Source organism: Papilio machaon, chromosome 1 (genome assembly GCF_912999745.1).
Source record: "Papilio machaon chromosome 1, ilPapMach1.1, whole genome shotgun sequence".
In the NCBI taxonomy this organism is placed as follows: domain Eukaryota; kingdom Metazoa; phylum Arthropoda; class Insecta; order Lepidoptera; family Papilionidae; genus Papilio; species Papilio machaon.
This window is the reverse complement of record NC_059986.1, coordinates 8,369,900-8,484,455: the sequence shown is the minus strand read 5'-3', so window position 1 is coordinate 8,484,455 and position 114,556 is coordinate 8,369,900. Positions and strand designations below refer to the sequence as shown.

The following is a 114,556-nucleotide window of genomic DNA, read 5'->3' as shown; positions in this document are numbered from 1 at the left end:
AACGGCTCAATAGATCTTAATTAAATTTGCCATAGACGTAGAGCATAGTCTAGAAGTACTCATATGCTACTAATAAAGTTTTTTTTAAATTTCGCGCGGATGGAGTCTCGGGCGACAGCTAGTCTTATATATGTACTTGCTAGGTTCCGTTATTATACTTAGGTACTTGTTAGATTACGAGTATTGTGAGTGGCAAGAGTTAAAAATACTATTTAATAAGTGAATATGATCGTTTTTCAACTATTTATCTAAGCCAATACATTTAATTTACAAAATGCAATTCTTTCTTAACCTGTGTTATGATTACTTTTGAAGCGACAATTTATCTAACGATATTAGAAGTTATTTTTGAAACAAAAAATCAATTGCTTATTTCACTATGTCCAAGTCATACTTAATTTTACTTTATAATTATAGTAGGTAACGTTATTTAGATTAAAATTTAAAAGCCCTGCTTACTCCACGAATCTTAATTAAATTAAAAAAAACTGTCTAAGGTAACTCACATAGATCACAACATAACAGAGTAACATAACATCAGCTTTTTTATACAGGATATTGGCCTTCCCCGATCTAATAAATCTAATCTGATCTGATTCTAAAAAAATAATCCACAAAAGCACTCTAAAGTGGGATACTAAATTGTAAAATGTGTGTACAATTCTAGCTAGAATTTTGCTAATAAATCAGCGTGAAAGTTATGGAATGACGTGTTTGAAAATTCAAACAAATTTCAAGACCGGAAACAATTAATAAAAAATAATTCTTAAATACAATTATAATTACATAATATTACCAAACAAACTTACCTTTGAAAATCAAATGAAAGAAAATTTTAACATACAAAAAATACACGTAAAAAGATTTAAACGAAAATTTAATAATTAGAAAACACTTTTAGTAAAATAGATTGTGTCCCGTACCAATGAGGTTGTATCGCAGACTAAGCAAGAATACTGAGCTTGAAGCAACTAGTGGAAAGGCTTTCAAGCTTTAATGAAAGCTTTCGCATGCTACGCGGAGCTTTTAGCTTGAAGCTACGCTTTTCCGGGTAGAAGCTCGTGCTGTGTTAACAATCTTAAAAAGCAGCAAATTAGGTCGTTTATTTTTTATGTTTTCGTACAACTGTAATACGTTAATTGGTTTTAATTTTTTTGACAAAAGTAAACAAAACTTTGAAATATGTAGATCTTTATTTACTTAAACTTCTTTTTTGAGTTATAAATCTTTTTTTTTTAACTTAAATATAGAAATCTTATGGAATCAAAAACTATAACATAACAATCAATTTGAACATTTTGGACATGACAGTATCTAGGTATGAAATTGACAAAAAAAAAAAATTAAAATGATTCTTATCTTTTTTTAATGAAAGTTTTTTTTCTGCTATCGATATTATTCTTTAGTTCTTTTTGATGTTAGCTTTTAGTAAAGTAAAAGCAATGCCAGTTCCGTATAAAAGTTTTCTACAAACGAGAGTTTTATTTACTTTGGCTGCATTATTTCGAAGTCGGATATTGCGTAAGTTATGTCACGCAAGTTGAGTTCAAACAAATTGTTTACTCATTATTTTTGATTAAATATTTTGCAAGAATGTCTGCGGAGTTTTGAGATTTTTAGAATACATAATATACACTAGAACATAATTAGTTAGAAATTACCTTTTGTTTAGTTTGAGATTATTTATTTTAAGCCAGCATTTAAATAAGAATCCATCGGAGGGTACGGACATACTCGTTGTTCTTGTTTATTCGAAAGGGCTGCTTTAATAAAGATTATAGTAAAATTATACATACTGCATACTTTGTTGTTAAACATGCTTTTAGTAATGAAATAATATCCCCAATCATGTAAATTTAAATTAAAGATAGTCTTTATCGCGTTAGTATAGAGTTCATTTTCGGATAGGAAGTTCAAAATCTTTGATATTTGTGCACGCAATCCCGTCGTAACAATAATTAATGTAAGAAGGGCATTAGGGGACATTTTTGATGATTACAATAGCGATGGAAGCTATGAAGAAACAAATTGTTTTACATGAAAATGATTTTCAGGACGATTATCTTTTTTGTAGTTTTTTTTTTCATAATTTTTTTTCCTTATAAATTCTTCGTGTTAGGGCTGTAATTCACAAAAGTCTAAGGGTTTAGTTTTAGGTTTCTACATGACGTTAAATAAAACTCCAATAAGTTTTGACGACAATTTATATTTAAAAATAAGCATTTAATTTTAGAAAAATATTAAAAAAGTTTATTTAAATAAAATGTATTTTCGTCGACTCTAAACAACACATATAGCAAAGTGACTATCTGCTAGACTCTATGAGAAGCTTTAACAGTTTTTTTTTAAATATATTTTTATCATCTATAGGTTTATTATTACTGATACTGTAAGAGTGAGAAACCTAAAAAATTAAAAGACTAGAGTGACTAGGATTGATAGAGTTAAAAGAAAGTCAGTTAAGGAAGAGAACTAATCGAAGAATGGGCGTATCTGTCATGTGAAGGGCTTATTATGTATAGAAAATTTAGAAAAGGTTTATTCTACTTGTCCGTATAATGATAATAATAATAGAAAACATTTGATACTTTATCAAAATTAACAATACATTCCAACGAATTTCCTCTTTTTTTGATAACATATTAAGTGTAGAAATGACCATCGTAAATCTTTTTTCTAACACAAAGGATGTTACCAAAAAAATGGAACTAAAAAATCTTTTTTTCATAATAACTAAACCACCTGATTTCGCTTAATCGTTGCCAAAAGTCTAAAATATGTAAGGTTCACGTGATTCCACTGGATTACTATTATGAAAAATTATTTGTCGATTACACCAGACTGATCTGAGATAAAAAGCTGATAATAATATTTCCGTACAATTATAACCTGTTATTTTTAAAATTTTTGCCTTTAGTTATAAAGTATAATAAAAATATTGCTATGATTCGTTTCATTTGAGCTGGATTAAATCATCTAAACAAAATGCATATCTAAAAATATTTGACACAAAGATAATTCAGTCGCAGATAATTTATTGTATAACATAATACTCGATAATTCGAATTAAAGGATTAAATTTTCCGATATGTTAGTTTTCATACATATTTGAATGAAGGCAATTCAAAATATTGTACAATAAACATGCTACGATGTGCTACGTTCGCATGTTAATTTTAAAACTCTACGAATATACAAATATAAAATCACATATATCACTTTTTTGTTTTATTCATGTATTACATAACATGTAATATATAAATAGCCAAAATCCACATTAAATAATATACCAGATGGTTACATTGGTTGGTAAAAGTTTCCACAAATTCTACATACATACCACTTTGAATAGTAGTTAGATATAATAAAGTTAATTTAATTAATATAAATGAAATAGAAACAATACTATATTTATATTTGTAGCAATTACATAGATCAAAATCGAAAAATACTGATTTGATATTTCTTGAAAGACCAATCTTATTAAACCTCGTCAATTGCTAGAGAGTACAATCTTTGGTACATTTATAGTCGAGTGGTAATTCGATGGTAATTCCTCTTCTTGTATCTTCTGTAAACAATAAAAAGTTTAAATGCATAAGTCAACAGATTTAAAGAGAACTTATTGTCTGCAGGTTGTGGTAATGAGACTTCGAGCCCTGATTGTCAGTTTGTTAAATTAGGCACTGCCAATAGCCAGATACATGTATGCACATGCACACGCTATGCAAAATTATTTGAAACAACGATAACAATAAATTAGATCAAGTTGATATAAAAAGAGTTAAAAATGTTCAAATACCTGGTGAGGTGACCCTTTGGGTACATTTTCTGAGACAGCTGAGAGACGTCGCCTGGACATGGCGCTGGCGGACCGGTTCCTCCGCTCTTGCTGGCTGCTGTCACTGGCGCCGCTCTGACGTCGCTTCCTCACTCCTTCCTCACTACTCCTCCTGCCTCCTTCCTCACTACTTGCTGATTTTTTTGCTGCCAGCTTAGCGATCCTCTGCTTCGCCTGTCGCGCGGCATTTTCCCGTATGATCTGGTCGGCACGAAGGCGAAGGATCTGCGCAGCTTCTTTGTGATGTTTCAGTGCCGCGTCTAAATCGCTTCGAGATAGTGCGAATAGATTTGAATAACCCCGCGACCTGGGAATATGTATAAACAATAAATTACTTAATGAGTGTTGAAATAACGAATGATTTCATTGGAGGTAGAATTTCGAGACATCGTGAATAAGTAGTTATATTAAGTTGACTTGTCGTTGTCGTGTATTGTTACCGGACAGTTGCGGTGCGCCGGCGCAAACCGTCGATGCCCAGTAGGCTAATTTCACCAAACACAGATCCTTCGCGCAGTGTCGCCAACACCTCACTTTCATCTTGCGACATCACCTAAATATATGTTGAATTATTAATTAAATACTACGATGATACATTTTTAGATACATTTGCGCAGTAGTAAGGTGGCTAGAAGGTAGTGGTTATACTGACGCAGCACTCGCCGCTCTTGACGATGTACATGTGGTGTCCGACGTCGCCGCGACGCACGAGCAGGTCGCCGGGTAGGCAGGAAACTGGCCGCAACTGCAGCACCAGGTCACGCAGCAGCGAAGCCGAGCAGTCGCGGAACAGCTGCACCTGCGCATACATAACTATATACTTATACGTATAACACATAAGGAATGTCATATATCACATACAACTATAGCAAGTCGGAGTGATAATGTTTATGAATGCATTATGAATGCCCAAAATTTGCCAAAGTATATTTAAATACCTTGCTCAATGTCGACATGTGCACAGCTAGAGCAACATCTCTCTTCATGTTGTACGGTAATGAATTCAATATTTTAGATTCATCTGAAAATATAATTGATCAGTAAGAATTGTAATAATTAGAATTTCCTCAGACATCCCTCTTGTAATGTAGCACTATTATGAGCACTCACCGAAGCACCTCTGTTGGCTCCAAGTGTAGCGGTACCAGCAGGCAACGCGGCGCTGCAGTGCTCTCGGCATGCCCAGCCGCCGCAGATATCGCGCACATCCATCCACAGACTTGCGGTACTCCGTCTGCATAAAGAATTGCATTTCAACAGTTGTAGAGTCACTTACAGGCCATCTTGACTGGGAAAGTACAATGTTACCCTCGCTCTGGTGGCTGTAGCGATGATGTCACGAATCTGTCCTATGAGCAATGCGAACACAAACACGCCCATCAGCCACGCCGCTGTCATGAACAGATATTCCACAGTGTTCTCCGGCTTCGGATTTTTACCTGTTTAATATAAAATCTTCGTAAAGACGAGTTTGACTATCATCATCACAAAATTAAGTGTACGTCCTCACCAATGGAGGTAGCGGTCTTGGTGGCGAAGTAGAAGCACCTGATGTACGCGTTACCAATGTTATCGTAGACCCAACCGTTGCTGGCGAGGCCGATGTAGTCGCTCATCGCATAGTACGCGCACGCGTTCAAATGTATCAGGTAGAAGATGTAGAACAAAGTCTTGCCGATCCTAACCTGAGAGAATCAGTTTTGCTTCATTTCAAAAAGGCTCTTTACCCAAATATAATAACGGAAAAGAAAACAGTTGCGGTTGTTAATCGACAGCAAGAAGTTACAATTGTTTGCAAAGGTAATCCGAGCTGTTATTAAAATTTTAGTGGTTATACGTACTATGTATGGAGAAGATAAAACCCGGTCCATCGCCTGGTGAAACTCCCAGAATGTTTGCAACTTCAGTAGCCTCGGGAGACGAAGTATCACTTTGTGCGTTCCGAAGTAGAAGTACAGTAGGTCCATTGGTAACAGTGAAATTACATCAAACTGAAAAAAATGTAAACATATAAATGCGTTTACTAATAAATCAAGATCAAGACGAAGATAAGTCTTTTTTTGACTACTCGTCGTGGCTGATCGTGTAAAATCTTTGACAAAGAAATTACATCTGTAAGCACAGTTTGTCTTACTTTGTATTGCAGTTTTCTTCTATAATTCCGCCTTGTCTCCACCGGGTCGTCAACCCAGAATCCCTCATGCAGGAACATGAGTCTGGGCTTGACAAAGGCTACGTCCAGTAAGTAGACGACGTCACAGAAATAGTCAGCCATCATCCACAGCAGGGTATTCTTGGCGGTTTGGTAGGGGAAGGTGGCACGCAATGCGATGCACCACGCATTGTAACTGTAGCAGAATGTGACCAGCAGCAGCCAGCTGATGTAGCCACGACCTGGGTGTTAATTACGACTTATGAGTGATTTAGGCGTGATCCAATCAATACAAAATGGTAATGGGCTACTAGAAAAGCTACGAGTCCAACCAATTGGTCGTTTACTTCTAAAATTTATGTTTTTATTGTATTTCTCATTTAGAAGTGAAACCTTCGAAAAAAAGTAAGGAAAGTAAAAAAATTGTCATTACCTATATGATTACTTTGCAAACTCGCTATAAAAAAGTTATATCGTTTCAATTCCTTTAATGGCGTCCCGCGGACAATTAACTAATAACAAAATGTATGATTAACTCACCCTGGGGGTCGATGGGGAGGAAGGGGTCGCAGAATGTGGGCAGGGAGAGACCTTTGCACTTCTTGTACCGACTGGGAGAGGAGGGTACGGGGCTCTGCGGCGTTTCTATTATAGGTACCAATTGTCTATCAGGTGTTGGTCTGTGAAATAAATAAGTTAGAAAAAATTAATGATTACAGCAATATGAATGATAGCAGCAAGGTACTTTAGTTAGATAGTAATTTGATTCATTTGATTCTTTCATAATTGAGGTAAGTAAATGAAAAAACACGATGAAAGCAATGGCGATTCCAAGAAAACTACTAAACAACCAATAGGAACCTAATACAGCCATTTATAGTCAGTATTAGATCCTTCCGTATAGATTTTTATCATGCTTTTACAAATTAACTAACACAATTTATTACAAACCGTTTAAAAGAATTGTCTCTTGATGTTGGTTCCTTAAAGTCTTTGAGCTCTGTGACAGACTCTTTGACATCGTTCTTAGGAATACATTTTGTAGGAGGACTATTGATAAATAGCCTCACTTTTTGTATGGGAAATATTCTGAAAAAAGAAAACCTTATCTTATCTCTTTCCCTATCTTATTTTTATAGTCATAATTTCATTATTATTAACCGTGCATTTTCACTGCCAAAGTCCCTGTATTTCCAAATTTTCATAACATTCTCTTCTATAAAAACAAAGATAACAATATGTTTTCCGGCAGTGTGAACCAACGATTTATTATCTTTCCTTTCAATTCTATCCTACCTTTTATCTCTATATTGTCCTGTGTCCTCTTTAAATTTAGTTTGGTTCTCAACATTTGAAGTTGTTTTCGTTAATCTGTAACAGTAAAATAATAAGTGATTTGTTAACGTCAACACGGATACGTCAACTTTATCTACATGTATGTTGTTTGTAAAAGTATGTTTTACTATAAGTATATCTTAAACATACGTAGTTAAATCACCACTAGTCGGAGAATTCCCTCAAATAATAATGCTTACCAACATCACATGGCCTTGTACCATGAAGCCTTTGGTTAATTAGGAATATATGTTAACTTACTTTTCATGAGTTGGTGTTGTTTCTGGAGTGCACCAGGAGCTGTATGTAGATTTCGATGCAGATTTTAAGACGGGATGAGTCTTCGTCGGCTGCGAAGACGACGGGTGGACCGTGTGCTGGAATTATAGTAGAAAACAACTTGTAATGTTCTTTTGTTTCTACATCTCATGATGTAGAAAATTATTTAAAATTACTGGCGATATTAATAAATGCATAATTAAGCAATTTTATAATCACGAATAATTATTTATATTGGTTCAGGTATACACAAAAATCCTCCTAAATATCTTCGAATTTATGAAATAATTGTACTTTGTTTAGTTTGAGTTAACATTTTTGATTTTCCTTAATATCGCTTGCATTTTAATCAATGCAGATTGGTCAATAGTATGAAGGTAAGGTCGCTATTGTACATTCAACCGCATTCCATTTTTTATTTTTTTCCGATACTAAAGCACACAGGGAATTATCTTTTTTCTGTACATCCACTCTCATGTCCATTATAGCTGGCCGCTTACTTGTTTACCACTGATACTATTAAAAAAACTACTTTAATATTAAGACATACTATTTTGTTTAGTAATGTTTGGACGATGATATCTAGTCCTAACGATACATTTCAATAGCGCAAACAATGGCATTTTATGATCCGTTTTATTGAAGTCGTTAAGTCATATAAGATGGCCAACTCATAACGTTTCCGAATATAATATTCACGGGTATAGATGTTGCAGTCAAATGAAATGTTATTATTATATATTATTATCTGGCTTTAGTACTAATCATATTAAATCTATTCCAATATAAAATTAAAGTTTTATTTGTTTAAATTACAACATTTTTTATGATAGATACTGGCAACCTGATGTAGTTAAAATGACCTTTTTTTAACGTGGGGAAATGTCTTACGCATACTTATCTTTATAGGGGTAAAGATAAGTTATGTCGGGCTTGCACCGACTAAAACCCCACGGTGGTCGCCCACAGCACTAACGAGGAGTCACGGGATCTCCAAATAGGAACGCAACCGCGGCCTCCCAGTGCTTTGCTACGAAAGTAACCCTTCCCTAACAATCTTCTTCCTCCTCGGAGCCCCTCTGTTTGCTTGCTAAAATGACCTACCCATAAACATCTTCCTACGTACCTTTCGAAAATAGAAAGTGTCTCAACATTTTTGTTAAATTGCAAAATTGTGTTATTGTGAAAACCACGTCGCTAAAATGTTTTTCTCATTGACCGTTGTTCAATTCATGATCGATAAAAATATTTTAGTACTACGTGCCGTATTCGGAAAGCATTTAAAATTAATTCAGTATTCAAATCACAATGTGTCCGGTGAGCTGAGGTTAATGTTGCGTCCTCGTCGTACCTGAGACCGTATCGCTCTAAACTCACCTACACATCACAATTACCTTTGTACTCATTTGCATATGGTTTTGTTACCGATAAATTATGAATCTTGTCAATTTATAATCGGACTAGACTTTATAAAGTATCTAAATGGTGAAACGAACGTTACAATTTGACGATTTGATTCTATAGTTTATAGCATTTTTTTCAGTTGACACTTTTCTCTTATTACTGCCGAATTTAACAATAGATTAGTGACATATTGATAACATTACAAGATTCTCGATATGGGATCCTCTGATACCAAAGCATCATCGCCTTCGTATCCACCATTAAGCTTCGTATCACCAAAGCAGCCTGTCAAATTGAAAATATAAACAAAGACCTTGCAAAATGTGCAAAACTCATCATTTCTGTCTACTCTAAAACCCAAGTCACAAGCCTACTATTATATCTTTATATTGGAGTTATCAAATATATTGTGTATCATCCATCATATGTCTACGATGGTATAAATGTATCTTTGGTAAACATAATTACTTAATACTTAAAGGTAGGAGAGGGCGTGGCAAAATATTAACTTTGTTTAGTGCCTGATACGCATTACGCCTGGCCCATGGTTACTAAGTCAAATTTTATTGATGATAAAATGATTGATTGAAAAACAAAGAAATTAAAGTACTGTTGAGGTAGAGTCAGAAACAAACATCAAATGCCACTTTCCGAGTTGTATTATAAATGTCTGTCTTACGGGATTTACAATAAACTATTCTCGACTATTAGTAAACAAAAAAAAAACAAGAATAGGATGACAGATTTTTAAGCGTTCATAAATGTACTTAAGAATATCATAGATTAAAAAACCTGTAGTGTTGAGATAATATTATTTGTTTTTGATAAATTCAAAACCGACAAACAATTTCAATTTTTTTAAACAATAATTATTGAAAATGTATTTATGTTCTTTATATTATTCTGATAAGCAAATTGCAGGAACGTGTTATTAATATAGTGCAAACACAGTCAGTACAACGGATAAAGAAACTATTTTACTTGATGCCATTAGAATACAAATCGCGTGCCAGGAGCCAATTGAGGCGAACTTAGCTAAAACTAGAACTTAATTGCAAACCCACAGTCTTCCAACAATTAGTTTACATTAAATAATAATTACAGACCTTTACGATTGCCACTTCTTTGTTGAAATCACAGAAGTTAAAAGAAATAGTTTTTCTTTAAAAACAACCATAGCAAATGTTAACTAAGAAAAAACGAAATGAATTACTTTTTAAACGGAAGATATTTTTAATATTTTCGATAAACAGACTTAAAAATCGTGTTACAAACTGTTATGAATATTTTACAATAATATAAAAATTCTTCTAAAAAGCAACTAAATAAATGATTAAATTTCAAAGAAATAGAATATTAACGCGAAGACGCTAATAATAATAAAAAAGGTGCAAGTTTTTATTTATAAGGGCGCCCATTAAAAAAAAGTATAAACTTACCACATCAACTTTAATTTCCATGTTCAATGCTAAATTTCATTCTAAATTTAAAAAGATGACAGTTTCAGCCAATCGGCAAAGTATATTTTCCCGCGCGCGTTGTCTATGAACGTCCCCATTCACTGTCCACAACTTACTGGCCGATAAGAAAACTTAAGTCGGCGACACAACGCTCTATGCTCTGTAGATATTTGTATATTGTTTTAAGTAAGGACTGCCGCCAACGCGTAAAAATAGAATACAGATACAGATAAAAATAAGAACTATTTACTAACAAAGTATTTACTAATAACAATGCCTTTATTAACAAATATTAATATTGTTAAAAATATCCGATCGACGAAAGACGAATCAATAGTTTTTATTTATAGATAATATTTATGTATAATAATTGCTGAGTTTATAAAACACAATCTAATAAAAATATGTTCGTGCGATGGAGGCTTGTCCCCTAGAACTTAAAATACTGAAATTGGACACCGTCACCTACAGCATCAGACTAAATGAATAATGGCTTTACTTAATGCATGTCTTCTGCGAGGTTGTGGTATTGCACCGGGCGAGCTAGCCCATTCGTACAACACCAACAAGTTACAAACTCTACCACCATCAACTACTAACTAAATGAAATAAATTCCTTGTTTATTTTTGAAATGGAAATTACTTCTAAAATATTTGTCAATAATAATTCCAAATGTAATGATAAAACGGCCACTATAAGAATAGCGCATTAATATGCCAAAAATTATTTGAGGCGAGTAACATTGGGTCGTGACTGTAACATTATAGTTTTTAACAAATTATAGGCTATTCCACACCAATAAGAAAACGAAAAAACGCATTGTAGGTGTAAAATTATTTAATTAAAAAGCTTTGGAAGATAAAACGTAATACGGTCTGAACGTATTTTTTAATATAGGTTTATGTGATTTTGTACATTAACTAGCTGTGGCCCGCGACTGCGTTCGCGCAGAATTAAAAACAAAACTTAAAAAAATGGCTTATGTGATCTTCCAGACAATGTTCTATATCCATGCCAAATTTCATCCAGATCCGTTGAGCCGTTCTGGAGATACCTTTAAACAAACATACATCCATCCAGCCAACCGAACATTCTCATTTATAATATTAGTAAAATTAATTAATCTTGTGGTTGTCAGCTTGTACAATTATGGATAAAAAAATACGATTCAGAAAAATTATGATTCTCACTCATCTACAGTTTTTCTATGAATATTCAGTCGCATTAATACGTAAGTTAAAGCGTTAAAATAGATTTTTAACCTTTCTTTAAATTACTTCGATCTTAGGTTCAGGATTTAACAAAAAAAATATTTTGAGCTTAGCATTAAGCTTCAAATGGCATCTGTATTGATAAAGTAAATATACATATATATAAACAAAATGTCTTAACAACTTACCCTTCGCATTAACTTGAGCATATCCAGCACCATGATTAATAATACTTGAACAATATTGCTTGAAAACTTATGGTTATTGCAAGCTTTTATTTTTTTGATACACAGTAAAAGCACCAATTAATGTTACTATGCTCAAAATGGAGTTTGAAAATAAATGGATTGTCAACCTTTGGAAAATCGATTCATTCTCTCGTTTTATTTAAAAGTAGACGTATAAATGTTTATATTATATTAGATATATAAAATAGCACGACTATAACTATTTATATTTATCGACACAATTTTCTAGAAACTTCAGTCTATGTGAATCGCAATACAAAATCTGAGCGATATGGCTGCGCTAAAACCTACGTTTTGTAAACACTTCAAGCGCTGAAAGAGGGAGAGGCATGCTTTCAAAATCAATATAAACGCGACGTTGTCATGTTCACAGAACGTTTACGCTGTCTCACTTCCATCGACAAACCAATATGTTCCATTTATTTGGCGAGCGAAGTATAAAATAATAATTTAAATAAATTGTAATTTGAATTTAAAGTATAAAAACTAACGTTATTTATTTTAGAAATAACATCATCAAGTAATTTGTTTTAAAAAAGTGCTTTAACCAAAACGCAACCGTATATTGACATTTAGACAAGGATGGAAGAAAGGATTTATTTTTGTTTTCCTCACAGTTTGCCCAGTTTGCACAGCATGAGATTGACAATTACGTGTTGAATTCAGTTTGATTTCATGAACGAACAGGAGTAAACGTGTTTGTGCCGGTTTGCATTTATTTTCTTTACAAAAAATACAGATAATCAAATCGTGGTTAGGAAAAAGGTAGTAAAACGTCTGTTATGTGAAGTTATAAATTTTAATTATTCTGCTCACAGAGTTATATATACTTTTATCGAGTCCAACATCTCAAATAAATAAGCAATTAAAAATGCCAAGAGGTATGTATTGATGGAACAAGTTAAGTTGATATTTTTAATGGCGTCAGCACATTGATAATTTCAAACGTGTGTTTATACAATGTTTTTAAACTATCGAATAGAAATTTACTAGTTACCACGTTACAGACTTTTGGGTAATGCAGCGAGACGTCTCCTATGAACAATTAATCAAATTTCTTACATTAATCAGAGCTTTACCAGCATTATACAGATTGATGCCGAGACATAATCGTGCTTTGACCTTGAAAACATTTTGGGATACATCTGCTCAAAAGTTGAACGCTGTAAAAGGTGGAGCTTTAAAGAGTGGCTTTGGTTGGTCGCAGGTAAAGGAGTCTTAATTTTTTTCTAATTAAAGCGATATAAAGCACATGAGTGGCTCGAAACAGAAAAATAACATCTTGATTAAAGCATATAAAAAAAATCATTTATTTCACTTATTGCCACATAATATTCTCGATAACTTATTAATTCTTAACAACAACATAACTCACGACCGTAACCAAGAGGGGTAAGCAGAGACATGCACATCGGTTTCGGGTGCTTTTAATAATGCCCTTCTTCATCATTTTAATTTTAATATTAATTATTAATTAATATCTCTTAATTATATGAATTAATATTTTTTAGTATTTGCATTATTTGAGATTACGAATAAAACAAAGGATCGCTGAAATAACATACGAAACTAAAATATGTAAAGTACCAGAAGATGATTATATACCTGTAGCTGAATTAGACAGACTCATTCTCTTATATATGGATGCCAATGATGATGAACAAGAAATTAATTACGTGTTTGATCCCACGGTAAGTGAATATTACTATTTCAAATGTGGTTTTAACCTTTTACTCATTTGGAATCGGTGCAATGGACTCTGCATAATGCGTTTAAATTGAAATGATATCTTTAAACATTGAATTGATTTATAAATAATACTTGACAATAGTTAGTTTTGTTTTATGCTTCATGTTAAAATATTCTTCTTTGATATCTTGGTGTATTTTAAATCGTGGTGTTTTTACGTAGAAGTTGATTTATTTTTTGTTATGTTGGTACATTATGTTAGTCATACAATCAGTACTTTGGTTCGCGACTAGTCGGTAACGAATGAATTAGAACTATTCTAAAGTGTTAGGTTTTCATATTTAAGTGAGAAATAAATCTATTTAAGTATTATTTATCTAATAGAAAAGTCAATATTGGAAATCTTGTACATCGAAGCCAGCTGCAGTGCGCAAACGTCGTCACACCGCTTCTGACATTGTTATCACGAAGCGCAAGAAACGGTCTCCATCGAGCTCCGAAGAGACTAATGATGAAGATGTGAAAGGTAACTTTAATTTAACAGTAACTAGCTTTTACGCGCGACTCCGTCCGCGCGGAATAAAAAAAAATTCCTATGTCCGTCTCCTAGTTCTAAGCTACCTCCCCATCAATTTTCAGCTAAATCAGTTCGACCGATCTTGAGTTATAAGTAGTGTAAATAACACGACTTTCTTTTATATATGTAGATAAATATGACAGCACTTGCTTGCGTTTTTGTAAAATGAATTAAATGTATCCTTCTAGGTTATTAAGTAATTAGTGTTGTACCAAAAGTACTAGAATTACACAATGAATTAATGTAAACAACAATTTGCATCTCATGTACTCATTTTACGGCTAGGTTCGAAACAATGTGAAATAATATTTTTATCTCTCGTCTACATTTTTAATGTTAGATTAGTGAAAAAAAAAACATTTTTTAAAAACCTACAGTTTTAGCTGCGCGTTAGTAGATAAATTAAGCTTCGTACTTACTGAGCGGTTAATGAGCGGCCGACTGGTGACAACGCAGCGGTGGCAACTTACCGTCCCAACAGTCGTAATGGAGTGCTGTATAACATGCAACCGCGATCCGCAAGTGTACATAGCTAACCTCAGTGTAACCGTAACGCTACGAGAAACCGCGAAACCATAGCATCCGTCTTTTCCGAAGTGCCTGAAACTGTTTTTATACAATTTTGACCGCCTCTGACCGCACATTGCCGCTTGATGCGTATGAGTTCTTAGGCTACTCTTTTACATATAAATAGTAAGTATACTTTTCTGATAAGCACATACAAACAGACACATAGAAGCTTCATACACACGAAAATTGCATACATTTTTTTGTACATCATTTTATCTTAGCCGGTACAAGTGCTCATCGTATTCATAAAAGACGCGGCGCCTTTACCAATGCCAGAAATGCGATTAAAAAGTATTATAAACAAAAACCACTAAAAATAGGGGTGTTTCAGATGTTGTGTATGGCCATTACTCAAGGGATGAATGCAGGAAGAGTGAGAAAATATTTTATAGCAGAAAAATAAGTGGTGACAGAATCATTAAGGCAAAACTTGTATTTAATTAAAGGCAATATTCAGATTGCCTATATTTGGCGAGTTTATGTATTAATATGGAAACAAAAGAAAGCTGTCCTTATCTTTAATTTTTATCAACATTTCTGTAATTTTGATTGCGTAATTATCATAAATTCTTATAGCTCCAGATGGTGTGTGCGAGAGCAGGCCTCAACGCAATGCCGATTCAGATGACGTCGAATTTGAAGGTAGCTTTCTGATTATTTTTTTTATTACCTACAGCCTTTAAACTGTTTCTAGAGATTTCAGAAATGGCTGGACTGTTAAGTGACTACTGTAAATAAACTAAATTCTTGATACATGCTGCAAGCATTTGTATAGCGTAGAAGAGGTAGACAAAATGCGATTAGATCGGAAAGTAATATAAGAGAATGGTAGTCTTATACGCAGAAATGTCTCTTTGAAATGTTTTTCCCCATATTTCTTTTACCTTTCTTCACAGCCCCGGCCATACTTCGTCGTTCTCTCTCATTCACTGATATGAGTGATGCGATAAAATATGATCGCAAAATAAAGTTGGAGGTTCAAGCTGAAAGTACGTTTTTTTTTCATTTTATACCATTATGTTTTTTTACAAAGAATTTACCGAACCTAATCTACTCACGGGAAAAATATTTTGAGCAAATCGGGTTAACAATATGTAATCTGAACCTTCTTATGGTATTATTGCTATTCTATAGAAAATTCAATAATCTGTCTCATAGTCAAATATTTTAGCATTTATTAACTTTATTTATTTCAGGAACCAAAAATGACCCGGAGTCTGTTAAAAAACGGGAAATAGATAGAGTAAAGGATATTCGTTTAATCACCCAGACTCTGCGTGCAACTATGTTTGATAGCCGGCGTATTTTGTCGGTTGTGAACACCGTTAGTGAGATTTTGAAGAATAATCCAAGATTTCGAAGAACCATTAGCAAAATTCCAACTATCTTTTAAACATATTGATTGTGGTCTTGGGTTAACAATATACTAGTTGATCCAAGATTGTGAACCTTCTCTATCCTATGGGTCTATCAAGCGCCCTTGCAATAGCTTCTTCCTTCTTCACTTTGTCTTTGTACTTGCCTTTAAATGTATGCTCATAATTTGGATGTTGGCGTTTATATTAAAATCGTAAAATGTTTATTGGTCTTTCATTCTAAATATTCATTTCAGCAAACTCTATTTTAGATTAATAGTAGAGATTAGTGTACTAAATTTATGAGTGTTGTAATACAGTAGTGTTGATCTCGCTTTTACTTTGGAATGAAACGTCATCACCAAAGCTCGCCTTCGCTTTTAAGATGTATGTGTGCCAAAGATTTATTTAAAGCAAAAGACACCAGAACTTATAATAATTTGTTGGAGAAAATAGATGTTGTCTTATCCTATGTATATCCATCTAGTAGCGAACATAGTATATGTAGGATGTGCTGGATGTGTATAGAACGTAGAACGACGTCTACTCTCGTCGGCGGTTTGATTAGTACTGACTGAATATTGGCTCAGTGCTGCCATTACTACGCACCCGAGTCAGTCTGGCCAACATTGCCGCACACAGCGACGATTATATTATTCTCTTTGATATCTTATAATTTGTGAAGTTTACCACCAAGAATGAGCTTGTACATTGAACTGAAAAGAAATTAAGACTCTCAATCTAAGGGTACGCCCTCGTAGTATTTTACTGTATTTTTAGCCGACTTCAAAAAGAAGGAGGTTATAATATACATATATTCTATTGATGTCTTTGGGCTTTAAGTAGGTTAAAATAGTTTACGGCCGTGTTCAAACTAAAAATATTGTCCGTCGACTGTGAGCATTTTCAATGAATATTTTTTTATTGACACCGAACCGACGCTGCACAATTATTAAGGCGCGGCGTAGTCGCTGATTTAAAATCCAATGTGATTTCACATGCTGAAAATGAACTTGCTCAAGGTCGGCATTTGGAACAAGGCCTATTAAGAATTTAGTATTTGTGTATATGAGCTATGTAACTGACGACCTATGATTCAAAATCATTTATAAGTATAAATATAATATGGTAAATTTTTGAAGCAGTAACTCCGACTGTTCGCGATTTACCCACCTACCTCCCTTTACGTTTTATTACTACGGGCTCCCGTGACGCAGCTTTAGCTACGTGCTGTAGCACGCTATGCTCTACGGTAAATTTTGGTTTAAAAGAGTTATGACTTATCTAAACTTTGACTTAATTGTTTTGATTCTTAATAAAACAACTAATAACTAACTAATAGATAAGAAACTTCTTTGTTGAAATTTATTGTTTGTATCAGTAGCTTGTATTGCGCTTACTAAAAAGTAGGAATATATTTATGTAATACCTACGGGCATCTATTGCTACATGGAAATTTTAAAATCGATATTATGAATTTAGAGTAAATATTTCGATTCTAAATCGATTATTTTGTATCTCAATTAATTATTTTAAATAAACAGAGTTGAGCCTGTTATTTATAACTTTAAGACGGCTCTACACTTTGCCGCGCTACCACACAAGCCGTGAAATAAAACTTCAAATTGTGTTTAACTGCGTCATCAGGGTAACACAGTTGTGGCAGTTGTAGTTAGAAGAAATATATTAATCCTCAATGTTATTATATTGAATGTAATTAAAATAAATTATATTAAACGAAATTATAGTTTTATTTACTACTGATCTGAACTCCGGAAACTAAGAAACTATGGCTTTCTTTATTTAAAAAATTAAAACAAAAGTTAGTTTGTGTGAAATTTTCAAATATGAATCTGTGACAAAAAAAAAATTAATGGAATTATTAAATGATTTGATGGTTAACTTAATGCTTTGTTAACTTGTTAATTTGAGAAACAATCACATCCGTAGTAATTTGACTTAAAGGGATTTGAAGAGAACCGACTCCCCGGTAACACCCTAGGATGACAAATGTTACGTATACAGTAGCCAGCATTTTTAGGCACTCTACATAACTTGTAGATAAATAGTGATAACTATAACATGAGGTAATGTAGAGTAAGGAACCTAACCATTCTAGACGTACCTAGAGCATGTTACCGTGTCTATCGATGGGTTCTATATATAAGGGTCAAAGTAACAAATTGATTTTTACTTTTTTGTGTTAAAAGCTACTTCTTAGTTTAGTTAACAACACGCACTATACAAAATACACATTTACAGGTGTAATTTTTATTTTTTGCTGAAGTAAAAGAGCGTATGCGGCCTATTTTCCTATATGGTTGCAACTTTAAGAGCCTCTCCTGAAAAGTTGTCTATTTGCACATTGGCCCTTATTCGTAGGAGCCATTCAGTTTTAAACATCCAGGTGGCACGAAATTTTTCCTTCTTCTTCAAGTGATTCAAAGCCATTGTTATGGTAAGTATGGTACACTATCAGGTGAGCGAACTTTTCCTGCCACTTAATAAAATAAATATAAAATAACAAGTTAAAAAAATAACGGACGAAGAACTCGTTTTATGCATGTCGCACATAACTACGAACGCAAAAAAGCGTAGCTATGTTTTTTTTATGAAACTGCATAGAGGGCTGATAAGCAAATGTTCCGTGTTCATACCTATATATGCTACAAATATTTCGCATCTCCTTCGGTTCGCTTTTGCAGTGGTGAGCTGCAAGCGTTAAGGCAACACAATCGTTATTTTTAGTGAACATTTGGGTCAATGACTTGTCCTACACCGAATGATAATGTGAGGCAATCAGTGATAATAAAGCTGGTACTTTATTCTTTTTATAAAGTATTTTAGATCCCAACATTTTTTCCCTTCTCGTAACAAGTAATTTTACAATTTATCGACCGAATATTTTTTACTGTGATATGCTCTTTAGTAGTTTTTTCTTTTTTATTAATAGTTTTTGTAACATAACAAATTTGAGCTCAACAATGTTATGTAAACCATGAACAACAAATAAAATAATATACCTAAATAGGCTATGCGTAACGCTGCAATGTTAACTAGATAGGCAGCTTCCCACCGTTGCGCCCTCTTTTGGCACCTACAGGCTATATGTAGATCCCATTCGCGCTTTGTCCGGAGAGCTATAGACTTATGGTCACCTTATACTTACGAGTTTACAACACCAAAAAACATATAAGTAAAAGAAAAAAGTCAACTTGTTTTCGTATATCGGACATAAAAAAACGGGTTACACAAAAGGAAGTGAATATAAAAACGAAATTCAGACGTGTCTTACAATCTAACGGATAGTCAGTCTGTTTATCGTATAATATTTTTACAATAACATTTTAAGAATTGCAAATATCCGTTAATAAGAATTGTGTTTAATAGAGTTCTATTCATGCGATGTAAAAATGCAAAACAATTATATGTATATTACAAAATTAAACATATATCTTTGAGTGTACCATGTTTCAATGCAAAGTCGGGATCAAACAGTTCAACTGATAACAAGAAAATCGTGCACATTATCTTGTCACTGTCATTTAGTGTACAATTCTAAACGGAACGTGTTAATTTACTCGACATGTGTAATAATTAATGTATTCTAAAATGTATCTTATTAAAATATTAATTACGTACATATTGTGTGCTTTATTAACGAGGTAAGCTTAGTTTTGTTATAATGTAAAATAAATTGTGATAATCGAAGATTTAAAAAGTTAAATGTCACCATGGGATTTCAATGCCACATAGCAACCTTTTTTCATCTTTACTTTAGAAACATATGTTTTGTAGCAATGGAAACTGACGGTTAAACATTTTCTTTATCTAACTACGATATTTCCTATTAGCTGTTTTAGAAGTGATTACCAATCGATAATATTATTTAAAAACATTTTTAATTTTTGTAGTGTCAACTGTAAAGTTGTATTAAGCAGGGAAAAGATTACGGAATTATTAAATTCTATAGATCCGCTAAAAATTAAAGTAACTATACATAATAACGAGGAAATAATAGAATTACATAAAAGAAATAAGACAGTAACAAAATATTCTAACGAAATAAATGTTGAAGACAACGAAGTTAATGTTGAAGACAACAAACCTAAAAATGATATCACAGTCAAATTAAAAACCAAAGTGAATAATACAAAAGAAGCAAATAATGAAACAGAACATTTAGAACCACTCATATTGACACCTTTCATTGAACAAGGAAGAATCGACGAAGCAAAGAACGCAAGTTTGGTCAATCCAGAAATGTTTCTAGGTTTTACAAGTTATTCAGGATACTTGACTGTGAACAAAACTTATAATTCCAATATGTTCTTTTGGTTCTTCCCGATTGTGGATAAACCAATTGGTGAATCGCCGTGGATTATTTGGTTGCAAGGTGGACCCGGAGCGTCTAGTATGACAGGACTTTTTGAGGAAATAGGACCCCTTAAAATGGGTGCAAAACTACAATTGGAACGTAAGTAAAAAATTCAGTTGTACAATTTTAATTAACATTATTTTATAACTTCTAATCACAAGATAGTAAAAAACATTTTTTTTAATTACAAAATCTTGGATAATGATTCATTCCCAGATCAGGGGTTCGATTGGAAACGCGGTTCAATTGAAAACTGAGTTTTGCTAAGGCGCGAATGTTTAGCGTTCATAAAGACTGTGACATAAATACAATGAAAATATTTAACATTGATTAAAAGTTAATAAATACTCTTTATATAGATATTTCTTTTATTCGCACATTTCTTCTAAGTTACGTTTTGAATTAAATGAATAACTAACATTTTTAAAACCACATTTCACACTTTTAATATCATATTCAAGAATGTACAGATTAATTTTATGCTTAGTTATTTGTCGCCCGAAATAAACACAAAAAGTTTGTTAGGAAAACAAATGAAAATTAATTTTTACTGTGTTTTCTCTGTAAACATAATCGATAATTTAAAACATTTGAAAGCACATTGAGAGTAATTTAATATTCCCAAAATGACGCGCTGGTTCTTAGCAAGAAATTTACGTGTATGTGTTGTTTGAAGTTCTTTGAAGTCTTACGAAATAATTTTGTTAAGAAGTGACATCATTAGTTAGCATTACAATCGAGCTAATAGTTAAGTACACATTACATTTCAAAGTAATGTAATCAGACCATCGTTAAAACAACCGTGGTGTTTTATATTCCGCTCTACTTGTTCACAGATCTTCGACGTAATGTCAATTGACAAAGACTTTATCATTAATTAACAAAACCAACTTAATTTTATCTTTAATTCTACAGGTAACCCGTACACATGGCTGCAGAACCATTCTCTGGTGTTCTTCGACAACCCCGTAGGAACTGGTTTCAGTTTCACTGATGATAAACGAGGATACGTTCGAGATATGCCTACGGTAATAATCTAACTAGCAACTGATATCATCCCTCAGTTATCTATTTAGATAGACAAATAAAAAACGATTGCAAGCAAGGTTAAATTAAAGCCTAAAAGTACAAGTATTGTAACCCAAAATCGTGATACTGTCGCAAGCGAATCACTTTATATTCAGGATTAAATTCATTCAAATGTTTTATTAAAAGGAATCGCAAAATCTGAAATTGTAATATTCGAAGCTCTCACAACTGAATACATAATTATGTGTACTGTAAAATCCAGGCACAAATCGCAACGTCGCAATAACTCAAAAATGACTACAAGGTTACAAGTGAAAAGTACTATATTGCTATAAAATAAAGGTCCTGTATCGCTAGAATCAAATTTTAATAGCGATCGATAACAGATAGTCTAGAGATTGCAACGCCATCTGGTGGTGACCTAACACAGTTATCTTTGAGATTGAAGCCAAACAGTATTAAGGAAACTGAATGAAATAATCTATTAATTAGGAACAAAAAAAAAAACAAAGAAACCTTATATGTTAACTTTAAAAAACTTTGTATATGTATGCAATATGTTAGCGAATAAAGCTCAATACTATGTTGCATTTGATAATGATTGAACTCGATGTAATTACCCTGAACAATCATAACACGCTTACAACGTTATGGAATTTATACACCTAATAAAATAACTATATCTCTAATCGTGTCACAGTCAATTCCGTTAGCTTCTTTGTCCAATACTGTGACGTCATCTAACTAACAACTACCATTCAGTATTCCAGACAGCTGTACACCGCGTTCCACCAGTTCGTCCAGATGTTTCCAGAGCTAAAGGAAGCTCCGCTCTACATTGCGGGAGAGTCATACGCGGGAAAATACGTGCCTGCGCTCGGACTGGAGATACATAATAGAATACATTTACCAGAACATCGTGTTAATCTTAAGGTAAAATAAACGAAGTATAGCAGATGATGACAGGTCCACAACTAAATCGCTTAAACCAAAACTAAAATAGGATAGTGCCTACCCACCAAAGTTATTAGTTTAGGAGAAATGATTCTTAAACACAAATGGGTAATCTAAGTGCCATAACTTTGGAATAAGACATATTATGTCACCTTACAGGGTTTGATGATCGGTAATGCGTACGTGGATCCTGCTGTTATCCCGAGGACAGTCCGGCCCTTCTATAACTTTGGTCTTATAGAACAAGAGCAGGTGGAAATGCTGAGACCATTATCGAACGCAGTAGCGGAACAAGTGGCTGCCAAAAACGGAGCACTAGCTAAAAATGTGAGTATCCAAAGAGCAACGTACGAGTTGTACTCGTTTATAATAAAAGGTTTCTTAAAAGTTTGTACAAACTTTCAAATAGGAAAATAGATGGGAATGAGAAAAGAAGAGGGGGAACGCGGGAGGGGATGTATGGCAAAGGGTATAATCCTATTTCTTCTGTCCATTAAAGGGAGGCAAATCATCGACTACTTACATTGCATATGTTTATTGACATCGGTGGGCAGCGGTCAATTCGCTATTTCAGCGAAATTGCAGATGGCAGCTTCGTTGCCACCTTGTACTATTATGCCATTTTGATTAAGCTATTTTGATTCTCATTTTTCTATGATATATTTATAATTTTATAGAAATGGATAAACCTCATCAGTCTTCTTCTAATGTTGAGCCATCAGTCGCACGCATATAACTTCTTGCACAACGACTTAGGGGTAGGCAGATACGTGAAATTCTTGAATCAGACGGACATACAAAAGGCGATACATGTGCGTAGAACAAACTTCAACTTCGTCAACATGACTGTCAACTTCCACCTCGCTTCGGATTTCTTAAGCAGCAGTAAACCGCACTTTGAAACTCTGTTGGAACATTACCGGGTGCTCGCGTATTGGTAAGTGATAGATTTTTCTTAACTATGTTCATTATGAAATTATAAAAGACTAGATGTCGCCGTCTTAAAATTAAAAAGAAAACTTAATAAGAAGCCTATGTGTTCTTCCAGATGTTCTATATGTTTGCCAAATTTCATCAAGATCCGTTCCGTAGGTGCGTATAACTTATTAAGTGAACCCGATGACCTCTTGTTATAAAGAACTGTTTATCTTTATACATGGCCTTGGCCGTATACTCTTATTCATTAAATTTTTTCAATAATAAAGAGCTATTTACTTACATTCTGTCACTCCAGATACACTTTTACGATATAGATATATTTAATTGCAATGGATGGATTGCATTAAATGTTACACGATTAAAGGAGTTACCAATTAAATCGATATTATGATTTACGGTGGGTTTCTGAGACCAAAATGTGTAAAACATATCGTCATCACTGTCATTATCTTTGACAATTTAGAGATAACAATATATTTTAAACAGGATTTTTTGTCACATTTTTAATGGTAATCTTATTTTTTTTAATAATTTTCAGCGGCCAGTTAGATCTGATGATGCCGTGTGTCACAACTTCAGAGAACTATCGAACATGGAAATGGAACGAGAAGGAAAAATTCTTAAACGCAACAAGATTACCGTATTTGTATTTACATAAACGTGCCGGGTATGATGTTTTTTGTAATTATTAGTTACCTATATTAATTATACCGTATGATTTTTTTTTTGATGGGACCTTCAAGGAAAATGAAACATCCTGGAACTAGACATTTTTGCTCGAAGGTTTTCAAAAATACCTTATTCGAGAATCGAGCATTAGAGATTTATTAGTATTTAGTATTAGTAGTTACAATACTAAGCTGTGAAATCTGTGGTCACACAAAATGCCCGGACATTTTGTGTAACCACACATTTCTCAGCCGAAAATATGACGGTTTAAGACAACATCCAAATTTGCTAAGATTGGACGCTGAAGGGCTTTAAAGTTTATGATTTTTTTTTATATTTTTGCAAATATCTTGAAAAATACTGAATAAAATTTACTGATATTTTTATATGATTTAATTATACTTACTATTTATTTTATTTCACAGATATCACAAAACCGGTGGAGGTCTGACTGAGGTAGTATTTATGGGGGCGGGCCACATGGTACCTATGGACGTGCCCGCTCCTGCCCGGGACCTCATTACAAGATGGACGCACAACAAGGAACTCAGCGCATCCTTTCCGCTCTTAGAACGATCATTTATAACCGGTTTTATTGCAAATAATTCTGCAATTTACCTTTGATGTTATTTTTAACTAATAGTTATAGTACATGTTTTGTTTTGTTTTAATAACTACTAATAATAATTATTATTTAATTATATTCAATTGTTTGATTATAAGATGGAAAACGAGCATGTGGTCAACTGAATTCACCGAAATGGTTAAGCGACCGCTGTACAAAGACATCTGCAATTGCAGATACGTTACCTACTTATAATCGACGGAGAAGGTGACGCACAGAATGAAGATGCTACCCCGTCCTATGCGTCCTTTTTTTCGCCATAAATACTTCACCTTCCATTACCTTCTTACAAGAAAAAGCTGGAATGAGGAATAGGACAAAAATTAGACCTCCGTCATGCACCGTTGCCCGACGTAACATGGAATTGCTTCCACTTCACGGCTGTCTTCTGTTTGGTCATTGCGTTTCACTGGTTCAGCCATCGCCGTGCATCCAACAATTATTGTTGTTGCGGGCTCTTCCACTGTTAAAATATCCATATATGCAGATACTTCGTACCATATTAAATAAATTAAAAAAAAACCGTAAATAAATTAAAAAAAATTAAAAAAAAATATTCTGTGAGAGACAGCTTTGCAGCCAAGCTAAACTAGGCAAACAACTGCTTTTGCAATCTCTTTCGGTGTAAGAACAAAGATTAGATAGAACATAGGATCATAACCTAAGAATAAAAGATATTAAAATGATAAAGTTTCACTCTAATTGAACTAATGTAAAAAGTTATAATTAATTAATCAACTAATTTTTGTTAGAAAAATTAGTATCGCCTGTGTATTTTATTTTATGTTTTTAACGTTCCTCCCTCTGACACTCTTGAATCAAATGCCGATAAAATATTTGAAAATAACCTTTTTTCCTTATATTATTTATAAATATTTATAAATAAAACATTGCCTCTGATTTCCCCCGCATGGATAATGATAATGAATAATGAATAACCTGTTATGTTGTGAGTGGATAAGTACACTTTCTTGTATTGGTTCGTTCTATGAGTGTGTGCGTGTGTTTTGAATGGAAAGTCGAGCTCCCATTGGCGCCTGTATTTGATCTACGCGCCATGACTCATATTAAATGTTGCCATTATAAAAATCCTAGCACATCTCCTAATTTAGTAGTTATTTTATAGACGTTGTTACTTTTAAATTGTCTTATGTAACAAGAGTATTATTTTTTATATTTTAAAACAAATTGCAAAATTTTTATTTAAGTTTAAAAAACATGTTATTTCGCGACTATTTTTGTTATTTCTTTTGGGAGAAATTCGTAGTTTATCTGTAAACACTTATTGACTCACGTCAATCGTAAATTATGATAACATAACCAACCTATTTTCGTTTTCCTCGTCTTTAGTTGTTCTTTTTATTATTAGTTGTCTATGTGTGTCTAATGAACGTAACTTTTGTTTACGAATTTAGTTAATTGTTTTTGTTTAATTAGTCGATATCTAAGATGAAATTATTTTTTACATTAGTGTTTATTTTAAGGTAGGTGGATTATTGTAATGTATAACTTGTGAACAATATGTTATTAATTTTTGTTTTGTTTTAAAAATTATACATTTGTTTACTTTTATATTGTAATTTTAATGTTATTCTATAATTTACTTGTTATTATAATGGACAATAATTTTAATTACACTAAAAAAAATTGATACTAACATATTTTGTACAACATAAGTTATATTAATTGTATATGTGTTACTAATTATATTTAGTTAGGTATTGTAATTTAAGGTTAGGTATGTATAACATTTAATTAAATTCAAAGGATCTATTGTTAAGCTATTGTTATATTTTTCTTACACTATCCTTGTCAAATAATTAAGCAGTATAAAACTTAATGATGAATTAAAAAGAAACTTTCACAGTCTCTAATCCGTAAGAAATAATAATTGCTATTTTATTTCTCAAGGGAACTCGGTTTCATTTATTTCTTCATTTTATTTAAATATTGCGTAACGCCCGATGTCGTAAATTTACTATTGTTGCAGAGATATAATTTGAATTATGCTTAAATAATAATAAACTCTTAAAACATTGTTATTGTTTACTGTTAGGACTTAACCAAGAATGGTTATTCCTAAATGTTATTGCAGTTCATTAACCTTAGGCACAACGTAATTATGTACTCAGTCTTTACAATAGATATCGTTTATCTGAAAAGATTGATATATTACACAGATATAAGCCCTGTTGAGATATAAATAGATTTTATTTACGTCTGCATCCATGAAGGTCTCAAAAACATGTTGCAATGTTGGACGCGTGCATTCCAATAATCTTGCGCCTCGCGTCATACGCGCAGTTTCGTAAGATTAATTAAAATTATAAAGATTACATTTTCCTCATTAAGGAAAAGAGAGATGACGATGAATAGACAAGTTAAAATTTGTTATAGACTTTTGACACCTAAAACATTAGTCATTCATTCTAAACAATTTAATGAAGTTTTGAATTGATCCTTCGAGTTGGACAAAAAACAAAATTAGTAGCTAATATAAAATATTAGATGTTTGATTGTGAATGTAAAGTTCGAAGTCGATCCCGCACAACTTAAGTGAGGTTATTTCAAACCTATTAATAAATCATCCATCACATTACTAAAACTATGAATATTTGATTCATACGATATACCTATATATACGATAATGATTACACAGGATGTTTTCTAAATCATGTGATTTTTATTTCAGTATAAAAATAACAGAATCTATAACACCAGCATTGATTCTTACGCCTCTTATTGAAGGGAGTAAAACTGAAGAGGCCAGAAATCTTGCTATAGTCGATCCTTTACTGTTCCTAAATGTGACCAGCTACTCTGGATTCCTTACGGTCGATAAAAGGTACAACTCGAATCTATTCTTCTGGTACTTCCCGGTTCCTGATAAGCCAGTTGACAAGACGCCCTGGATTATTTGGTTGCAAGGAGGTCCCGGCGCCACCAGTCTTGTTGGTGTGTTTGATGAAGTTGGACCCTTTGAATATAAGAAAGATTTAGGTTTAAAAAGTGAGTAAGTGACTATAAATGTATGAACAATGCTTATAAGCAAGCATTGTTATATTGAATTTTATATTTTCTATACGTAAAATTAATTGTTTCTCATAGAACGTGAGTGGTCATGGTGTCGGGAGTACTCTATGGTCTTCATCGACAACCCAGTAGGCGCAGGATTCAGTTTCACTGACAGCAAAGAAGGATTTGCAAGAAATATGACTATGGTACAATTTTTTTCTCTATAGCGAAATGTTCTTACTTACCGTAGGTTTCTGAGACTTAAACTGTGTAAAATATATCGTCATCCTTGTCATTAACTTTGACAAAACAAATAACAATATGTTTTAAACGGAGATTTTCGTCTCGGAAACCCACGGTTATGTATTAAAGTTAAGTCAATTACAATCAAATGTTTTCTATTTCTGAGATAGCACACATGAAGTAATTCTTGTTAATGTTCCTGGAATATTTCATTGTCTTCGATTGCAGTACTCCAGTCAGTTATACTCAGCAGTCCAGCAACTGGTAGTGCTGTTCCCAGAGTTGCGATCTAGCGAACTGTACGTGGCCGGGGAGTCCTACGGCGGACATTATGTACCAGCATTCGCAAACAAAGCAGTTCAGGAGATGAACGAACAAGGAAAATTACCTTTTAACTTGAAGGTTGGTAACATTTAGTAGTTTGGACGTTACACGTTACGTTTGGAAATACGCACTAACATACACTAATACAGTAACAGCTGCCAAAGTTTGTTAGTTTTAACACCCTGTACTATATTGCTATGTGATATAATGATCGATTGGCAGCGATAGAAATATTTTAAAATTTCAACGAAGTTTCCTCACCACTTTTCTATTACCAAAGTCTATTTTCCAACTGGTGACATTTTTTCAGGGTTTAATTATGGGTAATCCAGTGTTAGACCGCAAGGGTGAGACAAACTTCACTTCGGTGTTTTACAACTGGGGTCTGATAGACCGACAGGGGGTCATCGCCGCCAGCTCCCTCCAGGAACAGTTTATACAGGCCGTTCAAAAAGGAAATTCCAGTGCTGCCGTCGAGGTGGGCATGTCTCTTCTGTTTTTCTAAAAACAAAACTTCTTTTTTTAATTTAAACATCGACTTGTTACAGCTTCGCAACCAGTTGCTCGATAAGTTGCAGCTGATAGCTTTCGAGCCTGACACGTATAATGTATTAAAGAATTATGGCAATTTGGAGGATTTTACTGAATATATTTCGTTGGAGAACGTCCGCGAGGCGCTGCATGTTGGTACCATACGGTTCACGTTTAGCAACGTCAGTGTGCATACCTATATAGTTGATGATTTCTTGAAGCCAATGTCACCGATTATGACCTCAGTATTGGAACATTGCAGAGTCCTCATTTATTGGTATGTAATTTTTATATAGTAAAAATACTAAAATTTGTAAATATGTAGCAATCAATTGTCGGAACACATTTTTACTCATTACGTAAATGCAATAAAATTACTGAACCAATCTTAAAAGTGTCACAAATCGATTTTATTTTGGAGTAGGAGTAGTGGCCACCTTGATTCTCCAAAATAGCGAAGAGTTAAATGCTCATAGATTCGCAAATGCAGACTCATTGCCTACCTTTAATCAATGGAGGAGGGAAGAGAATATTTCTCCTTCGTATTCGTCTCCTCCACAGCTATATTCACTTCCTTCTTCCCATTCTTTCCTTATGAGAAAAGGGAGTTGAATGGGAAAGAAGACTACATTTGGCCTCTACTGAAGACTCTGCGGGTTATTAGTTAAAAAATAAGTTTCCAGTATAGTTGTTGTACTGACAGCGGTCAGCTGGACCTGACAGCGCCGTGTGTGCCGGCGGCGGAGTGGCGACGCGCGCACTGGCGCTGGCGCGGCCGCGACCTGTTCCTGCGCGCGCCGCGCACTCCCTGGTGGTACAACAACTCTCGTGCTGGGTAACTGACAACACCAACCTACAATTACACATTTTAGATATAGAGGAGCGTCAAGGGATGGTGATGCAGCAGAAGATATACAGAAATAAAAAGCAGGGATTTGAATAAAACAGAATTTTATCCTGTCGTTATGAATAGGAGTAACGGTGAAAACATATTTCTGATTTTTTTTCTATGTTATAAGGTGGCACGAACAAGCGGCCACAGGAATTCGCCGTAAAAGCGAAGAGACTGCCACCCATAGGCTTCCACAATTACAGATGCGTTGCCTACCTTAATGTGACGAAGGAGGAGATGCACAGAGAGGGGATATTTCCCTATCCTATGCGTCCCCTCCACCGCTAAATACACTTTCCCTTCCTATCCTTTTCTTCATAACAAAAATTGGGAAGGGAAGGACTAAAATATGCCTCATCAGATGAAAAGTGGTATTGCTCCCACTTGACGCCCGTCTTCTGTGCGGTCGTAGTATTTCACCGGGCGAGCCGGCATATTCTTGAGGCAGATGTTGTTGCTGGCGTCTACCAATATTAAATTACAACCTTTTAATTTACAGGTTCGTTAAAAGCGGCGGAGGTTTTACAGAGGTATTAGTTCAAGACTCGGGTCATCTCGCACCAATTGACAAAGCGGAGCAGGTGCTGCAGCTAGTTTCCTACTTTATCAGGGGCCTGGAATTGCCAATGCCACCAAACTATCAAATCGACCCGAAAAATACCCCAGAGTATAATGTACCAGATGGCCAAAAAAGTGTACCAGATTCAGCTGGTACGGATTATAGAACCGGTCTGATTGTGAGTGTCAGTGTTAATGTTCTGCTAGTTATGGGTCTACTTGTACTGGTCGTATTCGCGGTGCGTTGGCGGAGGAGTAACGAGGATTTCTTCTACTCACCACTCTCTGATGGCATTCTGTCCATGACGTGATTGTAAAATATATTATTATACAACTTTTTATACTATGTTGATAATATGACTTACTGATATACCTGCCATGATTTTAAGGTGATTTCATTGAATTTAATTGAGATTAGAACATTTTTCTTTACATAGATGTTCCTATCTAATACATATACAAATTTATACTCACTCCGGAAAAAAGATTCATAATCAAGCGAAGGAATTGAGCGAGAAATGTGACAATTTGTTTTTTGTAACAGTTAAAATCTTATATTAATAGTTACTATTAATATTTTTGAATAAGTTTTGCTAATTCGCATTACTCTGGTCGAATCAAAGTTGAAGCTATACTAATTTGTATAGAGCTGAAAATTGGTTGGAATGTTTGGAACACTGTTATGTGAACCATGAAAAAGTCTCCGTCTATGAAAAAAATATTTAAGGCTTATGATCTCAAAATTATTTATTTTTTTGGCGAAATGTATTATTATAAAAATCGGTATTTTTTTTTACAATAAAGATACTTTACTAAAAATATATATATTTTTTTAAAAGTAACATCTTAACAAAAAATTGTTAGCCCTACACTTCAAACCTTTAGTTATCAATCATTTCTGTCTCCTATTAATGTACTAAAAAATATTAATTAACGCATTAAATTTCGCTAGTTCGTCTAAAAAAAAAGCATAATATTAAATCCTGCCTATCTTAGTCTATAAGAATACTTAATATAAATGTATATTTTATAAATTGTATAAAATAAAGCTTACAAATGCTAAATCACTTTTATTGCATACATCCCCATTCCCTGTGCGTATTAAGTTATATAATTTTCGATTTATTTTAAAGAAATTTGTATACAATTTGTCGTCTTTATCTCCAAGATGATTTTTGAATCATTAACTTCTTTGGAATTAGTACACATAGTAATATGCATGGAGCATGTGCCTACAGCGTGTTGTGACAACCTACAATTAAACAAGGATATCTGGAAGATAGAAGGATGTAGTTATATTTAGTTCATGAATTCCTGTTTTTAACTTAACAACTTAAATTCAACGCTCATAACTTTGTAAAAATTAAGAAAAAAATCTACAATTTCCGCATCCCTAAGCACCCATAAGCAAATACGACTACTTTTGGATAATGTGCCGTATTTACTTAACTCTCTTTGCATTAAACTAAGATTTTTTTAACTTTACTCTTGTTCAATATTTTTTTATAAAATAAAATAGTAAAGTGTATAATTATCAGACGAGGCAATGTTATCATGAATTCCTCACAGACACGATGTTCTCTTGATATATCTATCTCGAATCAAACCGCATAAATGTTTCCTCTCATGTACGAACCTGTCTACTTATTGTCAACAGCAACCATGCAGTGACTGCTTAATTAAAGATTTTTTTAATACATGAATAACTGGCCGTTTTCAATAATATATAGAGAAATATTGATGACATATTTAAGTATATGAAATCACTTTATTGCAGACAAAAGTATATCTCTATTTCTCGTCAGATAAAAGGTGCTTTTTTTGTGGGTTCTTGAAATAAGTTCAAGTTTATTAATGATTTTTGCTATTCAGCGTACACTTTAGTACATTACTTATATTGATAGCTCCAGACCGGCAAGGATATCTTGACCTGGTGGATAAGATAGCCCACTAGCGCCCTCCTTCTTAATGTCAAAAAAGTGTCACAAAGTCCTTTTCGTACTGTTTCTGGCATGCCATGTTTCTTTCTTTAATGCCATTTTTTATGCCTATGTTGGTATTATACATACAAACATCAAAAGTGTCTTGTATGTTCAAGGATCAAGTGCGTTTTAGAGTATCGCCGCAATCGATGAACACTCCTTCATTTGGCGGGATAACAATAATGGCTTAAGGTCGTATTTATATCGCTGTAAGAACTGATCCCAATATGACCAGAGTTTGAGAGATGAGAGAATTTATGCGGAAATAATTGATTTTTTTTACTTTTTTCTTCCTACATGTTGCTGCAGTTCTGCGATGTATCGTACACTTCTTTTTAATTATTTATCGTTTTAGTATTAACATTTCCATTAAAGATAAAACAATTGTAGTAATAAAAACCATAATTTTAGCTAACCTTGAACATCAATTATTACAGCATCTATTTACAAATTAATGCGTACTACTGGTCACTGGGAAGTTCTCACCAAATAAGTATGCTTAGAACAACTTTGAGATCGTAAGTAAACGATTCACGTACATCAAGGCCGCGCGGGTGATTGTACATAGGGTTATACGACTATACAAAAATGGTATTAGGTGACTGGCAATCAAAATTAAGCTATAAAATTTGATCACTTGTTTTTTTTTTCATTTAATTGAATTTATTAAATACTAGCTGTCGCCCGCGAATCCGCCCGCGCATATTTAAAAAAAAAGTTATAAGTAAAAAGTTCTTCCAAACTATGTTCTACATCAAGATCCTTTGAGCCGTTCCGGAGATACCTTCAAACAAACATACATCCATCCATTCTTTAAAATCTGAAATATATTTGTAAACAGGGCCGTCTACAAAATTTCTGACGCCCGAATGTCAAAATAGAACGAAGACAGGAGCCTTTATAGCTCTTAAAAATTTTGAAACCGATCAATGGTACACCATTGATCGGCGCCCTTAAGAACCTGGCGTTCGGGCGCTCAGTACTCCTTGCACCGCTTTTAAGACTGCCCTTTTTTATAATCGATATTCCTTTAGACATTTTTTGAAGACCAAGACTAGAGTTTAATAGTGCAACATTTTCTGCCTCTATTTACTGTATTCAGGTAATCTAAAATATGTATTGGGATTATTCAATTCTTTATCTCTTGACAATTTTATTGTGCAATTTACGGTAAACGATTTTATCAAACTACGATACTTTGGTTACGATACTACTATGATCACCATTCCTTTGATAAGACCCATGACCGAATTTTTAATATATCTCAGGAAAAATTAGTTTTTTTTCACACTAAATTGTTGATGAATACAATTAAAATACATGTGTCAATAATCCTAAGAACAGAAAGCACGACCACTCTTTTAACGGTTACTAAAACAGTAGATTAGTTTATATTTTTCATACAAAATCTATACTAAGGGTCATTTAAACAAAATCACATAATACACTAAACGACTTTAAGTGCGGTAATAAATCAATTTTGGTTCAATAGGAAATTAAGAACCCTCGGTATGAAGAGCTAAAGATTCCGTAAGGATCTCAAAACTAAACCTATTGTTAATTATAACGTTATCATAAGAGAGTTTCATATTTCACACAATTTTGTATAAAAAAAAAACACTATAAATCTTCATACAATTTATACGCGGAGGTTTTATAGGAAATTTTCCAATTCACGTACTAAATGGATCATCGGGTTTCGGAGCAGCGAGCAACCATTGAATGTCAATTTTACACTCCGAAAAAAACCCGGAGCGTGGGAAATTATAATTACGGTGCGCTATTGTACGGCGGTTGTCGTATAGTCCAGTCATTTTAGTAAGTTCACCTCGGAATTCGAGATACCCAGCTGTAAGTCTGTAAATACTTGTATATTGACACCCTAAAAGTTGTCTCAAAACCTACATATGATAGGGTGTAAGCAACTATTAAATTTCAAGGTCAAAGGTCACAAAAATCGGTTTCTCGCGCTTTTTTTGGAAATGTCTCATTTCCTATGGGTTTTTTGCTATTTGTATATCTTATCAATATTGTAGAATACAAAATTCTCTACAAATTTTGCTTAAAAATTTTTTTTATACGGTGAATCGTTTTCGAGATAGAGGGCGGAGAGCGCGCGGTCGCGGAAAACGCGCCATATAGTTGATGAACTATCGCTAAATCAATGATTATAAATATTTGTCAATTTTTTACTAACTATTATATTATACTTTATCATTTTTTTCCTAACTTATCCACTTTTTATTCAGTATTAATTTATTTAACAACACTTACCTGCCCATGTAATTGCAGAATTAGTAATGAAAATATAGGAATTATATTTGAATTTTAACCTAATTAGTATTAATAACTTCTTACATGATGAAAAAAACAAATAAATTATGAATTAATCTTTTTATTAAAAAATATATTTTTATTGAAAGTAAAAAAATGGAATAAAGGGTACAAAAACTACAATTTATAATTTTAATCATCTTCTTCCTCTTCATCGTCGTCTTCTGGCTGCTGGTAAATTTCAAACTGGTCTTCATTATCGTCTTCAACGACATTTGTCTCAAGTTCTTCCATGATTTCTGGGTCAAAGGCTCCATCTTCGTTAATGTCGCTCTGATATCGTAGAGCATTGAGACAAGCTTGCCCATTACATTGGCCACAAGTTAAAGAGCATTGCAAGCCCGCTTTCCTGCATCCGCATCGCGAACCACAACCACTCTTGCAGTTTCAGAAAATTGTATTTAGCAAATCTTCTGGAGCAGGTGGTAAAATTGTCATGATAGGCTCCAGAAAATCGTTTCGCATTGCCCAACCCCATACCTGGGGTTCCAAATCATGTCCTAACCAAGTTTGAACTTAATAATATACACGTTTGAAATGTTGATGAGCAGCTGCACTTGTTGGTGGAATATTTGAAAGCTGCACAGGTTTATTAAGTTTTCTAGACTTGACGGAATGCATGTAACGAAGATGATCGAGACTTTTCACAGATTTCGGAGCATTATAGACTGCCAATAAGGTTTGAGTTCCACTCTCTAATAATTTCTGGGCCGGACAATTTTCTTCCTCAAATGCTGCAGCTAGTTCATCCAAATTTGTCAGTAATTAATTAATTTGACAAATATTTATAATAATTGATTTATTGATAGTTCATCAACTATATGGCGCGTTTTCGACCGGAGGCTGAAGTGATGCTGTGACCGCGCGCTCTCCGCCCTCTATCTCGAAAACGATTCACCGTATAAAAAAAATTTTTAAGCAAAATTTGTAGAGAATTTTGTATTCTACAATATTGATAAGATATACAAATAGCAAAAAACCCATAGGAAATGAGACATTTCCAAAAAAAACGCGAGAAACCGATTTTTGTGACCTTTGACCTTGAAATTTAATAGTTGCTTACACCCTACCATATGTAGGTTTTGAGACAACTTTTAGGGTGTCAATATACAAGTATTTACAGACTTACAGCTGGGTATCTCGAATTCCGAGATTCTTACCTAATTTAGGCTTAAATGACTGGACTAGTAATGGCGCATTAGTGACCGCGTGCACGTCGCGGCGATGCCCCGTCGATGTTTGTTTTACTACACATCCTAAATATAGAGCAAATCACATTTTAAGAGCGTGCAAGAATCTATCGCGAATGTGGGGAGCGTGGGAGCGCGTTTATGCTAAACAGGTCATTGGTACCCCATACCTGTTCTCCAACACTATACAGCTTGATGCGATTATCCAAACGGTTGAGAGCCGGGAAAATTATTTTATTACTTTTTTAGAATATATTACTGGTGCTTTAGATTCTAATTAATATTAATTTACAATAAAATTTCTGTAACAATATGTATTTTCCACAATGTACAATTGTAAGTTTAAATTTTCAATGTAATTAATTTGTATCAATAAAATAAATAAAGTTTATTTTTGCACCATATTAAATTATACTTCAAATTTTGTAATAACAGTCAATATATCTAAAAAACCTTCTCATTATTGTGCTTATCACCTCAATATTCATAAACGACTGAAGTCGAATACTACCAAGATAAATATGCATCCCGCTGATCATATTGCATAATCTTTGTATTATAAATGTAAAGGAAAATTTTATCATGTAAATACATACGTAAAGATAAATACTAAGAATACCCAGTAAATGCTCGTTATCGTGAAAATTCAATTTTATTCGATGTATCAATTACGTATCGTTAAATTTTAACGTAATCGAGTAGTAAACAAGTATAACCGGACACCCTGTATATAAGATAGAGATAAATCCAAGTTCAAGTGGCAAGTACAGGCGGGCCGCGGGGGTATACAAGGTTTCAGCCGCTAGTACTCCCGATCCATTCCGCTCCGGCAGATCTCTGCGGCTGTACCCAGGCTCCGGACGATACCACACCGCTCGAAGATGATACCGCGCTGGATCATTTTGTTATCGTAAGTGTTTTTCTTTCAATGGCTTTATCAAATATTTTTTCAACTTTATTTGTCATCGAAAATTCTAAATTTATTCTTTAAATAAATAAAGCAAATAAATTCTTGGCTGAAATTTAGAAGTGCTTTGGTCTTTTTTGTTTTTAAATGAAAAATTATTAATAATAATGAAAAAAATATTAAAAATAATCAATGAAGTTTGATTATTTTCCATCACTTTGCTATATTTTTTACAGTTCACATTTAAATAATATACAATGCTAACAAAAATACATCTTGATTTTATCTTAAGCAAAAGATAATAACTTTCTTTTACTTTATTCTTTTTAAATAGCTCATCAGACAATCAATAAGTGTCCATTATACCTTTTAAATTTTTTATTATAGGATCTCTCAACTAATAATATGCACGGAGCATTATTTATTACCCGAGTTACCTCCTGGGGAGGCGCCAGAGCCCATTCTGACCTTCATGGAGAAGACATACTACAGCGGACGAGTCCGGGCTGGGTACGATGCAGGCGAACCCTTACTTCTGACGCCGTACATTGAAGAGAAGAAACTGGAAGAAGCGAGGAAAGCCGCATTTGTTGACCCAGGGTACACCCTACCTGATATGGAGAGTTACTCGGGATATTTAACTGTAAGTTTAATTTTGTTTTAACAATTTTTGTACAAGTTTGTTTTGTATGGTTACCCCTAAAGGTGGCAGATATTTTTTTTAGCTTTTCTATTCAAAGTATTAACAGAAAGCTGCGAGTACTTTAAAGTTCTTTGAATCTCTACATTGATAAATCTTGCTAATATTATGTTTGGATGTATGGATGTTTGTTATTGGGTATCTCCAGAACAACTCAATGAATCTGCATGAAATTTGGCATGGATATAGAACATAATCTGGAAAAACACATAGGCTACTAATTCAATTTTTTTAATTCCGCGAGGACGTAGTCACCGGCGACAGCTACTATTACTTACGTCTATGTGAAACGAACAGTATAAACATAGTGTAGATGTAATAAATGTATTGGATGCGCCTGCGACTGCGCCGGCGCCGGTCGACGCATTGGGGGCACACATGTGGCGCTTTGCACTCAGTTCGACCTCGAGAGATCGTGGGACTGCGCTGCAATTTCCTACCTGCCAGCGAAATGCTGGCTCTTTACGTAACAACCATCAATTACCCATGTTTCTACGCTATAGTATATTTACGGTACAAATCGATAACATTTTCGTTAGAATTAAGAAAATTAGTGAAAGGTGCTTTAGGTGGCCTCGCTAAGATTTTTACCTTGTCATAGTTTGTAAAATGTTATTTAATTTTTTTTTAGCTTTTAATGTATAGATTATTTGATCATTTTGGTTTTATGACTTTCTAACACATGGTCTTAGAAATACAATAATAATGTAATGGAATAAAATCTATGAAATTTTTACTAAAACATTGTGGGATAATCTAAGGCTCTCTTCGCACGCACTATTTTTTTTAAAATACGTTGACAAAAAAAGTCAGATATCTTCGATTTTTCAGTCCTGAAGTGAAAAGATATAAAAAAAAAATTGCCGTAATCCTCTAGACGTGCACTCTGGTGCGATTGCTAGTTAGTATTAGAGTTATATTTCTGGCCATGGTGACCAATATAACCTGTCAGAATTCAAGTTTCATAAAGATCGCTAGATCATTAATTAAAATAAAATTATCAAGACGACAGATTTAATTTCATATGTTGCAACCTCAATTATTTCCTTGCTCGGACATAACTACTCGTACGAGTATAGCGTGAGAAATTGCTAATGAGCCGCATCTCAGAGCTTTACTTCAAAGTAAACGTCTCGAGAAAATTGTTGCCGTCTTAAAGCTTTCATACAAGTTCTCAAGCGTTTAACAATTAACCTAGTTTTTATTATTATTTTCGTATATCCGTATTTGTGTTACAAATCCAATATTTTTTTAGTTCTATACTAGCTTTTACCCGCGACTTCGTTCGCGCGGAATAAAAAAAATGCACACAAAATAAAAAAGTTACTATGTCCATCTCCTAGTTCTAACCTACCTCCCCATCAATTTTCAGCTAAATCAGTTCGTTAATAATAATTAGTAGACATTTACGGCAGTTAACAAATAAAATGATAAATTAATATTAAATTGCATAACTCGAACATATTAGAATTTTTAAGGGTCACGGTGCTCAGAATAACTTAACTCTGGAGTTAGCTTGGCGTTTATCTTTTATTCTCGACGTGCCAAATTAATTACCTGGTAAACAAAAATTTACATCCCATAACACTTTTCATCAGATTGGGTGCTATATGTATGTCTTTTCCTTCAGGTGAATAAAGAGTACAACTCGAACCTCTGGTTCTGGTACTTCCCGGTGGCGGACAAGCCTATCGAGGAGACACCTTTGATCCTCTGGCTGCAAGGAGGGCCCGGTGCATCATCCTTGTATGGCCTCTTTACTGAGATTGGGCCCTTCCGTGTCACTGAAAATAGTAATTTAGAAGGTATTATTTTAGATTTATTTTTATTTCTTTTTCTTTTAAGATTTCAAATGGTCAAAAATGGTTGGTTCATAATTAAATTAATATTGCAAAAGTATAAATTGTAGGTCTTTCTTTAATATTTCACGGAATTAATTATTCAATATTTTTCCATACTAATATTAAAATATAGGAGATATGTTTATTAGCCTATAAATAATAAAATATTGTTTTGTAGAGATGAAGTATTCTTGGGGCAAGAACCACTCACTGCTGTTTATCGATAACCCCGTGGGCACCGGCTTCAGCTTTACCGACGACGACCGAGGATATTCCACCAATCAGACAACGGTAAAATCCAGTAATAAATTAATTAAACTTAGACAGTAATTAAAATAATTTGCGGATCAATATAACTGTCGGTTCAAGCGATGAGAGTATTAAATAAATAAAAAATAAGAAGTACATTAATATGCCAACTTATCTCACGTAAAAATGTCATACTCAAAGAAAATTCAATAAAAAAAAATACTCCATTTCCTTTCTCCATATTATCTTTTAGATCGGCGAGAATCTGTATGCAGCTCTGCAACAGTTCCTAACGCTATTCCCTGAGCTGAGGAAGGCACCTCTAACGCTGGCAGGGGAGTCATACGCCGGGAAACACATACCATCCCTCGCGGTGCAGATACTCTGGCATCGGGAGGAACATGAACCTGTTAATCTACAGGTAAGCTGGAGTTGGACATGATTGTATGAAGAGGAATAGAGAAAAGGTAGACATTGAGTACAGAGTAAAGTACAAGATCAAACGTCTTTCTAACACAAGTGTTAATATTTCCATGAATAAGTATTTAACCACTAAATCTACTGTTCAATCCTTTTGGTCCAGGATCTCCAACAATACGAATGTCTTTATTATATTATTAAGACATGATTCTGTGCGAACGATTCGCCTAGTGTCGTCAGATCTGTAATTTCTGGCAACCACTTCAGGTGACGAGTGCGTCTGTGTGTATAGGTATAAATAAATAAAATAATATTACATAGCTTCCAAACTTATATCGCAGGGTTTAGCCATTGGCAACGGGTTCATCGACCCGCTGACTCTGCAGCGCTACAGCCACTTCGTGCGCGAGGTGGGCCTGCTGGACGACAAGGCGGCAGACGCCATGAACCACCTCGAGACCGCCGTCATACAGTTCATTAACAACGGAGAGATGCTCAAAGCGTACGCGGTAAGGCATTATGAATTACAGCAGGAGAAAGTATTAAACCTAATGGTGAACTACCATTCTCATGTAGATTAATATAAAAAATAAAAAGAAACAGCAGGCGCAAAACATTTATAGCGCTTGTAAAAACATGTACATAATAGTCATTATTTTGAAGCGCATGCCACCTCGACAACACCAAATGACTTCAGTTAATTTTATTTGTTATGATATTTTGTATTATTAGAAATTATTTACTATAATGTTACTAATATAGAACGTGATGTTTTCAGTATTACAATTACTTGCTTCAATTGTTCATCTCGGAGTCACGACTCAGCAACTTGTACAACTATCTGCAAGACGACATAAGCTTGCAAGGTAGTTACGTAGACTTCATCCAGCGCGACGAGGTGCGGCGCGCGCTGCACGTTGGCAACACCAACTTTACGTCAATCGGCGTTGTCTATAAGAAGCTCGTCCCCGATTTTATGGGTAGCGCGAAACACTGGCTGGAAGAACTGCTAGAGAACTATAGGGTTATGATCTACAAGTAAGCTTATATACCGTACCATTCTTATGTGCAGTAACGGTGGTGAGATTAGCACTAAATCTAGACCTTTGTATACCTCATATGAAATAAAAATGCAATTGCTAAATATCAGCACCTCCTCTTTTATTAAGATGATTATTTCATTTGTTACAGTGGTCATTTGGACATCATTGTCGCGTACCATCCATCGGTGAACACGTACAACGCACTCTCATTCTCTGGTACTGCGGACTTCAAATCGGCCAAGAGAATGCCATGGTATCATGATGGGAGAGTCGCTGGGTGAGTTTAATTTTATCAAATTCCTTTAAATAAACAAAACATCATTTTTTGAATTAAATACGATTTAATTTTTAGATATAAATCATAACACGTATAACTTTAAAATAAAACGTTTAATGTACGTGTTGCCACTTAAAGAATTCTGATCTATATTTATTATGTGCAGGTATTACAAAAGGGCTGGCAATTTGACTGAAGTGATGGTCCGTGGCGCAGGTCATATGGTGCCGACCGACCAGCCGCCTGCAGCCCTAGGTCTCATATCGGCCTTCGTACGCGGCGTGGAGCTCGACAAGGACACTGCAGCGTTGGTTGACGAAAAAAAGGATACGCAAAGGCGTCGTCAGCTACCCACAAATTAATTATAAATTCGTATTTAATATTTATAGTTGTTAACTCGTATAGGCTATTTTTGTTTTAAGATCAGTGTGTGTATGTATATAATTGCACGATAGTTGTGTAAATATGTAATAAAGTGGTTTTCTTTTAAGAAGTTATTCATAGCCTACCCCAATTAAAATACCCTAAAACAAAATATAAACTATACTGATGTAGCATCAATATTATTATTGTTTATCGAATTTACCATGTACTTAATAGAGAGTTAGTTCATGTGCATGTACAAAAAATATTTTTAAGAGCTGAAATGAAACTGAACTACTTGTTTGTTTCCATCCGAGGGATGGATCCTTCTTATCCCAAATTCGATGAAGTATGATTTGGACGAATTTGATACACAAGATTATACATAACTTTTGCAGTAATCCCAATTATGATGCGTTATAAGTTTAAGGTAATCGTAAAAATTATATTAATTTTAAGTATTTCCGAAAGCTATATTTTGTTACAATAACAGTAAAATTCTTTTAAAATAACTGGTAAATGTTACTAGCAGCAAAAATTTGGAAATTACACACTACAGCTCACAGGAACATTTTTAGTCTATGTTTTGTTGGTGACGTTTTCGATCCGATTTTGATGGAAACGAAAATTTGTTAAAATCGTGAAAGATTTCCTTAAAGTTTCGTGTGGCGGTACCAAAGGATTATGTGGAATTCATACTTTTATGTGTATCGTTTATGATAGCTGGGTACTAGTATTTTCGGAGGAATTTACAAAGCAAATCACGTCATGGCTCTTGTCTCGTATGTGCTTTGCGCATTTCTGTTTTTGACACCTATCCATGCATTTTATTTACCCGGCTTAGCGCCAGTAAACTATTGCAAAGCTGGTGAAGATACAGGGAAGTCATGTAAAGTAAGTAAGAACATTGATATCCTCTTTGTTCGGTGCAACTCTGTCAATCATATAAAATGTGCGAAACATGCATAATTACTGTTGTAGCAAATTAAAAACCATGTACTATTGATAAGATTTAATTGATAACTGTAACTACATGTTTAATTGCAATAACCAATTTTTTATATACACGTAACTACTACGTACTATTTCGGGTTCGGAATTAATTCAATAGAAATTAAATAGAATACATAGTGAAAATTATACACAGATTAAATGAAGTTTAATCATTAATAATTTTTCAGAATGAAATCCCCCTATTTGTGAATAGGCTGAACACAGAAGAATCTGTCATACCATTTGAATATCATCATTTTGATTTCTGTCTGTCCGACGAGACACAATCACCAGTTGAGAACCTTGGGCAAGTTGTATTCGGTGAGAGGATTAGGCCGAGTCCCTACAGATTGAAGTTCCTTGAGAATGTTGAATGCCAGGCAGTGTGTACTAAGTCTTACAGAGGCACCGATCCGGATTCAATTAAGAAGTTGAACTTGTTGAAAATGGGAATGGCTCTATATTACCAGCACCATTGGATCTTGGATAATATGCCAGTGACTTGGTGTTACTTGGTGAATGAAGATGGCAAGGTTTATTGCAGTACAGGCTTCCCAATGGGATGTCAGTTGCGCAGTGACATGGTAAGAATTTTTTTTATATTTTTTTATATTCCTAAAATCGGGAAACCCTATTTTTTGGATTGATTTTAAGCAAGCTATTGTATTCATAACTATAGCTTCTATTGCAACAGATTATGTGATGTGATCATATTATAATATGACTACCATTTATGGCACAAAATGGCAAAGAAAAATCTACATCATTGCATGAGGCTGTTTATTTTTCGGTTAATTTATCTGGACTAATTCTATAGTTCAAGGATGTTTTAAATTTGCAATAATGTCTTAACTGATTGTATTAAGTATGAAATATATTTTACTATTTTAGCAAAGCTCACCTGTTAATATTGTTTCAATTTGGTATTACTGTATAATGTTATTCTATTGCAAGGTCAAATAATTGATCAGATGACATAAGTTTAATTATGTATGAAGGATAAATATTCATTACTATTATGTGTTAGTTATAAATAGTTTATATATACTTTGTAATTTATTCATATTCAGGACACATGTACTCCTATTGTCAACAATATACCGAATAAAGTTGGTGCGTACTACTTATTCAACCATGTAGACTTGGAGATTACATATCACAGCGGTAAAGAAGAAGAATGGGGTGTTGGATTTGGTGATAATGAAGGACGAATTATTTCTGCCAAGGTAAGAGATACATATATAGTGTATTTTGAGTAACCATATTATTATCTCTTCCCTTTATGTGTATTGACATAAACTTCTAGTTTTTCTAGAGGGCTTGGTTCAAAGCAGCCCTCGTTTAGAGCTCTAGAGGGCCAATAGAAGTTCTTAAGAAAAAATTAATTCCTTTAAAATATATTAGAGGATAAGGGGCTAATATTTAAATAAAATCAAGGATTTACTTTTAAATAATTAATTTTTAATCTTCTGTCCCTAACAGGTCAAACCTGCCAGTATCAACCATGCAAACCCAGACCATTTAGACTGCAACAACCGCAACCTTCTAGAAATACCCAACACTCTCTTAAAGGATGACAAATTCAGTATCACATACTCTTATAGTGTCAAGTTTATTAAGAACAATACAATAAAATGGTCCTCAAGATGGGATTACATATTGGAGTCGATGCCACAAACAAATATCCAGTGGTTTTCAATACTTAATTCCCTAGTTATTGTTCTGTTCCTTAGTGGAATGGTTGCTATGATATTGTTGAGAACTTTACATAAAGATATTGCAAGATATAACCAAATGGAATGTGGTGAAGATGCACAGGTAAATATGACAACATATAATGTAATAAAGTATATAAAGTACATGTGTTATATACAAACATATATATGTCAATAGACAGGACATTACAGACCAAACCATACAGTCAAAAAACTTTATTCCTGTGGTATTTTTATTCTCTAGTTGGACACTTGTGACAGATATGCTTAAAATATTTAAAGCAACATTTGGAACGAAGTTCCTTATCGCGCGTTGTGAAAGGGGGCTAGACGGAAAAAATTCTTACGAAAAGTTGTCACGACACTTTTTGCTATAGTAAGTATGTTAACGACGAATGAGCGCTACTTCACCATGGCAACGACGTGACAATATATACCGAAAATTCATAGAATAAACATTGGTTCCTTCACTAATTAATTGAAAGGAACTTCGTTCCATCCGGGTGTCCCTTGACACCTCTCAAGTTTTTGTTGTAATGACCGCTCTAAAACTAGTATTTTATTTGAAACTCTTTGGTGAATTGTTTTCATTTAACTTACAGGGTAACAGATCAATATCAAAATTTGTTTTTGTCTAACAATTTTCTACCAGCTAATAATCTAGGCTACATTTTTCATCAATCTATTTCACTGTTCAAACTCCGACAAATTTTTACTAAGATAATTTGTATTGTCTAGGAGGAGTTTGGTTGGAAGTTGGTGCATGGGGATGTTTTTAGACCACCGCGTCGTGGCATGCTTCTCGCTGTCTTCCTTGGTTCCGGAGCACAGGTATAATATTTAATTTAAGAGGTTATATTGAATATTGTGAACAAAGTATCGTGAAACAACACTATAAAAATGATAGGGGGTTATATTTTAAATGAAAATGTCTTTAATATTATTTGCATGATGTTTTATTATAAAACTTATGGCAAATAATACCAAAGATTCTGGCTGAACACTATATATTGCCTAATCTATATATATAAAAGAAAGTCGTGTTAGTTACACTATTTATAACTCAAGATCAGTCGAACTGATTTAGCTGAAAATTGATGGGGAGGTAGCTTAGAACTAGGAGATGGTCATAGGAACTTTTTTATTTTGTGTGCATTTTTTTTATTCCGCGCGGATGGAGTCGCGGGTAAAAGCTAGTATGATATAAATATTAGTTATAACTAATATTTATAATGACTTAATAATGTACATTTACTATTGCTATTCCTTTAGGTGTTTGGCATGACACTGGTAACACTGGCCTTTGCTTGCCTCGGCTTTCTATCACCGGCTAACCGTGGGGCTCTGATGACGTGTGCGCTGGTAGCCTGGGTGCTACTGGGTGCTGCGGCTGGATATGTCAGCGCCAGGATCTATAAGAGTTTCGGTGGTAGACGGTGGAAGAGTAATATACTGCTTACTTCGATGGTGTGCCCTGGGTATGTTGGAATTTTGTTTTTCTTTGGACAATATCTTAATATTTACTATAATTACCATAGAAGTCCACCTTCACACTTTGCCAAAAAGAATGAATGGGATGATAACAGTATTAATACAAGAGTCACCGCAGTGATATTTTATAGTCAATGTAACATAAATGTTCTATTATGTAACAGGATGTAGATAATTAAATACCTTATCTATAAATAGAATCATTGGATTCTTTTTTGTGGTTAATTTCGACATTTAAATATATTTGTTTTTGCATTAATTTAATATACAAATATTTACTTTTGTTTCTTGTTATATGTTATACTAGCTGTCGCCCGCGGCTCTGTCCGCGTGGATTAAAAAAAACTTAACGTAGCCTATGTGTTTTTTTCCAAGCTATGATTACAACTGTGCCAAATTTCATCAAGATTCGTTGAGCCGTTACGGACAAACATCCATACATCTAAACTTTTGCATTTATAATATTAGTAAGATTTTTATGTATTGAAGAAAAAAAAAAGATTCTCTTCAAATAAGTTTCTGCTTAGCATATATCCTGCATAAGTATTTTCTTAAGGAATTTTCTAATTTATTTGTATTTTTCAGCGTGGTGTTCTCTTTGTTCTTCATAATGAACCTGGTGCTGTGGGGCAAGGGTTCATCTGCTGCAGTACCCTTCTCCACACTGGTGGCGCTGCTCGCTCTCTGGTTCGGCGTCTCTGTACCACTTACATTCATCGGCGCATACTTTGGATTTAGGAAGAGAGTGAGTTTATATTTAGCATGACTTGGAAAGTACTAAAAAAAATCAGTAATGACTGAATTTGATAGATATGTTCTTGAAGGAGTCAAAGAAAGCAAGAGATGAGGAAATGAAGAAGTGCAAAGTCCCTTCACTACGGTTGTGGTGACATTATGTATTACCACGGAAAAATAGTTGCAATAATAATATAAATGACATTTCTGTTGCATATTATTCCTGTTTGTGTATAGATCCTGGAGCACCCGGTGCGGACGAACCAGATCCCACGGCAGATTCCGGAGCAGTCGCTGTACACGCAGCCTGTACCCGGCATCGTGATGGGCGGAGTCCTGCCCTTCGGATGCATCTTCATACAACTCTTCTTCATACTTAACTCACTCTGGTCCAGTCAGGTAGGCTCTCTCCACACACAACTCTACCTTACTCTATCTCTCTCTCATTACTAAAGGTCAACTTTTCTTTGTAGCGTCGTCTCTTTTGCTCTACTCCAGTGATATCTACCATCTCTTTCTTGTAACGAAATGTCCAACGTGAAGCATCTTTAAACGTTGCTTTTATTAAATTATTTATCTTACCAATAATAAATAGCGAGTGTTTAGATGGATGGATGCATGTTTGTTATTAGGTATCTCCAGAACAGCTAACCGGATCTAGAACCATAGATATCTATATATATAAAAGAAAGTCATGTTAGTTACACTGTTTATAACTCAAGATCGGTCGAACTGATTTAGCTGAAAATTGATGGGGAGGTAGCTTAGAACTAGGAGACGGACATAGAAACTTTTTTATCTTGTGTGCATTTTTTTATTCCGCGCGGACGGAATCGCGGGTAAAAGCTAGTAGAATATAATCTGGAAGAATGCATAGGCTAGTAATTTTTTTTTTAGTTCGGTGCGAACATATATATTTTTTACTTTATCCATTAGGTACCTTATATATGACCTTGTTACTAATTATGTTATTTGCAGATGTACTACATGTTCGGCTTCCTGTTTCTCGTGTTCGTGATCCTGGTGATCACTTGCTCGGAGACGACCATCCTGCTGTGCTACTTCCATCTGTGCGCCGAGGACTACCACTGGTGGTGGCGCGCCTTCCTCAGCTCGGGCTCCACCGCCGGATATCTCTTCGTCTACTGCTGCCACTACTTCGTCACCAAGCTCAACATCGAAGATGCCGCTTCCACCTTCCTCTACTTCGGATATACATTCATCATGGTCTTTCTGTTCTTCCTCCTCACCGGTACCATCGGTTTCATGGCCTGCTTCTGGTTTGTGAGGAAGATTTATAGCGTCGTTAAAGTCGATTAAGTGTTTGACAATTTTAGTGACGAAGCCCAGACATTTGTCTGTTCGTTTTTTTTGTGTTATTCGTGTGTTGTGCGCGTGTTGTGCGCGTGTTGTCACAACGTGCAATGTATAAATTATGTATATGATAGATAATGTCACTTAATTATATTAGATTTATTTGACATTTTCTTTTCAGCTTCTTTTTAGTCATTGTAAATAAGGTTTTTATGAAAATCTTTGTGTAATCAGTGGATGGAGAGCTTATTTCAGTTAAATGAGATCTTATTGATTAATTACCGATGTTAGGATAACGAACTATGAGTGTTTAGTTTGTATTTAATATGTGTTGTGGTCTCCTTAGGCCATGTTCACACTAGAATTATCTGCCGCCGAATGTCTAAAACATGAAAAACACTGCGTTTTTATAACATAATACTTGTGTAATTTATGTTGGTATAAACAAATATATTTATAAAAATATATAAAAACTTCAGTTAGGCTCACATTCGGCGCCTACACTTTGTCTGAACACGCCCTTAATATGGATGTGGAACTTCTGAACATATGTTAAGGGCTTATTTATCTAATAATTAATTATTAAGACTTGTACCTTTATATACTAGGTTCTAAGATTCTAAGAGACGTTTAACAAATAAAGGTATTTGTTTTATTTATTTAGTATTATATAAATAAGTCTTATGTATTTCACTATTATAACGTCCTATCGCAATATTTGATTAAGTTTTTTTATATAAAAAATATTTTTCATCTTATATAAATGTATGTCGAATTTTTATATAAATAACATGTCTGAATGTGTAGTTGAATTAGTTGAAGAGCAACAATAACTTTGAGGATTTAACAATCATATCAATGCAAAACAATTTTAAATACATTATTGGTGGTAATTTTCTTATGTAATTATTAGGGATTGTCGATGTTAATAATTAATTAAATATATGCATTATATATTAATTTTCTACGTATATTGAAGTTAAAAAGTTAATATTAAAAAAAAATATTACTATAGCTAAAATCCGAATGAAATATAAATAACGAATTCCTATATTTTTTGTTAACATTTCATTGATAAAAAAAATTATAACAAAATCTCTATGTATTTTGAAATTGTAACGACAAATTTGATTATAATCAGTAAGAAGTGCACTTTTATGTAATTTAAAATTAGAAATTGGAAGTAGGCTAATTTTTTATAAATATTAACACACTACTTGCCTAGTAAAAGTCGTGCTGGCGCGAATTAATTCCTTTTTAGACAAAAGTTTCTGAATAAATGTAAACGTTACTGTTAATTTTCAATTAAAAATTCATTTATTAAAAAAAATGTAGTGGCAAATAAATATTCCCAGTGGTTTATATTCTATCCAAAAATCCTAAAGCAACTGTTACAGCAAAATTGTGTTGGGTTCTACAAAATGTGGAAATTATGTAAATAATTAATTGATAAAGCCAATATTCGTAATTACATACAATTTAGTTTTTTTTCTTATATATGTAGGATCCTAAAATCGAATTTATATGTTGGTGAATTCTTTTAACATCGATCATCCCTAAAATGTAAATCCCAGTTCATGAGATAGCATTTAAGAAAGTAAAGCCATTACTAACAGATTGCATTTAAACTTGTACAAATATTATTATGTACAGTATTCGGTTGACAACTCTTGTTTGCATCACTTGGACCGGGATTTGTTTTTTTTTTATTTATATAAGTTAACTGGTGATTATATTTTCTTTATAAACGCTATTCGTGAGATCGTAAGCAAAATTTTAATTTACGTAAACTATTATCTTTAAAAGTGCTTAGATTAATAAATGGTTATGTAAACAATAAATTAAATATTTTATATTTGAATTTTATTTTAAAAATATCACAACACGATTTAGATTAAAAATTCACGCTAACGGATCGAAGCGGTGCGAAGCAGACCGCAGTACACTGCAATATGCCTACTTAGCACTTTATCACTGCTTGTTCCGCCTAAGTTATTGCTTGATATGGTTATATAAGGATCTTGTAGCAGTCGGAAAATATGTAAATTAACAATATCATCTTGACCTAAGAGGGAGTGGCAGCTGCACGTTTTAATGTTGCCATTTTCAAAATTTCTAGATTCCATAAAAACATCACTCATGAACATGATGTTATAAGTAAATTTAAATAGGAAGGAATTATATTACAAAGAGAATTGAAGTTGGGAAATTTTTGCTCACTGGTAACCCATAAAACTTGGACAAACCCATCGTAGTTCACTGTCATAGAACCAGTATTAAAAAAATGCTATTCTCTTACTAATCATTTTCTAAAATTGCTTTTCCCTATTAGTCTTCATTTATCATCCGAAATATTATTTAACGACATTTGAACTTCGGTCTAATTTTCATCGCTACTTTCTGATAGCTCGGCTTCGGCTTTTGGTAGATTTACTCTCCTTTTCGTGCGCTTAACTTTTCTACTGATTTTAGATTTTCTAAATATCTCTATTGCTTTCAACTTATTCTGTAAAATGTTCTGTTTGTCTTTTTCTCTCTGAGGTATGATCTCTTGGAATCTGTCAGTTTTCGGAATGACAACTTCAAAACCTTGGCAATTGGCTTCATTAATATTAATAACTTTAGTTACTGCTTCATTATTCTCAGATTTCTTCTTTTTACTTGTTGATGGTTCTGACAGGTCATTACCCATTGTAACTTTATTTGGTTTTCGTTTTATTTTTCCTTTTTTGTCTTCTACAGGTTGAATATCTTCTTCATTTACTTCTGCCTTATATTCCGGGTCCATCATTTGAACCGCGGCTTTAACTCTCTTACTCATTTTATCCTCGAGTGATTGAAAATCTATCTTTGCCTTGAAATAGTCCTGAACCGATCTTTGAGTTTTGCGATCATTTATTCTGCTCAAAACTGGTTTTATAATTTCATCAAGTTTATTCTGTGACCAGCCAAATTTAGTTTTTGTATAATCTCGTAATATAGTAATATCAATATTTCCCCAAGTAAACTTTTCATCACTTTTTTCAACATTCGGCTCTAGATAAGCTTGAACCACCTATAAAGACATTTAAAGATATTTGAATTATAAAATAGGATTTCCTTAAAAATCATTAAAAAAAAGTTTAATTAATTATACACATTAATTAAATTATCGAATAACTTAATACACATACCCTCATACTAGGAAAATCCTCTGTTAGTTGAACATTTTTTATCTTTTTCTTTAATTTAATATTATCCGTTCTCTTTCCTGCTCGCACCCATTTCTTGAATTCTTGTAGCCCAGCTATTATTTGAAAATACTTCGCCTGTTTAGATGTCTCACTGAGGAACTGCCTCTTGCTGAATGGAAAGGATGCTAGGATTTCTAGTGCAGTTACAGGACCAATACCAGGTATACCCATTGTGTAATCACTACCAACTAATAACGCAAACAGTATCAACTGTTCTCTTGATAAATCTGAAAAGTAAAATGATTTTTACTAACTGCAAAAGAATAATTATGAAAGTTGGTAAATGATTTTGTTGGGTTAGCTTTGATTTAAGTAAAAATAGATTTTTCTATAGTTAAATTACATGTCAAAAATAGAGCTTGGTAGGCAAATAGAGAAGAACCTTATGGTAAGTTATTTTGCAGCTGTTGGAAAGAGAATATTGCATTCTTACAATAAATGTAGAAATATACTGGCCAAAATGTTAAAATATAACTCTTGCCTTTGTTTATGTTTCCTTAGAGTTAAAAGGTCGTAAAACAGAATTAAATATTGACCAGTTTTGAATCACAGCATCATCTTGAAAATGTTACGATATTACGGATGACATAAGTCAATTTTCAATCACAAATAAAGTCACATTTCCAAATATAACCCAAAACCTTAAGCCACAATGAGCTTTAAACCCATACTGATAATGGCACTTACTAAATGACTTCTCTATTCTTTCTGACAAAAACTGCATGACATGTTTATTGTGATTAAAGAAATTCTTATACACTGTCTTTCCACCAAATAACCAAATATCACTATCATCAGTTATAGTCCCATCTGTTAAATTTACACGTTCAAGAAATGCACATTGAGCTTCTGCCTCCATCGGAGCAACGATGTAAGGAATACCAAAAATTTGAAGCAACTCTTGCGCATCTTTTGTCATTTCCTCTGTTATGTTTCGTCCGATTCGATCCATTTTTCCTTTTTCTTGTATCAAATGATCCTCTTTGCTTTGAATTTCGGACATCATGGAATTTAAATCTTCAGTAGTTAATAACTTCTTAGGTGGCTTATTACTTTCAATGACAGCCTGATCAGTTTTTTCTGGGGATAATGCAATATCTTTTTGCTCATTGTTTTTATTTACATTTTCTGCATTTACTACTGCATCATTCTGTTCATCTTCACCAGAGCTTTCTTTCTCAATAGGCGATGTATCTATTTTCGGAGACTCAGTTATCTCTTTGTCTGTTTCTATATTATAAATTTCGAACGTATCAGGCTCTTCTTTTATCTTTACTTCACACAAATCAATATTAGTATTTAAGATTGTAGGTTCATTTTTACTATCTTGGTTTTCCTTGATATGTTCTTGCTTGTTGTCTTCAAAAACGTCAGCAAATATATCATCATCAGGAGCGGCCCCCATGTTGAGAGTGAGCTCAACAACTGGCTTGCTTGATTTGTTTTCTTCTGGCACTTCTTCAAATTCATTGTCACTAGAATCATCTGATAATTCGTTTTGAACAGTTCCAACATTAACAGATTCGGATACAATAGTCTTTATTTCTGATTTTTCCTCTTCAGTGCTTGTGTCGAGGTTTATTACACTAATAGATTGGTTTTCAACAGCAATAACAGATTGCTGTGTATCATTTACGTCAATATCAGCAATTACATTATTTTCATTCTGGGTCTGGGTATCTGGGTCTATGAGTTTAATATCATGCAATTTTTTGTCTTCATCTGATGACAAATCAACTTTATCAACTATAATTGACTTTTCATTTTCAAGTTCCTTGATTATTTCATCTATTTTTGGGACTTTGCATTTACTTTTGGAGCCACTATTTTTGGATGTTACAATGTTATCAATAGCTTTATAGGTAAAGTCACTATATTGTGCAATATAGGCCTTGGCAGAGGACATATCTGGCTGTTCAATATCATCACCTTCATCCTCAGAATAGGAATAAGAATAATCAGAGTCTGATAAATGTGAAGTCCAAGAATCATCTGTTTTAGATGTACCAGCACTTGTATTAGCGTCGTCTACACATTCCATTGACATTTTTATTGCCATTTGAAGTTCCTCATCTTCTGTTTTTGGTGTTACATTAGTCACTTCTTCAGGAACAATTTTCTTATCTACTTCTTCTTTTTTACTAAGTAGTTCTTTTTTCTTTTTAGCATCTGCTAATGCTTGTTTTACATTATTGATGAGTAAGAACCTTGTAGTATTATTAGAGGCGATTCGGCGAGTGGGTAGTGTTTCAATTTTTGTATCAATACCTTCTTCATTTAACAAAGATTCAAGCTCATTTATGGACATTGTGCCATCTCCCATTTCTTTCTCTGTTTCTTCTAAACATTCTTGTATTTTTCTACGTTTTAATAATCTTTCCATCTGTAATTTATAAGAAATAGTGTTTTTTTTAATAAAGGGCACAATTTATTCAGAAAAGATTTTTAATAGTTATTTATTAACCTTAATAATTTATTAATTTATTGTTACCCACTTGAAAATCTGAGAACTGATCACTTTTCTTTGGCAGTGTATGAAGTTTTCCCCATGAATTCATCTTTCTTGTCTCTTTTAATTCAATGAGTAAATCATACTTTTCTTTAGCAGGCATGTTCTTAAAATTCTCAGATTCAACATCAACAGTGTGTAAGTCAATTGTAGATGCACTAGAATCTTGTTCATCTTCAGACCTAGTAGTCAAAAAGAAATTAAAGGAATAATGATATTAAGTCATCAATCTAACTGAAAATACAAGCTAAATTATATGACTCCACATCATTTTGCTTTGACAATTTTCCCAAATAAAAATGGTTTAAAGTCTTTCATCTAGTTCTGTATTGTACAGTAAGTTATGTTTGTTTAGGGGACAGAACTTTTCAGAACAACTTAGAATTAACTACATATTAGTTACATACTCTGATTCAGATTCTTCTTCTTTCTGAGGCAACGCTGGCAGTTTAAACATATCATCTCTATTTACATCAGTTGCAGGGTTGGCTTTCTTCGGAGATATTTGCTTCCCCAATAAACTACCAATAGCTGTCCTTTTCCCAAGCAATAGGGCAAGTTCTCTTTTTAATCTTTCTGATTCAGAATTAAGTTTAGATTTATTATCTTGTCTCTTAGCCTGAAATTTTATTTATACAAATTTTAGCATACATAAATTCCAATCAGTTTGATCAATGCACAAAATAGTACTAAATTGACAATTATATTAAGAAAACTTTTGAGGAAAATCAACTGACTTTTAGCAGCATTAACCTATTGCCACTATTTGTAAAACATTGTGAAATCTTTATATCTTATCAGATATGTTGAATTAAATAACTTTTCCAAAAATAATAATAGAATAGCAAAAATTAAACTACTTTAACAACAACTTTATTTTTAATCGCAAGAATGAAAAATCTATAACATATATAAGCTATCTTATAGGTAGGACATATTTCATTGTTAAGGATTAAAATAACTTACAATTGTTTCTTTTTTTAAATCAGGGTATCCACCATCAAAAACAAATACTGGTTTTATTCTAAAGTAAAGTAATTTACAGAGACGTTGAAATAGACCCATAAGGTGAGCGTTTGCCACAGGGGCTCCTTTTGCATCTTGGTATCCTTTGACCATCTGATGCAACCATATTGATATATCTGGTGAAAAATAAAACTTCTTGTTATCAAATACGATTCTGATTAACTCTACCGGTGAAGTGTGAAGTTCATACCAACTGCGAGCACTTTGTTTTCCAAAGTCTCCACCGGGACCGGTTTGCCTGCGGGCTCAATAAGTCTCCACAGTCCAGTGACTCCCATCGCGTGTGAGATTAAATTCCGGACCAGATTTTTTTTGTTTTAACTAAAGTATATATCGATATACATAACAAAGGTCATTTCCCACGAGATCTTCGGTCAATCGTCGGTCTCTTCCTCACACATCGCAACCTTTTCGCTCTGTGAACTCGACGTATATTTATGACGCACACAAAAACAAATCAAATGCCGCCTGCTACTGGCGCATTCGTAAGTGTTCCGTTCACTACATACAATATCAAATGTTTTACTATGCCGCGACGCCCACTCTTTCCCACACTTTATTTTCTCACGCCCCATGCGTAACCCCACATCCTATGACCGACCGTCTGTCTGCCGGGCTGTCAGTCGCGCCGCAGCCGAACTCGCATCGCTCGATTTTATTCGCGCGCGTGCAATCGACAACACGCTTGTTTCAGTGTCTATGGTTCCTCTTGACAGATCCTAATAAAAGCGTTGTCGTATCAAAGCGAAATAAACACAAGTTTTATCAACTTTTAGTAACGAATAAACAAGAAATATCATCTACTCAGAACTTATTACATCTTACGTTAGATTTATCAGTAGTATTAATAAATAGTAAACTGTGGTATGTTGGCTAGACTGTCTGAAATTTATACCATCGAACAGGTGTTTTTGAATGAAGTGTGTTAAAGTTCCCATCGTAATTATTTATTTATGGTGCCGTGAATAACACAAAAGTGTATCGATCGAAAAGTTAACAGTCGTTAAGAAAGTGAGATACTGTTTCGACAGCGCGTTGTAAGTGTTTACGCTTGATAAGAGTCGCCACTGATCAGGCAGGATATTACCAATTTCTCCTGGTAATATGGGCAGTATCCCGCGGTGATATTGGTATTAATGGGTTCAAGTTAGGAACTCGAGGATAGCGTCATGTGTCGTCAGATTACGGATCGATCGATGATGCAGTGCGGAGGGAGGTGAGAGCAGAGCAAAGGTGGCCAGCATGCCGCACCAGTACGGCGCGGGCGCGGGCGGGATGGCGCAGGGCCCGCCGTCCCCGCCGCCGCAGCACGGCGCGCTGTACCCGCGCTACGCCAGCGCCGCAGGCCCTGGCGCCGGCGCCTACCGCCCCGAAGAGCGCCGACTCACTCGTGAAGCCATGGAACGATACTTGCGTGATCGTTCCGATATGGTCGTTGTCATTTTACACGCTAAAGTCGCCCAAAAGTCTTATGGAAACGAAAAAAGGTTCTTCTGTCCGCCTCCTTGTATTTACCTTTTCGGCGATGGGTGGCGGCTGCGACGCGAGCGCATGCTGCGCGAAGGCGAGACCGAGCAGGCGTCGCAGCTCTGTGCCTTCATCGGCATAGGCAACTCAGACCAGGACATGCAGCAGTTAGACCTGAACAATGGCAAGCAGTATTGTGCAGCTAAAACTTTGTACATATCAGATTCAGATAAAAGGAAACACTTCATGCTATCTGTTAAAATGTTTTATGGTAATGGACATGATATAGGCATTTTTAATAGTAAAAGAATAAAAGTTATTTCAAAACCATCAAAGAAAAAGCAATCCTTAAAGAATGCAGACTTGTGTATAGCTAGCGGAACAAAGGTGGCGCTCTTTAATAGACTGAGATCACAGACAGTATCAACGAGGTACTTGCATGTGGAGAATGGTAACTTCCATGCATCATCCACACAGTGGGGTGCATTTACGATACACCTTCTGGATGATAATGAAAGTGAGTCTGAAGAGTTTGCAGTAAGAGACGGTTATGTACACTACGGATCTACTGTGAAGCTTGTCTGTTCTGTAACAGGCATGGCATTACCTCGACTTATAATTAGAAAGGTAAATATTATAAAACACATACTAAATTTTACTTGATAAGTAACACTTTTAAATAATTAAATAATATAAAAATGCTAATATTAGGTGGACAAGCAAATGGCATTACTGGAAGCAGATGACCCTGTGTCACAGCTGCATAAATGTGCATTCTACATGAAAGATACGGAGCGGATGTATCTCTGCCTATCTCAGGAGAGAATTATCCAGTTCCAAGCCACGCCGTGCCCCAAAGAGCCAAATAAGGAAATGATTAATGATGGTGCTTGTTGGACTATAATATCCACTGATAAGGCTGAATATCAATTTTACGAAGGCATGGGACCTGTCAGGTAAATAAGTATTACACTTTAATTTTACATACACACTAAAATAGTTTTTATTTTATATTACATATTATATATAATTATAAAACTATCTTTTCATGGTCATAATTTCCTATACTGTATATGAATAAAGTATAAAATTCAATAAACAAATCAGAAGTTATATTAAACTTTTGCATTATTACTATGTAATTATAAATTCAATTTACATAAATATGTAAATATTCAATATTATATATTACAATAATTTCAAGCAGTTATAATTATGACTTCTCAGACTCTCTTCTAATGCACATTAAATTAAATCATCCTGATATATATCTGTGTATATATATATCTTATTATGTATTGTTACACCTTTAGACAAATTATGTTGAAATTTTGTTAGAATATTTTGAGGATGCCTTAGAAAATTTTGTGCACCAAAAAAAAATCTAAAAAGTACAATATAAATGCTTTTCTTTTTTAATGAATTTTTTGCTCACACTATCACCTTATTTTGACACTGTTATGCATACTGGGTTCAGCATGCATTACTGGGTTCAGGAAAATATATATCCTTAACTTTGTATTTAGTTTAAAACAGTACTGTGATTTCTATGAAGATAATTCAAATTAAAGAGAGAGAAAATTAGAGAATCTTCAAAATATGTGAAGGGAGAACTGTGTATCCCTTTTTTAAGATAATTGTGTGAATAAATCAACATGAAATTTGATACAGTTAACGTTAATGTGGACATGTCAATTTTTAATCAAAAACAGAAATCTAGGAATATGAATTATATTAACCAATGCGCAACCACTAGTATTTATAATCTTACGAACATCATGATAAGCATGTGAGGCCGTGAGTTTGCACTGCTGAAACATTCCCGTTTTTATTCTCTTTTAAAAAAACTAAGACAGGTTTTTTTTTGCAAAAGTTCAGCAATGCGAAAGCACGTTATACCCACTTATTTTTGCGTACAATTTATTTGTAACTTTTTCAATAACAATTTTGATTCATTGAATTTAAATATTTAAGTCGTTATAAATATGTTATCTTTTAATGCAATTTAGATAAGCCATCTCAAAATGTATTTATGCAAAATTATATTTGGTTTGGAATGTTTGTGATTAAGGTAACATCGAAATGTCACCAGTTGATTACTAATTCGATTAGAATTATTCCAATATAATTTATCAAAGAAGGGAATTAGTAATCAAGATTTATAAAACAGACCAAGATGAAGTTACGTTAATACGAGAAAAACGAGGGAAAATCGATTTCTCGTAATATAAAATAATAGGAACGTTTATCTCAACTTATTGATTCTAGTTTCAATAGAATATTACAAATTAACAAAGTAAATTATACATTTGTTAAGAAACAATAAGACAAATCTAATCAATAGGTCAAATATCTAAAGCAAACAAATTATTATAGTTTTCAACTATTTATTTAATAACACAAACAAACAGACAAACTCAACGTCATATACTAATGTACATAAGTCAATAACAGAGTTATTATATAAAAAAACATAGTAATAAGAAAAATATGCTGCGATTTCATAATGCGATCGAAATTAAGATGTCTATTAATGATAATAATTTGTTGAAATATTTTTCGCATCAGTTTTTTTCTTTTTTCTAACGATTGACAAATCAATGTTATCATCATCAGCTCGGTATACGTCCCCACCGAGGGGCTCGGAGCCTACCCTAAGTTAGGGGTGACTAGGACATAGTCAACCACGCTGGCCAAGTGCGGGTTGGTTGACTTCACACATATCATTGAATTTCTTCTCAGATACAAATGTACATATGTAAATCGAAAACACATTGGTACATGGCGGGATTCGAACCCAAGACCTGCAGATTGCAAGTCAAGTGCTTGACCCCTCAGCTACCGACGCTCTAATCAATGTTATAGACGCACTGAATTTCATTATATTCCATGACATTCGCATGCCCTCTTTATGATAGCCGGGAAGATTTTTTAATATACAAAATATGTGATATCGTGGGACAAGTTGTAACCCTAGTGGTTCCCGCGGGTGATCTTATCACAGTGTTATCTCTATCAATTCCATACACTGTGAAACTTTCTCACGCCTATTTGCAAAATATATCCAAGAAGTTTAATAACAAGCCAATTTGATTTTTGGCTTTCATAAAAAAATATAAACTATCACCTCGCAATCCTAGTGCGTTCAAAAATATAAATAATTTAGTGATACTCTTCTTCGAACCCAATAATTGATCTCGAACCTTAAGAACCTTAATTAAAATACTACCTTAATTACGAATACATTTTTAAATAGATAAAAATCTATTTAAACATGTATTCTTTTGATTAAGGTAATCCACATACATTCCTTAAATTCATCCGATTTCGCGATTGCAATATTTATTCCAGATCGTTATTTGATGCGTTCATCTAGAGATCAAATAATTCATTTTTGTCCTCTTATACAAAGTTAAAATAATGAATATTAAGAATCCATTTTTGGATTTGGACTTAAATCTAAATTCCACCAGAGCGTATGCCTATCAGTATAAATCGATTAACGGATTTTTTTGATAATTTGATAGTTAAGTTTGTAAAAATTAAATTATATATTTCAATGAGATAAAATTGTTAAATATCCATCCGTTCGACGCATAGAGATAGGGTCAGGGGACCCGCGTGTGTTATTTTTAGAATAGGGTCGGAAAGTAGATCAGTAAATTGTTGCTGTGTATTTGTCCCCTAAGATCGGCTATTGTGTTATGGGCATGATAAAATAAAAAAAACATTGTTAAACCAGGTCTCCAGTGACGCCTGTGCCCCTAGTACATTCACTGAATTTAAACGGCGGCGGCGATGTGGCCATGCTGGAGCTGGCGGGGGACAACTTTACGCCCTCACTGCAAGTGTGGTTCGGTGACGTTGAGGCGGAGACCATGTACCGATGCGCAGAGTCCATGCTGTGCGTCGTCCCGGATATATCTCAGTTCAGGGGACAGTGGCTGTGGGTGCGACAGCCCACGCAGGTATGTAACGCGCATTTAGAATCGAATGTGACAAGTTCCTTCCGACCCTTTCGACTTTTAGAATATAATAAATTTCAGTTCGTGAAATTAATCGATCTTAATCTAAAGCACCACAATGACAGTCTACTCAGATACATGGCTCTAATCCTTAGTTTCTGAGGCCAAAATTCCTGTATGAAGTATAATTATTTCATCTGTTTTGTCAAAGATAATGTGAGGGATGACGATATGTTTAATACAGGGAATTTGGCCTCAGTAACCAACGATAAGTTAACAATTTCAGGTGCCAGTATCGCTGGTGAGGAACGACGGTATAATATATGCGACAGGTCTGACTTTCACGTATACGCCGGAGCCCGGACCTCGGCCGGTGTGTCCGCCCGTCGACGATGTGATGCGCCCCGAGCAGGCCTGGCACCACGACGCCATCGCGCATCGCCTGCCCGACAACATACAATAGCAGGAGGACTGCAGGCTCGACAGTCTGCGGTGATAAACCTTACCGGTCTCTACAGGGTGGACTCCTTGCCAGTGACAACTTTATCGGTCTTGTGTGGCAGATTCTATGACAGTGCAGTGACAATGCTACCGATCTCTGAAGGGCGGATTAGTTGACAGTGACAACCCTACCGGTCTCTGAAATGGGGTCTTAGTGGCAGTGTAGTGACAATCATACCATCCGTTGCTGTATGGTTCTAAAAGGACTATCCAAAGAGTTATAAATAGTTGGTGAACTAGAAAGTGTTAGATTTGGTGAGTGAGGACATTAGTATGTTAGTTTCTATAGTGCCTGTAATATTCGCTTTATTTGACCGGCCGGAATTATAATTCAAACAGTCACATTATATGTGCCAATGTTTTTCGCTGCAACTTTAGTTCGGTCAAAAAAAATTTACGAAGTCTATAAATAATTTATCGTAATATAAATCCCTCGAAAACCGAATTTCTGAATCGAGATTTTTTAAAAAATCAGCTTATTTATAATATTTTGGATTATATTACGATCAGTAATACAATAGGAAGCTTAGGATAGTGGTACGGCGCGACTCAATAGCTTTGCCGTTCAGTGTCTAGAACATTCGCTAAGCGAACGGTATCATTAAATTACGACAGTCCTTGTCTAAAACTATACTTAAATTTAGGTTTTTTTTTGCGAGATTACGACACCAAAATGCTATATACTAAGATAGTTAACTTTAGAAAAGCAATACGATTTATGTTTTAACGAATTATTTTTATTTTAGACGTTTGGTTTTAAAAAAATATCACAACTTTCTTTTTATCATTTTATTATTATTATTCTGAAATTTGTATCAAACGCTCATGCATCTTTAGATTAGTTTATATTTTTAAAATGATTGTCATGTAAATTTTATTTGATAGTTTTGGTGTGTATTTTTTCTAAATGTGGAAACACACCGCAACTCAGAAGACAAAAAAAAACTCACAAAGATTTTTTGTTCTGATATCATGTAGTGGGTATGCCTTAATGTCAACTTTTACTAGCCAGGCGTATTTTAAAGATTTGGTAGAGCATTAGTTCCTAGCCTATTTTTTTTTTTCAATCAACTAAAATGAAATCTCTGCTCTAAGATTCGATTCTTTGGGGCCAAATAGTTTTAATGTCCATGACAAGTCATCAACGTATCGATATCGTTAAGGTTTACGTAAAATAAGTTTATCGGTTGAGGAGATGTCTCGAGATTACTTAAGAAGCGAATATTCGAAGACTTCGTTTATAAGTTTTTATATGTATAAGTCTAAATGAAAGGACGAAAACCAAATATGTTTTACATTATCTGTGCTCGCTTGGTTGCGTTATTTTTTATTGTCTGTTGAAGGGCAAAGGTAATAAATAAATTCTGCCACTCAATTAATTCAAATTATTAGCTACTTTTTTATATGCACGCATAAAATTTTATGTAAGTATGTATATTTACGGAGATTTTAATGAACAACTAGTGATGTAGCTAGAATTAGTCGATAGTACATTATATTTTAGAGGAGACTTTCAATTGAAAATTTCTATTTATTTAAAATGCGACATTTTTAAATATTTTATAATTTTTTTTTTTGGTAAATCGATTTCGTGTGTATTTATAATGAAGAGTGTGATTTTTCGAACATTCCATAAGGAAGTGAATTAATAAGTACAAAATTTTTTATCAATATTTTTATATCGACTATAAAAATAATTAAATTACGAGACATTTTTATGGAATTGGTATTGTAGATGCAGTATTACGATGTAAGTATTGAAATCGATAGAACGAATATTTCGTCAATTTTTGTATAAAATATAAAAGATTTTTCATTTTTTTTTTACAATGAAAAAACTGTTTACTCATGCATTTTTATAATTTTTACATTTGGTATTCGTACATATTGAAAGATTGTCATTATTTGATAGACGACTGCCCGAATTAATATTATTTATGGTACTGTTTTAAGAATAAATCAATAAACAGTTCACGCAGTAGTCTATAAAAAAAACGTAAATATTTTAATAAAAATGAATTTAAACATATTTTTGTGTTATTATTACGCGAACCCCAGATACGATACTAAACTCGCTTCTACTGAGTTAGAAAGAGACAGATACACTTTTGTCAGTTCTACTTGATACAAATTGACGTGGAATTTTTTCTACGAGAACACTAAGTGCCTGATATTTACAAAGTATACGATGTAGTTAATTGATACTTTAGTTGGTGATTAGAAAAATGACATCGATGTATCCACAACATCAGACTCCAAAACATCAACTAAATTACTAGCAAATTGTTGACTCATTTAGCAAGATTAAATCTATTCAATGGTTAAAATATAATTCATTTTTTAACACAATTATTGAAATTAATTCACCTTCAGTTGTTTGCGCATAATTATTTAGTAAGCAAAAACCTTATCCATAAAGAGTTCCCACACATCAAAATATAACAGCAATTTAATAAACAAAGCCCGCTTAATTAAATTAAAAAAGCACACTTAAAGAGTAATTAACGGCGTAGGAATCAGAGTTAATCTTGAAAATCAGTGGCCGTGTGTGGGAATGTCTTCAAAATGTCTTCACATGACAATAAAAATCTTCCCTGCATAGCGTTCCGCGTCGCCGAACCGACCTCTGATGATTATCAAGTGCCCACCCATCCGCCATTGTTTCTAGCTCTGATTTAAATAATACAGAATTATAGTTTGTTTTATGTGAATATAATGTTTTTCTCTTATTTACGATAATTATATTTTTATTAATAAATCCACCCTACTTGTTCGCTTTATACATTCGGCAGACATGTTCTCACGGTCATAATTTGATATTCATAACATAATATGTATTAATTTTTGTAAATAATTATTCTGGTAATATTTAATCATGAGAACAAAACTTTTTGAATACATTAAACTATTCAATACATAAAAATAAATAAGAATTTAACACTAGTATTAATAATGATTTAACCAAAAAAAAATTATTTTTTTCTGGAACGATTGGAACGAAGTTCCTTATCGCGCGTTGTGAAAGGGGGCTAGACGGAAAAAATTCTTACGAAAAGTTGTCACGACACTTTTTGCTATAGTAAGTATGTTAACGACGAATGAGCGCTACTTCACCATGGCAACGGCATGACAATATATAACGAAAATTCATAATAATCAATAAAATGTACTTGTTGTGAAGACTTAAGTTTTTTATTCATAGAATAAACATTGGTTCCTTCACTGATTAATCGAAAGGAACTTCGTTCCATCCGGGTGTCCCTTGACACCTCTCAAGTTTTTTTTCATAATTGCGGTGTAAGGGGCGGTCGGTCGCCGCATCCATCCCAAGCACAAAAGGATGACAACATGGTGACAAGACAGTAAAATAGATCGTCTCCTGTAATAAAAAGTCCTTAGACTATTTTAGGTGTTTCTGTTTTTCATGAATAGTGATGAAAACTTTAACATCTGGTCAAATTGCCCATCTACGCTTAGAAACCAGTAAGAATGGCATTATAGGATATTGCAGTCTTATTTAGTGTAGTATAACAACACTAGTCAATGAAACTAATAACTGTTCATTCATAAATATTTACATTCAACAAAGTATAGTTGGTATTGCAAACTTTTTAATTATTTTTATGAGTTACAACGTTTTCCCATGCTAACTGTGACGTCTCCTGACGACAAAACTGTGGCGTGAAATAAATCATCGTAAGTTATCGCCGGTTAACACGCGAAAATTAAACGGATTTTATCTATTTAACTATTGGAATTTCCTATATCTAGATCCTGTTTTATTATTTAGATATCAGAATATAATCAATTTAATTGGAGATGAACGATTAATCGTTCCTTGTAAGTATAGAACGTTAAACTACTAAAAAAAATCCACTAGTTCTCTATAATGAAATAAATTTACAATCCGTCTCAAATTAAAAAGTGCATTACCCCTTGCTTATTGTGTAAATAAAATAGCATAGCTTTCAAATAAAAAAAAAGTTCTCTCAGTGTCCAGAATTACTACAAAACCAAAAAAATAAAGAGTTCTTCCATCGATCTCCGTTTACTTAATACTGGTATTATAGGATATGTAGTGATTTCGGATTAACATTAAGCGCTAGTCTTTTGATAAAATAAAATATTACAAGAGTTAACCTTCTTTATCATTGTGAATGAAACTCTAGTTCATGCTTCGTATGTACATCTTCGATAGCGTGACGACTGTTATTAATAGTGACGTGTCAAAGAAACAGTGACGATGAAAAACACATGGTTATTCATTCATTACTAAGTTAAAAAAGCCAATCATTGTAATTGTTTGGAATCAGTAACATCCTGGTGGAAAATAAGAATTTTATGGAAATTATTGTTACAATAAATACAACCTATTGGAAAACCTTTAATTATGACAGAATGTGGAATAACCTCAACATCATTAAAAAAAGGAAACCAAGACCGATCGTTGTATGTCGCTAAAGATTTTTGAAAAATGGAATCCACGCTATTTATTAGCAAATGAAAAACAAACGAATAATGACGAAAACTATGAAATATATGAAAAATAGTGTTTTCAGTGAATATAATGATAAAACCTTTTTTTTTAATATGTCATCAGTATGAGACCAGTATGAGACCAGTCATCAACTTCCGTCTTTATGTCACTCGTATCCGGAAGAATGGTGGTCATTTACCCCCACTAATTAACTGATCATATCAAAGGGGGGAGATTGTGAGAAAGCTATGACTACACAATTGGATCATTGTCTATGCTTTTTTGCACTTTGCCAACTTGATATATGAAGGCGAGATATGCAGAGTGTGGGAAATGTTAGGCGCAGCTTGGCGGCTCGTGTTTCCCTACATGTCATCTTCAGCCGTGAGAACTGTCGCATCTTGTAGTTATCATTTCTTCTAGGATTCATTTATAATTCAATATGCAAAATATAAACTGATGATAAGTGACAAGACCATACATTTATATTCGAATTAATTAAAAGATCAGACGTAACAGAGAAAAGGGAGAGACTGAATTTTTAAATTTCCACTTCAGCTTTAATTTTATCAACGAAATGTTGGTATTACTTAAAAATATTTGCGTTTGTTGACAAACGCACCAAACGTAATTCAGCTGCATCTCTATTGTGCCTTTAATTGGTCTCATCGAAGCAAATTAATAGAAGACAATTAATTTAATAGCTTTCGTTTGTTTTAAAACTATGTGGCTATTGTTTGTCCACTAGACTAGAATTATTATGTCTAGTAACAGGATAGCAACACTATTTTAATTATAATTTCCTATGATTCGACGTAATAAGCACCTAAAAGTTCCTTGACAACATGGACAAGAAGTGCATACGCAAATTAGTTTTTTTTTACTTCGAATTCGACTAATAAAAGTTTCAATGTTTAAAAAATCTATACTAACAATTAATGAAATTGGTATCAAGAGTCTGTGTATTGTATCGCAAAAAGACATATCGCGAACGTGATATATTAACGTTGCTTATAACGGTAATGTAATTTTTTTTAATTTTTTCTGTCCACAAATCCACGTTTTCCGGGTAATCTTCGAAACGGCTAGACTGCTTTTGACGGGACTTTTACTGAAAATGAGGAGTGCGGCCGTAATTTAAGATATATTTTTTTTAATTCCGTTCTGTCGAAGTCGGAAACAACCGCTAGTTCTATATAAAGTTCTTTGGACTTCGCACATAAAGTTTAAGCCTTAAAAATCAAACATCCTGTGAAATGCTGACGCCTTTCTATAAAAAAGACATACGGAAATAATTTTCGAAACGCTGAAATTTAATTTGTAAATAGTGTGAATACGTCTTTTTAGATCTAAACGAAACGTCGAGACCAAGACATGTCTGTTATTACTTTACCTAAGGAGTTGCTTCCGGAATTCTTGCTTGCTATTCTTACAGAAATAGTTGTTGCATAGAATACTTGTAGGAAACCCACGATCCCTTGATATCATTTACTGTGTTAGTTCTTTATTCAGAAGCAGCAAGCGTCGAAACTGAGCAAATCAAAGGATGAAGAAACTCCCGGTTCTAGAATGTACCAATATATAACCATTTCAGTGCTATTAGTTCAGAAATTAAATCAGGAAAGTATTTTTATTGTAATTTTCTCATGAATGTGACACCAAAGTTTATTTGAATGTAACATAATCTGTTGTCTTATTGTTCAACTGAATAATTCGTCAAATTTCCCATTACTTGATCAAATACAAATATTTTGGGATAACTCGACTTATAAACTTTCCGTGCGAAAAATCGGTTATTAGTAATATGAAAACACGATACGTTGTGTCGTATTCGGGCAAAACAAAATGCTTCGTCACATGAGGGCTGTCATGTCAGTTTCACAAGAAAAAGAGTAGGACAGTACAGTACTGTTTTAACAGTTAATGTGTGTTCAAACTATAGCAGTACTGCACTGTTCTAGTGTTACTACCTATTTTGCCCTCGTATGAAACTAGCATCAAAGTTGGTTGACACTTGGTCACTGCCCGACGGCCGCGCGACAGTGGTGACTCGTCACCCCAAATTGCACACTTTAGGATGAGAAATCAGACACGAAATTGCTCTAAACACTCATATTCTTGATGTTAGATAAATGACTTCCTGCTGCGGCTTACAATGGAGCCATCATTATTCCTCAGATCGCAGAATAGAGCGCTGCCGTGAGAGACTCCCACGACCTTATTGCGGATACATATTTTTTGTTTGGTCTAATTAACAGTTTTTGTAATAGCCCCGCTTTTACCTTAATTGTTAGTGCCGCGATTGCGCCCAAATTTAAGTACTAGAGTCTATTCATTTGATTCAGTTCAATTACTTACACGTGGTACACACTAGTTGCTTGTTACTACCGTAAACTTTCAGATTACGACAAAATAACATTGTTATCTCTTTCATCTTCATAGCTAATACAGATTTTTGAATGACGTAGCTTATCTATTTGGATATTTTGCTTTCTGCGTAGAAGATTATATTAGAGAAGATTCTATTTTATGTTAAGATATTCCTAAGTAAGGTTGGTGACAGGCAGGCGGCGGGCCGTAAAAAATGAAGCCAAAGCTATAAAACTCTATACGCCGATCCCACGTGAGTGGGATAAAGCCAGAGATGTTGATGATTTTGCTTTCTGCGTGATGTCCGCAACTTAAACATACTTTAATGGTGGTAGACCCTGCAATAACAATATTTGTTGGGTGCACGATTGGGCTGGGTCGACCGGTGAAATACCACGACCGCACATAACATAGGCTTGAAGTGGAAGGATTCCGCGTTTCGTCTGAAGAGTGTGGTGCCGGAGGTCTAATTTTAGTCTTCTTTCCCTTCCCACCCTTTTCTTATTAGGAAAGGATGGGAAGAGTAAGTGGATTTGGCGGAGAGGGGACGCATAGGAAGGAGAAATATCCTCTTTATGTGCGTGCCCTTCTCCGTTAATTAAAGGTAGGCAACGCATCTGCATTTGCGGATGTCTATGGGCAACGGTATTTCGCTATTTCGGCGAATCCAGGTGGCAGTTTGCTCGTTTGCCACCTTTTGATATAAAAAAGTCACTTTCATATGAAATATGCGAGTGCAATATAAGAATTATCACTTTATTACACTTTACTTTTTATCTATACATATAAAAAATTTGAGTGTCTGTACGTAATATCGAAAAAATGTTTTGTTACACACGATGTATTTGTGTTGCTGGTAATGAAATTCTATTTTTTTAATTAGTATATGTCTGTCCGCAAGGCCTCGTTCGTTCCAGATAATCTTCGGCACAACTGGACCGAATTTGACACAACTTGGACGGGAAGGTAGCTGATACAGGTGGGTATATTACAGCCTACTTTTTTTAATTTCTGTACAGACGTAGTCGAGGGCAGTCGCTAGTTGGGCATATTTCTTTAATTTTTTTCTTCAAAGGAATAGAATTTTTTCAATTTTCTCACAATATTTTCAATACTTAGACGGGAATAAAACTTTATTTGCAAAATGAAGATGCAGTCTTCCATGTGAACCCACTTGGCATTGGTTCTCAGAGGTGTAACATGAATTTGTAAATTATAAATACAGGTCTCACGTTTTAATTTCCCACTGGATGATTCACTTTGAATGCTGAATTAAACATGATTTAATGTTTATTTTTAATTTTCACAATATTTTTTTAATAATAAACACATTAACCTCAATTTTAAAGATACATTTTTTTTAGTTTAAAGATCATAGCTTATCTACCCAATAGCATTTGCCACGGCGCGGCAGCGTCTGCTTCGTGCTAACGTCATGGGAACGGATAGGTACTAGGTGAGCCAACCTTTTAAACGTTTGTTTTTGTTTTCAGCGGAATAAAAAAAGGTTATATAAAAATAAAACAACTCAATTCATTGTGACTCATGTTTACAACCACTCACAAAATGCAACTTTAAAAGAGTTTAAAGCGAAAAAAAACCAAAGATAATGTCTCCTGAATCATGGCATAACACAATATTATTACATTTTACACATAACCTTAGTAAATAAATACAAATTTTAAACATGCACATTGAAATAACGTTAACTTAACTTTCGGTATACCAAAAAAATAACACCTATTCAATCCTTAGTCTTTTAAAGTATGTGTTAACTATGACATTTTAGATTAATCATTATAAAAATAAACGGATTCTTTTTTTTCTTAAGCTTTGCTCCATCTCCATTACATTTGACGCTACATTCTCCATGTAACGTAAATGATACTCAACAAATATGAAATTCTAATTTTTTAAGGCCGTGTTGCAAAGGCAAAAGTTTTCGCGGTAAAGCCAACGTGCGTTATTTAGTATATGACGAAATATATTATCTTTAATTTAAAAAAAATCAATTTGGAAAATTACCTTTTAATTTTGATATAAATATAAACGTTGTCTTTCTTTTTTGTAAGTAAATATATTGTTCCTGTGTTATTTAAATGTGATAAAGAGAGGTTATAAATCCTATAATAGCTCTCGACATTCTCTCGAAATCTTATAATAGATTGTTTTCTACCATAGACCAAAAAATATTAATAAAATTAACGCTAGTTTTGTTGGTCCATTATGGAATATCTTATATTAGTTACAGTAAACGATTAGGCAATTATTAAATAGGAATTATTTTATTTATTATTATTATTGATTTCAAAGCGTCTGTACCTATCACCTGATTATTAATAAATAGTTGTATAATTGCAGATCTTTTCTCGTTTAAATATGAAGAAAAAAAACGTGGTAAATATGCTGCATAAATATAGCTTTTCACTATTTAAATGCAATTTAAAAACCACGTTTGTTTCTAAATAATCGCATTAGCTCTAATACTCAAATACATTTTCGATGATTTATATATTTTATATACTTTAATGACTATTTATTATAATATGTATTAAAAAAACAAAAAGCGATATATAAGTTGTACTTATACATATAATACTAATATATATTTAGATTTGTATTTTTAATTTTAATTAAAAAAAAATATAATTTTGCTAAGGATAAATATTCGATGAAAATAATTGTTTTGGACGGTTTTTTATCTAATGTTAACGTACTGTATTGTGCAATTGAAACTATCTCCATTATTAATTAATATTGGATGCTTTAAGTGACAATATGTAAAGAAAGAATAAAGAATTCTCATCAATGGAAATCATTTATCATCAAGCTACACAATTATTATAATTAATTTTGACAGTTCATTTTCGTCTGTTAATATTTTATGTTAATAGTTGTCCATAGACAAAAACACTAACGTTGAATGTTTAACTGGCATTAAAGTTAAACTTTAAACAACAAAAAAATATCTATGGTTGATTTAAGTTTCTGCATAAAAACCTACAAAAACCAACTGTAATCAAAATAGACTTCTTCTAATATTATATATTTTTTAGCTTTAAAATTGTCAAAATCTTTGACAAAAAAATTAGCACTGCCCTTAGCAAATTGAAATTGATTAGAAACCCCAAAATAACTGTATAAAATATTATTCTAAAATAGTACGGTAAAAGCGAATGCTATGCGACTGTATTCGACATAATATACACTTATAAATAAATCCCATAATTTATCTAAGCAGTCCCGTTTATTTGACTCGCATGGACCTCTGTTTGTTCATATTGGTGAGCATGAGAGAGATGTAGGATGTGAGCAAGTCGTCCATCTTGTAGCCCAGAGATGTCTCGCAGAGGAGTTTGGAGCCACGCACAAGGTTCCCGATCGTCATGTGGAAATACGTGTTCCCGGACGACCAGTTAGAGATTCTAGTGAAAGGATGAGTTACCAGTATGTCCTGGAAACAAACAAAACATGACATGATTTTTCATGATGTTAACTGTTAACTTTGATATAATTCACGCAGTTTTCGTTCACATAAGATTTAAAATGCGGTTAACTATAAAATACAAGAGTATAAAAACCTTTTTTTAGGAGTTACATACAAAAGATTTGTTTCAATAATTTGATAAAAAAGTATCAAATAGAGATCAAAGTTATGTTCTAAGATAAGGACGTGAAATAATTACATTATGTACAAAACTTACCTTCGATTGCGGATGGATCAAACTAACGCCATGTTTATTGATAGCGATGAGCAACAGTTCAGGGTAGTTGGGCTCCGTGGTCTGCTTGACTTCGAAGAACGCGGAGCCGAACGTGGGCCACCGGTAGATAACCTTGAGGAAGGTGATCTTAGCGTCCTCCGGCGTCATGCCCGCGTCCTGGTTGTACGACGCCACGATAGCGCGCTTCCAGTCCGCGGAGCTTTGCAGTTTTATTAGATCCGCCGGGACTAATTCGCGAAGCATTTGCCTGTAAAGTCGAAAGTAAGAATATTAGACACTTGTATTGATGCCTAACAGTACTTAGAATCGAGCATGAACAACATGAGTTAATCTTACGGTATGGCCTGCAGCTCTTGCTTATTGTCGCCGAAACGCGCGCGGTAGGCGAGGGCGGCAAGGCGGGCGGCCTCCTCGCGCCCGCACCGGTGATACCCGCGCAGCAGCTTTGGCAGTTCTTGATGGAAGTGGAAGATCACGTCGGCCGCGCGGTCCTTGCCCGGCACCGTGTTAGTCCACAACTTCTTCATAAAGAACACCTGTGCAACATTTATATTAGACACAAATCTCGTTTTTTTTTTTCTTTATTAAATAAAAATAGTAGATATAATTCATACCTGATATGTAAATTGTGGGGTTATACCATCACGCGTAGGTCTTGCCTTCTTAATCCAGTCAGTCAGGTGCCTCACGAAGTCGAAAAAGAAGTCACCTTCCGGTACCGATATCACTTTATCAGCTATCTTAACGAACAAACTAAATCCTTCACTAGATCTTAGATTCAGCCTTTGCGCTATATTTTGACAAAAGTCTTTCGCTCTCGTCGAGGAGTCCACTTCGAACGCTTCGTCCGTGTCGTCTGGGAAGTACACTTTATGGAATATTTGAGTGGTCTTGTGCTGGATGGCTTCAACTTCCACTTGGTGTGGAGGATACTTCCTTTGGCCATTACGTAACGTCTTTTGCAGTCTTTGGAGAGAATCTTGCGCTATCGGGTACCTTCGAGTTCTTAAGAACAGTGTTAGCTCTCGCAGCAACCCTTGACTGCAAGCGAAAAGCCCCGTCGCCAACCACATCAGCTCCCATCCTCTTTCCTCGGACATTCTGTTCCTATTGTCTGTTAATTGCTTCATTATTTGACAATATATCTCGTCTCTCAATATTTCATGTTTTAACGGGCCATCGAAAATGTGATCGGTATATTCGTTGCCTATACGAGGACGCTTCGATGGCAGGTCACCCATATATTTCAACATTGCCGTAAAAGCAAAGCAAGCCTCCTCTGCCAATTCTTCTTTCGCTTGCAGCTTTTTCAACAAAGGTAATTTTATGGGTTCACGGGAATGTCTCCATAGTTCTTCTGTCCCTCCTCTTTTAGCTGTTGAAAGCGTTAGAGCTTTCGACACGGTCCGTTTTGGTGGCAATCTGAAGTGATCCAAAGCATATTCCAGTAGCGTGTGTGGTTTATCTCTCGCGTCGGTTCCATTAAGTGTACTTGTAGGTACTCTCCGTCCGTGCTGTGCACCCTCTTGACAAAACAGCAAGAGTATATCAGGAGGCGGTTTACTTAGTGCCGGTAACACATACACTGTTTCAGCCGGAAAGTCTCCTCTCTCCATAGTCCTCTCACATCTACCTATGCACCAACCGTTATTTAGTACCGATTCACCCGTACTATCCTCTTCTAATATTATTAGATCCCCTTTTTGGAAAGTTAAAAAGCTTGAACCTTCTCCGGGCGCTTTATAATCTTGTAACGCTATTACATATTTCGATCTCTTTTTCAATCCTTCTAAAAAGTAGACAACCAAGTCACGAATATCTTCTGCATTAGGACTCTGGAATGTAAACTCCTCACCACGTACTGTAGACAAACTAAATGTTTGCGTGAACACTTTATTAGTTTTTTGACTTGAGACGGTCGTGATCTCCGGGAAGGATAACTCTAGTAACACTTGTTCCTGATCGTCTACAACATACACACCAGTCCAGTTCACTGCTATAATAACATCGTTTTTAGGCAAATTAGGCCCTGAGTTTCTGTAAGCTTCGTAGAATCTTGAAAACAGTAACGGCCATTTGAATTTTGCATAACTAACAACATCCTCTTTTACTCTGTAAGCTGCTATTTTCTCTTTCACATAGTAGCTCTTTTTATAAGCTTGTACTACTAAGGCACCCCATCGATCGACTGCTTTTTCAACTCCCGTTAAGCAGTAATCAGGAATATAATTAGGCAGCAATGTGAACAAACGTTCCGTATTCATATCCTGCCCGTATTCAATGTAGTATTGCTGCGCCGCAATCATGGCTAAATCTTCCTCTTTGTCACATCTGTATTCGCCAAATTTAACACCTCTTACAACTTGTTGATAAATAAGGTTAGTGGCTACCTGATCTTCGGTAGGATCGTGCCACGGCGCAAATATTTCCTTTCTAAAGAATAATCTCCAAGGAGCATTTCTTTCTTGCGCACCTTGTTCTTTGGCATATTGTTCACATTGTGAGATAGCATCCATTACATGGTCTCCGCCACTGCCGAGAGAACTGACCTTATCGAATAGAGCAATGTATAAAGAGAAACCGAATTGATCACGTAATCCAATTTTATCAGACAACTGATTGCAAAGCTCTCTTGCAGTGGTCGCCGAATCAGCTAACAATGTTTTTGTGTTGCCATCCATGAATGTTATTGGCAACATAATGGGTTTCTTGGATTTAGTTGCCTGTAATTCTAACCAAGAAGGGGGTTGATTTCTTGTGCCGTTGTTGAAAGTTCTCTTCAGCCTGTCTTCGCAGTAAGGGGCGTATCCTGGCGGTCCTTCTCTGATAAAAGCTCTGAGGTAGTTAACGAACTTCTCACTGGGTGCAAAGCATCCGACACACAAAGACAATAGAATCCATCCTCGGGCATGCGAAGATTTTGATGGATTGTTTATAAGCTGTTTGCATATTTGGCAGTATATTTCATCTCTAAGTTCCGCACGGAGTATACCGTGACCGATTATGAAATGAAGTTTCTCCAAATTGGACGTGGGTCTCGATTCGAGCCAAGATTGATAACTATCCGCTGTGTATTCTTCGTCCTGTAAATAAACGTAGTATAGTAATTTAGTTGCTAAATGTGACGATGAGAATATTCGCAATTACTTAAATTTACGAACTTCTGGAAGTAATTACGAAGAAATTAAATAACTACCTGAAGTTTTCTTCTCACATCTTCTCCAAGTTTATTCTTTCTTTTCAACGTCAACGAAACCAGTTTGTGTCTGATAGACCTTGGCTTCTGCTTGTTGAGATAAGCATCTGGGTCGACGCCCATCATTTGTGCTTCTTGAAATTCTTTGGAACGTATGAAGTTTCTTCCGAGGGTGGCTGTGACTTTGGACATGACTGAGGTATTGTCTCTATCCATTGTGTGGTAGCGGGGTTCGGCGAGGTCACCAGTGAAGCGAAGTATGGTCACCCATAGCGCTTGTGCAGCCTGGAATAATTATTGATACTATGAAACACGTTATCTCGAATTATAAGCATAATAAACCAATTGATTACAATTATCTTAACAATTTTTATTAATGCAATTATAATTTTAGTACGAAATTAATTTTGAAATTAATTTGACATGTTAATAACGTACCAATTGATCGCCTTGCGTATGCAGCGGTAGTAGCGGATGTTTGAGAGGTCTCCTCGAGTACTGGTGAGTGACGTTGCCTTGGAAATACGTTGCTGCAAATTTTTGGAATTTAAATTCGGACAGATCCTCTTCGTCTTCAGATGTTGTCTGCATTGGGGTTACCATCTGTAAAAAACGTGGAATGTTAATACTCATTTTAAAGCCAAAACATAACAACAACAACCGTACACTATCATATTATTTTTTTTAAGTTTAAAATTAGTTTGTTTCACTATTACCTCTTGTTGGTCAGCTCTTTGTTGCGGCAGATCGCTGAATATGGACGTGTCTTTGGGCGCCGGTGCCTCACTGCTGGAGTCAGGTAAGAAATCGAACATGGCCTCCACCAACTTGCTATCGTCTACCGGCTCGTCCTGCTTCCTGGCCGCCTCTTGTAGAAGCGTCCTCTTAGCTTCCATTTGACGTTTCTCCTCCAATGCCAATTCTGCTTCACGCCTCTCCAACTCATACATGCGTTCCTGGCGATAAAATGTGTTGTTAACAAAAATGCGTTTACAATCTGCGGTATTTTATTACTAAGGACACTAGTTATGTTAGTTTATCAGGTTTAATGCTAAAGTTTTATAATCAACGTTTTATTTTAATAAATCAGAAGGCTTCATTTTAATTACTTCTCTCGTGTAGACAGTTTATTTCTTTATTATGATTTAATATGAACAGCCTACATTGATCTAGTTTAGATAACTTTTCCAATTTCCATTTTCTTCACACTCGTAATTATACGTGAAGAAATGGTTGTTGTGAAAGTGACGGTGTGAAATACAAATTAGCTTGTACACACGTGATTGATGAATGTTTAATTGTTATTGGTCAGTACACAATATCAAATGTTCTTTTGTCTTACAAATTAAAAAAAAAATTAAACTAAAAAAAGACAAAAAAAAATTCTAATCTAGTAATTTTTTTCATATTTATTCGTGCATCAAAAAAATCTAATAATTTATTAAATTACGAATATTGCTTTACTAAATTTGCGAACTCGTTTATTAGTTTATATATAAGTACATTGTTATTATTTTGCAAATTTTATAGAAAAGTTTAACGATTAATCTGTTTAATTTTAAGTTTTACATCACTGTGTTTTATAAGTTTAATATAATATCACTAACACAATAAGAAAACTCCAAGCCTTCATCGCATATACACTTTGTCCATAAACTCATTTTGATTTTAGCTGATTTTATTACTCGACGAAACTTCGATATAGATCGCATTTTAAAACTGACTGTTGCCTTGCTACTGCGTTATTCGACTGGACGGTTAAACGAAGCGAGACATGTTTGAATAAAATTGCATAAGTACCGATACATACCAACCGATAGATCCTTACATTAGTGTAGTAATTAAATACGAAGTAACGAAGGTTTACAGAGGTGGTTAAACTAGCAATTTCATAACGTTTGATTTATTCTTTTATAACAAATTTTCTTGAAAAACTCCTATGATATAATACGAACGCTAACACGTAATTGACTTCATAACAAAAGTGTGAATATGAGAAAAATAATTTTGTAATCACCGTTTTTTTAATAAATAATAATTGATACATGAAAAAATTGTAAATTAACATTATAGCTGATGTTATGTAAAATTTAATGCTAATCTATCAATCTTTAGCGCCCGCATGCGTGTTCTTATTCACGCATGCTGTAGTAGCCGCATTCGAAAACCATTTTCATTAGTCGTTAGGGTCAGGGCGCATGCTGTATACCAACTGAATTATCGACTAAAGAAATTGCGACTTTATTACTAAAATTTTAGAGACAAAAATCATAATGACGAGAATAACATTGTTAAACGCACTTCATAAGTAACAAATTAAAGATTAAAAAGCTACGCGTCTTTTAAGAACAACAGTGGACCTAGTATGAATATTTGTGACAATCACCATCGTGTCGTTATTGATAAAATTTGAATTAAAATCCGTGTACCGCTAAAATCAGGGAAAGTACACCTAAAATCGTTTGCCACAAATATTTGTGCTAAGTCCACAGGATGTCCGCAACAAAATGAACATTAAAAAATCACCAAACATAGTCTGTTTTAAATACCTCTCTTTTTTGGTAACATTTTTCGAATCTATTTACACATTTTAATATACACAATATATCACACAATAAGAAGGTAGACAAATAAATTAATTAAATTTCTTTGTATGTATTTTGATATAATCTGTTCAGATTACTATCAGATCTGATCGCTTGATAATCTAATAATTTCGATATTAAAAATTGATCTTACGTTAGATAATTATGCAACAATAATGTGTTAAATAAAGTTATTTAGTTAAGTTGATACTCATAAGGTACAAATTCCTATACTAAATTATATCTAGTACATTTTAAAATAACAGTTCATTAATCTTAAGGTGTAGTGATTTTCAATGACTTCATTTTTATTGTTTTATAACAAAACTAGCTGTTGCCCGCGACTCTGTCCGTGCGGTATTAAAAAAATCTTAATAAAGCCTATGTGTTCTTCCAGACTATGGTCTACATCTGTGCCAAATTCCATTAAGATCTGTTGAGTCGTTCCGGAGATACCTTCAAACAAACATCCATCCATCTGAACTTCGACACTTAAAATATTAGTAAGAAGTGAGATGAATAGAGTGATGGTCTCTCTGAATAAGTACGTACACTACTACCTCATTGAAACACGCTGATATTCATCTGAATGACCGTTATAAAACTAGTAAGACTCCCCTAAAACTGACGTCCAGAAAATTTTATTTTAATAAGGCTGTATCGATGTGTAAAAAACCGCATTATATTTTCAAAGTGGACAAATTCATGATGAATTTACCCACACTAAGTCTAGCAAAAATAATATACCCAATTAAATAATTTAAACGCACAGTTGCCTTAAGTTTTGATAAAGATACAAGTTTTAAAATTTTATCAGTACGAACATACACGTGAAAATAAAAAGAAATTAAACATACATTTTACACAAAGTTGATAAACGTATCACTTTTAAACATTCATATAATTTACTTACCCTATAATTTTGTTCAGCGATCTCTTTGGCGCGTGTGTTGCCCTGGTGCTGCAGCCTCTGCTCCTCCTGCTTGCGCAAGCGCAGCGCCTCGTTGTGAGCAATGGTCTCCTGTTTGATCCTTTTGTACCGCCGCATAGCGATCAGCCGCCGCACGTGACTCTGGATCTTTACGATGGCCCACATCTTGTGCCCGTACGACCGACGGACTAAGTAGCCACGGGCCGCTGCCTGGGTAAATTTTATGAATTAGTCCTACAGCAGGTTACTATAAGGTTAAGTTTTTAAGTAGAATTTCCAACCAAAACTTACTTGTAAAGATACAATATGACCTCGCAAATGTCTAAACCGATGAGCCAAAACCCTCGCTCGAATCAATGCCTGCAGTCTGGCATATCCAACTTTCATCTTATTATATCGGATCCTTTGCAGTTTTCCTCGCCAATGACGCTGTATCAAAACAGCTGCAGCTCTCATCTTCAAAAACCGTCTCCGGTACACCCAACCACGAATCGATCTTTGCAGAATCAGAATTTTTCTAGTTAGAACTCTATCTCTTTCCTGTTCGAGGAACAAATCATGTGCATCCTTCAAAAATACTTTGGTATGACCTAGTTGGTAATCAGATTTGCCAAGAACGGTAGCACATATCTTTGCAGTTGCAGCACGACAATCAGTTTTATGTGCTGGAGGTACACCCGATATTAAAAATCGATACCGCTCCACGAATTCTTTAAAACTGTGTCGAATCGGGTAACCCGCTCTCCTGATTCGAATCGTTTCCATCATTCCAGAATACCGAAGTTGACGACAGCAAAGACCGCGGTCAAACATCATCGGTTTCTTAAACTCATTTGGTTTTATGCATCTTATGAAGAATGGCTGGCAAGTGCCCAAGGTCCTCATCAATAAATCTAAAGACTTTTTAAATTGGGTCGACAGAGTGGGAGCTCTTTTACGAGTTTCCGATCCCATTATTATATCCTCTTGGAAAATTTGTTTCAGAAATTTATTCGTCGATATATGAATTAATTGAAGCAAGTCGGCGCTAAAGGTATCTCGGTTTTTCTCGAGGAATCCACGAGTGTCGTAAAATACAATCCCAGCAAAATGATTTAAACCAAAACTAGTGTTAATGTCTGACTTTGGTTTGAGATAATTCCTGTGTAGACCGTGAGTCTTGTGTAACTTTGCTAACATGGTTTGATCAGTTCCTTTGGGGAATTTAGATTCTTCATCAATCAAAGCCATGATATTCAACTGTTTCAATGCAATCAAATCCAATGCATCTTGATTATCGACGAACTCTATATGCTGCCAGTTTATACCTTCGTGGTTATATTCCTCCTGTTCCAATTTAAAGATATGGCGTACAAAAAACTGTTGCAGATTTTCATTTGCAAAGTTGATGCAAAACTGCTCAAAACTATTGTGATCAAAATTTTCAAAACCGAATATATCCAAAACACCGATTGCAGTCCGCGTGGTCGATTTTGGTTTGTAAATGGCAGCGTTAATCTTTTTGACGATAGTGACAAAAAGTCGCCCGTATATACCTTTTACGAAAGCGTCTCTAATATCTACAGATTGTGTTTTGCTCAGAGTCGATACGACCGTCTCTCCGTGTGCAAAAAGCGTCTTCCTGGTTAGTGCATCGATCAGAGACTGTGTTGGTACACCTAAGAGATTTGCTACTCTTTTTACGTTCGCTTGTTCTATGATTTCCGTTGCGTCCAAGTTGTCGACAACTGTCGCTTCATATTTTATGTTACCGCAGTGTAGAACCGCTGCTAACAATTTCAATATTTCCCAAATTTCCGGTTCTGTGAATAATAAGACTTTCATAGCAGATCTGATATCTGCGAACTCTGCAGCATCGTCTCTTCCTTCGCAGGTGAAACATCCTCCCTGGAAAAAATAATATTTAAAGTTTAAAATAGGAATGCACTTTCGAACAACAAAAAAATTGAATTCAAACTTACTCCAGATAAATATCTGTATTCTTTCGGTTCACCCAGCTCAAGCTTCTTTTTCTCATCTTTGGAAAGTCCGGCCAGTAAACAGTAAAATACATGATAATTTCTCTCCTCCGAACTCTGAGATACGATTCTAGACTTTTCTAATAAATATTGCTCTATCTTAGCACCTTCTATCACTCCGCCGCTGTTAAAATGTATATCTATGTATTTACCGAATCTTGACGAATTGTCATTTCTTACAGTTTTTGCATTTCCAAATGCTTCCAGGATTGGATTCGCTTCTAAAATCTGAGAAAAAAAAACAATCAAAAAGTGTTAATCTTATCTATTTAATGTCTTACATAATCTTATTATGTAAAACATTCAATGCAATGCATTTTATTATCTATCGACACGATCTAAAAAATTGCAGTTGACGTGTTGGATCAAATTACTGATACACAATAAATTATCACCATCAATTTACAGTGGACACTTGGATCACGAATCATTTGCACACTGTGAAGTGAAACCAGAAGTAAATATTATTAAAAACAAATCATTCAGTTTTCCGATAATGATTTAAGAAAATTAGAATATAAATGACTGATCATATAATTATTTGAGGAACAAAGAATGCTATCTTGTATAAACAAGTGCTCAATTCATAATTTTGTCAATGGCCTTTCCCGAACGACATTCTTAACAATACATGGTATCAACATCATAATCAAACTATAGATTATCATGGTCTGTCAGATTACGTGCTCAAAGTATAAAAATAAGTTAATTCACTCTAAATAAATTTTATAACCACAATGGCTATTTTAAATTTCGCTAGTTTTAAATATGGATTTCGTGACAAAAAGGTTAAAAAGGATGTGACTACTGACTGACTGTCAGATATTGCAGAAGTGAGATTAATAAGGCGAAAGAGAGATCAAATAATAAAAGTCAAAAGTCTTTAACAAGCAGAAACGTACCTGCTGTTCTATCCATGAATGCTTGCCACTGATGGCGGCGAGATACTGTAGAATGAGCTTCGTGGATTCCGTCTTCCCGGCACCTGACTCTCCACTGATGACGATGCACTGGTCCTGTCCGTAGCGACGCATATGCGCATACGCATTGTCGCCTATAGCAAATATATGCGGAGGCAGCTCACCGATCTTTCTCTCTTTGTACAACTTTATTTGGTCTGCAGTGTATATTGGTAGGATTTGGTAAGGATTCACCGCCACCAATATTGAACCCGTATAAGTCTGAAACCAAATAGAATAATAGTATATCATGTTTTCTATTTTGTTTTATCAACATCCGCATTTTATATGTTAACAATTAATTGATTTTACATCAATCTATTGGATTTATTATTTATGTTTTAACTTTATAAACGGCATCATTTGTGACATTGTAACTATTAGTAAAATGTAACTTCAAATTTCTTGAATTGCTCGAACAAGAACCTCTCTGTTCTCGCTTCTACATAGTCTGTTACGAGTACTCCTAGCATTAAATATAAAGCTAATCTCATAGGTATAAATTCTGAGACATACTCGCGAAAGAAATAATACTTACATAAATAAGATTTTCGTTATAACGTATGAGCAGATTCCTGAGTATGCCGGCCTCGTGAAGGTCTCCAAGGGAGATCATGTCCTCGACGCCGTGCACCGAGGTGGCGTGCATCGCCTTGATGCGTCGCTCCGGCGGCAGCCATTGTTCCTGGCCGTCGTCGTCGCGCACCCGGATCCGTCGACCCTCCGCCGCCAGCACCCGCGCGCCGATCGCCACATCGAACTCCCGCCCAGATACCGGCTCGATCCATATGTAATCACCCTGGAAAATTATTACAGAAAATCAGGTAGAATCTTGGTCAAAGACTACTCTAGTCTTTCAGGAATAAGACACATAATTTTCAATAGTTATGAGAATCTATCATGAGTTGTTTTAGTAGACTATTCAAACTAGTAGAGAGACAAACGACCGAAGTAAATAAACAACATAAAAATCGTTACATAGATCAATAAATTTAAATAATATCAAGACAATGATGACAAATATTGGTATCGTATTTCGAAACATACACCGGATGGATACAATCGAACAATGGTCGACGGACCTGTCAAAGAGGTGAAATAGAAAGTCCGTATCCTTATACAAGTGGCCAGCGTACGTACCGAGGATAATTATCTCAACGTCTGTGAAAGTGACAAGTGGTAGTGAATGCTGATGAGAGATACATTCGAAAAGACAAACTGGAAGCATAGATTTAATATTCACGTTCTAAAAAGTTACAACTATTTTATTTTATAGTAGAAGATTTTGTTTTACCATAACTAAGGGATAAAATTAATGTAAGTGATTGCTTTTGCGTGCGACTCAATTCGCGCGGAACTAAAAAAAAAGCTTTATAAGTAGCCTCTGTGTCATTCTAGACTATCTTTTATATTTAGGGTAAATTTCATTAAGATCTGTTTAGCTATTTTGGGATACCTTCAAACATCCAACCATCCATTCTAAACATTTGAACTTATAATATTAGTAAGAAGTAAGATGGTTCCAGTTTAAAATAAATATTCCAGAACGTTTAAGGTTATTGATGTTGTAAAACCTCATTTACTCGAAACGTGTTCAACGAGTTTTTTAAAACACACCTTTTATAAAATAATTGTTTTGCTAGTAAGTAAACAATTTTATTGAGCGACAAAATGAAAATTTTATGAGGACGTTCGTCTTACGCGGGTTTTACTCGAAAACATAGAAACCTTAACAAAAAAACATTTAACACTCTAAATTCAATAGCAGACGTTAGTTTGGAAAGTTTGTGGTTAATTTACTTAAGACAAATATAGTCGTAACATTTTAATAGCTTATACAAAACTGCTTTTCGAGCAAATACTAAATTTCAACATACCTGAAAAGCGGTGAACATAGCAAATACTCTGTGTTAACTATCCATATTCCAACTTACAATTTCACATATAAATATTAACTATAGTGTCTTCGTACCATTCATTGCAATCACTGAAGTTATATTAATATAATAGAGATACTTTATCTATAAAAAATTGACCGCGTCTGTCTGTGCAAGGTCAATACATTATTAGTTTGCATTCGTTATCACCATTCTATTTAGTTATATGAGACAGTTGCTACACTTAATGATTCAACACGTTTCAGATTTTAAACATAAAGCACGTTTCGTACTTCTAGTAGCATATTATTTAACGAAAAGGTCTACTTACTTTTTTATGTTTGCAATTTATTAACGTCTTCTAATTTAACTAAGTGATTTGATAGGTATTAATGTAATTTTATTTTTTTAGCCATTTTGTGGAAATTAATTTACCACTTTATGAGTTTGATATTTGAATTTTTTTTAACAGAATCAGAGACTTTCTTTTTATTTTTAAATACCCAATTTTCATACAATTTTATGGATGGCACTATCTAAGAAGCCCCACGGGGAATGTGGTTTATTAAATTATAAGTAATATGAGATTAAAGCCACAATGTTCGTCTTAAGATCAGCCACCGCAATACCAGGTGGGTACAGAAACACGTTGCAAGCTAGCTAGTACCACAGTGTTATTGACAAGTGCAATAGCCTTAGAAGGAAATAGATAAAACAACAGGTATAGTTGTGCTTTTTTTAAATTAACTAAATGAAACATTATAAATGGAATCTCAATTTCATATAGATATTGTGCAAGGACATGATACTTCCTAAGTCTTAGCGACATTTTGTATGGTCCCACGCCAAATGTATTTTGGGTTAACGCATAGAAAGTAAAATGTTAAATGCAGTGGTTAACAACATTTTGTTCATAGTATAATTAACTTAATAATCTTTAGGCTATGGTAAATTGAGAAGTATTAACTAACAAACTTTGTATAGTTTAATTCGTAGATTCCCCTTATTTTACAATTTCGAAACAATTACATTGTCGATGATAAAATGAGTGCCTTCTACAGAAAATATCACTTGTTTTCGGACTTATCAAAGTTACATAAAATTAAATAGAGAGTCACATCGTCTAACTATCAAGATAAAGTAAGTCAAATAACTGTAGTAGCATTGATTACGCTCTACGTCCTCTCATAATTACATGAACCTTGTTCTACAAGTGTTAGAATAGAGTACGCAACTGTCATACATCGTTCAAGCAGACTATTCAATTCCTATATCATTATATCTAAACGGATATAAAGAAACTGATGGTCTACTAACATTTTTTTTTAAAGATAAAGCTATGTTATCCTTTGATAAATGAAAGTTACTTTAGCTGTTGTTAAGCCTAAAATAACTGAGGTTATTAACATTTATAATTGGTAAAGATTAACATAGGTCAGAGTGATCTAATGGTAACTTAAACGATTGCCTCAAGTAATCTCATACTAAACCTCCCGTTAGTGACTGACAGGCTTTAAGAATATCCCACATGGATAGTTGATGAAAAAAAAACGAAGAAAAAAATTAATAAATTCTACAAATCATCTATTATTTATTTATAAGTCATTGTTATTCATTTTGTCTGTCATCGACCGCATTGAATGTGTTATCAGATTGAATATTTTGGTAAACTTTCAATAGTCGACGAGTCACGAGCGACGTTCGAACGTTCCACTCATGTTCACTTTCTAAACGCGTCTCAATAACTCAAAATTATAATGTTTTGCACGTGAAAGTATCCCCAATGTATTAAGAATGCATATTTAAAACGGCCTGTTTCTTAAATGTTGAAAAAACGATAAAACAAGCCTATTCTTTGTTTTTTTTTTCTAAATTTTTACATTTTAAATAGTTTGATAAGAAATATCGAATTCCATCGATATTTACTCTATCAAATAAACTCATATATTTCCCAAGGTCCCAAAAATATCTTTTTTTTTTTGTAATTATTACCAACAATATATTATCACTGCGCTTGGGATAGAAAAGTGAATAATGAAGGTCCCCAAGGGCCGATCATTGAGAATTTTTTGATTCTATGGATTCAATCAGACCAATGGGAAAACCAAGAATAAAAAACGAATAAAAGTTACTGGCTGTTAGAAAAGCTTCTCAATGGAGAAAGAGTTTCGAATTTAAAGGCTTTTCGAATTTAAAATACATATTATAATATTAATTAGGAATGGATGAAATATCATAATTAAGTCAAGGTTTGCATAAAAAAATCGTATTAAATTTGTATTTATCGTATATCTACATAAAACTAGCATACAACTTTATAAGGATTGTCGATCCCGGACATCTTCCCACTCATAGACAAGTTTGGTCCGCGAGGCGTGGGGGCGGGCGAGACACTTTCCCTCTCTTTTTGGCAACTGACCATAGATTTTATACAGAAATTTATAAACAAAATCAAGATCTAGGTATTTGAAATAAAATTTAGTTTTAAATATGTTAATTTTTAATACTTTTAACTTTTTCTTTCATCACTCCTGATTATTTTTATTACCATTAAATTTGTTTTTTTTTACCGTCAAGGCAGTGAAGAAAAGAAGCCTTATTTAATTTAATTGCATATAGTGATCAGGATTCGTAAGAAAAGTTAGAATTTTGTAAAATATTTACTTCCGTTTAATACGATAATGTTATTAATAACGGGTTATTTTACTTGTGAAATTAATCAAAGTTAGGTTATAATTAATAATTGCATAGTGAGTGCGCACGGAGGTCAATGACCCAACTCAGAGCTAGATTCATACTACAGGAATGTGTTGCCAAACGCACTGATCGGAAACCGCCTGGAAAACGTACAGCCGCTGTCGGTACACTCATTACGATTTGTGTCGAAATCGCGCCTAAACTAGCTACGATATAAACTGTACTAGTTAAATGTTTGTTTCATTTGAAATATGACTCCGAATATTGTCGTCAAAAATGATACATTAATTTCAACCGTATTTCTACAAAATATTTTGAATATTAGAGTAATTAATAAAATTACGAAAGAGTTGCGGAAATCGGAAATTTTGCGGTTGCATTTAAGCGGATTTATACGACATACACAAACGGATTTATACTTCTACTTACATTCCTATCAACCGGCCATTGGCGAGGCATGTCATCGTCAGGTCATAAATTCCGTTTGTGATTTTTCCAGAAAAATCATAGTCATTTTCACGTTCTGATTCGATATACAATTCTCCAACTTTTTGCATAATTATCCTAGACAAATTACAAATGCATGGTATTCACAATCGTTCGGTAATACTACACATCTAAGTCTATCATTGATACGTATTGTAACACGAGTGGTGTAAGGGCGCAAACTCAAGGCGAGTGAGTCCGCAACGACTGCAACCTTGAACCTGCTCTACTATACAGTCACGAAGATGCGCAGGGTTGTCAGCAATAATACAATTTATTATCTTTAGATGTCTCGTAGAGGATGTATTTACTCTGTACTAATACATCTTTTCTATATAGTAACAACTCCTTCTCGGTTTTTTAAGTAACCATAGAATAATAATAATTGGTTTACTTTCGTTTCTATCTGCTATGATTTGTTTTTTTTTATTACAAAAAACTAACGATACTAATGAAAAAAAGAGATTGCCTACATAATTTATTTCGTAGTCTGACACTATGGCAAGTTAGCCGTGTAAGAATTTTTTTTTAATTGTGTTCGAAAGATATTTGGCAACCCTAATGTTGCACCTGATGGTCTTCACTATAGAATTACGGTACTAAGCGACAATGTGCCGTACTCGAGCAGTACATGTAACAAAATAAGATTACGGACGTTCTAAATTTAAATGCATTCATAAATCTATCACATTGATTGAGTCAACATTTAAGTAAAATTACGTCGATATAATTGTTCTTGTGATTTTATAATACAAGTAAAATAATTTAGATGCTTGAATTAATAATGGTATTGTTCTATTTTTGGAAACAATAATAAATAATAACAAAGGGAAACGTTCTTGAATGACGATCGAATTAAAACATCAACATTCGATATTTCCATCAGTTAGTTAAAGAGTAAAACTATAATATAAATAAATAAAAACTTGAGAGGTGTCAAGGGACACCCGGATGGAACGAAGTTCCTTTCAATTAATTAGTGAAGGAACCAATGTTTATTCTATGCATAAAAAACTTAAGTCTTCACAAGAAGTACATTTTATTTCTATGAATTTTCGTTATATATTGTCACGTCGTTGCCATGGTGATATAGCAAAAAGTGTCGTGACAACTTTTCGTAAGATTTTTTCCGTCTAGCTCCCTTTCACAACGCGCGATAAGGAACTTCGTTCCAATAAACAAATAAAATATTTTGCCAAGATGAAACAGATATTCTCGGCAACTTTTCTTAACTTCTACGCCTTTTCTACTTTCTCCTTAGTTATTCAGCATTTCAGTTCGAAAATTTTCTAGAGAATCATTTTGTTTCTATCGTCACCATATGTATTAGTTAAACAGTTTGCGTGTTTGATTTTTCAATTATAACAAATGATTTATTAAGTAACAATACTTACTCTGGTAACGATGACCATTATGAAGCCGACATGTGGTCACTCCCACGATCTGTAACAAGAACATAAAATTGAGTTCAACATTAACACATATATTGAATATAAAAAAGCCAACTGTCACAGAATGGTACATTCTGTACAGTTTACAATTAAAATTGTACTGGTTTAATCATTTTGAGTACACAGTTTTATTATTGCAGAAATCATAATGCTACAAAATAAAATTATTATATTTGATAATGTGATTTTAATTAATTTTAATCCCATTACTACTTCAATGCCAGTTGTATCTGCAAATTCTTATTGGAACAGCGTATTAAGCTATCACCACAATTTTATTAGATTATCCCTTTATCCTACATATTTGCAACTTAGCTTTCATTCAAATACAATGTAGTTAATTAATAGAACATGCAGATTATCGACAAAGATAGATTAACTCTGTGTTGTGGATTTATAAGGCTCGATTTAAAAAAAAGTTTTTTTTTTATATTGTTAACACAACGAAGCATAGTACGGTGGTTAGACTATCGAACAATTTGTATTTAAACGTTCTCATCTAAATAAATATATTATTAAATTTCAATTTGCAGAATATTAATGAGTTGTAAATTTTCATTTAAAAACGAATAGCAATTCATTAGTAATTTTATATTTTACATTATCAAACAAAATACAAATGGCACTAATAGTATAGGTATACATTTCTGTTCGATAAATAACGTAAGCGTGTAATTTTCGTTTCACAGGAGGGCTGAACAGGTGACAGAGTAGTAGACAATACTGCTATTATGTGAACGCACATTATCAAAACAGTGTTATTATATCTCGACACTTTTGCGTTAGTAGTTTTGTGTTAAAACAAAATACTACACTGTCTGGTCTGCCGTCGTGTGAAACTAGCATAAAGGAAATTAAGTTGGTTTAATTTTAATTGCACATGAAGACTTACAAATGTGCATTATAAATATCCGCATCATATTGTATTCAACATACTTGTTTATGTTGAATACTGTAATGATGTTTAAATAAAATAAACAAGAGTTAAATTAAAAAATCGTAAATTTATATCAAATCTTTTATTGGTTCCATCTTGAAGAATTATGTTAAAATGTTTTGACAGTCTCTACGTAATTCATAGACCGATAATTTTATTTGCTCCTTTCTTCTAATAAGGGCAGTGGAATTCTGCGGTTTAAGTTTTACCCACATCGTGTTAAGTGAACAATATTATCCTTGTGTGTTACCAAAAGGAAAACAAATTGCAGGTCCGACGTTGACCGTATGGCATGCGAGTGTATGTGACGCATTGTTTGGTTAACCTGAACATACGCGTTTAAGGTTTCTTTCAACAAGTTAACACGCTTTTAAAAGCATTAAAAAAAGTATTGTAGGACATGTGCTAAGAGTTTTGCTTTTCAAACATGCTCCTTGCATATTAACAAGTAAGCGACTGACAATTTCAAAATAATATTTTAAAACTAGCTGTCGCCCGCGACTCCGTCCGCGCGCAGTTAAAAAATGGGGGGGGGGGGTATGAAAAATAGATGTTGGCCGATTCTCAGACCTACTCAATATGATCACAAAATTTCATCAAAATCGGTCAAGCCGTTTCGGAGGAGTACGGCAACGAAAACTGTGACACGAGAATTTTATATATTAGATTTTAAAATATCGGAATTCGTATTATAGCCATATACATATTAAACAAGACTATTTGTTGCGATGTAGTAACAGAGATGGATAGACTTAGTCAATATTGGAGACCCCGATACCCCTTGTATGTAGAATGCGTTAGTTTCCCAATTAGGAGTTTACATTGCACAATAAATATGAAAACTAAAATTTCTTTATCATGGCAACCCTAATACTGAATAGTAATACGCTTACGCCTTCAATAGGCAGCGATCGCAGCTGAACGCGCCGGAAATCCTTTATTTAAGGCCGTTCATCTCTGAACGTCACCGTCGCGCGTACTGCATTTGTACTGTACTTTCTACCACTAACCATGAAAAGGTTTCATAAGAAATTAACATTTACTCTTCTTTCATAAGTTTATTGATAAATGTAATTTATGAACGAGGAAATGTTTTGAGCTATGTTACGCATACGTGATCTACAATAGAAGTAAGGTTTTTCTGTTTGTAATGTTTTCTAAATACAGTAAATTGCGATCCTTTAGGTTTGCTCAGATGTCAATATCAATGCCATATATATTTTTCAATGTCCGTAAAAATAAAAACAGTTAAAAAACATAGTTAACATTCACAAAAACGTTACAAAAAAGACACTTTGCTTTGGCTCTAGTCTCGTAAATATTTTCTTTGTAACTAAAACGAGGTGCAAACATTTTAAAAATTTAAAAATTTGGAAGACATATTAATTAGGCATTAAATAACTGGTTTGAGTATCGGTACGGAAACAAGGGGACCTCAATTACGAAAGCAAACTGGCCGGTTACTTTCATACTATCGGATCCAGCAGACGTATCACTGAAATGTCATATGTATTACTCTATCTATCTTACTTCTTACTAATATTATAAATGCGAATGTTTAGATGGATGGATGTATGTTTGTTTGAAGGTATCTCCGAAACGACTTAACGGATCATTATGAAATTTGGCACAGATGTAGAACATAGTCTGGAAGAACACATAGACTATTTATTACGTTCCTTTATAAAGATAAAAGTATAGATGGATTATGCGAAAGTGGAAATGCGTAAAAATGGAGAGAATTCAGATATAAAGGCCGATAGAGATTTATAGACGTGTAGTACATACTATACTGTACTGTGTATAGTACTGTGTATTCGAGGGAAAGAGACCCAGAGGGCGCCGCCCTATGCGCTGGACTGACCAAGTACGCACCGCACTCGACTCCAGCATACATAATGCCATCCACAGCGACGAAAACCGCACAGAATGGAGAACCACCCTTCGCGAGATGGTCAAGAGGAGAGGTCGCGACACTCAGGATGAGGAAACGATGCGCAGAGAGAGTACATACTGTGCCAACCCTCTATAGGGAAAAGGACAGGATGATGTTTATAGAAATCAATTTTTGATCCCTTGTTTTTATTTCACTTTGTCTTTTGTTATACACTGGACAGACTACTATGAAATGTAGTATGTTCTGAAGTCAGAAACGGTTTATAAGAGTTTAAAAATGTTTTTATGCTGGATGATAATGCAGAGAACGATTCTGTAACTTACAAGATGAATTCACGATACCAGTCTATTAGCTACTGTATTTTCTTTAAACTGTTAAATGTTATGCTTCGTGTTACATCTAAGAGGAAGCCGTAAAAAGTATTGTTACGTATTTATTTATGTACATGAAAGTGATAAAATAATGTTACGAAACGTTATAAAAATGCCTTCACGTATTATCAGACGTAATGCTGTCGCCACATTAGGATCACTGTACACGGACCATGCTGTCGGTAAGATTTTTAGCGGTTACACTACTACTGTCGGCAGCACGCCGCGCCGCCCGCGTCAACTGTTTAAAGCTGCCGTGTACTGTTTGAAGCAGTCCTCGTACAGCGACCTTTACGGGTATCTGCGGAAGTCTAAGCGGCTTATGTTTGTATTATTCTACACACGTTCTCTGTTTATTGAATTCCGAAATTTGTATGCATTTCATTCAATATCAATTCCATTGAAAGTAAATTGAATGTGTTAGAAAAATATCTCATTGAATATTAAATAACAAGATAAATAAATAATTCATAACCTCTCGTCCTCATTTTTGTTTACATTTCATTGGAATAAAACATTCTGTTTATAAAATAAAGAAATTGTATATTAAAAATGTTGTAGATAAAAAAATGCGATGAATTTGCCGTTATTATAGATAAGAGCTATTGGTCAGAATAAAATTTACTTTTAAAACCTAATAGATTTACTTTTTAAACCTATTTTTTTAGAAGTAGTAATGCCGAGAGAAGCACTGCTAAACTAACCTTTACTCGAAGCGAATTTGTGTTTTTAAAAATAAACTGAGATACTAATTATTGAGCTAGTATAACGTAAATTTTCGAATATAAAAAAAAGAAAAACTATCCATCTTTTAAGCAGCCTAACAAAACAAATGTTAATTCTTTTGTTAAATCTCGTCATACCGGTTTACCGATTACCTTTTATATTAAATTTTGTTCATAACAAAATACTTATTATATTGAATACGTGTGTTGTATAAAAAATCAATAAATAGATAATTTATTGTAATGACGCTGCGGCAGTCGACCTTCGGGATTTCTCGTTGATGTCTTTTTTTTATCGCCGATGCAAATTGCAGTCTCAATGCAGAGAACTTGTTATATATGAATTGAATCGTTAAAATAGCATCTCTATTGATTCAATAACCGACATGTTCCGTTCAATTATCAAGACGATATAAGGTAAAGGTACGTCGTTATTTCAGACAAAAATGTATGTCTATATTAACTATTTATGAATTCTTATATAATACTAGCAGTTGCTCGCGACTTTCTCTGCTCTGAATTAAAAAATCTGGTAATAAATGTAGCCTGTGTCACCCGGGGATAGTGTAGCTTTTCAACTGTGAAATTTGACTCCGGCCAATTTAATCAATTTATAAACTAAATTACTTTTAAAAATCAAATAATAATACATTCCAGCTTAATTATTATTATTTTCCTTTTATTTATAAATTTGCTTACGTTTTTTTTAATGCATAATCGTTCATTAGTCCAGTACCATTAGTTTTAAGTTAAGTACTTTTATAATCAAAGAAAACTATACAATGTGATTTAAATAGAGTTTCATTACGCAACGGCTTAAGTTAGTAAGCTAGTATTACTGTTAGGAACAGTAATAGCTACAAAACATAGCAGTAATAGTTTTCCTCGAACAGTTACGTGCAGACAGGTTACACGTGCGCTAGTCTTAGGTATTCCGTAGCTATACACCACGTGCTGAGCCTGCCGATCGATTTTCTATGCGATTCTTTGACTTTACCTATGTATATTTCACAAGAGGGTAGAACAGTGAGGAAGATCAGTAGACAAAACAGTACTCCTACTGTTTTAACAGTAGATGTGTCTACAATGTCTACTGTCTAATTGCTCTGCCCTCGTGTGAAACAGACGTTAGAGATAAATGCAAACATTAGAAAGGTGTACTTTAATTTGATCGAAATTAAAATTCTAGAACTAGTTCCAAATGCTCTCAGTTGTTTTATGTATTGAATTTAGAATTTTGTTAGATAACGGAAAAAGAATATGTTGAAGGTATTAATTAACTTATCTCCAATAATTTTACTTTTATAAAACAACTATCTGTCGCTTGCGACTCTGTCCGCGCAGATTAAAAAAAAACTTAATTAGTAGCCTATGCATTCTTCCAGGCTATGTTTTACGTCTATGCCAAATTTCATGCAGCGATTCATGCAGCCGTTCTTGAGATACCATCTAACAAACATCCATACATCCATCCATCTAAACTTCCGCATTTATAATACTCGTATTAGTATATTTATCGTAAAATTTTTCCTTGTTACTTCTGATAAAATAATCTTAGAATTTAATTGAATTACATTTGTAATTATTTGAACCAAACTTGTGTCATTTTTATATTTTTTTATATATTGTTTTATTATGAATTAAGAGAAATTGTTGCTTACCTAATAAAAAAGTAAAAACAATATTACCGGTATTTATGAAAGTGTACAAGACAGCCCTGCCCATATCTGTAGCAGTTGAAAAAAGTAGTAGATCAACTAGATCCGATAAATTACTAAGTTCCTTTTCTATCGTAGTTCATTGAACTTAAATGTAAAAAATGGTGATTCACATGTATAATTTTTAATAATTATTTTGCTGAATTAAATTGTTTAAAAAATCTGCCATTTTCTTCCAATCAGCGCTAACAATATGGTTTCGTATAGTTGTTTCGGCAGTAGTTACATTACATCGTATTTCAAATTTGTAGCAAAATTTTCGCCATCTATTAATATGTAACTAGGTTGTGCTGAGTGTTTTTTTTTAACTAGAATAAAATGATTTCGTGAGTCAATTAGCGTGTGCGCACACGACACACAATCCACAGCGCATGAAGTTTTCAATCAGTGTCACAGTGATTAATATCAGTGAGAACTGTCTCAGTTTGCTTGCCTACAAGTGATGTAAAATGTACATACTTACCTTATTTCACAACGCAATACAATATTATTTTACAGTACAACATATGTCTTCTTTAAGGTTTGTTCAAATAGTAATTTGTACGCAATATAAAAAAGTAGCATTACGTTTTAAACACAGGAATAGTGTAAAGGTTATCCTTTTTAAGGTTATATAAAAACACTTTTTGTTGATTAGAAAATCCGACTAACTATACACACTAGGGAAGAAAATGAAGCTGAATGACATCCTCAGTTAGAGGATAATGTAATTAACGTATAAACAAACCCTTTGAAAAAGTATTACCTTCTGTGTCAGTCGGGTAATAATAGAATTGTAAAATTTAACAAGTTATATTTCGCGTATTTAGGCAACAAATGCGAAACCTAACAAGCATTGTTCAGAGAGGTTTAAATTGGCACCGCTTGCACACATCAACTCTCAAATTACATATTGTCACGACAACGAACACTCGCGTTTGCAAATCGTGTGTAAACAAACTCGCACACAAAGACGCACGGTTTGTGTAAACATAAGATGTTTTGTTGATACAATACACTAATACCATTTTCCATATCACATCCTATTTCTTGTAAATTTCAAACATATTTACTAATTAATTACTTCTTAATATAAAAATACTTTGATAGGTTGCTGATCCCTGTTCTAGACTGCAAGTCTAGTACAGGGATAAGCAATAGAAAGATTGAAAGTAGCAAAATACGTACGGCTATTCATTTTAAAAAGTATAGTGCTTGTCTCTTACTTATTTATTGTAAACATTGACATTGCAATTTCTAGATTTGTAAAAATTCAGTAATGTCATATTGCGTAATGTTTATATTTGTATGATGTGATCTCACGGCCAATATAAAAGAATGTTTACACAATAGTTTATTATAATATAAACAATTTCAAACGTCATTACATGTTTTTGCAAGACTAATTATAGGAAACTGTATTATCTTATAAAAATCCAAGGAAGTGAAACTTTTGCCACATGTTGAACAACATGCAAATATTTTCTAACAACCTACCAAAAAATCACTTCCTGATTCAACGTCGTCTTAGATCCAAACATAATTCTTTATTAAATGTTATGTAATTTAAACCATAGACAATATTTATAGATGAAGAGAATATCTGATCCGATAACATTCGATCTTATACTGGTTGGATAGCACCGAAAGACTAATTAGCTAAGCCTACATTAAAACGAGATAAGCAATTACACGGGCCATTATCTCTTACAGTGATGATAATTCAACGTTTAACTACATTATTGTGCATGAACAATGTACGAAGCCATGTCAGAACAGAGTAAACAAATGTTTATCTTTGCTCAAACACGGACGATGTAGGCAACCGTGCCAAGGTACGGTTCTTATAATTAAAAACTTGTTGATCATTCTTTGAAATCATGATTTCTGTAGAAATGCTTTTAGAATAATTACAAATCACAATTGTTTCTATTCTTTAAGTTTGTATTATTTGAAATTTTATTAACGTTTTTTTATGAATTTTATATTTTTCATAAATGTTCTTTAATAAATAAGACCACCGACTCCCCGATGAAAAAATAATAGTAATTTACGAATACACATATGTAACTTTGGTTGTAGATATTTTTTGGAAAGTAGCTAAAGTTTTGCAAACGTAATTACGTTACTTATTTTGTGTACCCCAGTACGATACGATAGGGTACTTAATTTTAAGTTGAATTAACTACAGTTTATGTTATTACTAAGTTATGTCAACAAAGTTGACATAAACACTAGTCAGTTTCATTCAACGTAGGTAAGTTTGTTAATCCCCTAGATTTACAGTTGTACGGTATCATTAACTCATGCAGAAGGAATTAGTTCTAAAATTACAATTAAAGCCTTTTGTTTTTGTCAGTAACTAAACTTACTTGCATTTGAATTTAATTAAGCTAAAAAATTTCAACTGTCATTGACCATGGTATATCTGTATAACGAACTATTCACACAATACATACTTGAAAAAAAATATTCTGTCGTTCTCGTCTCGGCGGGGGCACCGCTGTACCCATAGAAGATTATAAATATAATGTGATCCGTTTCAATGAAGTCGTCGTTAAGTACATAAATTTTTCAAAATGTTGAAAATGACGAACATTTTTCAACATCAGATCACTTCTTACGTGCGACCTTATTTAAGAGAAAGTCGTACATTTTATTAACACGATTTTAAACACATACACATTATTGGTATATTATGTATTTTAAACTTCTTTAAAAAACCTTTCACATCTTTAACAATCGACTTACCTTGGGTTACCGAGGACTAAATCTCCATTTAAAACATATTGTTATCTCTGGTTTGTCAAAGATAATGACAGGGATGACGATATGTTTTATACAGAGATTTTAGTTTCAGAAACCAACAGTTAATGAGATTTATATTTCAATAACTTACTGTTGTAATTATTATTTGAATTATACTAGTTAATCATCAAATGTACGATACTCTAAAAAAGTAAAAAATTACATTCAAAAATTTTTCAGTAAATCCAAATCCAACATGTAGCACATCAATAATTATGAATACCACGAAATGGGCCGGTTCTGTTATTCTGTAAACATTCATAGAACCGTGAATCATCATTAAATGTAGCCAAGTGATGTTATACGCAAAAAAAACACAAATAAAACATAATATAGCAGTAAGAAATATAACTATACAACTGTAATCCACAAACTTATTGTAATCCACATGAGTTTTGTAGATTAAACGAAGATGTAAAGTTGACTTTCTTTAACTACTTAAAAAGGGAATAATTCCTATTTAAACGTAGGCCTAACATGGAATATAAAGGTTAATTATAATATTTAAATACGACTTTTAAATGTATCCGATATTGCTAATAATTATTTTACAACTAAATACGACATTATCATATGAAGTTAATTACAATAAATGTTTCCTATTAAAAATAAATACCAGATAATGGAGCTCCATTAAAAATACTTGATTGTGAGTAATTTTTAAAATAATTGCAAAGACAATTTTCATAAGATACGTCATTGCGTTAAGCTGTCTACACACCTTCAGTTTTAACTAAATAGTCGTACTGTCCAATTGTACGTAAATGTGTAAGCAAAATATTACTGTCAGTTAAACTGTACAGCGATTAGTTTTGTCTACACAAATACGTCTTAACTGCTGCCGACTGTACCTACAGTTAAAACTGAAGGTGTGTAGGCAGCTTTAAAGCACGTACGATCGTAACGTGACAAATTCTTGTAAGGTTTAGGTTAGGTAAAGGTTTTTAATTAACAAATAGTTTTTAATATTTTCATATTATGTTTATTAACGTACGCGAAACTATCGTTATACAAATGTACATATCATTTCAGATATCCTTGTTTACAACATGATCTATGGAGAATTTACATGTGATAAAAACAAAAATAGGTAAGGTGTATTAAAAAAGAAACTTTACTATATCAACTCCTTTGCATTTCTAAAAATCCACGATGTCAAATTTATAATAAAAAAGTTAATAAACAGTACGAGTATTACTTTTTTCTATTAATTCGAGTTTAAATACGAATGTTGATATTAATTACAAACAATACGCATAATGGACAACAATGGACAATCAAAGGAAATTTAGCGTCTAAACACGTAATATAAACCGGTAGTATTTAAACACCTTACAAGTGAAAACAATACGAAGTTATGTCATAATATACATGAACCATTAGTGTTTCTGTTTATTTCAACAGAAAAACAGTTTGTTAACAGAATAAATAAACCATTTCCATGTCTTTTCATGTTTTATCAGAATTTCAACTACTGACACATTCGTTGATGTCTTTTATATGACAAATAAAATATTTTCACGTAATTTGAAATCGAATGATGAAATACCCATTAAAAGAATGTCATTTAAATAAACTAAATCAATTTGAAGTACCCGCGAAAATGTTAATAATTCTTAAAAGCATACTGTAGCCAACATTCCGAAACGATACGATAATTTGTCGCTCTAGAAAAATGAGAAAAACAAAAGGGAAATTTTCTATGCAAAAACCGAGTTACTTTGAGTTACCACCGAGTCAGATATCTCTTATATGTCAAGGTTCTATGGTGTAAATATCCGCAACAATAAAACTCTAAAATTTACTAACTAATATGCAGTTTCAATTTGCTTTGAAAAGAAGCCAGACCAGAACAGAAAACCAAATTGATCCCTACTACTATAGCAATAGAGCACATAGTTTTATAAACTTTTACATATATCGATATGACAATGTATACATTTATTTTTAAATGTCACAGAATATATTCTCTGACATATTTAAATATTATTTATGTTCAAAATTTCACTTTTAGATTTTATGCTAATTAAAGTGGAGGGAAGGACGTAAAGGGGATAGTTCACAAAAGAATACTGTTCTTTGTTGCACTTGTTTTAAATGATTGTCCATTGATGGGGAACAAATATACGCACCGCCATCAATATCGATAATCAATGGGTGCAGCCGATCATGTTTACAACTTTCTATGGGAAGTGGGAAATTGGGCTCCCATTGTTTGTTAAACAAACTGTTAACATATATACAGCTATTTCTACATCGTTTGCTATTCAAGGTTGAAGAAAAAGATAATCATAACTCGTCTCATTTATAATACAAAAATGGCGGTAAAACGAAAAAAAAACGTTTCGAAGAAAAATAAGACGTAAAACTAACTAATGCAATTAGAATCTAAAGAATGTACAGTTCACCTCGCATAACTATTTGCGTTCCTCTGAGTAACTTTCTTCTACAACGGTAAATTCAGTCTAGTATTTCGTACGTTACAGTAAACACGACAAAACTGACATGACCGACTGTAACACTGTTTTGAACACGGCCGTAGTTTACTTATTGGAAAAGAAACTCATTAGTGTATCTTCGCTTATCGAGTGTCATAATTCACGAGTAAACACTACAAGAGGCTACGTGGAAGCGATCTCGACAAATCTCGAAGCGAATCGGAAAGAAGGTGCGCGTGAGTTCACGCAGCCGATGGATCGTGTCTTTTTGCAGTTAGATAATACACGGTGACTTAAGTCATCTGACCGCAAGTAAACAATCGTAGGTCACAATGTCATGTCTCACGAAATTTACCGTTAGCATCCGCCGCTGCTAGTGGCTCGGTCAAGCGGCCGCGCCCGCACTCCTCATATCACCACACACACGATACAGGCACAAGGTTTGATCACACCACACGGACACCGGTCACTGATCCTCGGGCATTTCGTTCGCATTCGGTATTGTACACGAGGGCCGCGTCGACTGCGCACAGGACCACCAAATGCGACGGACCGTGAACGTTAACCTACCTGTGGCGCTTGCGTGTCGGCACGGCTGTCGGCTGTCGGCCCACCGGACCGAGGCGACTGTTTTACCGACGCCGTCCGCCGCCATTGTTAATACAACCTTACAGAAAAACAAACAGTGCTATTTTTGCCTGAAAAGATTATCGTACTTATAAATTTTTCTTTTGTACATACTTTATCAGCCGCAACTTATTGTAAAAATTGCTTAAAACTCATAATCTAGTGAAATAAAACAGCGTAAAAGCCTCCAACTGTTTTATCTACCGCAGAGCGCCATCTGTGTTTATTAATTGCAAAAATAAAATTAAAAGTAACAATAAGTAACAATTTCGGTTACAATTATGCTATTGGTTATGAAATAAAGTAATATTTTTTGAAAAAAACCAACTTGGTTTATGCTGATAAAGCTAAACATAAAATATTTTGATAGCCTTATAGGTTATAAACACATAATGATGTTGAAGGTTACCGCTAGATGGCGTTACTAAGCTAAGTTACAGCGAAGCCTTATTTTTCAAATCCTATAAGATTATATTATTACTATAACATGTGTGCTAATAATTCAAAACAAACTCAACAAAGTTTGCAAAACAAAGGCGTAATAATAGTTACATTGTTTGTAATTACACGATGTTTTAAGTTGCTCGTGGAATTGAAAATGCAAAAGGTTGCGTATTAGTCACAAATATGAGATAGACCCCGGATTTAAAACACGTAAACATTAATAGGTTGGAGACACACTGGTGATATTGACTTTAAATTAATTACTATTAACAGATACAGTTACAACTGGAACTGCTAAATAAAGTTTAACTTATTACAAACGAAAGAATAAACTTCCATGAAGATGCGATAATTATCAAATATCATAATTATTTATTTACAGGTTTTATTACTATCCGATGGGACAAAGGCAGGCTTTTTATTGATGAAGGGAGTAAACGAGGAAGTAGCCATCTGAATTCGCTACAATAACCTAACCTGACCCCTTCATTATCAACTAGTGAAAAGGTTGCAGATGCGTTGGCTATTGAAAGGAGGGAGGGACTCAAAGAGTATATTTAGATTACCTATACATCCCATTCCCTGCCAAATCTTTCTCTTATCATCCATTCCATATCAGGTGAGAAGTGAAAAAGGCCTGTCTTCTGCGTGTTCGTGGTACCTACACCAGTCGAGCGAGTTATTCGAACGTTATATTGCGACGTAAAAAGCTCGATCAAAAAAGGATAAATATAAATCAACAGTTGTACTTTTAAGCGACTGACAATACATATGGTGAGAGGTTAATTAATAGACCATTCTCCTTCAAGAAAAAACACTGACGAAGGCCAATCGGTAACTGTAACTGAAACACTAATGAATGACGTCATACAAAATAATAATAAAAATCAATAATAGATAAATGTAAATTTAATATGATACCGAAGAAAATATCTACGCCATATATATGTGTGTATGCTTACGTTTCGTATATTAAAATTAACCCGAGACAAGTTATAAACTGCATCATCTCCCTATCCTTATCCCACTTACGTGGGATCGGCGCACAAGATTACTACACCTTAATTTTTATTGGTTTAATTTTAGGTCGGCCGCCTGCATGTTGTGTACCAACTTGGGAGTTAAAGAAAATATATATTTAATAATAAACTAAATAATCATAGCTAGACTAACATGAAGTACCTTATAAAAGTAATAAAATAAATAGAAACTTCATAAGACTATAGTAAATTTACGCGCATTTATAATGTCTCTAGTAAAACTTAATTTCATTCATAATCTAGAGCATACTAAGTATGCTTATGTACCTAAGATACTTTATAATTAAGTTATAAATATTCATTGTTTCATTTATTTGATCGTAACTCATTTGTATGGGCCAATGTCAGCGGTGTCGGCTACGCAATTTATTATTCATTCATGTTATGATCGCAGTTTTATGGTCGTTTCATATTTATTATGCTTTGATGATCTTAATCTTTGAAATATATTTGATTTTAAATTATAATTCAAAAAGTTTACATTTAAATCCAACAAAATCAGCAAATTAACTGTCCAGTTGGATTTATACATTATCATCAGCCTTTGTCTGCCATATGCTGGAGATAGGACTTCAACAATGCTATATTTCCCAAATTATATACTCTAAAATGTCGTAACAGTATGTCACTCTAAACATTTTTGTTTCATGAAAAAATTAATTTAAGTGACTGTGTATCCCTTTCCAATAAAGCTTTATATTAGCCTTGAATATTTAATAATCAATGATTAAACTATAAATTTAATATAATGATAACAATGATTCATGCTTCATTCCTGTTTTGTTCCACGTCTCCGGATATAAAGCCGGAATATCTAACTAAATAATAGTCCTGAACGTTGCCATTTAATCAGTAATGATAATATTTATACCATAACGAAAATCATTAGCAAATATTGTCATTAAGTTTGCATAAATATATTAGCAATTTATTGCCAAATATAACTTGCACATAATGCAAATTAATATAATAAAATTTATGTGTTTGTGTCTTTGACTATTGACAAATGGACTAGTTAAAGAATCGCCGCTTTTGTAGTAAAGAAATCTTGTTAATTTTTGGCGGGAGGAGGTAAAGATGACAAATGTGCATGCTGACACGTAACATTGAAACTTTATGAACGCATACTAACTCAAAATTTAGACACCTAACGAGGACCTAGGAAAGCAAGTTTAGAACTTATTGTTCTAAAGTTACTTGCCTGTGTATGAATGCGCATGCTTGACAGATCCTATTTCTTAAAAAGCAAAGGCTTGTGGTTAACATCGTAATAACAGAATAATGCCAAGAGCGAATTCCTATGACGCCATATGTTTATTGTTTAGAAGTCAATGATAAATAAATAATTTATGTTCACACAATGCATTGGAAAAAAATATAGATATTGTCAATATTTGCGATAGATTGCCTTGTCTGTTTACTTTAAAATGAAAATTTTACTTTATTATGAAATCTGTATCAAAAACAAAAAGCTTAAGATTTTTTAAATCGCGGAGTTACTTTAACTGCATTTTTTCTTATGCTTTTTTTTTCGACTATATAAAATTCGGATCTCGGATATCTATGATTAGAGGATGCCGAATCACTTTTAGGCACTGATCTCTATAAACGGATAGGTCATTGCTTGGAAATTACATCTTCGAGATCGTTGTGACTTAAATGCGCCTGTTGAAGTTTCTGACAGTTAATTCTTACTCTATTATTAGTTCGAATCCTCACCACCACTAAGAACCGCAACCGTCAGCGCCAAAATGGAGAATATCAAATCAGCACAAAATACCACGGCTTATAGCCTTCATGCATAGAAGTCAGTGGTTTTACGTCTTTTAAAACAGCGTATAAGCGAAACTGCTATCCGTTAACTAGATTATCTTTCCTCTTGATACTTCATGTTCAAACTTTGTTATTTGTTGTCACAAAATTGTATATCATACCAATCTATCAATACCAAACTGGTCATGTTAATTATGACCCCCTCGCGAATGTGGTCCGCGGGTCATATCTCATAAATATGTGACATCCGTGAGCTCTGCAATTTTAGCATCGTAATGAGAAACGTCGACTCGCTTCCGTGTTCGTCTTAAATAAATAAAACATTATAATTACACGCTTCCTTTTGTGTACACCATTAATTACGGCTTTTATGTTTTTGTTATATTATTTAATCACTTAGTTTAATTTATTACCGTCAATTTTACTGGACAAGTTAACATAAAATTTATGTCATTTAAGTAAGTTGTAGAATCTCCATGATAACAATCATTTTATTTTAATAAAAGCAAATTAAAAAAATATATTAAAATATTAGAAACATTAGAAACAAAATAGCCTCATAACTCCTCAGTTTTTTTTATATTTAATAATTCATAAGTAGTTATTTATATAAAGACTTGGTGAATGGAGCCATAGAAATAGTTTGATGATGAGTCTACACTCGCATCTCCAGATGTCAGTTCCGGCTTGGCAGCGAATACTGTCCAACTAAGTCAATATTAATAATACTCACTAATATGGTAATATTTAACAAGCTATTTTTATATTATAAGACGTCAAAAGAGCAAGCCGTCACCTAAACTCGCCGAATAGCGAATCGACTAATTAATCCCGTTGGTCGGGACACACAGGAAAAGTACTTCAGCTTCCTTTACATCCCATCATGCTACAAGAACCACAAAAAACACAAAAGTGCTTTCTCTGTACTCGTATTATTGTGAAAATTCATGAAATTTTTACACAGATTTCAATTATTATATTCAGACATATGAATTGACATATTTTTTACTGACAATTTTTAAATAAATAATAATTATAATCACATTAAATATTTAATATCTCGATAAGTATCAAAGTTATGGTTGATCTAGTCCGAGTAAGCATTAGTAATTTCAGCCTCGTAACACATTATTGTACAACCTTTGTTTCCAATATCGTTTATATGTTAACAAGAACAGGAACTTCTATATTACACAATGACATATTTATACGACGAAAAGCTATAAAAATAAGAGAGAGAAAAAAAGTATGTCGGCGTATCCGCCAAAGTCAAATGACTGCTTGACTTTTTCAGCCAAGCGAAGCGTCACTGTCGATGGTTGTGAGGGCGGCCATTGAACAGTGTTGTTCGAGACGGCGCCCGCGCACCACGCTTGCGACGAATCGCTTAGCATCTAATTAACAAATTAAATCACCGCTTAATTAAGTTGATGTCGCGTTGGTTAGACACTACAGTGTTCATTCCACTGTGTATTTTTGGTTACTTAACCCTTATTAAACAACTGCGATTGCAACAAGGACTCGTAATCTGTTCACGCCCACCTGCCGACATACCCGCTTTTATACTCGCACAATATAATTTCTGATGAAGGCCCTCCTGCCCCTTCATCAGAAGTGGGATAGGCCTTTCAGCCCCCTATCTGCTTTCCAAATTACTTCATAAGAGGGTGAAAAAGAACAAACGGCTGTTAATCGAATCTCTTGCGTTTTTAATTAAAATTTGCTCGGGATGCATAACCGGTTTAGATCGCGTAGCAGGTCGGAAGGTACTCCACCGCTGCGAACAAACGAGTCTCGCAAGAGGAGGCGTTGTGCCGATCGTAATAGGGATACGTCTACGTCTAGTGATAGTGATAGTGAACGATCTTCGGTGCATAGTCTAAAACGTTATCCGAGTCAGAGCCATTTATGTTGGATGACTTGTTCTGGATGCCTTGCAGATTGTGGTAAGACGAATATTGTCGTCCGAGTCAGAGCCATTTATGTTGGATGACTTGTTCTGGATGCCTTGCAGATTGTGGTAAGACGAATATTGTCGTCCGAGTCAGAGCCATTTATGTTGGCTGACTTGTTCTGGATGCCTTGCAGATTGTGTTAAGACGAATATTGTCGTCCGGGTCACATCCACCAAAGGATTGACCTGTCCAATAGTACCGATTGTGAACAGTTAACCTACATGCTGTTGAGTGACAAGGCGGTGTCATCTGACTTAATTGTTACGAGACGCTCGCCTTAAGTCTTAAGTATCATATGAGGATTGTAATGAGTAGTCCGTCAGGATGCCGAACGGAATAGGTACAACTGCAGTTCATTGTTTCAGAGAATCGCCCGAGGACGGTCGAATGTCAGTCCGGCCGTGTCGGCGTATCCGCCAAAGTCAAATGACTGCTTGACTTTTTCAGCCAAGCGAAGCGTCACTGTCGATGGTTGTGAGGGCGGCCATTGAACAGTGTTGTTCGAGACGGCGCCCGCGCACCACGCTTGCGACGAATCGCTTAGCATCTAATTAACAAATTAAATCACCGCTTAATTAAGTTGATGTCGCGTTGGTTAGACACTACAGTGTTCATTCCACTGTGTATTTTTGGTTACTTAACCCTTATTAAACAACTGCGATTGCAACAAGGACTCGTAATCTGTTCACGCCCACCTGCCGACATACCCGCTTTTATACTCGCACAATATAATTTCTGATGAAGGCCCTCCTGCCCCTTCATCAGAAGTGGGATAGGCCTTTCAGCCCCCTATCTGCTTTCCAAATTACTTCATAAGAGGGTGAAAAAGAACAAACGGCTGTTAATCGAATCTCTTGCGTTTTTAATTAAAATTTGCTCGGGATGCATAACCGGTTTAGATCGCGTAGCAGGTCGGAAGGTACTCCACCGCTGCGAACAAACGAGTCTCGCAAGAGGAGGCGTTGTGCCGATCGTAATAGGGATACGTCTACGTCTAGTGATAGTGATAGTGAACGATCTTCGGTGCATAGTCTAAAACGTTATCCGAGTCAGAGCCATTTATGTTGGATGACTTGTTCTGGATGCCTTGCAGATTGTGGTAAGACGAATATTGTCGTCCGAGTCAGAGCCATTTATGTTGGATGACTTGTTCTGGATGCCTTGCAGATTGTGGTAAGACGAATATTGTCGTCCGAGTCAGAGCCATTTATGTTGGCTGACTTGTTCTGGATGCCTTGCAGATTGTGTTAAGACGAATATTGTCGTCCGGGTCACATCCACCAAAGGATTGACCTGTCCAATAGTACCGATTGTGAACAGTTAACCTACATGCTGTTGAGTGACAAGGCGGTGTCATCTGACTTAATTGTTACGAGACGCTCGCCTTAAGTCTTAAGTATCATATGAGGATTGTAATGAGTAGTCCGTCAGGATGCCGAACGGAATAGGTACAACTGCAGTTCATTGTTTCAGAGAATCGCCCGAGGACGGTCGAATGTCAGTCCGGCCGTGTCGGCGTATCCGCCAAAGTCAAATGACTGCTTGACTTTTTCAGCCAAGCGAAGCGTCACTGTCGATGGTTGTGAGGGCGGCCATTGAACAGTGTTGTTCGAGACGGCGCCCGCGCACCACGCTTGCGACGAATCGCTTAGCATCTAATTAACAAATTAAATCACCGCTTAATTAAGTTGATGTCGCGTTGGTTAGACACTACAGTGTTCATTCCACTGTGTATTTTTGGTTACTTAACCCTTATTAAACAACTGCGATTGCAACAAGGACTCGTAATCTGTTCACGCCCACCTGCCGACATACCCGCTTTTATACTCGCACAATATAATTTCTGATGAAGGCCCTCCTGCCCCTTCAAGTAAAATACGCACATTATTTTTTGAACATATATTTTTAAACATGTTACTAGTAGCTACCAAATTAATAAACAAATTAAATAAAAAATAAAAAACTAATTTTTGTTTTTATTTTAACTTTTAAAATTAACAATTGTCGTATCAAATGCGTAAACATATCCGCCATATTGAAAAATTAAATCTTATTTTTTTAAATGGTAGTTAAATCAAGGAACTTATTCGTTTGCAAGAACGTAGATTGCTTTTACTTAGCGATGGCACGATAATATTTGACCCGGATCAGAGTTAGTAGACGGTGGAGCGCGGAACTTTGCAGCATCAATATTTATGAGATACGAATGCGCACAAAAACTCTACATCCGTATTATTTCGACTAGCCGTTTACCCTATTCCGTCTGTTCAAAGTACTACTTTTTAATTTTTTGTGTTGCCAATTACAACATTAGACATTTTGTTGTCTAGGAAAAGTTCCTAGAAATAAGTCAATTTTTTAATATAAATTTTTGAAAATAGAAACATCGGTTAGCCGGTAATAAGATTCATCTATAGTTATTTCTTCAACTTTATAAGATGGTGGTCTGTTTGAATGCATATTTTTGATGTTTTAATTTTACGTATTTTTATGTTTGGTTACGTTATATTTAACATGTCACGTAGTACATCGTAAATCATCGTGGAAATACTTTATGTGATCGTTATAAAAGGTCATTGTCACGTACTAGCGGCCACACGACCCGATGAGTGAATTTGCGAGAACGAATTCTTATGAAAAAAAAAAGATAAACTAACGTGTGAACCGGACCTCGTTTTTAAATTCCGTACAAATTTTATATTAACTTCATATTTACTGAAGTCGGTAGAGTAAACTTCAAGAGAATAAAAAAAAAGTGATCGACAAATTAAAGTAAGTAATCGACTATCGCCCACCCTTCTCAGTTATGGTTATTAACGCCGTATCTTTCATATATTCTCAGCATAACATCTAAATATAAAGAAACTTTGTCATACGTAACTTTATTGTTTTAATATGCACCGATGGATTGAGATAGGTAAAATGAAAAAATAACTCTATGCGAGACAATCGACCTTCAAACATACGAATTTGCATTATAATTGTTTATTTTGGAAGATAATATCTGTGCCGTGGTACCGCTACTAGTCACTACCATACTTTGTTCAACTCCATCCAATAAATATGTACAACTACATGCTTGTATTGTAAGCTTAATAAACCTTTGACCATATAGGCGAAATGTTGGCAATAGAAATAACTTTTTAACAGAAATATCCTACTAAGATTATAAATGAGAATGTTTAGATGGATGGATGTATTGATGAATGTTTGTTTGAATGTAACTTCGGAACGGCTCAACGGATCTAAATGAAATTTGGCACAGATGTAGAACATATTCTGGAAGAACACATATGCTACTTATTACGTTTTTTCTTATTATGCGCGGACGAAGTCGCAGGCGACAACTAGTAACCTATATATATAGTTTGGATTTACAGTCGTACGGAACCCAAAATCTCAAATTATCGATCCATGTAATCATACATCTGCATAATTTCTATGTGTGGTTGAACAAGGTGTGGGGAGACTGATTGACGCAACGACGCTTCGTTTTGAATTATTAAACACTTTGAAATAAACTAATTTAGAAAGATATCTTCTTAAGGATACGGTCACATTATAAATATTAAATAAACCAATAGATTAATTTTCGAACACTCGCACAGTACACAACATACCTAACCTGAGTTTACTTTCTGGTTTATTAACGTATATAAACATTTTGTTACCCTAAACCACGAAATTAAAATGGGCGAAGAAAACTTAGCGTTACAAAAAACTGAGAATGGAGTACCAAATTAAGTTTTATATTATACTAGCTGTTGACCGCGAATCTGCGCGGAATTTAAAAAAAAACTTATTAAGTAGCCTATGTGTCCAGACTGTGCTCTACCTCTATGTCAAAACCCATCGAGATCCATGCATCCGTTCTGGAGATACCTTCAAACAAATGTTTATTCACAAATGTGTTAGATTAATTCAACATTGCTAGGCTATTGTTAAATGCATTTAAATTTTAAGATCCGCTTTGTTATTGTGGATTGCATGCATAAAAGTAATACTGTTTTATATTACTTTAAAAACATGTAAATCTACCATTGTTAGCAAATGGTCGAACTGGCAATATTGAATTACAATTTTTATTTTTTTATATTACCGAAATGTAATCATAGGTTTAGGTTTGAAGGTAGAGATTCCGGAAAATAAGTGAGGCGAGGAAAAACCTCCGAAGGCCTTTTGATGATACCTCAATGTTGTCAATTACAATACAAAATGAAATTTCAAAAATCGACTTTCAATTAAACGTCAAACAGATATGAGACTCTTAATCTATGATGGAATACAGTGGAAATGGGAAATTGTATTTACACATTTGGCGGGCTGTCAATATCAATTATTGTATATGAATGTATTTTGGCTAGTTTTAGTGTTTAAATTGATGATACAAACATGTCTGATTTAATAAGTTTTTAATTATTTTATTATAAAGATAAAAGGACAATGGGCAAATTTGTATGGAGTTTGAACATTTTTTTCGAACTACAATAATATTTTAATAATATACAAACATCTGTTACATTTTTGTTTCGGTAAAAAAACAAAAATGTAACAAATATTTTTGTAGTTCGAAAAAAATGATTAAATCTATGTAATAAATTATAATAACGCAATAAATAATCAAACATGTTGTTTTTTTTTTCTCTTAAATATAAAACACAACACGCTAATGCTACTAACTGCCATAGTAATTATTATATTTTTGAATGCTCGAAAACACCATGTTCGCGCTCGATTTCGACATGGCTGCCATAGTATGAATTAAATAACACCCCATAATCTTTCAAATGGCATGGCTTTCATCACTGTTGAGATCTTGGCCCAAAATGCCCATTGTCCTTATCTAGATTAGTTTGTTATCAATTCTGATTTGTATTAAATTCGACTATATTTAAGTTATTACCTGTCGCCCGCGACTCCGTCCGCGCGGAATAAGAACAAAAATAATAAGTAGCTTATGTGTTCTTCCAGACTATGCCAAACATCAAGATTCATTGGGCCGTTTCGACGATACCTTCAAACAAACATCCATCCATCTAAACATTCGCATTTATAATATTAGTAAAATAATCTATGGGCTAGGCAGTAAAATAGTACATACTATTGTGTTATAGCGTATATAAGCTAGCAGAGTTTTCCAAAGCTTGCAATTATATCGAAGTGCACGTATATCAAACTGGTTTAACAATCTATATATTTAATACAAGAATTGGCTCGTTAGTAGCACAGTTTTAGTGAGACTTAATATTTCACTCACTTCCTTGTATCCAATCAATTCAATTTGTAATTATATTTAGATAAATTGATCGCATAACAGATGGCTGTTTTTTACGACGTGAATTGACTACAAAATTACTCAGTTGGAAAACAAGCGCATTAGACCCTTTGCATTCAAAGCAACGTAAATCTTCGAAACTAAGATTGTAAACTTGCGTTGCGAGTATCCCGTTTTGCTCGCTCTATTCGGTCAGGAATAGAGACTACATGTCAACCGTACAGATTTGCTCCGCCATCTTGAAAATCGCAGCCACTTTTTTCACTACGATCTTAACAAACAGGTTGCTTGCGACTGATTTGAAGTTAATGTTAGCGACGCGTGCCAGTGCATGAACCTCTATGACGTTGTCTTGCGTGTGTTGTTTAGCAATTAAAATCGCCGGGCTTAAAAGATTTAGGTTGCCTTGTGTACGAAAGGCCTTAGATGAACCGTAGTGAAGTAACATAAGTTTTAGCCATAACACCCGTGAAAAACATATTTTCTCAGTTTTTTTTTAAATACATTTATGGCACAAGGTCTTTAAACTAACTTAAACGTTAATACAATTATACATATATGACATTAAATCTACAATGAGCTAACAAAAAAAATATACGAGGTCGTCGACTTACGTGGCTTGTGACCCAAGAAAAAATATTGCCTCTGCACACTACCATCTAGCTAGTAACTGACCTCATACTCGTAAGTGGACCTCTGAAGTGGTTATAATTTTTTTTATACAATCACTACGTGCTTAGATTTTTATATCAATGATCTATGGATTAAATGTGTAAATTGAAAAAATAACAAGTTAGCACATTTTAATAATGAACTACATGTTTTATAATATGTTATGCGCTGTCAATAAAATTATACGATTACAGGTATTGTTTTGAACTTTGAATAACCGCCCGTGATTATTTGTTACGTGAGTTGAACGACCTTGTGAGATGTGTATCCGGAGTCGCGCGCGCATATGTTCACGACTCGATAATTGTCACCGGGGCCGACCCTACCAAGGTGAAGGAAATAATGTAACAGGACTTTAAAGCCTGGAGTTACATGCACTTTTTTGCGGACTCTACCGTTGTATTATACATTCGATTTTTTTTTTAATTAAACAGTGGAATGTGATAACAGTTAGATAAATGTTAACATATCGTCAATACAGTATGAGAAAAATTTTGTGCTTAACTATATGTTTAAAAAAACAAAATAGGGTGTGCCTTGGCTTTATTTAGTCATTGCTTAACTTTATTTTCATTTATTTTCCCAGTACTTAAATAAAATAATACAATGTTAAGTACTAAGGTTGTAGTTGTCAATGTCAGCCATCTTTATGAGATTCGCAATACGAGAAGAAATGCTAAGTAATAACATTAAATGCATTATTTATTATAGTTCCATAATTGTTTTATACCAAAATAATTTATTGGCCACAAAATCTTCAATATTAAATTAATTCTGTTGATGTTTTTTTTTTCCTATTTTTTTTTTTTTTAAAACTAGTGTACAGCGACCATCGACTATTTATTCTCCCTTTATCATCTTGGGAAGAGGGGATGGCTGAAAACCAGCTCGACACTGTATCCTTACCGGCGAAGCTGAGCCACCCCCTTTTGCCATCACTGTATATTGTAAATGATTGTATTTAAAACTTTGTAAATTTCAATGGCAATAAAATTTTATTATTATTATTATTATTATGTTATATGTACACGTTTACATTGATACTTGAGTTATAGCGAACAATATTGTTTGTTTTCCGAGTTTTTATTGACGAATAATTTTTTTTAATTATTTCAAAAATATCAGAGATAAAAAAAGTGAATGAAATCATATTATGCCACTTGAAGACGATCTAGGAGTAGAGTTACAAATAACCCGACCCCCATTTGTGTAAACATAAAGTAACTCCGTGAATTAAAAATGTTATCAAAATTGATAAATACAATGTTACTAATATCATTGTTTTCATTATGAACCACCGTTTAACATTAGGTAACATAGTGATTGACTTACGTATAAAAACGTGGAAAAATGAATCATCCCAAAAATTAATGACCTATTTTTTGTTGTAAACCTCTTCTATAAGTTGTTTTTGATATATTGTTTATTGATCGAGAATTATTTACGGGTTCTGTCACCAAACTATAAGATATTTCCGTGGAATTTTTATATAGGGAAGTCGGAGCCCAAAATGACCAAAATAATCCGATCTACCTAAGTTATTTAGAAAGAGACTTAAGAGAGTAATAAATAGCCTATGGATTCTTTCAGACTATTTTCTACATACAAATATTAAGGTCCGTTGAGCTATTCGTGAGATACTTTCAAGCAAACAACCATCCATCCATCCATCTATCTAAAATTTCGCACTTATAATATTAGTAAGATGTTAAAGTATCCATAACAGAGATCCTCTTTTCGTCGAATGCGTTCGTTATTTCAACTGCCTGCGTGGCGATTGCACTTAAAAAAGGTTTTAGTTTTTTTTAACCGATCTCCAAATCGCGGTTATATATGATTAATTATTATTGACCTTTCATCGTACGTGGAATAGTAACGAAGTTTACTTTGCTCAGGTTTTCCCGAGTCTGGGAAATCCGACGAATTCATAAACGTTTCGATTTACTTTGCCTTTGTTGTTGTGTAATCGATTCGAGTTTTATCGCGTTTTAAATTAAATTTGATTGCCAATATATTTGATTCGAATAAATAAATCGAACTGTGCAAATGTTTAATTTTAATAAAACGTTGTCAATTAAAGTTATATAACATATTGCCTACGCAAGAATACAAAAACTCTGGCATTTACATTTTTACATTCACATTCACATAGACTTCAGTCGGTTTCTTTATTACTTCATTTTATAATGTGCTCATATAAATTAGATCAATATTTTAAGCAATATTGCGAAGTTTTTTTATATTCCTGATAAGACTATAAAAGTTGATATAAGCAGCTTTGAAATACTTCAGCAGTAAGTAATAACTTATCTGCAGCTTCGTTTTCTTCTTCCACAACAAAACGACGCGACGTTGAGTAAAATTAATTATAAGAAATATAAAACATACTTTCAAAATAAGAATCACGCATCAAATTGTTCAGATGTTTTACCACACCATAGATGCATCCTATCATTTCGCAATGATTTTACATTTACATACTGTTTGCAAATAAAAATGTCACCCAATTCTATGGTCCTTGATTTAAACAGCATCTCTAGAGATGTCAGGTCAAATTCCTCAACGATGCTGCTAAAAGTAAGATGTCTGTGAATGGTTATATGCAGAGCTGGGCATTAACTCGTTAATCCGTTAATCGTTAATTAACGAAGTTAACATTTTCCTTAACGGATTAACTTTTAAGTTAAATTCAAAAAGTGTTAACGCTCTTGTTAACTTCCGTTAAATTTCACTTCCGTTAATTTAGTCCGTTAATTGTAACAATAGACACTTATTGACGTGTTGTCATTTTATTTAAATTAAGCATCAGGCTACATTCGTAAGTTCGGCTATGTTCGGGGACCGTCGGCGAGTCGAATGGTGACCGAGAACGAGAGAGAACGAGCGAGTCCGAGTGTATGTAGGTTATACAATACACCGAGCGGCCGGGAAAGACGTGATCAAAAGAGTACCGCAGAATCCTTGTTAGAAAATAGTGACGATTTAACCAAACTTACCTCTATCAAATATTGCGAAGTTTAGGCGCTAGACACCTTCAAAGTTTATTAATTATTTCACATTTACACAAATATCTCGAAAAGTCTATATTACATTTTATTCACATTAAAACTGGTTTTCATTTATTTAACATCACTTTTTTTTAGAACATGATTTTGTTATAAAATCAACATAAGGTACGAAAGTACTTTATTCTAAATACATACACTTTGTCTTATACGTGAAACGCAAAAATCTAGTAAAAAAGATAAACACTGCGTTGAATTGCAATCAAAATAATCAAGTGTGCATAACTCTTCAACGTCGTAACTAAATTACAACTAAACTTTGTTGGCGACGAAAATGTTTATTTTAATATTGAAGTTTAAAGACAGCAAAAAATATAAAAAAAAATCGTTTATGGTTCATTTGAAAAAGCGTACAAATAGGATTTTTTTGTCATTGCGTAGATAAGAAACAAACAATGAAAAATAAATTTAAAAATACGAAAGACGAAATGTGCACGCAATAAACATTCCTCAAAAACAAAAGGGATTTAGGTGTTTATTACCGTCGTTTGTTTTTTTGGGGCTTCTTCATAGTCAACGAAAAATAATTTTGCACTTTAAAAATATGAACAAAGGATCAAATGGACAGCCCGCACAGAGAATGCGATAACGAACTCGATGGATTTATGGCCCCAACCCTTCTAATGGTCGGGGATGCACGTGCGCTGCGTAAAGACAATAGCGAAGATAATTTGTTTGTTTACAAAAAAAAAGTATACGATAAAACGAGAAAGAATGAGGAAAAAGATAAAATAATTATGTTAGTGAAATAATGTTAATATGTGTTATACTAAAATTAATATATGAAATGTCGTCGGCACAAGTGACCTTTACAAACATAAAAAACAATCTCAAACAAAATGCACTGAACACAAAATAATGTCATGAAAACCCTCTAAACTCTAAAGAAAGTTCTCTTCTTTCTTGTAACATATCTATATTGTATAATTATTGTTATTTCGCAGTCGGTGTCGGCCGAAGTAAATAGGTGACATTTTATATTTGAGATGTATTAAACATACTTACGTTTTTGTCCCTTACAGCATTTTGTTTGAGATTTGAGATTGATATTCTTTTGAATATTACCATAATACGAGTATGTCTCACTGTTTAATAGAAAACTTGTGTTGTCTAAATTTAGTTAGCTCTCTAATTTCGTGAAGTTGGATGGTCGATAAAAAAATGACTGAAAAGGTCAATTGTCCATCATTGTCAGTGAAGTATATAAGTGTGTGTAACTAGTGCATGCTATGTCATTAATATCGTACAGGCAGTAGTACATCACCCCAATCGTCAAAATTTTATTTGAGTATATTATATAACTAAACTATAGATAGGATTAGCGCTCGCCCGAGATTTCGTAAGCGCAGTAAAAACATAGCCTAAGTTCTATTGAAAGTCTCGACAAAATCAGTCCATATGATTCGGAGATTATTCGTATGGCCATTTCCCGCTTGCGCCCTATACTCGTAATATAAACCAAAATTAACTTTAACTGTTAACTTTAACTTGCGTTAAATTTTCTTAAATTAAACGCTTTAACGATT

General features: G+C 34.0%; 9 protein-coding genes across 12 annotated transcripts; 6 read left to right on the top strand and 3 right to left on the bottom strand.

The window, feature by feature from the left end:
• Nucleotides 1-3,493: 3,493 nt before the first annotated feature.
• On the bottom strand, nucleotides 3,494-12,046 carry LOC106718820 (cyclic nucleotide-gated cation channel beta-3). The gene is made up of 15 exons (XM_014513008.2): nucleotides 11,872-12,046; nucleotides 7,590-7,705; nucleotides 7,290-7,364; nucleotides 6,945-7,082; nucleotides 6,534-6,673; nucleotides 5,976-6,235; nucleotides 5,683-5,832; nucleotides 5,352-5,526; nucleotides 5,150-5,280; nucleotides 4,952-5,075; nucleotides 4,780-4,862; nucleotides 4,494-4,640; nucleotides 4,282-4,394; nucleotides 3,803-4,148; nucleotides 3,494-3,571 (listed from the first exon to the last, which is right to left on the bottom strand). Exons 1-15 carry the CDS (start codon nucleotides 11,902-11,904, stop codon nucleotides 3,494-3,496), a joined length of 2,109 nt encoding a protein of 702 aa, XP_014368494.2. The 5' UTR covers nucleotides 11,905-12,046.
• A 556-nt stretch (nucleotides 12,047-12,602) lies between these two features.
• LOC106718828 lies at nucleotides 12,603-16,893 on the top strand. Of its 3 annotated transcripts, none has more exons than XM_014513019.2 (7): nucleotides 12,603-12,812; nucleotides 13,024-13,138; nucleotides 13,443-13,622; nucleotides 14,005-14,146; nucleotides 15,344-15,409; nucleotides 15,664-15,756; nucleotides 15,964-16,893. In XM_014513019.2, exons 2-7 carry the CDS (start codon nucleotides 13,028-13,030, stop codon nucleotides 16,158-16,160), a joined length of 789 nt encoding a protein of 262 aa, XP_014368505.2. In that variant the 5' UTR covers nucleotides 12,603-12,812; nucleotides 13,024-13,027; the 3' UTR covers nucleotides 16,161-16,893. The 3 variants fall into 3 exon arrangements, with proteins under 3 accessions (XP_014368505.2, XP_014368504.2, XP_014368502.2); XM_014513018.2 differs by having other exon boundaries at nucleotides 13,014-13,138; XM_014513016.2 differs by having other exon boundaries at nucleotides 12,939-13,138.
• A 2,705-nt stretch (nucleotides 16,894-19,598) lies between these two features.
• LOC106718816 (venom serine carboxypeptidase-like) lies at nucleotides 19,599-24,725 on the top strand. Its single transcript, XM_014513003.2, has 8 exons — nucleotides 19,599-19,787; nucleotides 20,037-20,599; nucleotides 21,416-21,528; nucleotides 22,292-22,462; nucleotides 22,643-22,810; nucleotides 23,161-23,420; nucleotides 23,961-24,089; nucleotides 24,517-24,725. The coding sequence occupies exons 1-8, from the start codon at nucleotides 19,723-19,725 to the stop codon at nucleotides 24,713-24,715; spliced, it is 1,668 nt and encodes a 555-aa protein (XP_014368489.2). The 5' UTR covers nucleotides 19,599-19,722; the 3' UTR covers nucleotides 24,716-24,725.
• A 1,336-nt stretch (nucleotides 24,726-26,061) lies between these two features.
• On the top strand, nucleotides 26,062-31,039 carry LOC106718806 (venom serine carboxypeptidase-like). Its single transcript, XM_045679995.1, has 8 exons — nucleotides 26,062-26,200; nucleotides 27,409-27,725; nucleotides 27,825-27,937; nucleotides 28,203-28,376; nucleotides 28,609-28,776; nucleotides 28,847-29,106; nucleotides 29,533-29,664; nucleotides 30,221-31,039. Exons 1-8 carry the CDS (start codon nucleotides 26,166-26,168, stop codon nucleotides 30,588-30,590), a joined length of 1,569 nt encoding a protein of 522 aa, XP_045535951.1. The 5' UTR covers nucleotides 26,062-26,165; the 3' UTR covers nucleotides 30,591-31,039.
• Nucleotides 31,040-36,537: 5,498 nt separating this feature from the next.
• Nucleotides 36,538-41,640, top strand: LOC106718849 (venom serine carboxypeptidase). Its single transcript, XM_014513049.2, has 9 exons — nucleotides 36,538-36,695; nucleotides 37,080-37,335; nucleotides 39,023-39,197; nucleotides 39,412-39,524; nucleotides 39,736-39,903; nucleotides 40,244-40,411; nucleotides 40,681-40,940; nucleotides 41,094-41,222; nucleotides 41,389-41,640. The coding sequence occupies exons 1-9, from the start codon at nucleotides 36,667-36,669 to the stop codon at nucleotides 41,582-41,584; spliced, it is 1,494 nt and encodes a 497-aa protein (XP_014368535.1). The 5' UTR covers nucleotides 36,538-36,666; the 3' UTR covers nucleotides 41,585-41,640.
• A 534-nt stretch (nucleotides 41,641-42,174) lies between these two features.
• LOC106718805 (transmembrane 9 superfamily member 2) lies at nucleotides 42,175-48,126 on the top strand. The gene is made up of 9 exons (XM_045681402.1): nucleotides 42,175-42,479; nucleotides 42,767-43,162; nucleotides 43,649-43,804; nucleotides 44,061-44,396; nucleotides 45,032-45,124; nucleotides 45,566-45,771; nucleotides 46,370-46,529; nucleotides 46,757-46,918; nucleotides 47,498-48,126. Exons 1-9 carry the CDS (start codon nucleotides 42,354-42,356, stop codon nucleotides 47,837-47,839), a joined length of 1,977 nt encoding a protein of 658 aa, XP_045537358.1. The 5' UTR covers nucleotides 42,175-42,353; the 3' UTR covers nucleotides 47,840-48,126.
• A 1,797-nt stretch (nucleotides 48,127-49,923) lies between these two features.
• On the bottom strand, nucleotides 49,924-54,879 carry LOC106718842 (DNA repair protein UVH3). Its single transcript, XM_014513037.2, has 7 exons — nucleotides 54,792-54,879; nucleotides 54,542-54,717; nucleotides 53,983-54,194; nucleotides 53,562-53,757; nucleotides 51,754-53,449; nucleotides 51,007-51,293; nucleotides 49,924-50,888 (listed from the first exon to the last, which is right to left on the bottom strand). The coding sequence occupies exons 1-7, from the start codon at nucleotides 54,877-54,879 to the stop codon at nucleotides 50,214-50,216; spliced, it is 3,330 nt and encodes a 1,109-aa protein (XP_014368523.2). The 3' UTR covers nucleotides 49,924-50,213.
• Nucleotides 54,880-55,835: 956 nt separating this feature from the next.
• Nucleotides 55,836-61,302, top strand: LOC106718843 (suppressor of hairless protein). Its single transcript, XM_014513039.2, has 4 exons — nucleotides 55,836-56,695; nucleotides 56,780-57,024; nucleotides 59,811-60,036; nucleotides 60,320-61,302. The coding sequence occupies exons 1-4, from the start codon at nucleotides 55,844-55,846 to the stop codon at nucleotides 60,494-60,496; spliced, it is 1,500 nt and encodes a 499-aa protein (XP_014368525.2). The 5' UTR covers nucleotides 55,836-55,843; the 3' UTR covers nucleotides 60,497-61,302.
• Nucleotides 61,303-70,478: 9,176 nt separating this feature from the next.
• Nucleotides 70,479-98,763, bottom strand: LOC106718841 (myosin-VIIa). Of its 2 annotated transcripts, XM_045679670.1 has the most exons (14): nucleotides 98,535-98,763; nucleotides 87,250-87,298; nucleotides 81,334-81,594; nucleotides 80,739-81,017; nucleotides 79,780-80,064; nucleotides 78,110-79,705; nucleotides 77,801-78,028; nucleotides 75,019-75,258; nucleotides 74,741-74,905; nucleotides 74,303-74,587; nucleotides 71,721-74,189; nucleotides 71,443-71,642; nucleotides 71,086-71,353; nucleotides 70,479-70,835 (listed from the first exon to the last, which is right to left on the bottom strand). In XM_045679670.1, exons 2-14 carry the CDS (start codon nucleotides 87,265-87,267, stop codon nucleotides 70,629-70,631), a joined length of 6,501 nt encoding a protein of 2,166 aa, XP_045535626.1. In that variant the 5' UTR covers nucleotides 87,268-87,298; nucleotides 98,535-98,763; the 3' UTR covers nucleotides 70,479-70,628. The 2 variants fall into 2 exon arrangements, with proteins under 2 accessions (XP_045535626.1, XP_045535630.1); XM_045679674.1 differs by lacking the exons at nucleotides 87,250-87,298; nucleotides 98,535-98,763 and adding an exon at nucleotides 82,673-82,714.
• Between the last annotated feature and the right edge of the window lie 15,793 nt (nucleotides 98,764-114,556).

What these genes read in the sequence shown, in the direction of transcription:
- LOC106718820 (XM_014513008.2), bottom strand. Translation starts at nt 11,904, where the DNA reads ATGGTGCTGGATATGCTCAAGTTAATGCGAAGG. An exon ending in CTACAGCCACCAGAGCGAGG is followed by an intron (nt 5,076 to 5,149) that starts GTAACATTGTAC and finishes TTCTTTATGCAG; the next exon opens with ACGGAGTACCGCAAGTCTGT. An exon ending in TCAAGAGCGGCGAGTGCTGC is followed by an intron (nt 4,395 to 4,493) that starts GTCAGTATAACC and finishes ACATATATTTAG; the next exon opens with GTGATGTCGCAAGATGAAAG.
- LOC106718828 (XM_014513016.2), top strand. An exon ending in ATTACGTGTTTGATCCCACG is followed by an intron (nt 13,623 to 14,004) that starts GTAAGTGAATAT and finishes TTTATCTAATAG; the next exon opens with AAAAGTCAATATTGGAAATC. An exon ending in TAATGATGAAGATGTGAAAG is followed by an intron (nt 14,147 to 15,343) that starts GTAACTTTAATT and finishes AAATTCTTATAG; the next exon opens with CTCCAGATGGTGTGTGCGAG.
- LOC106718816 (XM_014513003.2), top strand. Translation starts at nt 19,723, where the DNA reads ATGTATTCTAAAATGTATCTTATTAAAATATTAATTACGTACATATTG. An exon ending in TGCAAAACTACAATTGGAAC is followed by an intron (nt 20,600 to 21,415) that starts GTAAGTAAAAAA and finishes TTAATTCTACAG; the next exon opens with GTAACCCGTACACATGGCTG. An exon ending in TATTTACATAAACGTGCCGG is followed by an intron (nt 24,090 to 24,516) that starts GTATGATGTTTT and finishes TTTATTTCACAG; the next exon opens with ATATCACAAAACCGGTGGAG.
- LOC106718806 (XM_045679995.1), top strand. Translation starts at nt 26,166, where the DNA reads ATGAAATTATTTTTTACATTAGTGTTTATTTTAAG. An exon ending in AATTACCTTTTAACTTGAAG is followed by an intron (nt 28,377 to 28,608) that starts GTTGGTAACATT and finishes ACATTTTTTCAG; the next exon opens with GGTTTAATTATGGGTAATCC. An exon ending in ATTCCAGTGCTGCCGTCGAG is followed by an intron (nt 28,777 to 28,846) that starts GTGGGCATGTCT and finishes GACTTGTTACAG; the next exon opens with CTTCGCAACCAGTTGCTCGA.
- LOC106718849 (XM_014513049.2), top strand. Translation starts at nt 36,667, where the DNA reads ATGATACCGCGCTGGATCATTTTGTTATC. An exon ending in GTTACTCGGGATATTTAACT is followed by an intron (nt 37,336 to 39,022) that starts GTAAGTTTAATT and finishes CTTTTCCTTCAG; the next exon opens with GTGAATAAAGAGTACAACTC. An exon ending in TGAAAATAGTAATTTAGAAG is followed by an intron (nt 39,198 to 39,411) that starts GTATTATTTTAG and finishes ATTGTTTTGTAG; the next exon opens with AGATGAAGTATTCTTGGGGC.
- LOC106718805 (XM_045681402.1), top strand. Translation starts at nt 42,354, where the DNA reads ATGGCTCTTGTCTCGTATGTGCTTTGCGCATTTCTGTTTTTGACACCT. An exon ending in TCCTTGGTTCCGGAGCACAG is followed by an intron (nt 45,125 to 45,565) that starts GTATAATATTTA and finishes CTATTCCTTTAG; the next exon opens with GTGTTTGGCATGACACTGGT. An exon ending in ACTTCGATGGTGTGCCCTGG is followed by an intron (nt 45,772 to 46,369) that starts GTATGTTGGAAT and finishes TGTATTTTTCAG; the next exon opens with CGTGGTGTTCTCTTTGTTCT.
- LOC106718842 (XM_014513037.2), bottom strand. Translation starts at nt 54,879, where the DNA reads ATGGGAGTCACTGGACTGTGGAGACTTATTGAGCCCGCAGGCAAACCG. An exon ending in AAACAAAGTGCTCGCAGTTG is followed by an intron (nt 54,718 to 54,791) that starts GTATGAACTTCA and finishes ATTTTTCACCAG; the next exon opens with ATATATCAATATGGTTGCAT. An exon ending in AAGAATAGAGAAGTCATTTA is followed by an intron (nt 51,294 to 51,753) that starts GTAAGTGCCATT and finishes TTTACTTTTCAG; the next exon opens with ATTTATCAAGAGAACAGTTG.
- LOC106718843 (XM_014513039.2), top strand. Translation starts at nt 55,844, where the DNA reads ATGCCGCACCAGTACGGCGCGGGCGCGGGCGGGATGGCGCAGGGCCCG. An exon ending in GAAGGCATGGGACCTGTCAG is followed by an intron (nt 57,025 to 59,810) that starts GTAAATAAGTAT and finishes TTGTTAAACCAG; the next exon opens with GTCTCCAGTGACGCCTGTGC. An exon ending in GGGTGCGACAGCCCACGCAG is followed by an intron (nt 60,037 to 60,319) that starts GTATGTAACGCG and finishes TAACAATTTCAG; the next exon opens with GTGCCAGTATCGCTGGTGAG.
- LOC106718841 (XM_045679670.1), bottom strand. An exon ending in AATACAGATATTTATCTGGA is followed by an intron (nt 79,706 to 79,779) that starts GTAAGTTTGAAT and finishes TATTTTTTCCAG; the next exon opens with GGAGGATGTTTCACCTGCGA. An exon ending in AAAGAGCTGACCAACAAGAG is followed by an intron (nt 74,906 to 75,018) that starts GTAATAGTGAAA and finishes CGTTTTTTACAG; the next exon opens with ATGGTAACCCCAATGCAGAC.